Source organism: Micropterus salmoides, unplaced genomic scaffold (genome assembly GCF_014851395.1).
Source record: "Micropterus salmoides isolate LMB-PRFRI ecotype aquatic unplaced genomic scaffold, ASM1485139v1 Ms_hic_scaffold_21, whole genome shotgun sequence".
Lineage (NCBI taxonomy): Eukaryota > Metazoa > Chordata > Actinopteri > Centrarchiformes > Centrarchidae > Micropterus > Micropterus salmoides.
The window spans coordinates 9,374,199-9,477,736 of NW_024041262.1; the positions used below are offsets into that span (position 1 = coordinate 9,374,199).

A 103,538-nucleotide genomic window follows, 5' to 3' on the forward strand; every position below is an offset into this window, starting at 1 on the left:
ATTTCCATTGACATGTTTGACTTTATATCTTTATATAAGCAATAATATAAGCTACTAACACTATAGGGTTAAAGGTCAGAGCTGCAGTGGCTCAGGCTGCTAAGTTTTCTGTATGTGTGAGTGATTGGAGAAATGCCTCAAAGGGAATTCAGAGTTGAAAAGAATTATTTAGATGCTTGGGGTGGTGATTCACAACTGCCAGAAAATGTGATTTGGTTAAAACTGTGCCATTGTCCATGCGTCAGATGTCCCAGTGATGTACTGTAGTATGTGTGGGTTTTTATGTTTTCAACTATTCATTTAAACTACTTTCTGCACTTATTATTAAATTTTTTGTCTCTTTCTTTTTTTGTCTGATCTTTCCTTTTTTCTACAAAAATTTCTTCCATTCACAATTTTCCTAAAGGCCTCCTAATCTGCGATGCAGGATATAAGATAAACTGGCAAAATTGTGAAAAAAAGCATAACAGAAAATGTAAAAATGCGTGCTATATTCTGAGTATCCCATTTCTAATTTCAAACAGACAACATTACTAAGTTATGGAGTGAAGCTCCGTCAGATCTCAAAGTTCAAACAAACAGCATATGAGACGACAAAGTGAGTCCCAGCGTCACTGTCAGTGGTCTCCCTCCAGGCGGTACATTGCTTTCTCTTCACAGATTAGAGTCTGACTCCTCCTGGTCTGAAGCTCTGGGAGGAAATGGTTCATTTTCAGAGATGCTGATTTTCTCTGCCCTGGGCCATGAGAATAACATATGCAATTTCTGAAAAGCTAAATGCTGTTTCCACTACATAATTGATGTGCCATGCAATGAAATGTAATGATTCAGCAGACTTATTAAAAAACAAAATGTTTAAATATAAGATTTATTCTTTACCCTCGCTTTCTTGCCCTCAAAACATATGGAGTTATTTTAGTGCCAGCGCAAACTGAATCTGAATTTAGCAGTTTTGAATTTGAAATGTTCAAACTGAATATTGTATGTTAAATTTGAAATAGTGTTTCACAGATTGAAACTGAATCTTGAAACTGAATTTAACTCATATAGCCTTTAACTTGAGAGGAGTATTTCAATTTTGTTTGATTGAAATAAACTGAAATGTTTTGAAATTGAAATTAACTAATTTTTCAACTTGTGGGCAGTATTTGAATTTGTGAAAAGTGAGTTCGAAATTCAGATTGGAACTCACTTTTGACATTCAGAAAACCTTGTGTTCTGAAGAAGTCCTTTGAAAGGAGCTGGGCAGTCATTGAATGTCCAATTGAGGCCAGTCCCCATAGACCCCCATGTTAAAATGCTGAACTTTACAGCAAAATCCCACGAAAAAAGACATCTCTGTTTAGATACTGAACAGCAACAATGAAAAGAATTATATGTCGCAACCCCTCCATTTATCAGCACCTCCAAATGCCAAAACGGTTCTAAAAACTGCTATAGCTACAACTCTAACATTTTGGTGGAAAGTCAACAAAAACCATGCACTTAACACAAGCAAGCAAGTATTGTGAATAAACTGTACATACCCCTATGGATTACTTTCAACTTTTGAATTACAACTCAAATCAGTTATTACACATAAGGTCTTGAACCATAACAATCTTCAACCATCTATAATAGCTAAAGAAACAAGCTCAAAACAAACAAACAAAACCCTGTCTAAATTGTACACACAAACACTGTTCTGACAATATCTCTTCCTATTTCAAAATGGGAAGAAGATTTATCCATATCACCAGACAATGACTCCTGGACCGAAATCTGTACACACATTATCAGTGACAAGTAAACCCAACCTCCAATTCAGTACAAGGTCAACCGCATCACACTCACAAAAATGCACCAAATGGGTCTCTCAGATTCAAGTCACCGCTCACACTGCCCCCCTAGCACCTTAGATGATTAAATCCATGCAATCTGGCACTCTCCACCTGTACACCACTTTTGAGAGGAAATCACTGATATACTGTCTCTCATTTGGACTGCCAGATTCCCATCATCACTCTGTTTATTGGGTGACTTCTAAGTCATGCTCTTCAAACACAATATTAAAGTACTTAGTACTATAAGTGTTGCCAATCCGTCCTCCTAGACTACACCCTGGTACCTCCCAATATCAATTTTTTATTACAAATAACCATCTTGATAAGAATAGAATAGAATAGAAGAATAGAATAGTCTTTATTGTCATTGCACTGTGAAGGTACAACGAAATTTAGGGTGCTCCCACGGAGCCACCCTTGCACCATATAAAAAACAAGAAAAAAAAGAACAAAACTATTATTATTATTATAATCGTTATTAATAGTAGTAATGGGGGCTGAACCTAATACCAATAATCAATGCAGGCTATGGCCTGTCTTGTCTCACCTATTATGTCTAATTTCACATATTTAAAAAAAACAAAACAAAAACAGAACACAAACAATAACCATTAAAGAGGTCATCACATTATTTCCAATGTTATAGACAACACAAGTATTACTGTTATTGGCACAATCTTAGACATCTTGATTACAGCTTCTGGAAGCGCTGTCAGATTCTGAAATCTGAAAATATGCTTTCAGAAACACCACAGTAAAAAAAATGAAAACCCAGAGACTACTCTATTCTCATTTTAGACTGAAGCCCAGCATTTATATAAAGTAGATCACGACATCCTGATAAACAGATTTCAACTGGAGCTTGGCATATCTGCCTTGAAATGGTTTTCAGTGGATTTGTCAAACTGCAGTTATTTTTTCTCTGATCATTGACAATGTCAATTCTTTATTCCCAATGTCAATGGGAGTGCCGCAAGGTTGAATTAGAGCCAGTCTTATTTTCATTGTATATGCTTCCCCTCAGTCACATATGAATACATGGTGTCGGGTCTGTGAAGCTACCTTTCTGCCCTGTCTGGTAAATGTCTAGCAGATGTGAAAGATTAGATGTCTGCAAATTTCTGTGGAGCTGAAGAAACAGAGGATCTTATCATTTCCCTGAACAGAATTGGTTAAAATAGAAGTAAATGAATAAATAAACAAACGAAATAAGGACTAAGCTTAATGCTTTTATTTCCTTAATTGGAATGAAAGATGAAGAACTCATTACATCTTAGTGCATCAATAATAATCATTGAATAATATAACAGTATAACACTGACAGAGGCCGTTCTGTATTGTGAGTATTTTTGATATGTTAAGTACTTTTGTACAGAAGTACAATTTTGCAGGTTGCCAGGAGTGCCCATTTCATTTTTGCTAGTTTGAGCACTAGAAACGCATTTATTTTCATGTGTGCCATTCTAGCAGTTTACTGTGTGTTGGGTGAATGTTGCCTAAAAAGAAATATAATGATGTTTAGAGTATACTTTTCATAGTAATATTAATAATGTTACCAAGGGGGAAAATGTGAATGGCTTTTTCTATTAATTACTTACTTCTTCTTAATAAAGTCTTGACTGACTTTTTGGTTAACTGAATTGTCTAGCTGTTGAGAAGAAACAGTGAAATAGTAATTTAGTTTTAATGGTATTAATGGGATTTCATGTAGTGTTTGCTCAAGTAAGTTTTGTAGATTAATGTGTTTAATGTGGGAGATTCCATTATCAAATAATCTGAATACAGTGCAATATTCGTGCTATCGTGCTATTTCCATGTTTCAGATTTGTTTGGTTTAGCATTAAAATATAGGCACAATTCTGTTAGAACAGAATAAGTCTAATATTAAGACTTTTTATTACACATTTAAGTATTTACAGTGTATCAGTGTGTGTCAATATTTAAATCAATATTGTTAAGCTTTAGTGTTATGTTGTACAAATAAGTCAGGATAATACATAAATATAAACAAATGACAGAACTGAGACTATAAGCCTGTTTTTTTAATGCCGGTCAGGTCTTTTATTTGATTGAAATCCAGTGGAGGAGATTCAACGATCCCAGTAGATGGCATGACCTCCCTGATCCCCCTGGAGCCCAGAGTGTACAGTACATTAGCACTGAAAGAAACCAGGTAAACAATGTCCCTTGTGGTAGGATTTGTCACCAGCCACCTGGATTGGTACCAGCTCAAACACACACAGATGAAATGTGCGTTCTGAGTGACCTGAAGTCATTAGACATTGACTAGAATTGATCCTAATAACATGCTGTGAACTGTGGAAAACTCAATAGAGAAGACAATACACTCTAACCTAGGTGATGACAGAATCAACACCAAATCTTTAAAGGACTATAGACGCAATCATGGACAATTTCTTTTGGCTTAAAGGGCCCCGTGCAATGCTCTTTCAGTGGGTATAAACCAAAAAGCATTCAACACGCTCCAACTAGCACAAAAAAAGAGACTAAACATTTAACTAAAAAAGGGAAAAAATAAGATTATTCTACCTTTAGCATCACTGCACATTTGTAACATTGGTTTTGTATACTTTTTGTTATATAATAAAACTCCATTTTATAATTATAATTATTTTGTATTATAATGATTATAGCTTAAGAATCGGGAGGGTGACAGTAAGGGTGATTGGAGAATGATTAAGAGGATGATAGTGTTGATCATAATATGTTAATGATGTACCGATAATGACAAGGTTGCTGGTTAGATTCATGAAAAAATGCCTTTGACAACAAAAACAATATACTCAAAAATGATGATGATGATGATGATGATGATGATGATTGTGATGATGGCAATGATGCCCCTGATGGTTGAGGTAGAGATCAGTGCCAGATGGCTTAAAAACACACAGAAAGCTCTTGTTGTGCAGCTCCGCTCTGCTGAGCAGGATTCGGGACGGTACAGAGGGATTGGCAGGGGAGTGGGAGGAAAAGCAGGTTTGCTTTGTTTTGAGTTAAATTCCCTGGACTGTTTCCTCGCTGCCAATAGCACTGGCAGCCTGAGTAATTAGTGTAAACTCACATTGTGGGAATGCTTGTGTCTGTTGTGGTGTGTATTTGTATTCAGATGGGTGTGAAGGCAACATTTGTGTGCAGTTAAAAGGTGGTCTCTTGTTTTGGGGCTTTTTTTTCACCTTGCATGGTTCATTTGAAGGTAAAAAACCCCACAATATTTACAACCAAAACAGTAGGTTTGATTTTGTCTGGCAGTGATCTTCTGTTTAAAGCCCAAGGACACATTAACTCTCTGGCTTCAGCACTGCATGCATGGAGAGAAGCAGCAGGGGAAAGAGGTATAAGAGGAGACGACCCGGGAAATATTTTTATGCGGAATAGATGTCGAAGTGACTTTTTTAGACTGAGGCACACTTCATCTACTCTGGGACCATTTATCTCTAAATACTCCATTTATAGAAATACTCCTTGAGTGACAACTATGCCAGAAATGCAACAAAAGAACAAATAGTGTATATATTTACAGTGCTGGGTACAGTGAAAGGAGTTGGAGGTGTGAAGAAGCCTCTTGGATGAGAGGCAAAACGTCTTTAAATATCTTTAACCAAGTCCAGTTGCCCTTGATTCAAACCTCCTTGGATAACTATGACCTGGATGACTGAGGATCTTCACACACACTGAATGGCTATTGCTGGGGGAAAGAAATGCAGTTGATGAATAGTATCAAAAAGGAATTTTATTTCATGAATAATTTAAGGATTATAATGTCAATCTTTGTCACCTTGTGCACATTGCCATGTGTCAAAGGCTCACTGTGAAGGAAATAGAGAAAGAACTGCTAATTTGGCAGCATTTCATGGACAGGAATAGCAAGAACAGATTTGGAATTTGTATGAACATCTGTGAGATTATGAACGTCGCTTCAACTTTTACTTTGCTGCTATATATAAATGTGTTTCCAAAGTTAGTCCAATCCATTCTAACAGCATCTATTTAACATCAAATGTTTGCTGGGAAGTAGAGAGCCAAGGGAAACAGAGAGGAGGAAAGTGGGAGGGGAGATATGAAGACAAGAATGAGGGGGAATAAAGATGAGCTGGAGGACTGTACAGTATCTCTTCCCGAGGACAAAAGGACAAAGGAACAAAAAGAGAATAAAAAGAGACGGTAAAGTAAGGCAAAGAGAAGAGGATTTTTACAGAAGTCATCTTTTATTGCCACGTAAGAAAGTTGTATATAGAACAATGGTGATATACTGTCAGATGGCAAATCAACAACAAAGGAAGAACAAAAATATCCCTGTTATCCCTCCCCCAAAATAAGGTAAACAGACAAATTCATAGCAACACTATGGTAATATATTTCTTGGACAAAACGTCTGCTATATCTCTTTTTCTAACAATATTTGAATATTACCAAAATACAGCTTTTTCATAACTTAATTTCACAAATTATAAAGTCATTAAACAGTAAAAGGACAATGGGGCATTACGGTGCATATTATAAGCTACTGTGCAAACAATAGCGGGAGATGGGCTCTACCATAAAAAATATGCTTTACTAGTCACGCATAAATGCAGTGTGGGGGCCATATGTATCCATATACACATATGCATAAATACCACAAACTGGTCTGGACATCAAAAATAGAAAATTGGATCTCATATCATTTTGTATGTAATGCATGATTAACACCAAAATGAGTTAATCGATGAGTTATTCTATAAAAGGATATGCTTGCTAATGGATAGTAGTCATATCGCAAATAGCTTATTGATTCTTCAAAGGTACTGAAAAATCCCTCAGCTCTGGCCTATAGCAGAGGTTAATAACCAGAGTACTTGTCACATCCACTGTGATTGATATCCTTCCGTTAATTCTAACAGCAAGTATATTTAATATAGGTTCATGATAAAAATCATACATATAAAGCACACCATAGGAGCAAACCCTTTTCAAAACAGATGTTGAGCGTTACTGGACAACAAACACTGCATCTCCTCTGCCTCTGTGTGCATAAGTAGACAGCTCCGGATTGGTGAAAACATTGCGCATAAAGACTGATGCTATACAAAGTCGTAAACATAGCTGACGAGAACCCCTTATAATAATAGCGAAATCTTGTTTTTTTGAGAATACAGATGCTTCTCTTCATAGGCTGTGATGCTTACAACCCTATCAAGTCCAGCATACAGCAATGCTAAAGGATAGAAAAGAAAAATCTGGTAGAAAATGTAACTTGTGTTTGAGCCCTTTAGTGTCATCCCCATGTACTGTATATATCCCACTTTATCATTGATCATGATAACGCTGCTCTTTCTTTGCTGTAATGAAAAGAGTATGCTGAAGAGTAAACTGCATTTTATCTGTAGTGATTAAGGGGAAAAAGACTTTCTTCACTACCTCCCCACCAAGAAATGAATATTTACAGACGACTGCTTTGTCCTGATTCAGACTGACATCAAGAACAATCCATGCTTCACATCTTTTGCTTAAATGGGATACAGAGTGTAAAGAAATGCTCAGCCCAACAAGATCTGACAAATACATGTTCCAGTGTACTGTATATTAGTAATGGCCAATCTGTCTGGGCGAATCAGTGATGGATTTGGGAATCTGGTGAGCCACAGCATTAATGATCACTACAAGTGAGTCTGTAACAACACTGTAACGACATAAAATCACTGGACAGAGGAGTGTTTTGTGTGTGTGTGTGTGAGCCAACAGTCATCTCTGATTCACAGCTTTCCAAATGGAGCTATTAGCGCTCACGTGCCGTGCACTGCCAACATTTTGCAATATCAATAATTCATAGCTTCCTCCCTATCAAGTGTTGACATTAAGTCTTCTTTCTGTCTTTGTGTGCCACTGTGGAGTGCCTGTCGCAGCACCAAAGCTCTTCCCCACATTTTTCTGGGTTTCTGTGATTAAAGACCACAGTGTGAGCTCGCAAATCCCCTCTGGCCACTGGTCCCAGTACAGCTCCATTTCTGTCTCTTATTGAATATCCCTTGTAGATATTCCACTCTGTGGTTTTCTCCTGGTGGCTGGCTGCTCTGCTGAACAAGACAGCTTGATTTCAGCACAACTTGCCTAATGGGGTTGCTTTTTGTATTAATAGGCCTCTCTCTCTCAGCTAAATCAAGAGAGGAGTTAGACCACAATCCCCATTTTCATGTCCCATTTACTCATCATATAAATGCTTCTCGTTCTCTGTCACCTATCTCCCAGTGAAGCTTGTGTGGGCTAGTGGGAGTACAAGCTTTTGTAATTCTCAGTTGTGTCATTTCTAGTACTTGTCAATGGGTATTTTGTGAGTGGGTAGGTGGGTTTGTTAGGTGTTTGCCTTCCAGTCTTGTTTCGAGACATTTCAAAATCTCTCTCGCTCATCTGCCACTCTGACCGTTTGCTTTTCTTTGGGCCCTTTATTATGACACATTACGAGACTCTGCCACAATGCAGGACCACCAGCTAACTCACCAACTCAACATTAGCTCAACACATATTCCGAAGTTTCACATTTAAGAGCAACACAGTAAGCGCACATCAAAAATCAACACAGTGGTGGTTACATGAGAGGTGAGTCATGTAGCGTGGTAGCAAGGGTGATGCAGGGCTAAAAGGTTCTGTCGCAGAGACCTGGGTTCACATCCCAGTTTTGAGGGTGGGAAGTCAGTCAGGGATCATTGTTGCTGCACTAGTGACTCTTACTGGTTGGTTGAAGCACGAGTGCAAAGACAAGTGGGAGCTGGGGGCTCAATAAGCAGAGGATTTTAAAGTTCCTCACTGTTGGGTGGAAAGAAGTGGCTGTGTATCAGAGGACATGCCAATTTGGGATGCAAGTTTGTGTCTGCGAACAAAAAACTTTAAAAACTTAAAGTGGACAAAAGAAGAAAAAGATCCAAGGCTGGTGATTTCTCTGTAGTGCTCACTGCAGCTTGTTTCAATTTGTCACTTACTTTGAAATGCAAAGTATCCTTGCCAGACACCAGCTATTACTTAAATTAATTAAATAAAATGACTAGAGATGTGGCCTTTCGACCAATGCAAGCTGGGATTGGCTCCAGCCCCCTGTGACTCTGTACGCAGGATAAGCAGTTGACGATGGATGGATGGATGGACTAGAGATGTGTCTCATTCATTGAAGAGAGAGGTGTAAATTCAGTCAAAATATTGCATCAGAATGTAAAAACACAATATAATATTGGCTATTACGGTAACTCCAGGTCACAAGGTCAAAGCATGTTCAGCAAGAAGTATTAACACCACGTAACTTAGGTCTGCTGTGCCCTCTTTTCCCCAATCCTTGTGTTTCCCTCCGTTTACCCTCCTGTCCATCCCCGTCTGTCAGTTTGTCTGGTTGTGTGTGTGGGCGCAGCATGGCTCTCTCTCTCTCTCTCTCACCCTCCCTGGAGCGGCTCCCCACCTGACGCAGATCCCAGTAATCAACTCCTCTTTTTTTTTACACCCCAGCTTGACATCCAATCCTCGCAGGATCGTTCTTTCACCTCAGTGGTAACAAGCGCTGCGGCCAACTAGTACCTGAACTAGAAAAGTTGAGATTATCTGTTTTCTGATTCTTCTAACTACTTGTGTTTTCCTGCGTTCGCCCTAGGAAGTACTCAAGCTGTGGAGCCGCGCTGCCTGACCCAAACTGTGTGCTTTGGTAACTTGGATCCTTGTGTCTGCCCGCTCACCCCCTCTTCCTCCAGGAACACTACTGCACTCCCTTCAGCTTTTGTTCAATAAAACCTCTATTATCAAGCTAATCCAGAGTCTCAGTGCCTGCTTCTGGATACACTAGGTTCCCCTAACAACTTCAGGCTGCACACTCGACTGGCCTGATTCCTGCTCCTGCCTCAGTTGCTGATCAGCGTGCTGGTGAACCGTTGCAGCCTCTAACTTGGGGGTCTGATACCTATAATTAGGCCACTTGCCCCTCCACTCTTCATTTGGCTTCCATTCAAACATGAAGCTGTGGCAGGCAGTGCACCTACAGGGTAATCAGGACCCGAATGGTATGGAGCAGCGAGTTCACACTGAGTGGTCATCCCTAAATTTGGAATTGATTTGGCAGCGTCATGGTAGGTAGTAAGACACTAAGAGGTGAAGGCAATCACACTATACTGCAAGATGTCAGTTACCACAGAGTGGTCAGCTGGGGCCCATAGACTGTATATAAGAAGTAGACGTAGTCATCGGTGACATCACCTGTTGATTTGTGGACTGCCGTTTTGAAGCCTCAAGTTTGGCCGTTAGGGTGCCACCATGTTGATTTTTTGCAAACCATATTTGGAAGAGACTGTGGAGCCAACGGCGCCGTGAGGAGCTAGCTAGCTTGTTTAGCAAAGTGCAATTGTAATTCTCGTTAACTGTCATTTTAACTGGGATGATAATTTTGTCTAGCGAACAACAGTCTTGACTACTCCAACAGCCAACAGCAGCCAACTCCTAACACGCTTTTTCAACGGCGCTGGTTAAATTTACACAGTGCTGTGAGTCACAAGTCACTCTAGCCTGATTGACAGGTCGCTATGGTAACAACTTGTCAATCACAGATAATCCCGCCTTGAAGCATACTTTGTCTATTTTCCTCTAAATAGGACCATAATTTACTAAATAAACATCATGCTGTGTTAAAGATTTGAAACTAGCGATTGAGACCATAAATTCATTATGAAAGTGTTTACTGAGGTAATAAATTGGGTGAGAAGTAGGGTCACTTGTTTTTGCAACCAGAAGAGTCGCCCCATTTGATAGAATGCAGGTTTAAGGGACTTCTGCATTCGCTTCGCTTCTCAGACTGGAAGCTTCCTACTTGGTACAAATTATTTTTGTGGATTTACTTCATCTCCATGAACGAATCCACCTATCACGGCAGTGCCATTTCATTCTCAAATTTTGCAGGTTAAATGCTGTGACCGGTCTGTTGCAAAATGACTTTTGCAGTGTAATACATATATTAAACAGATGATGCCATATGTTCATAGTTTATGCTGTTCTCCTACTGAAAATAATTGTCTCATTGTGAAAAATTGTCTAGTCGGTGTAACGACCATAAAAAGGACAGCTGACTAACTGCTGAAACTAAAGCGTGGTAAATTTGATTTGGAGCATATGTTTGTTCCCAGTTTCCTAAGTTCCTTAACCCCCTCCCCCCTATCCCTAGAACTAGGGAACATAGGATCCTGAGAACATAGGACCCCTTGTCATGTTCCATTATGTGTCATATAAATCTGGGGAATACAGTACACTGGGGACATAGAAATGACCCAGCTGATGAATTGCTATGGAAGGAAAAGCAACCATATGTGATCTCTAAAATTGTCTTTCAAATTACAAAAGCAGTCCATACTGAGGTGGAATAATGAGGAAAAATGCACCTTTACCGCTTCTTTTTTTTGGAAATGGTAAGTTTTTAAAGTCGTTTCTGAATGTGCTGAATGTCTTTATTATTAGTGCGTTAAGCCAGTACTGACAATAAGCACATACAGTAGGCCTACATTTTATCACCAAACTGTGTTGTCAAGATTTTGAAAATCAAGACTTGAACAGATGTTTTCAATAAATGATGAATACTTACTATTCCAGATCTCCTACTGGCTATGTTACTGAGCTGACTGTTTCGAACCGTGCAGACTACCTGCACCTTGCCCTTTTGTCTCTGTCATGGCATTTTTTGTCTGACTGACTTGTCTGATGAAAAATGTCAGACATGACTGCCTCCTGAACCCACGCATCTGTGGCCCTGACCCTATCAACCGTGACCCAGCCAGCGCAACCAATTCCCCGCTTTCTATCACAGTTATTTTGGCTGTTACGGTAAGGGAGGAGGTTTTTTTTTTGTTTGTTTACCAACTGTTTCCACTGCCTGCCTGCTAACCAATTGTTCCAGTGGCTGCTTTTGCAGAGCTGAATGGGCTTTAAGGATCGAGCAGTAAGGGGTGGCAAGGAGGGTTCATATTTCCACATTTCCACCTTGCTGGATTAAGTCAATTTGGTACAATAATGCACATTGTGAGCAAACATTAACCTGCTTCTCAACTCTGTCACAAATAAAACCACCAGCCGTCAAGAAAATTAGGAAATAAATCCAAAGATGAGGGGAAAAAACAAAATTTGCAAAGGATTCTCATGGGACGCAAACAGGTTTGTAGGATTATGAACTCCATTTATATATGATTCACTTTGTTTGGTTTGTTTGTTTGAGTTCTCACTTCTTCAGAGACAATAATCATATGCCAAAGTTGGATCACACACGCACACTCCCACAGATATACAAAAAGTTATAAAGAGTGAAATTTGTGCAGTGTTCAAGAGGACACATGATGGTACAAAATTACAAACTGAATTACATGTTTTGTCACACAGAATCAATCACTTATGTTTCCTGCTAGGAGAATGGACAGGGGGAAACCAATCATGCCTTTCAAGGTGGGGGTGAATTATTATTAGTCACTGTCTCATCATGACTGCACTCCACTATCACAGAAAAGATTCATCACAGCCCGGTTTTTGTTCCTCGCAGACATTTCTGCTCTGAAGGTCTTCCAATCAGACATGGAGGGCGCAAAGAAGAAGAAAAAAAGTGTGAAAAGAAGTGAAGAAGAAGAAGAAAAGATGAAAAGAAAGAGATTAAGAGAAAGGCTATGTATATTTGTATATATAAAAAGCATAATATCAGTTATCGCTACAAAGGGCCAAGGTCTGGAGTTTCACAGTCTTTCATGTACAACAGGCGCAATAACAGTACTGGCTCTTTGTCTCCCTGCTGTGATGACGCCTGCCGCTCGGCACTGTGGGAGCAGAAGGAAAGCAGAGTCCACCATGTAATGTATTCCTGTGTGTGTGCATGTGTTAGGTGTGGGTGTATAGGCGACACATTTTAACGCTCTGATGACTTCTTAAATCCTGTTCCATGCCTTCAGTTTGGTCTCACGTTTCCAGTCACGTCCCCATCAAGGCAGCAGGGGTTCCACAGCATGAGGCAAAAATATCCCCTCCTGTAGACCCCCTTATCTTACGCTGAATTAGTTGTTTTCATCTGGCTGTTGATTTAGAAGCTGTAGTATTACGCCCCCCCCCCCCCCCCCCCCCCCCCCCTCTTTGCACCTCAGATCTACATGCAGTCTGGATACACAGTGTACCCAAACACAGTGTAGCTCTGCTGCAGCTTCCAATAAAATGTGTCACACTGAAATCCACTGTCTTTTTCTCAACACAGATTGTCATGTACACCTCTTCCTATCATACTTACATACTTTAAAATGGACAATTGATGCTTGATGCTTGCTTGTTCTCTATCCAAAAATGTCCTAACAATCTGTGTTTGTTGGTGTGAAATTGCCCATCGCCTTTTGTACTTGTGCTTCAGTTGGAGCTGCACACACATTTCCAAGACATAACTGTATTTACACTTACGGAAAATACTGACCACCTCCAGCAATCCAATTATAATCTTTCCACACTGTGTCTTGGGTGCATTCTGATTTTTATTTTAATTTATCTGATCACAATCTGTTCATTTAAAATGCATGTTTATCCCAAGTGCAAAGAGGGTCTTAGAGGTGGAAGCAGCACTTACAACAAGGTGACAACAAGGTCAAAATGATAACTCTGGCTGCAGCTGCTAATAAGTCTCACGTCATTACAAAACAAGCAAATAGGCTCAGATAAGCCCTTAGAAGATTTGGCCTATTTGTCAGACTTAAGGATTTATTTTTATGTTTGAGTCATGTAAGCCAGATAGTTTTTATCCTGCTGGTTTTGATGTTATTTTTTCAGCTAGAGCTTGAGTACAGTGAGTGATCTAATCAAGCCTAGTTTCTCGTGGCAGTGTCTTTCCATTACCAGCAAAAAAATTGTGGTATTTTTAGTTCTGTTACACCCACTTTTCACAGTAGTTTCTTGCTTTTGTCTAAAACTAGAGAAGCATAACATCCTATGCAAAATCTGTGCAGAAATAAAATGTTGAGAAGTCAAATATTTCATTAGTTCCATCTAATAAAATATGTTTAAATATGTTAACATATAGTTTTCCAGTTGACCCATACTTTGCAGACTTTATTCACCTTAAACTAATACATATGCATTTTTCATTTAACAAGTCATTTTGTACACTTCCAATATGATCAAGGCCATTCCTGACCAAAACTACACTAAACAGCTTTCTTTTTTGCAATTTTTAAAACTTTCTAAAAGTTTGACATTTTGTTGCTTGACAATAAGATTTCAGGAAGTTACTTTGCCTGTAAAAAATGCCACATCAACTCCCTTAAAACCATAAAATGTCCTTTCTACACTTCTGTTCAGATTAAACAATGTAGATTTAACATATTAATTAGTTAGCTTGTAGGCAGATTTTGTTATTGTACTATTGGGCAGAATCAGGCTAGCTGATCCCCCCTGTTTCCAGTCTCTGTGCTAAGCTAAGCTAATAGACTGTGAATGTAGCTTCATGTTTTGACATGCAGACACAAAAGTGGTATCAATCTTGACATCTAACTCTTGGCAAAAAAGCAAATACAGGTAGTTCCCAAAATGTCAAACTAATCCTTTAATTGTGCAACCCTTTTGCAAATCATTTTCTAATTTATTTTTTTCTAAAGTATTTATGTGTCCCAAACTCTCATTGATTGGATAAGGTGGGTCATCCCAATCCCAAATGCACAAATGAAACAAAAAGGATCAGCCATCTATACCTTGAATATAAAATTATTGGTATCATTCTTTAAAACATTATATTGGTCAAACCCTGGTGTGCGGTATTTCTACTGTATAAGTTTCTGTGTGTGTGTGTGTGTGTGTGTGTGTGTGTGTGTGTGTATGAGAATTGTGCTCCAAGGAGCCTCTGCTTGCTGCAGCAACATCCAGATGCTGCCTCCCTGCCTCCTTATCCCTCCTCTGGGCCAGCTGTCACCACACAGACAAGATCAGACCAGAACAATGCCAGTGTGACAGCCTCCATTCTCTGTGCTGGAGCTTGTGGAAAAGGGCAACCTTCAGCTGCAGAGCTTATGAAGGCGCTTCTGAATAACCACAGTACAAAGCCCTGCATGTCTGCAGTCCAAAGCCCAGCACCTTCATCATGTGTGTCGGTTTCAAAGCCCTCAAGAGATATGGGGTTGAGTCACGAGGGAATGTTATTTCTTCCAAACAATTCAACGCTTTGTTGGGCAGATGAGCAGATCTCTTGTTGTGAGGTTTGTGGGTAAACCTGCTGTGTTTCTTCTTTCCCATGATGCCAATCCATTTTATTATTATCAGTTTCTCAATTTATCCTCTGTGTGTTGTTGCACTGTGCTCATTATCATTACTGAGTAGATATTAGCTGTCTGACAACACTCTAATATCATACGGACATCCCTGCTCTGCAGCCTTTTTGAAGTTATGGTTACAGATGCCACCAACCTCTTGACAACAATGGTCTGTTCAGTGATTTGATTGGTGAACTCTGTATGTGATACGAGGGCTGCTCAGACACAGTGTTACTGTCCCACCACATTCACCAGTATACCAATTAGCCACACAAACACACACATAAATCTGCACCTTTGACCACGTCAGGAGTTGGTCAGAGATTACTTGTGCCACCACTCCACATGCATCCTTTCCCCCTCTTTTTCTCCCTTTCTTCCTCTCTCACACAGTCACCTCTGTCTTGCTGTTGGTCACAAAGTAGGGCTGTGTGGGGAGGAAGTGGTGGCTGTGGCTGTGGTTTCTGGTGCTGTGTAGCTGGTTGGGCTCCAGCACGGTACACTGAGGCCTCTTGTGCCCGTAGGTCTTCCTCCGGCCCACCGTCTCAGTCCCATCCCAGCCCTTCAGCCCCAGCCCCATTGTATGCCCAGCTGCGATTGTGTTGGAACTGTACGCCAATGGGCGGCCCATTGTAGCAGAGCTGGAGCCAATGGCGGTCTCTGCGGCCCTGGAGATGCCCAGGGACATGCCACCTGGCATGGTCCCCGCCATGTGTGCCAGGGAGGTAGCCCCGAGTCCTGGCGGCTTGCTACTGTGGCTGTGAGCATGAGTGTGAGAGCTGTGAGAGCTGTGAGAGCTGTGGGCAACGTGACCATGACTGCCTTTCGGTTTCTGGCCATTTGGCTTGAGTCCCCCACCTCCTCCACCACCAGCTATGTGCCGTTCTGTCGGGAGGGTTGAGACAGAGGAGATGCTAGGCATCTCTGTGACATAGGTGGCCACTGGCTCTGGAGTCAGTGGACCCAGGGAGGTCATAGGGGTCATGGAGGACATCGGGGTGAGGGAGGTCATCGGTGTCATAGAGGTCATGGGCATCATAGACGTCATTTGGGTCATGGAGGTCATCTGGGTGATGGTGGGGTTCATGTGATTGGAGGTCATTGGGTTTGAAGCCATGGGGTTGGTAGTCATCTGAGAAGTCATTGATGACATGTTGCCCATGGAGGGCCTGGAGTTGCCCATGGGCTGGAGCGGAAGCCCACCCTTCGTTGGCAGCTCCACCATCAGCCGACGCTTGTAGATTTCACCGTTGTACTTGGCAGCTGACAGAAGAAAGAGAGAGAGAAACAAAGCTAATGAAAATGTTCTAAAGAGCACAGCTGAAATCTTGGCTTAAATGTTTAAATCTAAATGCATTTGCTTCCTCCTTTGGCTGTTTGCTCTTTTTAAACTGTCAGTTGTGAAAAAAAAACAATATCCTGAGTTCATCTGTTTTGCTACTTCGGAATAGAAAGGGAAAAAAACCTGTTAATTCTAGTGACTTATAAAATAAGACTTATAGCAGTTTGCAGATCAGCTGAAAACTAAGAAATGCACGTGTGCGAACACACATGGACAGAAGTTTGGATAGAAAACATCCCATTCACTCCTACAAACTGAAAAGGTCACATAACAGACCCCTTATACTTTTTGTTAGTCAGCCTACCCTCATCTACAGTAACTGACTAAGCAGGGTGTCAGGGCTACTGTAAACGCCTGCATATAGAGGCCTGTCATGCCACCGGGGGAGTAAAATCAAAAGGAAATCCCAGAATGTCTCCTCCACCTCGCTTCTTCCTCTCTTCTGAAGCCAAGAAAACTCACTTCTGTGTGGTGAGAAGGTGTTCACTGTGATACAAAGATAAATATTTGGGATAAAGATGTGAGACCATTACAGCATGTGCTAAGGTGGTCATTTTTCCAACATGGCGTGTGTTTTTTCCCTTTTGATATATAATAAAGACAAGATTTTAAGAACACCTTGTTGACTGCCCTTTCCAGGGACGACATTAAGGGCAATGCAATTCCTGAGATAGAATGCTTTCTAATACAAAGTTATGGATATGGTTTTGTGTATGCAGCATTAAGACAATTTCCAAGAAAAAAGTTGTAGACAAACCATCAAAACTTACAGTATGGTGGTCATTCTTGCAACATGGCAGCATGCCCCTCATATATGTAACAGTCCAGCTCTAATCATTGGGTAACAGGGTGTACTTTCCTTTTCCACCTGTAATAAGGTGACGATTTTGAGAAGACCTTAAGTGCTAAACTGATCAAATAACGTAGAAGTAGTACATTCAGTAAACAAGCTAGCTAGCCACTAGCCAGCTAAAATAACTAACTAAAAATAACTTGATAATTTGTACTGCAATTGGTCTGAGCTTGGTGAGCCAAATGACTCACTACCACATATAGTCTGTTCCTATGTGGACAATAAATGGCAGTACTGAAATAGACACAAGCCTCCTGTCCATTATTTCTTATTCCTGCGCCTAACACAACACAGAGTACAGGGGTTGCTTCCTTATTTTCAATCAAAGAAAGTTGCAGCTTTAAGTTACTGTGACAAATTATTTTTAAGGGGTAAATGGTATGTGGAAATACATACAAAATGTGTATACAGTATAACCATACATGCATGCACATGTGCAAAGACACACCCAACAGACACCCACACGTATCTCTACTTACAAGCAGGCTGAGTCTAAACACAACACAGAAGCGTCAGCCTCACTGTGCTCTATGTGTTGCATTTTCCTATATATTCTGTACTCGTGTGTTTGTGTGTGTGACTCGGAGCAGTCAAGTTTAATGCCTCACATTCATTCCTCCCTCTGCCAGTCACTGTCACCAAGCTACAGTCTTTCTTATCACTGAGAGATGTGACCTTTCCCCCCCCCCCGTCAAATTCACGTTCACAGTCGAGTCATTACTCTTTAGCTCTTGCTGCCTCCACGTCCTTGTAGATAAAGTTAACACACTCAGCGAGTTTGCTTTGCCACTGTAACTATAAATCTAGTTTATCGCTCTGAGAACGGGGAGAGAAAGGAGCGAGCGGCCCTGAGAAGGGATAGCATAGGGGCTTGTGAGTTACAGAGGGGAGCGGAGGGAAAGAGGCAACTCGGCGGGTGAGACGCCGCTACACCGCCCCTGGGGATCAAACTTGCTCAAGCGACAGGTGAATCAATCCGGTGCCAGTGAGCTCGACGGTGCACACATCCAGCAGCGTACGTGAGTGGAAACGGAAAACACCGCTGTTACGCAGTGTGGGCTCTGCATGCCTCTGCCTGAGAAAGACCAGCATCCCATGGAGAATAACACACATTATGCAACAGGGGGAAAAAAATCAAGCACTGCTTCTCTGAGGTCCCTCAGTGCCAATAACATGAGGACCTAATTACTGTTAGACCAATATGTCAATCTGCTTTTTATAAGCCAATCAGGTTGTCTAGTGCAAAGGTGATGGAGGGGTTTTTTTTTTTCAAGACTTTAAAACCTGCAATGAATTTCCTTTTAAATTTAACAATATGTTTTTGTAAATTGAAAGACCTAGCCTATTCTTTATATGTTTTAGTATTTACTCTAAGTGGGTCTCCCTGTCACAGTCCTGCCACTCTACCCACAAACATTACTTTGGGTTTCAGTGGAGAGTTTTATTGTCCTTTGATAAAGTAAATGCTGTTTGGGAGGCTTCTCACTCTGGAAAAAATAAACTCTTTACAACTAAATGGCTGTATTCTTTGGCAGGAAAAGAATATCTAATATAAAGATAGTCAATGTTGGCACACGATGTGAGATGTACTCTCAACCTGATTTCTGTAGTAGATCAGCTGCTATCTCCACTGTGTAATGTCAGTCAAAGAGGCTGGACTATTGGCAAATGGGCAAGTAGAAACGAAGGTTATGATATGGTAGCCCTAGTTCTATTAGCACAGACGGCACCCTCTACTGGACTCTATGGGTATTACCTCTCCTCCTATCAAACGCACATACTCGCCCACTGAAATTTGCTTAGTGAAAGTAGCCAACCAATGGGATGCCGCTACCTATATGTGCGAATCGTATATAGCAGTGTCCACACTGCCTATCATCCAGCCACCTCTTCAAATGTATCGTTCTTGACCTGAACGAGCTCCTTATGTTCTTGGGAACAAAGGAGGGGTTCGGTCTTAACACAGCCGCACTGTGGTCACCACGAAGCAGCATGCAGCTTGGCAGAGGTCAGAGCAAGTAACAAGGCTGTCTTAAGAGATAACATCTTCAAGGAGGACTGCTCCTGGGGCTCATAAGGATTCAACCTTAGAGCCTCCAAAACTAGCGGCAGGTCCCACTTAGGTGCGGAGACACGAGACACTGGTCGTTGTCTTTTCACACCCTGAAGAAAACGCTTCAGGAGGGGGTGGGTGAAGATAGGTCTGCCGCCAAACCCTTCATGACAAGATGAGATAGCTGCTGCATACACCTTAATGGTTGAATGTGACAGTCCCTTCTCCATCAGGCCTTGAAGGAATGAAAGGATGGATCCCATTGAGCAGGTTATAGGATCCATTTCCCTCTCGGTGCACCAGCGCTGAAAGCCCACCCACTTAGCTTTGTAGCAGGAAGTGATGGAGCCCGTCCTTGCCGCCTTGATGGTCTGTACTACCTCTGCGGACAGCACAGCCTGTCTCAACCTCTCCCTTTCAGGAGCAAAACCTGGAGAGGTTTGCTGAGCACCGGCAGCATGCCTATGGCGCCTGATTCCTAGCTCCCCAGACCTGAGGTACAGGCCAAGGCTCTGTCACTGCCTGCTGCGTCACTTCTGCATACCACCCCGGCGATCGGCGGCTGGGGGCTACCACAATGAATTGAATTGAATGACAACTGCTCCTGTCTCACCCTCTCCAGCAGAGGGGGAATGAGATGGGTTGGGGGAAACGCGTACAGAAACCCCCTTGGCCATGGAGTGTGTGCAAACACATCCACTCCCAAAGGTGGGCTGTCCTGTGGCAGAATTGAGAACCACATCCGTGAACACTGACACGTATGATGCTACTCAACCCAGCGGCACCCCTGCTGACAGCCAATGTGGGGATCCCCAGAACTGTAGATCACCCTGTACTGCTGGGGGGGGTGTCACCATGCAGCGTTTGTGTCTTTTGAGGTCCAGACGCAGACTGGAGAACCAGCATTGTAGCCGTCATATGTGTAGCAGTCCCAACGAGACCACTGGGTGAGACCCAGCAGCTGCATCACTGACAGTGTTGTCCCCGCCGTTCCCACGCTGCAGTCTGCTTGGAGGAACACTTCTTCGGCCCTCTCCGCCGCCAAACCTTCCATAAAAGTAGTTTGGCCTAAGGGGGGCCACAATTGAAAGGGCCGAGCCAACTGTGGTGTCCTTGAATGCACTACGGCCGGTCACTCTGATGAAGTCATAGCGTGCAACGTTGTTAATAAGCCGTGAGGCGGGGCACCCCCGTTTCTACAGCCACTAGTTGTTGTGGAGAGTGGTTGTCACCGCTTACTGCTAATCAGAGCCGCGAGGCACTCGTGGGGGAAAGATCACCGGAGCCGGCGAGCGATCTCTATCGACTTGCTGTGCCGAGGGGAGCACGGTCCCCGCCTCCCTCTGGCTATAGCGGGTTTGCTTTGCATTAGCTTGGTTGCTACCGACACAGGTAATCTCCCGTGTGCTCGGAAATTTCTGCGGAGCAGCTGTCACCTGTGTGGCATGTCTGTTTGTGTGACATGCCTGCTCTGCCGGTGAGGTAACGGCGCACCCGTGCAAGCCATCGTGATCGTGCTGGGAAAGCAAAGTCCCGTTAGACTGCTGCTTTGTCTCACTTTCATGGCAGAAGCCGCTCCTTCGGTTGTCATGTCGTGAGAGCGATTCGAAGCGGCGATCGGACATCCTGGCTAGCGAAGTGAGCGCCCAGACCCCTCCGCTGTCTTGCTCGGTCATAGCCGGGAGAACAGGGTGGGCCGCAGGGTGTGTTGTCAGTCTGGCGCTGGAGAATGCGCTGGCGTTCAACACGGAGTTTGATAAAAGGTGGGCTGGGTTGGCAGGGAGGAGTTTGCTCTTTGTGGAATGTAGCGTGTTTTAATAAAAACTGTTTGAACATTCACATCAACATTGTCAGCACAAGCATTGTCACAGTAAACATTGAACTGAGCTCTATGTTTTCCAGGACATGAGACGGAAGGAGGGTCTCCAGCAGCTTCTACCGTGCTCTCTCCCCCTTCTGACAGTCATTTTGCCGGCCGCTTCTTTCCCGCAGCTCAGCTGGTGGGGAGGTCTGGTTGGCTCGGTCGGGTGGGACGGCGGAACCCTCGCCTGAGGGCGACTCCGTGGTGGCTCCTTGGGAAGATGTCGGCGCTGCCAACCGGGATCTAGCCTGACGGCGAGCCCGCTGTCTGAGGGTGGACATGCACATGGACGCCCAGGATGCTTCAGCACACTGCCAAATATCTGGAAGAGATCTTCAAAGATGGGGAGAAGGTCTGGACCGGCATCCTCCTCTTCACTCTGCTCACAGCGGAGAGAGAGCTCACACTGACTGAAGTGGTCCCACCGCTGCTGGCAGCGTAGAAGAGGCAGGGCTCTGCACTGCATGCATGGCGGCCGCAGGCGAACTCCATCCTTGGCATGGTCTCTACCCAGGCATTCGAAACATAGGCGATGAGGGTAAGCCTAGGCGATCAGACCAGTGCAGGACGGGCATAGACGAGTATCCATCAACGGCGACTCCATCCATGTAGGTGAAAAACAGTGGGTGATCGCCGTCTGCTGAAGAGAAAAAGATGCTAGGCAGTGTGGACACACGATTCGCACGTATTGGTAGCGGCGTCCCATTGGTCGGCTACTTTCACTAAGCAAATTTCAGTGGGCGAGTACGTGCGTGTGATAGTAAGAGAGGTAGGAGTCCAATAGAGGGCGGAGCCTGTGTGAGATAGAACAGCTTGTGCTAGAGAATGTGACATCTTATCACATCATAAACATTTTAGCCTCCTAGCAGCATGGCCCCTATGAATGACTTGGGTCGGTCCACCACTTTGGTCTACCCCAAAATGTCATAAAATGTCTTAAAAAACATAACATTTTTAATACCGTAAAACTCTGATTAATAGCCTGGGCTTTTATTTGCTAAAATCACTGAATTGACCTTGCCTTAATTTGGGACAGGTGTCCTTTGGGACAGGCCTTTAATTCCTCTTGCACAAAACTGAAATAGGCTACTATGACACAGTTTACTTATTTCAAACAGAATATTACTTACTAAATTATCCAATAATATCAAACAGACGTCATTCATTTGATCTAGCTCTGACAGACAGCTAATGTGCTTTTATTTTGAAGGCAGCAACGTAACATAAACAACAACACGGTGCAGGATGAGAGAAGTGTGGCAGAAATTAGCAGACAGAGAGCCATGGACTTCACATGACAGGATTCACAACTTGGATTCTTTTTATCGGTGGACCCTTACATACTAAAGGAATATAAATAACATTCGGACTTAAGGGGCAGGCCTCTTAACATTCCTGTAAAATTCATACAAAACACCTTTTCAAGGCATATCCAAAGTAAATTGAATGTAGTTCTTGAATCATTTGGAGTATATGCATGGTTTTTGGCTTCTCTGAAAGATAACACTCTGGAGTATCTAACCCAAAAGTCAGAATGATTGTGTTAAGTGCTACTGGAATTGATTAATATAAGTTTAAACACACTAAAATAATATAAAATATATTTTTCATTTCCGCTTGGAAATGCTTGCTAACAAATGCATGCAGACAACTGCAGATGGGAGTTGCACGGCGGCCGCAGGCAAACTCTATCCTTGGCATAGTCTCTCCCCATGGTCTCTCCCCAGGCTAGAAAGCCCAAGTTTAAATTTCATACCAATACCATGAAAAATTACTATTTTAACAAGGTTTTTCTAAGTGTATGTCTTAGCGTATTTTTTCTAAAACAGCACCGCCCCTTGGCGGCAGGCAGTGACTGCTGCAATGCTCCGTATTAGCCAGTAAATCGACGCAGATGTGTTTTTTGGCTGGTAGATCATGAACTTCCTACTTAAAGCTGGATATCGTTATTTTCAGAATTTTATTGGCTACATGAAGTACCAGTCATCACCACAATTGCTTGCAATTGGCTCCCACAAAATAATTGGGGCTGGCCCTTTCTTACAGCTCGGGCTCTCGTTGGCTATTGTAGGTTGTGAAAGGGACATGTGAGCTCCTACTGGGTCGGATTTGGTGTCACTTGAAAGGTCAGAGTTCAGCGGCTAGTTTGAAAAAAGCTGTTGTAGTTTTTTACATTCAAAATGGAGTTATAATGACATACAAGCCACATCTACTGGCAAATATGAAATGATGTGGCAGCAGTCCCTGGGGATTTATTGATGGAATAATGTGTTTTGGACTACATATTTTTACTGTATTGGATCGCCTGGACCCTTGACAACGTAACAAGACCGTTTTTGTTGGAATATAATCAATCGGTGGATCACCATGAGGCTTGTAAATTGCGTCAATTTTGATTGTACTGGCTGGTCTGACAGAAGCGCTGATTGTACCCGCTGTGGTAATTGTATCTTGAAATGGTTTGCATTGGTCGAATCACGGGGATTTTAGCTTTCAAACTACTTATCATATGAGTATGAAGTTAACATAGCAGCTGTGTGCACATACGGAAAGCTGCTGCCAGGACCTGACGGCCCGTGGGCGGGCCATTGGAATGTTGAGAGGTTAAGGAGCGCTTCAAAGGTAACGGGAGTCGGCGCTTCTTTTTCCTTTTCATCTCTTGTACCATGCAGGTTACACCTGTAAATCTATAAGAATTAGACTTTGACTTTGTTTCTGTTAAATGAACTGAAGGATTGATTTGTGGAGAATCTAACCGATCTAAGGATGTGTAGAGTGTCCATACTGACATAGGCTATTGATCATAGGCTACATTTAAAATTTAATTTTAATTTATTTTATTTTAACGATCTAAGCACCTTAGAAGCAACTAAAGCAGGCGACCCCACAGGGTTTCAGAGGTTTTATACATCCAAAGAACTTCTATAAAAACTAGACCAGGCGTTTAATGGGGACCTGTGTTTATTTGTCAAAATGTGTTCCCACACCAGGCCAGTAAACGGGTAGGCAGCTATTTGGGACTCGGCTATTAATTTAAGTTTTACAGTAATTCCATACTGATAAAGATATTTTGCCATGTTTAATATAACTCCTGCATACAAAACATCGCAATTAATACTACAGCAGCAGGTGGGGTGTGTGCATGCCTAAAGTCTATAAACGCAGGTTTGTGACTTGTTGAGAGATGTTTATGACTTGTTTGTGACTTGTTGAGAAAAGTGCTTAAACCCTTATCCAGCAACTATCAGCAGTAGACTTGTTGTACTGGGCAGATTTAGGTTTGATATACTCTATGTGATGCAGGAAGATGCAGCACAGGAGCAAGCGTGATTAGAGAAAAATGTTTTTTTCCACAACACAGGGCGGCACAGTGAAATTAAAGTTGTAGTCTCTCACAATAAGCATACATGGTAATGTGCAAAAACAGGATAACAGAAATATCCATGTCATTTTATAATGGCGGGTGAGGTGGAGTCTCAGAGCCTGAGGAAAGATCTGTTGTCTGGTGGTACGGAAGTGGATACTTCTGTATCGCTTGCCAGACTGAGCACTATTCTGAGCAATTCCATCCCCACTTTGTGAACGACCCATGAAACACTAACAGGTATGTAGGAATACTGTCATCCCTTTCTGGTTTATGGCAGTTGTTAACATTTAGCAGAGCAGTGTACATGAGACATCGGCCATAATTGGTCATTTGTACACGTAGAAGACTGTGTCCTCCTTTGGGATGAGTTACAGGACTGCATTCAGGGACCATTTATTAGCTGCTTTTTGCCTTGGTTGCAGAATTCAATAAAGTGACCTTATACAGATGCACAGAAGAACAGTGGATATGGCTATTGATTAACAGAAGTGTGGCTTGCTCAGCTGGACAGTAGACTATTAGGGAAAGTAGCAGAGGCAATTAAAGAAGGGGGGTGTTGAAAATAGTCTTGATTCTATTTCTCATGGGGTCAACAGGCAGTGAAATATGACTGAGTAGCAGAGGAGAAGAAAAGACAAGCAAAGTCCATTTGTGTGGTTCAAGATTAGCAGAGCTCACACAAAGGTGACTTCAAAAAGAGCAACAGCTGGCATTTTGGTTTTGTTTGCTGTCATTTAGTCCCTCTCTGTCTCTCCCTCTCACACATTCTCCACAGCTTGTGTGTGACGTACCCAACAGTAATGGCAGTTTGCCTCCTGGAATCCAGGGTCCCTGTGCTGTATATCTCTGGACAGGTTTCCAATCATTTCATAGAAGCCTCTTTGAATACCACTTGTGGAATGGAAATCTGTCAGTCAAGTGTGAGCCCAAGCCGGGGCCGGGCTCCCTTCAATTACAGAAATGGAATCAGATATGAGCCCCTATAAGGGAGGATCGAGATTAGCAGCCCAATCATTCTTTAAGGAGCGATATGGAGCGTGATGGATTGAGGGGGGAGGTTAGGGGATGAAGAGGAGATGGGGTGCTGGGGGGAGACAAAAGAAGCACAAAGCAAAGGTGAGTGGAAATGCAGAGGAGAGGGCGGGTGATAAAGGCGATGATATGAAAGAAGGGAAGAAGAGATGATGGGAAAAAGGGAAAAGGAAGGAGCAGGAGAAAAGGTGAAAGGAAATGAAGGGGCAGGGAGTGAAAGAAGCAGAGATGGAGGGACTGGACAAGGAAGAGAGAAAAATGAGCCAAGACACTTAAGGTTAGAAGAGTAAACTAGTCTAGGACAAGTGGTGAAGGGCCATTTAAGATATAAAGAAGCTGAGGAGCTGAAGAGGAGGAAGGATAGAATATTGACACGTGCTAAAAGGTTTGAATGTAATTGCTGCCTGGACCCAGTTCAATCTTTGCAGAGAGTACCTTGTGCAAACCCAAAATGTACACATTTGCCTCATTGTAAATGAACAACCCTGGAAGTTTTGCACATTTTGTCCCATTAAATTGAAAAAGTATTCATTTTACAGTGCTTCCAACCATTTTTCAGACCCCACCACAGCTTTTTACATTTATTTTATTCCTTCCAGGCAGTCACTGCTCTCAGAATATGTCAGTACATTATAAAATCAACTTGCAGAGACTTAATACCGTCTGAGAATAGAAATCAACACATCCAACAGTGAATTTAGTCTGGTACATTTTTGTCAAAGTTATTGTTGGATAGTTATTAGGGCTGCACGCTATATAAAAAAATTGATGATTTTGACAGATATTATGATTTGCAAAACCATTTTTATTTTTACTAAAAAACGATTAAATTCATGATGATATGACATTTGTTGGGTTCTTTACCAAACAAAATGTTTTCTTAATCTGGAGAACAAGATTTGTAGGCAGAAGCATTTCTGCTTTGTCATTTTACCTTCAACAATAAATTGCTGCTTCTTTGATTTGGATTTTGCCATAATCCAATTTAGAATTAAAGTAAAGGGAATATTTGGAAATGAAAATGATTCAGTTTGATCCAGAATCAATTCTTGATTCAAACCCAATTCTTGATTTAAGGATGTGTTTGTGCCTAACCATTCACTTGTGTTTGCAATCCGTTGAAATGCAATATGAAAAATAACTGGCAGTTATTAAACTACATGGTCTTGAAGAAGGTCACTGTCAAACTGAAACAATAGCAGAGAAAAGTGTGTGGGAGTACGCAGCTTTCTGAAATCACGTTGCAGTCTTCTGCCAGTGTGAGAATAATGAAATCAATGCGTAATTTGCTGACCATCATCACTGGATAAAACAGAAGTTGGCCTATGGGTTCTGGAGTAAGGGGTGCCGCCGTTATGTACTCTGTCTCTGTTGCAACCCATTGTTATCCACAAGGCTGTACTGGCACCAGCTTTGCACTGAAATGGACTTAGTTCTAATGTTAGTCTCTGTGTGATGGGGAAGTATTCACAAAATACTTCACTTTTATCTTGCAAAGCTAATTGTTAAGCAAGAGCATCTATAACGTGTGAAACAAAATAAAACCACAAAATGTGACTTTTCAAAACACGCAGGTTTGCTTTTGTTTTGTTTAGGATTGATTCCCAGAGCGGCAACATATGTATTGTTTCAACGGAAAAATACATCTTGGAAAACTGTACATTATATATTATATGAGTATATCCTCAATTTGTTATATATTAACTATAATAATAGTTAACCTAGTCCAGTAATTATGCTTGAATTTGCCATTTCCTTGTACCTATTTTCCATCAACCTGCCTCCATCTATTTCCCCCCACAGTTACAGATTTCCTAGATTTCCGAAAATGCCATCCTCCCTCGCTAAAGTATGTGTTTCATCCATCTGTTGGTTTTGAGTGCAGTGAGATGAAAGGAAAGCTGTAGCCTAACATCATAGAAAGGTTTTCTAGTTGAGAAACAGTGGGGTTGGGTCCCTTATTCAAATTGCCGAGTGTCTTGCGGCTGCACTGCACTCTGATCTATTGAAGCTCCTGTCAGTGGAGAAATCGGCATCTCTGCCTCTCCTGTGATGGATTCCTTCCCTCCTTGTGGAATTTTGGCACAAAATGTTGAGTTGAAAAAGAATCCCTTTGTTCTTTCATCGTCCGGGACCGACACCAAGATGTCTTCAGTTTTCCGTTTTCGGCTTTCTACAATCAAACACAGCTGTGCTGCAAATATCTTTTACCTGATGTCTAAATTTGGCCAGCTATCTAGGAATGATAAAAATACACCAACAATAAAGATGCCAGGGTCCAGGACTCACAATGACAGTGTTAATCACCATTTTCATTTATGTTCTTGTAGCGTGGCCTTCCTTTAAGCTCAAAGATGACGTGTCCACTTATCAATTGTTATTCATCTGTTTCTCTGTTTTCAATTTTGCTGGCAATTATATAAACCGCTCCCATAATTACACCACATCCTCTTGCTTACAGGGCACAAAGCAGCACTGAGCATAAACAATCATGATAATCTATTACTGCAACATGTCTGGGGATGAGTGAGTGCCCTCCACATGCATTTACATTCATATAGAGAATGTTCACACCTACATTTGTCATCTGAATCAAATGTTTCTGCTGCTTGGCGCAGGAAACGGCCTTTCAAAGAGAAGCTCTGTGCGATCATTGTCTAATAAAGGGCACAAATGCAGACAAATATGATCTTGTAGCTGTTTCTAGAGATTTCTAGGTGTGTTTGTAGATAATACCTGGCGTGAGTGGGCTGAATTTTAAATTGAGTAAGGGCAGGGTACCTCTCTAGCATAAACAAGCTGACAGACACACTGAAAGATTCACAAATCAATCTCAAGTGAATTCAGGTGATGAAATCATGATGCCACTGTTAAAAGACATATGGGCACGGTGAAGCAAATTCATAACAGCTGCTCTGGCAATTGATCTCATTGAATTTGGTGACATGTATTAAGCTGATGAACAGCTTGATAAGCAGGCTGTTTCTGTTTTACATCGCGTCCAGCTTGGACGTGCAGTCGGTAACATCTGTCAAAATCTGCCTACTGTAGTTTTGTCACATCGTTCCTGGTGACCTTTGGATGAAGCTTTGTGTGTGGATCAGAAAGCGTTCACTGCCAACTCAGGATGCATCAGATGCTGAATCCGCTAACAAGACTAAGGGAAACCCCAAGATTCATAGTGAAAATGATGCACCCTCTCCAAATACTGATAGAGTCAGAGCCACAACAACTGGTAAAATCAACACCCTGTTTTTTCATAACCAACGGCGCAACATCAAGCACACTGCCTGTCTCGAAATGTAAAAAAATTCCTCTGTTCTTCAGTTTGTCTTAAAATTTAAAGATGTTAAGATAATAAGAGAACTTGACAGACACTCACCCACAGCCTTCAGGGAGGCGTACTTGTTGATATCCTTGTTTTGCTGCTGCTGCTGTTGCTGCTGCTGGTGTTGCTGCTGCTGCTGCTGCTGCTGCTGCTGTTGCTGCTGTTGCTGTTGTTCGTAGACATGAGCCAGCTGGCCGAGGGCAGGGTATGGGTGCTGCTGGCCCATGTTTGAGCCCGGTCCCATGTTGTTGTTGATCTGACCACCCTCTGTGGGCAAGGACACAAGACAGGACAAGGTTACAATCAGGTTTAAGTCAGGTGACGGCTTATAGCTCCAGCTTTGTTGTGCCAATGAGCAGCTCCAGAAGGGCACTTTTTATTTTGTACAATCTGCTGCTTTAGAAATAATGTCCATGCTCCACAATTCTCAAGACACATTAACATCAATTCATGTCAGTGCCATCAAGTGATGGACTCTTGCCATCATTCTACAGCTGCAGCCTATTGTATGTCACGCTGCCTAATACACATTTGGAAAGAATCCAGAGTGTATATATGTACACTGCTACATTTCATGTCTATTACATTATTATGTACATTTGACTTATGAGTCTAAATATAAAAGTTTAACTGCAACAAAAAAGAGCGTTATTCCTTTTTATCTGAGATACTTTATAGACACAAACTAAAACCTGGTGTCCGGTGCTGTCTGAGAATGTCCTTAGTGATTTCTCACCATAAAATAAGATTAATTTTTTTTTAAAAGATATTAAATTAATCACACAATGATGCTATGTTGTCATTTACTGATGGGTAAAAAAAAACATCAGAAAATTTGTAAGATAATGTGGTAATGTTTTTTAGTAGAGAAACAATTCTCAAAATGCCATTTGGCCAGAATAATTTGATCCTCTGTTGTCACTGCACTGAATCCTCCAAATGTTAAATGCTCTGCAATCAGCCCTATTGCTCTGAGTTGGGGATGAAAGTCTATGTATCTCATTAAGCCACTTGTTGAACCGCCTGCATAGTTTACAGAGTTTGTGATATGTTTCGGTGACGTAATCTAAAAGATATTTCAACCCACGGCTGAAATATAAACTGCTGCTTTAACATGAGATGTAATTGGAAGAAGCCACTGCAGGTGAAATGCTGATGTAGTTTACTGCAATGCTGGTAATTTGATTATAAACAGTTAACAGTTGTGTGGCAGTGTGCAGTATGTAGAGCATAGTGCATACTATATACTATTTGAATTTTAGCTTACTGCTTATACATTATTCATTTGGCTAACTATTTCAACTGTTTATCTATTAGTTTTAGCTAACTATTTTAACAAACTATTTATTACTTTTGGCAACAATTATCCATTCAGTATTACTTTCCATTAGTATGTAAAGTTTCCTGTTAAAATGAACCTTATGGTGCAGAAAGTTATGGATGTTTAATAATAATTACAGCATCCTGATTAAAGTCATTGGATGCTGGAACATTAACTGTAATGTATTCACCTAATTCAATAAGAAATAATTAGATTTCAAAAAGGTGTGTTGAAAGTAAGAGTCTACTCTCCAACATCTTGCAGCATATACAGTTAGAAATGATCCAGTGGCTTTAAACCACAGTGAGTCAGTAAAATGTGTATGTTAATGATTTACAAGAAATGTAATAGGCTTTATGTTATGATTGTGATTAGCAGGCCATCAGTCCTTCACACTCACACACACACACACACTCTCAACTATGGCCATAATTGATGAGTCAGCCTTCCTGCACCTAAAGCTGCACCTGCTCTAGGAGACACAGAAACCAGACGGTAGGATAACACATCCACAAATGTACAGATGGTTATGAAGGGCAGCGCCGGCAGCTTGACAGAGTTGTACGAGAGCGGCAGGAAAGTGTAGCAGAACTGCACAGTCTGACTTTAAAGCACAACCGAATGTTAAAATAATTGTGGGAATTCAGAGGACACTTTAACATTGTTCTGTCGCTGCGCTGAGCCTGACAGATAATTGCAAATTCCTGTTACTGAAGGCAAAGTTATCCTTTGCTAAGTGAATACATTCTGTTAAAAAGCAAAAAGTTAAGAGGCAGAGAGCGAGACGAAGGAACGAGAGGGAGAAAAGTGAAATAGGAAGAAAGGGAGAGGAATGAGGATGCATAAAGAATGAAGAGAGTGAGAAAAAATTGCTTGGCAGAGAAAAACATGAGGTGTATGAAGTACAGATGGAGCTGGACAAAATCATTTAGGCAGAAAGCACAAGAAAAGAATATAGGTGGACAATCTTAACACAGTCCTATAAATACAAACTCTTTCTTCCCTCTTTCTCCTTTCAACCCTCTTATAGATGCTCATATATAACGGCCTTGTGTTGCCCTGTAGCAAACAGAAGGGGAAGTTGTGTGGCCACAACCTGATAATATTGATTTCCTCCACCATTTTCTCCCTGTTTCATCTCAGCGGTGCATTGTTGAGCCATGAGGTGCACTCAAAGGCCTTAAAACCAGCACAGTTCAACTGTCAAGGTAAAGCAAGTTGTGCTGTTACTAATTAATGACTTAGCCTTGGCATCGACTCAAACCACATACACACACATACACACACACACTGACTGACAAGGTAGACAGAGAGAGTAGAGACAATTAAAAAGTGCATCAGAGTGAGAGACAACGTGAGGCAGTGTAGAAGAAATAATAAGAGTCAAGATTTCCCAACGTGATGAAATGTCCCATGGTGCCTGGTGAAAAGGAAAAGTCTGTGATGTAAGTTTATATCGATGAGTGGCTCAATGAAAGCTACATTAATGTAAGTAAATTGAAACTGAGGCTGTGTGAGAAGGGTTCGGACATATGTTGAAGAGATGTAGCTGAAGCTCTTCTCTCTTATGCATCTAATAGAATGTCTTTAAAAAAATACAACGTTCACTCTTGTCACGATGAAAGCCTGTGTAGTGGTTTATTTTTCACAGCAGGGCAAAAATGGCCGGCGCAAGGTCACCAATCTTCTAATTTCATAATGGATTTTGTCAGGTTGTGGCGCACAGATGTGAAAATTCAATATATATCAAAGCACAGGTGTGTTTCCTTATTTTCAGGCACTCTGCAGTGAACTGGTTTGCTGTGAATCCATAAACAGTCATGGAAAGAGCACAAAATACCCACAGTTACAAAACACGGGGACTAGCTCACATTTGTACTGTAGGGGAGAGCAGGGGCGAAAGTACCATTTTTCAGAAAAACCTGATTTTAAAAGATTATGTTGTACACAGTGATCTATTTTTGCTGTGGTCAGTAACTCACAGGTGTGGTTTATTAATATCAGGTGGTATTTTGTACAAATGTAGAACGACGTCCATATAATTTCACTTTAAACATAAGCAGCACATTGTTACTTTTGACCCCATCAGTTGGGTCGAAAGTAACACACAGGAGGGTTGAAAGTAACACAACTAGATTTTTTGTTTCTCTTGTTCTTATTAAATATACGTTACTATGAGCTTGATATGTAACTGCAAATGTATTTGTCCTTTATCTTTGCAAAAAATGTATAAATTACATTTTCATTTTATTTATTATCTATTTACAATAGATAATAGCAAACAATGTCAAAATCATGCGATATTTGGCAGTGCTGCAGGTGCTGCAGGTGCTGCAGGTGCTGTTATAGCTTGGACTGCAAATGCAGTCAGGGCTCTGAGAAAATCGTCTTGTTACTTTCGTCCCGTGTTACTTTCGCCCCGTTTTACCCTTACATTAAATTGTGATTGATGCAAATGCTTTATGTTGTTAATAAATACAGATCTGGTGAGAGTTTAAATAGTCTTATTCCAGAGAGACTAAAACAATGTATGAAATTGGACTCTGCCAGGTTGGCTGGCGGTTGAGGGTGTGACAAGCTAGCAAATCAAATTATTGAGCCTGAGCCACAGATAAGCATCTGGTTGTGGAGCATTTTGACTTAAATCATTTATTTAGATAAAACACTTATTTGCTGTCTGGACAACACAGTCTCACTCCCTACTCGTCAAATGTCTGACACATGGTCAAGGCCCTTTGTCGTCGCTTTTTAAAGACTTGGGTAGCCCTTTTGCATCAATTATTGACGTTTTGCAACGCTTAGCAACAATAAATATGCAATACCCGGTTACACTTTCAAGATAAAACGTAACGTTTCGATACATTGCCATGTTGAAACGCGCATAATTAAAGTCGTGAAACGCAGTTTCGTGAAAGTACTTGGTTGGGTTTAGGCAAAAAACTACTTGGTTAAGGTTAGGAAAAGATCATGGTTTGGGTTAAAATAGCTATGTATGTCAATTAAGACTTAAGTTAACTAATGTTAATGTCAATTTACCTCACTCGCCTAAATAAAAACATTTAATGTTTTGTTTCGCACGGGACACAAACCCTGTTCTCCTGCTTCAAGGTCCGGGTTCTGGCCCTCTATCCACCCCAATCACCTCCTTACTTCGTCTTTTCTCTTAAATATCATACTTGCCTTTACCATCAAAAACTGACACAACAGGGCTTCCCTCAATACGTCGAACTATGACGTGAAAGGGATCCCTAGTGCGTCACAAACTGACGATTATGGCTCTTGACTTGAAGCGTCCATATGTGACGACTTGGGAGTGAGAACGGGTTGGTTATATAGGAAGATTAATACCACTCTAATGGAGCTGGAGCTAGCCGCAATTTAGCTTAGATTAGCACTAAGACTGGAAACAGGGTGAAATAGGTAGCCTGGTTCTGTCCAAAGGTAACAAAATGAGACTACCAGCACTAATTAACACATTATATCTCCTTTTAAAGAAACCTTTGCACAGATTCAGGCTGTTTCACCCTGTTTCCAGCCTTTGTTTCTAAGCTATACTGTTCTGGGCTGTAGCTCTGTATTTAGTGAGAAAAGTGGAATCACACTGTACACTGGGTTAGGAGAATAAAAATGAGTGTATCAGGCCAACTGTTGCCCCTAACACCCCCTGCTTTATCCAGCACCTGTTAAAAATGTTCGATTTGCATCATCCAAAGAAACCAAATTCAAAAGCAATTCAACACCTCAAGTAAGAACTGTGATTCATCCAAAAAATTGCAGCAGTCCTGTCAGGGTTAGGACTTGTGATTAGGTGTGCTAGTGGATTTATTGTACCCTCTATATCCACTTTGGGAAGAACATTTTCTGCAGTTTATCACATTATACCACAACATTTTAAGTGATCCAATCTATAAAACATGCCCTGCTAATTGTCCCTTAATGGAATTCTTTGCCAGTTCATCTCCATTGCTCATGCAGGTCCAAGACAAGAATTAATGCTGTTTACTGCTGCTCCCTGTTAATCACACTGTCCTACAGTTTTACCACTATTTACTCTAATTCTGTTTCAGAGTGAAAAACAATCCACAATTTCTTCTCCTCCGCTTCTACTTGCTTACAGAGTGCTATAATTAAACTTTATTAGTTTTCTTCACACACTCAGTTGATTATGGTGACAAAGATTATGGAAATTTGAGCCAAAATACATACATATATTGCTCACCTCACCTCAAGCAATTTTAGGAGAAACAAAAAAATAGATCCAACTGTTGTACTACTTCCATCTTACAGTTTGATAATCCTGCTTTCTTTCTGCTCCAGACCCATCTTTTTAAAAAAGGTTTCATTTTGATCTTAGTGAAAAAGATCACGCACACTAGCACAGGACAAACACAGCCCCCTGATGACATCATCACACTGTGAACTCATTCACCAGGATGACTGACAGCTGTCATCATCAGGAAGATGAAAAGGATGCAGTGGGAATCTGCTGTTGTGGTCACAGTCACTCACCAAGCTGAACTATTACATATCGATTCTCCAAGGTCTTTTAACTATTTCCAGTGGCAGTGAGTTTTCATTCAGAAAGGACAATAAATTGGATACAGGTGGGAATCAGTTTGAAAAGTAGTGGCAATTACAAGCCCATTTTCTTTTCTTCTCAAGCACATTTTCTTTTTTTCTTTTAGTGTGTCAAACAAAATGGCAAATAAACACAAAACATACATGACAATGCTTCTCTACATCCTCATCTTAAATTAAGACAACATTTCAGTCATATAATGCCTGCCAGAATGTTTTTACTGAAGATTTCAACAAAGCTTTAACAAAATAACTGGCACATACACGTACTGCACCAGAATAAACATAAATGTGTAGCGGTCAAAATGGCAAAGTCAGAGCACAATGAAAAATTAAGAAAGAAAGAAATCTCAGAAATTGAAGGAATCTGAAGTGAGAAAAAAGGTCAGTATAGCTCATTAGAAATCACTTCACCAAAGTCTAATTATCTGAGTTATTTGGTGCTTTCACAGCCAAGCTGTACTGGATAGATGACAACTGACAAAAAGTGCTGAGTGAAAGGTCTCGGTATCAACAAAATCAATATTCATCCTGTTGGGAGCTTGATTGTACACAATATACTGTGTTTATGATAAAGGCCAGAAGATATGTTCATCTGACAACTGAAAGATTGGACTGAGGGTGGTGTTACAAGAAATGTTTTTTTCTGAAAACCCAACTCTTGAGCAACATGAACAAAACTTATTTTTCTGATGTTGTGACCTCACTGTATGGAAACAAAGACGAGACAAGCATGTAGGCCAGAAGCCTTAACAAAGCGGCCTACATGTAACACAAAAGCCCAAAATCTCTTAGTCTGTCTGCCACAGAGGTAGAAGAAACCCCAGCGGTGCAGCCATGATATCACTACAGCCTTAAAGGAGAACGCATCAGTTTGTCCTGGCCATTCCACTGCTGTGCGAGCAGCTACAGGAGATGTTTCCCTTTCAGCACTGAACTTTGTTTCTCTAGGTGAAAGTCTAACTTGCTGGTTGAGAGTAGACTAATTTCTTTTTCCTTTGTTTCACACAACATAACTTCTTCCACCTGCAGAAGAAGATACGGCTTACGCCGTTATTCCAAAACGAGGGCTGTGCCGTTGAAACCGCTGACAGCATGGTGCTCGAGAAGGAATCCGAGCCAAGAAGGACTCTGCAGGATTACCTAAAATGGACAGGCGCATGATACTCGCTACCAAGAGTGATTTAGAGTAAGAGGCTTGTGTCTGGACAGAGATTAGGTGTATAACTGTGTTATTTGTAAGCTGAAGATTCATTGTGGTGATTTTTTTTTTAATATACTGGGCCGCCATTTTCATGCTTAGCATGTTTAACTTTTCGCACGCTGCTGGGCCGTTACTTGTGTTATTCCTGACACTCTGTGTGAAGCCAATACCTGTGCTTTATCATGATCAAAATCCAGCAACACGGCCACTGAATGGAAGTTGGCCGCTTGTTCCTGTGGGATAAAGTGATGATTACTGTGTTTTACTCCAGTGATTAGGATGTTTTGTATTTTTACCCGTGTCAGTTCCTGCCACTGCATGCAGAGTCAATAGCTGTACTTAATCGTGACCAAAATCCAGGACCACAGCCGTTGATTGCAAGTTCACTGCTGGATACTGTGTGATAAAGTATTAGTTACACTGTATCTAGAAGCGGCAATCAGGACTTGATATATCTTGCTCTGTGTGCCCCTTTTTCTTTCTCGCTTCCTGTACTAACACGCACACACTTACATGCTTTACACGTATCTATACACATACACATCTGGAACCCATAGCATGTAACCTAATGCCAGTTGTGGTCCACGCCATCTCGGTGGGGACAGACAGAGATTGTCCTCCATTTTGGTTCCTGACCCTTGCTTAAGGTTCTATATAACATGCTGATTGCTGAATTCTTTTATCTTTGCTTAGAATAGATGATAGTGATTTATTGGCTGAAGTAATCTTCTTTATTGGCAAACCTCTTTTTGAGACTTTTTTTCCCATTTGGTTATTGGTCCCTATTCCAGGGTGGTGCCCCGTATTTATTAATATTTATTAATACATTTTGTAATATTAATAACTTTATTAATATTTCTATGATATCTTTGTTTTTTTGCGAATAACCAAACCTGCCCCTATCAGATCCCAACATTAAACCTCTGTTCATGTAAAGGACAGTTAAACAGTGAAAAGTATGTTGATCTTGCCGGAGCTAAACAGGTTAAAGCTGGTTAATCGTAGAGTATTGAATAGAGTATTGAATTCCTTCATTCAGTTGATCCATTTGTATAAAGACTTTTCAAATGAAAGATTCAGAAGGCTTTTTATATTCCTGATTAAATTTTGATAATCTGCTCCTGGGGCTCTCTCAGTGCCTTCAAAATAAAAGACTGACAATGGATTGGGATTCTTAAAAGCAGCAGTCCAATCCTGTATCCTGTGAACTTCTTCACTTGGTAATTTAGCCTTTAAATCTTCAACACATATGCACTCCAATGTTGGGACATGAAAGTCTTATTTTACTGAGGGGGTGTGGAAAAAACAGTGGCCAGTGGTCTCTGAAGTAGCCACTCTGGGTGCTTTTGAAAATATTTATTGTTGACTGTAATCCTGTAAGGGGATGTAATCCTGTAAGAGGGCTTTTACACTAACAATAGCTAAAGTGGCAAAAAAAATGCAGGCTTCCCCATTCATTTCAATGAGACTGCAGTGGTGCAGCAGGGGCTCCCATTGGCTGTGCACTGGCAAAAATGTGATGCAAGCACAAATACATGGGAGAACAAATTAGTGGGTACCTTGTAGCAGTGTGGTAATATGTGTGAAGTAGAGGGCAAGCTACAGCACATTATGTCTTTTGTAAAGAGTCTTACAGCTGACATGAATAATGTACTATACCCGGTGTTAACATCACAGACAGCAGCTGAATCGTTCAGTTACAGGATGCACTGCTTTCATTTGAAATATGTTGCCTTAAATATTTTGTGCTTTGCTGATGTCCTGATATAGTCGTAGTCTTCAGATCCTCCAGTTTCTTTGTAGTCAAATGTGGTGCCAATAAAAATCCACTTTCTGTCAATGAATGTAAGGATGAAAGTTGAAGTTAAGTTTAATCTTTGGGAGCAATACCACACTGGATATCAAGGCCTTCCACCAATTTGTCCAGTTTTCTTTGGTTGCAGTTTGAGTTTGTGTGGGTGGCACACTTTTCATTGTCTGTATATCCATGATGGCTATCACTGCTTGTGTTGGCTGGACAGTTGTCCATTTTTGAGTGGCCTTTTATTGTGGACAACCTAAGGCACACCTGTGCAAACTCATGCTGTCTGATCAGCATCTTTATATGCCACAATTGTGATGTGGCAAAGTAGATTTAGTAGTAGTCAGATTTGTGAACAATATTTGAGAGAAACAGGCCTTTTGTGTAAATAGAGAAAGTCTTAGATCTTTGAGTTCAGCTCATGATGAATGGGGGCAAAAACAAAAGTGTTGCGTTTATAAATTTTTTCAGTGTAGCTAGGCAAGTTAGCTACATTTTGTTTATATCCTCTGTGCATTTGAGTTCTTCAGCCACCTAACAAAACTTTGATTGTATACTTATTCAGACACTGCCATGCTAAAATTTTTATTCAGAAGTGTTACACCTCTTCCTAACATGGACGCGATGTGAAGGAGCGAAAGTCCAAACATCCGATTATTTCAGTTTGTAAGTGATTTGTTGACCTCCAAAATATTTTCATTGGACAACATCAACGCTGACCTCCTTGACGTTTCCATTTCCCCTCCAGTTAGCAGCTAACATGGGCGTCATCACTCGTAATATATGCGCTGTCCATTAGAGCTCGCTCGCTGTGTGTTAGGAAGAGTTGTTAGGATTAGCACACAAACTTTATATTTGCTGTCAGTCACATTCAATTAATCAAAACATGCAGAAACACTAATAAAAGAACAACTATAGCCGATTGTATTTTCCCACCAAAGTATGGAATCCACAGTTCTGAATTATAATTGAATCCATCCAGGTACACCATTTCCATAGGCAGGTGTTCTCCACAGCTGCCAGAAGATTTTAAAAGGTCAGTTATTATGATTTTCCTCAGTCCTATGTGAGCTTGACAAGATGGACGTCTGGCCTTGCAAGATTACTGCTGCTGATTATTTCCTGTCTACTACTTTCTCTTAAGAACTGCTCACAACACTGGAGAATACTGTAAATTGGCTTAAGGTTGAATCATTGCTACGTTACATCAATCACTGACAGAAGGAAACTGGGCTTATATGAAGTCATCACAGAGTACTACTGAAGGAATCATGGGCAAAAGCAGCTGATTAGATCATGCATTTGGTTTCAAATGTATGCCACCGTTTATTTTTAACATTAAGGAAAAAGACATTTACATGAATTCACCCTGCAGGGCGAAGGCGCAGGAATGTCAGGATTACAGTAAGTGTGACTGCACTGATTAGACAGCGTGTGGATGATGAGCTTATGACCACCAGGTAACAGACAGCACAGTCAGCAACGCACAACATGAGCGTGCACTACATAACGCTGCAGAGGCAGAGTCATACAGCACCCAAAAAAACCCCCCAAAAAAACAAACCTAGAATGATTTCAAAGCCGCTCTCGTCTCCCCCCGTGGGAAGCCAGACATCCAGCGTCGAGCCGAGAGGCAAACCTCCCGGGGCAGAAATTATATCTGTGCTTTTCTCATGTCCCAGACAAGAATATATTCTGTTGGAAATAGGGTAGACAACACATTCAACTGTGTCCCTTGATGTGTACTGCACAGTTGTGTGTGTGTGTGTGTGTGTGTGTGTGTGTGTGTGTGTGTGTGTGTGTGTGTGCGTGTGCAAGAGAAAAAGAAGAAGAAAGAACACAAAGAGAGACATCAAGAGAGAGCCAAAGCACATGTATGTAGGAGTGCTTCTATCTCATGCTTGGCCTGACTCCATTGCTACTGGCTGTACAGTGTAATTTCACTGCTTGTTTGATTCGGCGCTGACAATTGTAAGCAGCTGACTCATCTATTATTCCCTCTTTCTCCTCACTCTGCAAATGGATAAACCCTCTTCTTTTCGTCAGCTGCAAAACTGCCTCTCTGTCATTACTCAACCCTCTCCATCTCTCCCTTCCTCTCTCTTGTCATGGCAACAGTATTCTCTCGTGTAGTATTTGCTCTGCACCACACGGCGAGTTCGCATTGTCCCGCAGTCACCCGCGCCCACATATCAACAGGCAGGCCGGCTGTAGTGTACTGAAAAAGTCATTGTTATGCAACCTATGTTCTACTGCCTGCTGCTCTGTCGGTCTGTCTGTTCATCTCTCTCTGCTTCTTCTTCACGTGTCTGCTTGCCTCCTCTGAGCTTGTTCTAGGTCACATCCTAACAGGTTTGTCAGGCATTGTCAAAAAAAAAAAAGTACGCATGTTTTATTGACAGACTTGCTCTAGTTTGGTAAAAAGGCAATTTTAGGAGTCATTTTTGGGATATCACTGAGCAAAGAATTTTGACGCTGAATCGATGTTGACACAAAAGTCTGCACCAACGATGAAAACCTGTGTAAATAGAGCCTCAAAATGAAAGATGAGACGTGTGCAGCAAACCTGCTGCCTGGATTGTTTTGTGAAACTGAGAGCGACAGTAAACATCTTTGTGATATTAGTTCAGAGCAGTTATGTGAAAAATGTGTGCCCAAGAAATGCATCCTGAGACTACAAACGGGCAATCTCTAATGTGTGAAGCTTTCTGTATTTATAATATAGCTTTGAGAGCTCTTGACTCGTTCAGATCATTCACCCTCATGTAACAGCATGCACACATCCTTGTGTATGTGTAGGAGTGTGTGGGGTCCTCTCTGTTTCTCTGCATATGCATATTTAGTCACACTGAAAATGGTAAGCAGGTTTTGTGTGAGCTGCTTTATTTGCCCTCCTGTCTGTTTACAGTACATAAGCAGCACTGCATCTGTCTTGACCTCATCCCTTTCGGCACATATCTCCCTCCTGCAGCATGGAGGACAGCGAGGATCACAGAGCGAGCAGAGGCCTCACTATGCGACTGCTGAGCTCGCTGGAATTTTGCCAAGAGCCGGTGTAAAATCCCCTTTTGTGTGGCGGGTGGTAAAGTGAGGGAGTTCATGAGGCGGCATGAGCAAGGAAGGCGTTTTTGGGCCCTGAGGTGAACGGGTCAGACCTAGGTGATTGGTGGGCAGGGGGGAGAAAACTCATTGAATCTTTAAACAAAAAAGTTTGCCAGAAAAACAGAAAGACAGGCAGCGAGAGAAGAACAGATGTCCGAGGCTATGTGGGTCTTGCTACCTGCTGGCGCTGTCAACAGTAGGAGGCAAGTTTGAAGTGTGAGGGCCAGAAAGCTCACAGATAGAAACTATTTGACACCGATGCTTACTATTTGAAAGAAGGCCAGCTCTGTGAGAGGCAAGCAAACTGCATAGAGCTTTTAGAGGTGCTTCAAAAGTCACTGAGTAGCCTACTTTAGAGTGATTCCCAACCAGAGGTACTTGTACCTCAGAGGGTACTTCTACGGTTGCCAGTGGGTAGGTGGAAAAATTGTGGAGTACCTCAACTAATTTGATAAAATAAAAAATTACTATTAAATTGACTATTACACCTGAACAACACATGTTGTGACTAAGAGTGCACACAAAAGCAAACAAAGAAGCAAAGAGAAGCAGTTAGCTAAAAGTAATGGATAAGCTGAAAGTTAATAAGTTGAAATAATTTGAAGGGGTGAAGGTCTAGCATCTGCCACTAGTAGTACATAAGCAAACTTTTCTAAGCCAGCCTAAATATTTACAGTTGAATTGTATGAAAAAATATTAACAATGTTCACTTTTGTATAGTTCATAGTTTTAGATTAAACACATTTGGAACATGACGGATAGTGTCATTGAAGGTGCGCTTGATCTGACAGCTGTGGCCAGATATGCGAATCTTGCAATTTTAAAGGCATGTCACTGGCAAAATTATGCATTTATTTGCCTGGAAATACTGCCTTAAGAGGTTGGGTGTGCATGGCCATAAATAATATATCTTGGTGTGGCGTAGCCTTAAGGCTGCTGTATGGCATTCAGTGCACAACACTGCCTGCTCCAAAGCAATGTGTCAGATCCTCAGCCTTATACATGGCCTTGTTTTCCAAACATTGCTCAACTCATTATCATCACCATATGCTACTAGCTTTGTCTTCACTCATTAGCGCATCAGTACACTCCCATTTAGGAAGAGATAGCGAGGGAGCGCAGAGGGGAGGCATGGCAGCTAGTGTGTCATAAAATGCTTGAGAGATACAGGGGAATGTGTGCAGCCAACTCTGTTCCAACGCCGATCACATATCTCTGAGTAATTCCCATTGACCATTAAACAGATAGGAGCGCGATGCAGAGAGACCGTATTATTGAAAAGTCCGTCATGGAAAATGGCGGCGGGAAATGATAGCAGAGAGAATAGCTTATCTACCCTTAATTGTTCCTTGCTGAGCCCTTGAAAGGAAAATGACTTCCGCTGCGCCCTTTTATGATTAGAGCCTTCCTTCATACCTTCCTCATTCTGAAGTGCTATTGATTTCAGTTGTATCTTTTTTTGCCTCTCTCTTCTATTCACTGTGGAGCATTTGCAGAAGGATTGAACATCTACGTATCTCCCTCTTGAATTCTCTTGTCGCTGGACAATGCATTGACTTGAGTCTCACAGGACATTGTTAAAGCTGGTCACTGAATCAATGTAAGATACAAGGTACAAGGTTGTTTATTAGTCATTAAACAGCATAACTAAACTTGTTGTTCCTTCGTGCTACACACAGAAACATATAAGTAAGTGTAGGCCTATATGTGTGGTGAACGTAAACAGCAGCAACCAGACAGTAATATGAAAGTTTCATCCTCAAAATAAACAGTCTGACACTTGGGAAACAGTGTCCATCTTGACTGTGTTTGAGCACTAAGCATCAGCGATGTCCACCTCCTCCCATCTTGCCGGAGTCTTACGCTGACAGCTCTGAACATGAACCACCTGCCGAGTACCTTGATCCGGGATGGTGATGCGGCACGTCTCTGCAACGATGTGGGCAGAACAGTCTCTGAATTTCATTATCTGGTCAACACGAGTCCCATTTTATCCAGACCAGCTCCTCAGGAGTAGGATCAAGTCCAAGCTGGGCCAGCATGGCTCCTCTCCTGGCTGTCTTTCCTCACCCCTGAGAGATCACCGGACCCGCCGTGGTGCCTGGTCCCGTTGTTTGGGCCCGGTGGATCGTGTACTGCTGCTCTTTAATCCAAAAAAGAAATTCCTGTCTTCATCTTGCAATGACTTTTTTTTTTTTTTGGCAATAAAGCCGGAAAAAACAGATAAAAAACAAAAGTGTAACGAAGTTTAAAGGAACTACCAGCTGCTGCTTCTACAAGCGCTGCCGGTTGCCATAGCAAGAAAAAGATACCACTCATATCTATAAAGACCTGATTGCTGTGGGAGAAACTAGTTTAAAAATATGGTATACGTGTCAAAACAATTCTGATGATGATCATCACTCTCCCATAAGACAATTCCTTTGAACATATTCTGTTATTTTCCCTTCCCACTGCTTCTGACACAGCCATTTTGGATGCATTATAATGTGCCATTACAACTGACTTCACACTCACGAGTGGATGGAAACAACTCACACGTGAAGGGCATTTGAGCAAACCAAATGCAAAATTACACCTCCGGATAACAAGAACTGTTTATCAGACGCTTAAAACCATAAGTCCTCCGCACCACTGAGTGCTGACAGATGTGTGGGAGCACACCAGGTGGAAAACAGAATGTGCAAAAAGTTGTTTGGAAAGAAAAGCGGCTTTCTAATAACTGCAAAGTCAGTTCACATTGGAATCAAACACTGCATTGGTCTTGTCTCTCAATGTGTAGAGTGCAATAGTTGAATAACAATCACAATCAGATCCCTAGTAAGATCTAATTTACAGTTAGTATAAGAGCAAGACATGGGAGAGAACAAACAATTGGAGATGCGCTGATCTGACACACCAGATCTGTATCTCACCCGATACGGGCCTTATTGAAAGTATCGGGTATCAGCTAATTTAGTCAAGGTGGATGTTAACTTAGTTTTTAGTGCCATGGCAATGCCTGGCCTTAACCTTACATAAAAATGATCCCAATGAGCTCCATGTAGTGAGGTATGCAGATTTTGATGTTGGGAAAAAGACAGCCCTGGTATCAGATCAGTCCTTGGTATCTGCAGATTTGAGCTGGGGTATCAGGAAAGAAAAGTTGGGTTTGTGGTGTATCCCTAAGAAAAGAGGTCAAATTTAACCTTGAAGACAGACTCAAACATTTAATCTCTCCTCACTACATCCTCTACATTTCAGCCAAAGCAAGAGACTGTGCAGGTTTGAAAGGGACTGTCCTTTTCTTAGTATTTCAAAAAACCTGATTGGATGTGTCACGTGATTGGATCCCATAATGCCTTGGGCAGTCATCTCCGGTGGCTACAGAGTGGGTGTTCCTCCCTGTGACAGGGCTCATCAGTTACCGGGTCACAGAGAGAGAGAGAGACAGGCAGAGACAGAGAGAACAGAGAAATAAATACCTGCTCCACTAAAGCACATGATTGACAAAGAGGAGCTCTTATTCATCATGATGATGGAGCACCACTCAAGGAAACAGAGCATCCGCAATACCATCTGTGCCTATTGTTTTTCTCAATGATCTTATGTCTCTCTCAGGAAAATGTTTCATTTTTAAGTCATAGCCCGATTGTTTATGAATTTTCGCCAGAAAAAGGGGTTTGTCCTCTACTAACTTTTTCTTTTTTTCCCTCTCTGTTTTCAAGAGCCCGCTTTGAGTGTTTCTGAGCTTCCTGATTAGCAGGATGCTACCACTGCAGTGCCACCATGACTTATTGGCCTGTACTTTTAGTCAGCAGTGGGACTGTTGCTTCATCAACAGAGGGCAACATGCTGCCAGAGACAAAGCGAGAGAGACAGACAGCGAGAGAGGCAGTGGGATACAGTGATGATAATGATGTGTGTCTTCACAGGGGGGCTGACATCTCTGACAACATGTCAGCAAGGCCGATCCAGATACCACCAGAGAAGGACAATCAAGTTGCTTGTGAGAGCCTGTCAGGTATGGTATTCATGATGATAAAAGTAAAGACAAACATATCATCATCATATCATTTAAACAGAAGGAATGCAATATTAAGCGGGAACTAACTTTGTTTTTGCAGGATTTACTTAAATTTGTGTTGAATGAATACTGTGTCAGGGACGGAAAACCTGTAAAACTGAAATAATAATTCAAAACGCCACCCTGAGCTTGATATCTGTGAGTGAAATGTCGTGAAATTTGGTACACTGCTACTAATTTGATTTTGTATCTAGTGCCATTGTCTGGTGAAAATGTCACTTTGTCCAATACATTGGTTATGGCCAAACACCTGCAGAACTAATGACATGCGCTCAGCAAGCTAACAACTAAGACTATGAACATGGTGCCATGATACCAAACACTATACCTACTAAACATCAGCATGTTAGCACTGTCATTGTGAGCATCCTAGCTGATGTTAGCATTTAGCTCAAAGCACTGCACAGCCTCACAGAGCCTTTAGCATGGCTGTAGACTGTAAGTCTTAGTTAGATTAAGAACACATTAGAAAAATATTAGCTAATTAAAATGTTGCATATTATTTATTTATTTTCTTATTTTTTCTGTGTTTAATAACACCAGCAATTGGTAATGGCAAGATCTGATTTTAATCGAGGTTAAACTGACCTTAATCCAGCTGCTTCTATTATTACAAAGCATGCTGAAGGCAGGCTTTTGATAGCTGATAGTATTTAATTAAATGTAACCTCAGAATTTATTCCCCTGCAGTCTTTGACCCACAGTCTGCTCCTCTGGCTCCGCTGAAGAGAAGATTTATGTTTAAAAGCTTTAGTCTGCTGCACCTGGCCCTTGGGCTGAATCCCTGGCAGGTTTAAGTGTTGGAGCACAGCTGTGAGGGGCTTTTCTTGGCCTGCGAAGACAAGGCCAGGCAGAATAGCCAGATTTCCCCTAGTTCATCCTTCAGCAGCTCGCCAACCAGCAGCAGGATGAGAAATGCTTGACAATAATTGCTGAATCCAGGCGAACCTGGGAGTAAAAGGCGAGCAGTAACGGCTTAACCTGCATGCAGTTCACACGGCATCAGAACAATCTAATCAATCCCAGACTGCAATTAACAGGCTTTCTTTGTTTGGTGAACAAAGAAAGGGTTTCTAGGTGTATGTCTAGAGAGTAGAGGTATACAGAGACGTCATTACCTGTATCTGTTCGACCAACACAATTGTTTGTCTCTGTATTCGGATACAAGACAGGAGGTGGGCGTAGTTTTAATAGGAAGTCATGTTAAATCAGGCAAATGTTGTATTTTCCAGTAAATATTCATTGGAAATGCAATTCTTTTGCATTCAAAGCATTAAAATGATTTCAAACATACTCTATTATCTATCTTTCTCTTTCTTTCTTTATTTAAATGTTTTAACTAAATTGAACTACATAGAAAAACGGCCTTCAGTTGAAGATAATAATGGACAAATAAGAGATAATAACACAAATGACCAACAATAACTAGCTATGGACACCACAGCAGGTACAACAAGCGATATTAGGCTACAGAAATGAAATACTGGCCACTTTAGGAGCAGAATAAAACATCACCAAAGCAAACAAATAGATGTATAAAGAAAATAAACTCCACAGCTGCTGTAGCCGCAAGCACACATATCTAAGCAAAGAGAGCTGCACAGTTTTTACACCACCGCCACTAGCACACAATGCTATGTTGCTAGGCAACGCAGTGGTTATACTCACCTGTCTGAACTTCATTCTTGTGCACTACAAGGTCACTCAAATCTGCTCAGCCTCTTTGCTTTACCATTCTCAGTTCATATTATAACCAGTCCTCTCAGCCCGTCTGTCCTAATATAACCTTAGCCCTTGTGTCCCTTAATAACCAGTCCACCTCTCTGTCCCTCTGCACTCCTCAAAGTTTTTAAAATATATTGCGCTGAAGGATCCTCCACAGTCACAGTGACAGAAATGGTCAGAAACAGCAGCAAGGCTTCACACACTTGGCCAGTGAAGCTGTCTGGAGCTCTGCCCTCCTGCAGCCGCAGACACACCAGCTGCTTCAGGTGAAAAGACAGACAAACAGACCCACTAGCAGCTTTGTCTCTGCTGCAGCTGCGGATGTAACACTTTTCTTCAGTTTCATTCTTACACAGTTTATCACATTCCTGAGCTTACTTTTCCTGAATAATAACTATAATAAATATTCATTTCCATCGCATTATTTGTGCTTTCCAAAATAACGTAGTTGCATATGGGTACATCCCTACTAGAAAGGTACAAATACCCCCATGTTAGATACTTTCTAGAATTGTCTTGAAGCTCAACAGCTTGATAACATGATGCTGTATCATCATCTTACACAGACGTAATTTGTTTCGCTGGCGGACTCATAACTTCATGACATTTAGAAGTTCCCTCAACAACAACATTGAAACCACAGTCCATTGCACTCTTTTTTTCTCTTTCTATTGCCCCCCCCCCCCAAAAGCCACAAGACAACACATCAATGATGAAGTGAGTCAAAGTGAGGCTGCAGAATAGCCTTGCATCCTGCACATGGCTCCATCTGTGAGGTACATAATCTCATGCGCCTCTCCTCTTTTAGCAAGAAACACCCTGATTTTGCCTTCTGTTCACTCACTGGGGGTAATCTGACAGGGAGGTTCTTCCTTCACAAAGACTGTAGTCTTCAGTATCAGCCTGCGTTGCTTTGCTATGTTCTGGAACGTGTGTTTGTGTGCAGTCCTGACTGAGCTGTGAAAGCCTAATTTGTTTTAATTGAACGTGATTAGGTGCTTTATTGTAGATGTGACATGGGTTTACTAATAGGGAGAAAGGCTTCCGTGGGGCCGGATTGAGAGGCTTGGTGTTTAGAGTGATCTCTCCACTCGCTCTGCCTCTGCCTCTGCGTTGCTGCCATATGCCTGTCTGATATCAGCACATGGTAGGCAACACACTCTTATCTGTGAGCCTGTTTATTTGTATACCTGTTTATCTGTCTTCTATTTCTCTGTGTGCCTCCTCCTCTCTCTCAATCCCCTGCTCCCTCCGTCCATCTGTTGTCAAAAGCATGCCGAGTATTTATCTGCCTGTCTCTCTGCCTTCTTCTCTAGCTGCAGCTCAAAGAGGGAGGGAGCAGGGCAGCGTACTTTTGCAGCACCATTGTACGCTCAAAAACACAAGCAGAAGAGGCATCTGATACCTTTCCCCCACTTCCCTTCAGCTCATGAAAGATGTAAGAGGAAAAGGGAGAGGAATATTCTTTCAGGAGCCTTGGAGTGGCCCCGAGGGATCCCTGCACTAAGAGGGACAGATTAGCCAGCGACTGAATCCGACACTCTACTGCAGGACCTGTCTATTCATCCAAAAAAGACGCCTCAGTGACATTCTATTATTAGCTATATAAACTAAACGCGGCGCTTATTGATGGCCCGTGCTGCAGGAATCAACTCGCGCAAGACATCCATACTCCCTCGGAGAGTTAAGGGTGTAAGCAAAAAAGAAAAAGGGAGAGAAAAAGTAGGTTACCGAAGAAAGACCGGCTGCCTCGCTCCATTTGTAAGCAGGAGAACACAAGCACTGGAAGGGTGAAAACTGTACAGTGTGTGCATCACTGTGTTTTGTGTGTGTAAATGTTGCTGTACAAAGAACAACAGAAAAGGCAGCATATCTTTGATGCATGCGAGAAGATCTACAGTCTGAGTGCACACGCTATTGCACATGCGTTTGCTCTAATGTATGGGTGCACATTCTCACATGGGTGTTTGCACTGAATGTCCATTTGTGCAACAGTTTAGAGCTGTCTTCCATGTGAATCCTTTTGTTTTCCCACATGCCTTTGTTCCCTACACATATATATCTGCGTGCATGAAACACTGAATATTATGTGATAGTCCGTGCAAGGCGATGGTCCTGCAGAGTGCCAGTGTAACTGTCGGCTCTTCTCCACCGCTCTGTGTCTTGGCAACAGGGAGTGCGAGGGAACCAGTGCGATCAGACAAAGACACCTCCTTCTGCCTGACGAATGCTGCAGAGCGGAGAGGCAGGCAGGCAGGCAAGCAGGCGAGAGATGGCTTCTGTGCAACAGCATGGGGGTAAGAAGTGGGTCATAAGGAAATCCCCATATGGACGACCCCCACCCCACACCCTATCCCGCTGGGCACTGCTTGCACTGCCAGCAGCCCTCCAAAACAAACCCAGAGCCCGGAGCGAGAAGCATAGAGGGGACAAATGCTTGGCTACATGTAATATCAGTTGCTGTTTATAGGGAACAATCTCTGCCTTGACACAGATTGTACATTCTAACAAGTCACATGACTGTTGTTGTTTTGGGATGTTTCAGTAATCTACCAGTAATGGTGTGAGCAAAAACTACAGTTCACAGTCAGGTGGGAAAAACAGCTTGTGGATCAGAGGGGTCAAAGGAGAATGCCAAGAATCCTGCAAAACAAACAAATCACATCACCAACTCAAAAGTGAAGAAGGTTATCTCTGTGTGCGCTAATTAATGCAATTAGGCTGTTCAGTCAAGACGAAAACCGTGCTGGGTGCCAGGTTTGGCAAAGACCAACAACGTGTGTCTCCAGCATGCCAAAAAGTTACTTGGACAATCAAAATCCAAAGCACAGAGGTTGTCATGCTGATGGACAAAGGATCCTGACTCAGAATCTGGATCCTGGTTAAGAATTTGGCTCAAGCATCATATGTTTAGTTATTTTGGTGCTGGCAGTGTGGTGATGTGGGGAATGTTTCCTTGGCACACATAAGAGCCCCTGATGCCCACAGAAGAAGGTCTGAACAGGAAGGCTTATCTGAATAGTGTTGTTAAGCAAGTTTATTCCTTCTTTGTTACAGCTTATTCACACTTGGATGGACCCCTCCAGCATGACAACACACCATGGAGTAAAAGTGTATTGTCACCAAATGGCTCCTGTAAAGATTTCCTGCTGTAGCTTCACTGACCTGCACAGTTGCCAGATATCAACCCATTCCAGCATCTTTGGGATGATGTGGAAATGTCCATTTCTATGCGGTATAATACTACACACTACTAGTTAAATGCACTAAATAAACTGTCTCAATGTCGTTCCTAGACTTCAATGAGCTTTTGCAGAATGATTAAAGTTTTCCCTCAGAAATCTATTCTTCTCAGGGTGAGAGCTCATTGTGCTACATGATCTCAGTCTGGAGATCTATACCTGAAACTGGTTCTCACAAGTATACAATTACCACACAGACACAGAAACACGAACTTGGCATGCATCCTTACTGTACATGCATATTGTGCGTAGCCTTTCTTTGACATTACCTTTCACTTTGTCTCTCACTTCTAATTTCTCCTTTGCGCGCATACACACACCAAACACATGCTCACACACACTTCTGCACCCACGGTCTCATACTCATGTCTTCCCAAATGAACTTAATTTAAACCGGTTAATTATGAGATTCATCGCTGTTAGCACCTGTTAGGTAATTAATGCCAATCACTGCCTTCTGGGGAGGAAAAATTATCCTCCATAAAAACACGGTTTAGCTAGCATCACTCTCTTGTTTCCTCTTTCCTTTCTCTCCCCTCTGCGTGCCCTGTGCCTGCTGTTAGCAAATCATCCCAGAAAATAAACAAGCACTGCTATAAACAAATGTTGCAGCCATGGCCATGCTCATGGATAAAGCAGTGGTGGAATTCCATCTACCGCAGATGGGCAGACAGCGTAGGAGTGTGGACGTTGTAATGGTGAGGCCTGAGATGTCAGTTAGCAAATGCAATCAGAAAACAATAAATAATTTAGGACTGAGCCAATGCTGGGGTGGTAATGTCGGTTCTGGTCAGAGTGGTGGTCGGCAAAGCAAGCTTGTACTGCAGATTCATATTCAAACCAATAGCCTACCATAAAACTTTAAGACATGTTTTGCAAATTTAGCCAGAAGTCAACCACTCCGTGGATTAGGGGCTAATGAAGCACACTTTATCTGGATATTGATACATGTCTGGCAGGTTGGAGATGTGCGCATGTATTTCTGAGAATAAATATTCCAAATTTGGCATGTACAAGAGCTGAGAACTGTGCAGCTCTGGTCAAATGGTAGGCTATTAAAGGTGTTGCAATTTAGCATCAATAAACCATTAATGCAAACAAAGGTTTGGCAGCCTCTGCTGGGCAGTACTCTGTACTTAACTTTTGTTGCTACTCCTATGGATTTTACTGTATTCATTTATGGCAGGGGAGACTGCATTAGAACACATAAGCTTGTATTTCATTGAATTGTAGAAGGAGTGAACGTCCAACCGGAAATTCAATTAATTCGCTAAAGAGAAAAGTTAAGATTTTAAAAAACAGCAGAGTTAATTGAAAACGTGATTGTAATTTTGAAAAAAAAATAATAATACTAACAGTGCCAATGACATGACATGGGTGTGCAAAGCTGTTCCCCAACTGCCTTAGTGTTGCTATGACTGTCAAGCCTTCCATTCCATTTCCATTCCAGCACAGCACACATGCACTTAACAACAAAAACGGTGGAAGATTTAGCAATAAAATTCTTAGTAATTGTTGAAACAGTGGGTCCTTGATTTCAGACAGAGGCAGACAAAAGCGACTTCTCATTTCTGGTCTGCAACTCTCTATTTTGCAGGCTGAAATGAAATCTAACAGGTCAGCTCCATAAGGTTTTTGAAAACTCTGCTCCCGGCTGATTGTTTAATGTTTCCAGCTGAATCGTTTTGAAAAGAGAATCCTGTAAAAGGGTCTTAAATGTGTAATTGGTGGCTACATACAGCACATGATATCATGCTAAAAGCCTGAAGCTAAAGCTAATGGGCTCCAGGCAAAAAGTCAGCATCCTCCCAAGTTGATGATCCATGCATCAAACATGGAAGTAAAAAATAAGTGTAGTTCATGTATTTCAGTGTAAAGCTGCATAGTCCACGTATTATAAGTGGATGGACTATATATGGAAAAATGTAAGATGAGACTGTTAATAACCCTGTTTGGCTGCTAAGTGTACTTGTTCATATTATCACACATTATCTAAAAACTGTTAACATTACAAGAGAAAAGACTTTTAAGATGAGGACTTATTGATATGTTTGGCAAACACTATCTCAGCTTATGGGCTGGGTTTGTTAAAATATAGTTACCCCTATTCAATAAAGACATGCCACAATGGTCCTCAGATGCAACGGAACCACTTTTGCTTACAGCTGAACTTTTTTACCAAGAAAGAGAAGAGAGACAAGTGGCTTGTTCACATTCATAGAACAACCTGGAACGATGTGAGATGCATTACAATTCAGCAAGGTACCTGGAGATACATATTGTGGGTCAGGGGAGGCAGTCATACATAAATTTAATCTGTTGCGCAGGCAGTGCTGCGTGGAATGTGTTATATATCATTTATGTCTTTTAACGGTTGATCTTAGGGCGACGCAGAGCCTGTTGGAACAATGTACACAATCAGAGAGGAGGAGATGATGAGAAAGAGAGAAAGAAGTATGGAATGGACGAAGAGGAAGTGGGGATGTATTGAGGGTGCAGATTAAAATCAATACAAACATATGGCTGGACTAAATGGCTCAGGTACAGCTAGATGAAATTCAATATGATGCTGAAATAACATCAGGAGCAGACGGGGATGGGCAGAGGCCAGAGCTGAAGACTAAAAGACTTGGATTTGAGTTGAACTTCAGTTAAAAAAGACTTGTCTGCCCAAAGACTTAACTTGAATCAAGTTTGCATGCAGGTTTTGCATTGCCACCAACCTTTAATATTTCAATATTAGGCACATGCACTGAGAAGATTCAGGTCTCTATTATGTTACACTGTGTTATTTTAATGGTCAGCATTTAGAGATCTTAAATACTTGGATCTTTAGGTCTAATTTGTGATGACTTCAGCCTTAACTTGGAAATGTTCTAATGCTTATGATAACGTTATACTCACCAAAGTTCTTGCAGTGACCAAGAAACACAACAACATCGTCACAAAGTCTGTTGGGCAATAAACTCCAGTGGCACCAGCTGAGCTACATTATCTAAACCACTTTATTTGAAGGTAAAACGCAAAGTGAAATACGTCGGAGTTTAACCATGAAGTTCTTGTGTGTAGTAATCCCATTCTAACCGGAGACAGTATATGCTACTACACTATAAAGTCAATCTTTATTACTGTTTTGTGCAGATTGTACAGTGTACAAGAAAATCAATATACTTCCACTTTCAAATTGCAAATTAAGAATGTCACTGCAGATTAAATTTCACAAAAAGACAGCAACAATGTATTTTTCCAAAAATGTAATGTTAGTTTTCTGAGGTGTTCCTGAGGCTATTTCATCACAATCCATGTTATTGTTTTTCAGCTGTGAGCAGCTGCACCACTTCCTTTGTGAATTGTGTTAACTGACTTTATTGTGTCACTTTTTCAGTGGGAACAAAGCACATACTCAAAATCTGCTTAAAAGGTCACGTAGTATGGATCTGGGACACCTTTGTTTTCTCAACCTGGGTGTTTGTTTTAATGCTGTCTGATCATCTGCCTGCTCATGATTCTCAGCCCACTGGCCTTTGTTATAGTAATGTTACCACATTCCCAGATCTAAGCATTTAGCTTGGTTCGTATAACATTATTATCATCAAGAAAGGAAACTATGCAAACCAAGGTCATTGTAAACCACAATTACCCTAAAAACTAAAAAATTCGACATGTGAGAGAAAATAAATGCAAAACCATGTTTGTACTAATTACCCATGTGTACACACATTCATGTATTCACATTCATACAATAATATATATATATATATAATATACACACTCCTAACCTCATTGTGTCTGCCACCTCCCATTCTCCATCTAAATACCTAATGCCTTCTCATTGTCTAACAGCAAAAGCAAGAAATCAATGCGTTGCATTTTCTACCTGTAAACTATGCACAACTAGTGCAACTGCCACTTTCACATCAATACTTTTGTTCACAGTTGACATGTAATAGACTCGCCGATGCAACAGCAAATGGGGACTTTGTACGGAGAGGAGCTTTTGACCAATTCAGCACTAAATGGATGTCAAAGCACAGAAGCCACATTGCCACAACAGTGAAATGTTGCCATTGTGTGCTCGAAGGCAAAACGCAACAGGGAGTTTTGTCTGAATCCTATTCGCTCTGTGTCCTCCCCCTTTCATTTCAGGAGAGGCCTGAAAGATCGATGGTCTCAGTATAGATTTCCTTCCACCATCTTTCGGCAAACACTCCTCTTTTCACAATCTCTCTTTTGTCATCTCCTGTCCTCCACTTGCACTCTTCCCGTCTCATTTCAACGCGTTCTCTCTCTCTCTCTCAATTTCTCACTGTCTCTATCTTACAGACTTGGCATGTACCACTACTCTCCTTCAGACCACATATATCAGAATAGGAGGGGGAAAAGGCACTTTCAGATCCCCTCGGCTTCCATTTCCCAAGATTCCTGTGGGGGACTGATTCAATCGCTGCCTGACAGTGACATCCAAAGGTACCTGTCCCACTGGATGCCTGTCTCTTATGCTTCTCTACAATTCGTATTCCTCTACTCACTGCAGCATTCAATGCAATTGCCATTTCTCTATAATGAAACGGTACCTTTCTTGTGTGATTGCACATATGATGATCAAGTCCAAAGACGTCTAGGCACTCAAGAGAAGTAAGTAGTGCACAGAGGAGCTCTACACACAATTACAGAGCTAAATAAAAGTTGAATACTATTACATATTGTTGGGCAGCCACCTAAATTAACGTTCTGTCTGATTTTCCAATAACGTTAGGCCCGTTGGGATCATGAAGCTGATTAAGTTGCTTTCTGCACAGACACAGTGCCATCCTGCTGCCTGTGATCTGATGAGAAGATACTAAAATGGTGCATTTGCATATATGCATGAGACTAAACATGGTGGCCAATGAAAGGGCAGGAAAACAATCCAAATTTCCATATTGAGTCAGCAGCAGAGTGGGCTTCTGGCAAGAAAGGATTTCACTTTTGTGGCTTTGCTAACGTATATGCATTTTAGTTATTTATTCAGGAAGGATTGATGGCATGCATTGCATTTTTAAACAACCATGTGATTTTTACAGTGACATAAAGACTTTGTACCTTCCTGAACCTGCTGAATATGTTATGGATTTATTATCTTGCTCAAGTTTACCTCAACAGGAATTATTTATAACATTTTTCACATTCACTTTTCTCTCCCAAACTTTTAATGAAGTGAATTATCAAATGATGTTGGGTAACACATGCACTGATTCTACGCTAATTTACTTCTTCAGGTCCATGTTTTCGTGCAAGCAGTTGCAAGCGACAAATGCAAACTGTGTTAGCAGCAAATGGAATCTTTGTATTTATATTTAGGCATACTGAGCATAAGGAGTAGGAGGAGCATATAAGTATAAGTTGACATTTCTGGAAATATCAGTATTTGTATTGAGTTTGTAGTTAGATGAGAACATTGATACCACTCTCATGTCTGTACGCTAAATATGAAGCTACAGCCAGTAGCTGGTTAGTATAAAGACTGGAAACAGGGGGAAACATAACAAAATCCAACTACGAGCACCTAAAGCTTGCTAATTATTTGTTTAACCCTTTAAAAAACACGACCTAAGCTGAACCACTGCTGGCTATGGTTTTTTATTAAACATAAGTGGATTGGACAAAGTGGATTTACTCATTTAACTCTCTGCAAGAAAGCAAAAAAGCATGTTTTGTAACATGTCAAGCTCTTCCTTTAATGCTACTGTTGGAAACAGGGTCAGCATCGCAATCCATTTTAACGGCTGTTACTACATGTTGACCACATCTGTGTATGTATTCAATCAATGTGTTCTTCTTGACTCTCTTCTTTGACACTAAGGTGATTCTGACTGTGTGAAGCATTCACTAACAGTGTCAGGTTATACGTGGGCAAAATAAAAAAAGACGTGTGACCTTTCCTGAAGAAAAATCTCCTGGAACAATACAATCAGTCTGATCTCCTGGTGTAAATCCTCCAAGGAAGGAGATTTGTTGTTCACTTGTAGACTCTACTCATATTCATTCAAGCACACAGCGCAAAATATAAACAGTATGCAATGTAACACTTTCAATGTCAGTTCATTCTAAGCCTGTTGCATACATATACCATAAATGGCTACAGACAGAAAGACACTTCAGCTTCTCTCTGGGGAAAATGGTGCAATTGTCATCTAGAAACTGCAACAAAAACAACACAGGGAGTAGAAAGAAGAACAAATTCTGTAACCAACTACTGCCATAAGAAATGCCAAGAGAAAAGCCAACAGTGGCCAGAAGCCGAGGGGAGCTGAGAGCAGGGCGATTGCTGCAATCAGAAGGCTGGAAAACAAAACTCCTTCTCTGTTTTTGTGAGTCGTTCCAGGCTGGTAATTTGCAGGCAGGCAGGCAGGCACAAGATCTGTCGGAGCGAGAGCCCAGCATCGTGACGCATTTTGCCCAGCCACATGTCCCCTATCCATGGGCCAGTGCCCAGCAGGATGGGGGGTGGTGGGGGCGAGGGCTGTAAGCCTGTCCACGAGTTTTTGTGTTTCAGTGTTTGTGTGTGTCCATATGTATGTACGAGGATGGGAGGGTGAGCAGCGGGAAGGCTGCCAATGTGTCCCTACCTCCTCGGGGGAAGGGTGGCGAGCGAGGCAGGCCATACTGAAGCCCGCAGGCAAATGAGAGAGAAAGAGAGGGAGCTTGCTCTCCCAAGAACACCACCTTGAGTTTGGTGATGAGTGTGTATGTGAACGGAGGTGTGGCAGGGAAGGTTCATGTGCTCCCAGCATGAGCTTTCCCTTGCTGGTGACTTAACATTGCTTGTGGCATCAGTCAGCAAGCCAAGCAAATCTGCTGCCTGCCCCCGGGCCGTGTGAAACACAGGCGTGGAACTGAATACATGTGTGTATATGGAAGTTATACATGTGTGGGTGCCTTTTGGTGACCATATGCATGTGCAAGCATAAGGAAAACAAAAAAGAGCCTTCGGCACCTTAGGGACATGGGAAGTTATCTGTCGCTTTGGCCAGTTCACCCAAAACAGACTGTTCTCTTTCAAAGCCAAGACTTTGGAAATGCACACACACGGAGAAGTGACTGACCAGCACAAGCCTCAGCTCCCATAATACTATAAGTTTAACAAGGTGTACTGTACTCCAGATGTATCAAGGGCCTGTCAGATGTACTCAAGTACTCCTTCATCAACACAAACAGTCATTCCAAGTGTCTTCATTGTGTCGCCATTTAGCACTATTTTCTATTGATATAAAAGTGAATATTGTTACAGTATTCGATCCTAAAAGTGAACCGTCTGTGTTTAGGTTGGTTTAGTCAAGGTTGCCTCCATGCTACTGACATAAGCTAGACATTTAAACCCTTTATCCATTACTTTTAGCTCACAATTTCAGCTGTTGATCCATCACGTTTAACTATTTCAGGAGTGTGTCCATGTTCCCAAGGTTCTATGCTCCCAGACACACATGCTGGGAACATAGGACCCTGGGAACATAGGGATGACTCCACTATTTCAGCTGTTAATGCATCACTTTAAGCTAACTGCTAGACTTATGTGCTTGCTTGCTAACTACACTTTTTTCACCCACTCTTATTTGCAACCTGTGATGTTCAGGTGCAGAGCGCTCAATATATGGATAATATATTTATTTTTTTGAATCAAATCATCATTTTTTCAAATATGTTGAGCAACTATTGTACAATCTTTCCAAGTACCCCCTGGCAACTGTAGAAGTACCCCTAGTTGGGAATCACTTCTTCCACTTCCACTGAATACTGTTGGAACACAGCTGGTACACTGCTGGGAAGTGGCAGGAATATATATTATTCCCAGTCATACAGAAGATTATAAGACTATTTCCCTTTTAGAAATAGTATAAAAGGACAACTGCAGATTACAGAGGATTTCACACAGCGTAACAGAGCCACATGTTAGTGGGCCTAAACAGGCGTATAATGCCACTATGACATTCAAAAGAACATCATCACCCTTCTGCAGAGACAAATATAAGGATGCATGCATTGAGCAAAGTGCCTCTTGTAACTTTAACACAGCCAGAATTATGAAGAAAACCCTTGACGTGAGTTATCTTCGTTAATAATTACATTTTTGTGCGAATGCATATGACAGAAAATAATCCTAATATTTGTAAAAGGGCTTGACTCAGTAATTTGAAAAGTCGATTTAGTAGAGTCAGTGTAGCAGTTAATTAGAAACCAGTGGTGATAACCACCTGTTCAAACATACAGATGGGAAGTCTGTCTCCTTATCCCATGACTGCCTGTGAGTGCTATATCTTTACAGATAGTCAAATGTAAATGAGACTGAAATAGATGAAGATGGATGGACGTTATGTTGCCCATCGCGCTCAGGATTCTACTGAAGGGCACCACAAGTTACGTGCCTGACATATGCACGCACGAGCTTGCAAAAGCGTATATATGATGAGCGCATAAGTGAACATAGACTTGGCATCCACACCCTGCAAACACACACACACACACAGTCAGAGACGTAATTACCTGTCAAATGCAAGATGTGACTTCCTGGGAGTAGAAGAACTGTTTAATATTCGTGAGGAGCGGGGGCAGCTGATTAGAAGTTAAGATATTCACCGTCCTTATTACTTCTTATAGTACCAACCCTACAATGACAAGATGGGAAATTACACACAGGCGGCTGATGCAGAACACTAAGGACAGAAAAGGATGTGCTGAATGCATTAGACCACTCTGTCTGCTCTGATTTTTTTTTTATGTCCTCAGAATGCTTGTTCCAATGTACATTACCTTTCACAAAGAAGCTAATGCTCAGTAACATGAATGTGACACAGCTAGGGGTCGCCTGCTACTTAAGGGGAAAACCATACTTTCTTTTTGAGTTTTTCCATTTCACTCTCCTCGTTTTCTGCAATCTTTTCGCTTCTTTTCTCCTTCCAGTCCTCAGTCCCAGTCTCCCTCTCTCCGCAGGCTGTGTTGACACCTCCCCTGGCCGGTCTCCCTCTGCGACTCAACTGAGTGGATGTCTGCCGTTGGTCGATGCTTGCAGGCTGTGCGGCCCCAGAGCCCTCATAAACAGGAGTCTAATGGCGTCCCTGGGCGGCTAAGGGGTCTCACATTAAGATAATTAGGCAGTGAGCGGGTGCAGGAATGAGGCCCTGGAGAGGAGAAGACACCTCTGCACTTTCTGAGAATCTGAGCCTGTGACTTTCTGTGGTTTCGCCTTGTTGCTCACTGTAGCCTGATTTACACTTTTTAGCTTATTTTAATGGTAAGAACGATGCAAGGGCTCGTGTGGCACTACATAACTGCACCAAAAGCAATGGGATTTGTTAGGAGCGACGGGTTTTTCAAACAATCTAAATCACTTTTAATGCAAAGTGTTATGAGGAGGCAGATGTTGATGTCTGACAGCTAGCAGACAATGCGAATTGTGCCAAAGAGTGCAGACTTTTATCTGCAGCTAAAGTTACAATACGAGGAATGAAATCTGATTAGTTTAGTCTCTTAGTTTTGCATATTTCTCCATTGGCCATTTGACAGGACATCATCAACAGCTAATAAAAGTTTTGCTCATATGTTATGTGTGTTTGGACTTAAAGCAAAGCATATTTTGGGCCATGTTTGTCTTGATTGACAGGTGTCTCAATTGATAACTCTCAGTAGGGGTGGTTGTGGTTTGCTTGCTTCAGTCTCCACCTTGTTGGCCAAATATTAATCTTCTTGGTGCAATCAGCTGTCAGAATGGCGGCAAGTACTGGAGGCATATTCAGATAACCCTAACCCTACCAGCCCCTCTAAAGCCTAATAATTAACATATTATATCTTGTTTATTTAATTCATACAAAATAAGAAATTTAAACAAGACCAGCTGTGGCTTTATGAGCATTATATCCAGCTAAGGAATAGTCTGGCGCATAAACCCAGTAAAACCACAACTTGTTGTTTTAACGCTTCAGTTTTTGTACGGAGTAAACAAACAACATACAAGGTGTTAATTAGTGAGCTTAATAGGTGCCTGTAGTCTGATTTTTTTTTACTTTGACAGAGCCAGTCTAGCTGTTTCCCCCTGCGTGCAGTCCTTATGCTAAGCTGGGCTAACCTTCTGCAGGCTGTAGCTTCATTAGATTACAGATACGGTAAGGTATCCATCTTCTCATCTAACTCTTGGCAAGAAAGTGAATGTATGTATGAAAATGGCCAATAAATGTATTACTACCGTGCTCATGTGACTTTTGTGTGTGTGATTCCTTTGTAAATAAGCAAGTGAACAAAAGTAAATCATAAAAAAATGGGACAAAACAAACATTTTCCTCAATGGTTTGGATGAATCAAAACTAGCTGTAGATATAGCAGAAGCTTTCCTGACGCTCCAACGAGCTACAAGTCTGAAAAACAAACTCTGTTTGAACATGAGGCTAGAAGCCGAGCTTCAAACGGAGCTGGAGCTGGAGCTGGAGTGACGTCTCACAGATAACTACCTCCAGCACTGTCATTTTCTCTTTCACAGAGCCTCTTTGCTTGTTTCTACGGCCTGTGCTGTGGTGTGTAAGTTCACTAGCTGGAGCTCCTCTTTCCGCTCTGACACTCTGCAATCAGATGTGACACACTGAAGGCTCAGATGACAGCTGGGAAGACAAGGTCACATAGTCACCTACTTTAAACGAAGGATATGCACAGCTCCGTTTGACAGGCCTGCACTGTGCGCAAACACACACTTACGCACTGCATACACACTGCCCACGCATACACCTTCACTCACGCACACAAACACACACACATATACACATACACAGTCACAAGGCGGAACAGGAGGCTTTTGCAGACAGGGTCTTTTCGCGTGCCTGTGCAATCTCAGAAGCAATTACCTATTAAAATTTCATCCTTCCCATCTCAGAATGTTTAGGAAAAGATTATAACTGCTGGGGAGGTAATTAAGCCCGCAAATGGTGAATTGAGTTGTGAATACAGAGCGCTGTGTATGTGTGTGTGTGCGTGCAGCTGTGTGTGTTTTGTCTTAATAAAACTAATAGTGCTGCCCACCTAAAGCTCTTTAATGTGATATCAAAAATGACAATTGCATGACTAAGTACAATATCTGACTGGAGGTTCGGTGTACTAATTCACAGGGATAGCTATTATTTTCCAATTAAATTTCACAACTAACTTCTTTATGATATTATAAAGTAAGTGTAGCAACAATGAGATTAGCTGCTGCTGCTTGTCAGTTACACTTAGGAAACTCTCTACACTTATAGTTTCTAGTGCCAACATCTGTGATGAAAGTCACTCTAATTTAAGTGGCAATGGCTTGAGATGTTTTCAGACTCTTTCATGACAATCCAAACATGAGCATATAGCTTTAGTGCTGCTTTAATATTGAACGACAAATACAAAGCCCCATCCTTCGGAGCTTCAAAAAAAAAAGGTTGATGCCGTCAGTCTGGGTGCTGCTGCTAAGATTGCTTGACTCCTCACAATACACTGTCCTCTCTCCTTCCAGCTTTTCTCACTTTCCCCCCTTTCTCTATTCCTCCCTCCTTTGCCTCTTCAGCTCTTTGATGCTGAATGTGAAGAGACGCAGGGTTTTCAGCCTTTTAAGGATTCAAACAATGTCTCCGGGTTTTGAGATGACATGAAAGTCCGCCGGTTGGGCCCACCTGGGGGTTGGTGGGCTGTTTCTGGTTCACAAAGCAACCAAAGTGTCCATTTTGTGGGGCCCACAACATAACAAACACAAACCTCCAGCTTTTGTATTACTAATTGATGCTGTGCGTTTCTCATTTGTGTGGTACATGCGATAATGATTACAAATTATCAAGGCACAGCAAAGCACATATTGGGAATATGATTTTCTTGTCCTTGTTTATGAATGCATTTAGCAAAGTGCTTGCAAGGGAACTATATAAATGATAAAGCAGCAGTGACCATCAGTGATTCCTTTACAGACAAATTACATTACGTGACTGACAGTCGCAAAAGGCCTAAAGGAATTTTCTCCTCCCATATAAGCAGTCAAGACCTGCCAGATCAGATTCATTGATGCCAGCAATAGGGCAATCTGGCCATAAGCTATAATCAATATGTGGTTTGCACAAAAACTATATATTTCCCAGCACGTCATCCTGCATTACATCAGACCAAACTTGTGTTTACATTTCAATTGCCTCTCTCGTCACTTTTCTTCTCTCCCTTCCTCGTCTGTCTTTTGTATCCACAGCGGCACTCTCAATGAAAAATCTTCCAGCCCTTTTCAGTCAATTTATCTTCCTTTAATCACACAAAACAAAAAAAACATGTCCATATCCAGCAAATCTATATCGAATTCCTCTCCGCTCCACCACCACCACCCAACCCCCACCAACGCCCAACCCCCGTGACCAGTGATGAATCGTCGCCCTCGGCCAGCGGCGGGACCCGTGAGCCAATCGGGTGGCTGTCAGGGAGGATCCCGCCAGATCACAGAGGTTAATAACATTTCACATGACCACACAGAACCCTGAGGATTAGGGGTTCAGGGGAGCAGGGTCCACATTGAAAATAATAAACGCTATTTCACAGCAGTGTGCTCCTGGCCACTCAGGTGATAGGCCACCCCTTCCTCTCATCTCTCCCACAGTGAGGAAAGAAAAAAGATTTGAGCAGACCCCAACCCATTCTGAAAGCGATATTTATCTCTTTTCAAGGTAGCATCTATTTGAGACTGAGCCCCCACCCAACACCAAACAAAAAAAAATGTCGATGAGTGCAACCTTTCAGTCCCCCTTTCCACGAGATGTACTCTCATCATGATGTTGATGGTGTCTGTGGGCGTAGTGCTTCATGCTGAGTAGGGTTATGTCACCTTGTCGTTAGCCAGGGGAGCTGTTGTAGGATTACATATTTATCTCATTCTCGCCAACAGAAGCAGCTACTCAGCCCCCCGCCCCACCACCACCTCCTTACATGTACACTTCCTGTCTTCCTGACGTTTATAGCACTCACCAGCACCCATGACTTGACGGCTCACTGTTGATGGTTTAGACTCAACTGTGAACAGTGTGTGAAGTTTCCAAACATAAACTGTAACCTGCGAGGGAGGGGATGGGGATGGAGATTTTGTGCATGTTATTGGCACTCTAACAAAATTAAGAAACAATGTTCTTTTCTTTTAACCAAAGCAAAAAGTAAGCCGCAATTAGGAACAAAATCCTTGCTGCCACTTTATTTGCATTGAAAAACTGCAAAATAATCTTAACCAACTGGCAATTTGTTGAAAAAGTTATCTTTAAAACACAACGCCAGATGTAATAACTTGGTGAAATTGATTTGTTTCATTCATACATGGCTGGATAGTAACACAAGAAATGAGGGAAAGACAGTCCTCTAACCAGACGAGTGTGAGTACAGTCACTGTGTGTCTCATACGTATTGTTTATGCTGATCTGCTCTTAGATCTGCCTTTTGCTTTGGCACAAGAATTATAGATTGATGATGCAACTTTGAGGGAATCTGAATGCTGTTTCCATGTGTTTATGTCTTGTATATATTGTATGCTCTGGTCTGTACCGCACAGATGTGTGTGTATGTGTGTGTGTGTGTGTGTGTGTGTGTGTGTGTGTGTGTGTGTGTGCATTCATCTGTTTGATCTTTGGTGTTAAAACACAAAGAAGCTCGGTACTGTAGCAGCCCACGGGACTCAAACAGAAATAGATGGCATTCATATGCTCTGTATTCTACCACCACCACCGCCACACTTCAAACTCCCAGCCTCACCCCCCCATCCTCCTCCCCACACACAAACACACTACCACCACCACCATTTCCTCACCGACTCACACACACACACACTCCCACTTCCCCTTTTCTCTCTCCCATTTTATCATGTGGGCATGAACCAAAATAAAACAGTGAATAACGGTTGGATTTGAAAAGCTGCAGAAAAGGCAGGAAGATAATTCTCTTTCTAGCGTGTTATGAAATGGATGGATATCTGGCCGGTGAAAGATAAAACAAAACCCAATGCTCTCATTTGAAACAAAATAGGAACAAGCCTGCGGGGATGTGTGTATGGTCTCCCTGTGCTTATACTACTATCAACCAGCCATGAGTTTGAGTCCACCTGTGATGAGTCACTTGATTCCAAACTCTCACACACTTATATCCCTCCAAGTGACTTCATAAGGGCCTCTGACACCAACCTGGATACGCTGAAGTCGCTTTAAGTAAGCAGCTTTTTCACTGACACACGCCCCACCCACACGTCCACATGCTGCTTTAAGTTATACACACAATTCACAACAGCCAGCAATGAGCTGCCCAAAACTTCCAGAACATATATATAAAAAACAACTCACGGAGGTTTGTGGCCCTGGAAACAAAGTGCTGCGAATGCATCCCTAGAGACTCCTCCCCCCGATACTGCTCACCTGGACACCCGCCCTGCAGCACGCTGGCCACGGCCCTGTCAGACAGATAGGGGAGGAGAGAGACAGAGAGGCGTGATGGATGAGGGGTGCAAACATGAGGAACTGTGCATAACATGGTTAATTGAATTATTCAGTTGGGCTGCATTGCTGTACAACATATTTTCATGAAACAGATGTGCAGCGAACTGGAAGAAAATAGGATTCCCTGATGAATGAAAAACATTTGGTTTAATTTGCCCTATTTTTGCTGCAATCATTACACATACACTCTTAGCCTGGATTACACTGTGAAGGTGTATAAAAGCATTTTCACTGATCTCCACTAAGATAGATACACAATGGAGCGCAATGCCGCCTTGCCCTAGTGAAAGAAACCACCCCCACCTAATGAGAGAAGGGTATAGCTCAGGGTATGTTATGTTATACCACAATTGATGGATAGACTGGAGTGGAGAGAGCATGCAGTGTCATAAGAGTCTCAAAACAGAAGATGATATAAGTTGCTGTTGTTGCCCAGAAACCAAGGCCTGTGTATAGAATATATAATGCATTTCAAGCGAGTTGTTGTTTAATAATGTTGTGTTGATCTGTTTCAATTATATTCCCATAATATACGTTTGAGATGCACAGAGGCAGATGAGGGAAAGAACGACACGTTGCGCGCTCCAGACCAGATGCGTGCGTAGGCTACTACTGCAAGTCTTTTTGTAAACAAGCGCACTGAGAGAAGCAGCCAGGCGGAGAGGAGGAGAGAAAGCGGGAGACTTACCTGGACATGTTCTCTCTCTGAGGCCGGTGCGCCTTTTCCAGCCCCAATTTGGTGAAAATCCCCACAAGAGCCATAATGGCCACTACTCCACATATGATGTAAACAATTAAGTTCGTCTTGTCTTTGGTGGGGTCGTGCTTGTTGATTTTTTTGTAGGGAGTCTGTCCAGTCTTCATCCACACCGGGGTGTCATAATTTTTACAGGTGCTCTGGTCCAGCCGCGAGTGCTTATAGGAGCAGCAGAAGCGGAAGCCACAGGTGCCGCAGCAGTACAGATAATTGCCCGTTTTGCAGACGAACGGCGGGTCCCACTGGCCCATCACGTCGTAGTAACCCCGACATTGGTCCTCCGTGTGTGGGGTCTCCTCGGACACGCTCTCCTCCTCCCTGGAGCCGTTGGAGGTGGTTATCATTACGAATCCTCCGAGCAGTCCTGGCTCCCCGTCAGCCTTGCACACGAGAGCCATAAGTTTGAGCAACAAGAAGCCGAGGAGAAAGTATTTCCCTCTCATCGTGCTTTCTCCTCCGTTCAACTTCACGCAGAAACGAAAAGACTCGGAGAGAGGAAAAAAGGCGCACGGTCATGACATGCTGAAAAGTCCAGAAACATACATCCAAATAGCAACGCACCGTCATCCGCGCTGATGAACATCTTTATTAACATCATCATCCAAACAAAAAAAGACCGCGCAGAATAAAATAGATCTCCGTTGAATGAACTTGACTTAATCTAGCCAACTGCTCTCCAACGCGCGCTCTGTGCTGCGCATCTATGCGTGTTTTTTTTTCATAAAGGCATTTGCAGGCTCGGACTTCGTGTTTTTCAGGAGTGCATCACTTTACATATCCATCGGTGCGCCCTTACGCACAGGAGTAGGCAGAGACACAAGCCGCACCGAGGATGAGGGCACAGTGAGCAAATAGAAGAGCCGAGGGTGGGAGAGCCTGGTGCGCAAAAGGAGAGGAGGAGGAAAACATGGGGAGGGAGTGAGACTGCGAGGGCTGAGAACAGAGAGAGAGAGAGAGAGAGAGAGAGACTTTGTTGCGAAATATTATAAGTCCTGGAATACGCACATCACTGTTCTGTTTTGCCATCGAGAAAATGCGTGGGTGCCTCCCCCCCCCTTTTTCTTTCCACTCCAGTAGTAGGTTGCCATTGTTTTAGAAATCCCGAAATCACAAGTGGGTTAATGTGCTCTAATAGGCTGGCAGAGTTTCTAAAAGCAGGGGATACATTTTGAAAACCCTTCACCAAAGATGTGGCCCCTGGACGTTTCTAGAAAACAGTGAGGCTTTCTTAGGCAGTAATGCTCATGGAGACCCGACCCTTACTCCAAATGTTTCCTAACCAAAAGACACAACCAAATAATAAGATGTGTAATATGCCTGTTTTTCATCATCAAAACAATGGACACAGTGCTTGACACAGATGAAAAAGAGAAGGGCCGCATGTCCAGATGGTATCTGACTGGAGAATGTCTGCCCCCTTAAATATTTTTTCTGTTTAAAACAGGGGACAACATGCCTAAGGTGTAAGCAAAGCACTTTAGGAGAACATTTTATATTTAGTGGATATCTCAAGCTCTTCAAGTGCAGTTGTTCTTTGCCAAACAGCTGCTGGGAGAGGAAAAAAATGTAATTAACTGCCTGAGTTGAGCTGAACTGAGCTGAAAAGCATAAAAATGTAAGATAATTTTCCACCTGCAAACTGTGCTTATTTAAACATGTGGTCTATGTTGATTCATTTTGTGGTTTTAAAACTTTGAGGTTATTTGAACTGTCTGGATGCAGTGAAAAGTGAGCAATTAATGAAAAGTATTAAAGCAACCAGGTTAAGAATTTAATTAATAAGTTTAAAAGAGGATGGATGGATAATGCTGAATTTTGAATACTGCTGGAGGAACTATTCAGATCCTTTACACAAGTAAAAGTATTGTAAAAACACACTGTAAAAATCCTCTGCTTCAAGTAAAAGTCGTTCATTCAAAATGTTAGTTAAGTAAAAGTATGTAACTTGTATAATCAGGAAAATGTACTTAAAAGTAAAATTTGTGCAGAAAATATCCCCTGTGACTGTTATTGCCTATATATATTATATAATTTGATTATTATTACACAGGCAGGCAGGATTTTACTATTGTACAATTATTTGCATGATGGATTCATCTGCTGATTATTTATCTTCATTAATCGATTGATTTTTGTAACAATTGTGAAAATAGTGAGAAACGCTGTCACAATAAGTGATACCTTCACAATGCTTGTTTTAAAACAGTCCAAATCTCAAAATTATTAACAATACATTAAGGTCATTCAAAGTAAGCAGCAAATCCTCACATCTGTGAAGCTGGAACCATGAAATGATTTACACTGTACTTTGTTTTAGTTTCATTTATAACAAAACATCTATTAACTCCTCATATGTCTTGTGCAAAATCTTAATTTGTAAAGTACAAGTACAGTTTAATCTGAAATGTAGTGGAGTAGTATAAAGTGGCATTAAATTAATAAAATGTTCTAGTTAATTATGTAGGAGTACCTCAAATTTGTGCTCAAGTAAAGGAGCCTACTTGAGTACCTGTACTCATTCCCCCACTGAGTTTGAAGGGCCTTTCTCCATGGTGCTGAAGGCTCTGGCCTCTGTCATGTACCGTGGCCCTGAGGGCAATTTAAGGAAACATGTGCAAATAAATAAAACAAGAGCAAGAAAACCATTTAACAACGCATGCATTCATTTAAAAAAACAATCCTGCACAATTAGAAAACACAACCAAATAGCCTACAGAAACAAACAAACAAATACAGCCTTTTTCATGGGAGCTGTGCGTGCTTATCCCATAGAGTCAATACCGTGTTATAATCGTCATTTTGACAGAATGTCCATCCAATTGTGGTAAAATGATAGCACAACTGGGTTGTTAACTCATTTCCAGATGTCCTACAGGGCCCTCAGTGATCCCTGGGCTGCCCTGTGGTGTAAACTCGTTTTGGGAATTCAGTATACATAATTTAAATATAACATGTTGTAGACTAATTAAAACAGCAAAGTTTAAAGGCAGTACCTGGTTTGCTATTCCGAGCGTAAATAATTAAGAGTGGATAAATAAAAGCGCGTTTGCCTGTACATGCTGTGTTATTACTGCATGTTGCAGCCACGCTGGGTGCCGCTGCAGCGAAAGTCACACACAGTCACAGCCAGGCAGTGTAGTCGACCGCCGATAGCGTGCTAGCCGCAAAGACAGCTGAGGCGACCCAGCAGCAGCTTAACACTCTCTGACAGGCTCAGGAGTCACACGGTACTCTGCTCGGACAACTCTGTAACCATTGGAACTTATGGCTGAGAGTGAGGATATCTTCCTCAGGGCCAAACATCGGACATTCAGCGGACTGACTGAAGGTTAGCCGACTGTCGTTAGCTTCTTTAGCCAACATACAAGCTAATCCGTGAGCCAACGCTCTCTCTAACTTGGCTGTTACACAAGTTGCTGTTGTTGGCTGCAGGTCAATGGTCTGACAGAGCAAACGCAGTCACTTTGTTTAGCTTTGTTTTAAAAACCGGGTCACCGTTGTGAATGCTGTCTATCCTTTTAGCTAGCTTGCTAACTTAGGTTTGCAAAATAAAGCGTACGAATAGTGAATAATTTTTTGCTCTGTTTTTAGTAACGTTAGCGTAAATTAATCAAATTAGTGCAGCAAAACAGTCACCCGTTTTTGCTGTAGCCTGCTGTTAAAGGCCGTAGGTTATAGTTGCTGGTAATGTAAGTGGGTTAATAAAATGTAGCTTGGTCCACTAACGTTACTTTGAATCCTCAGGCTCTTATGAGGACTTTTAATTCTGCAGCAACATTTAACCACTTCTACATTTTTCAGGAGGAGTTGCAGCAAAACCTTAAGTATTGCCACCGTGGCAGACCTTATCTAAGTTGATTAAATTAGTTTAAAATGTTCCATTAATAAAATGTGTAGTTCAGCTGTGTGGTTAAGATATTCAAGGATTCACACCATCAATTTCTACCTTTCATGTCTGTTTAGTTCCAGCTAGTTTAAGGCAGAGCCCTTCTCTCTATAGGGCTCTGGTTAAGGGAACTCGGGGGAAGAACTTGAAATGCTCAGTATTTTATTATTTGTTGTAAAAGTAAGCCCCCTTGTGCTTTCATTTCAAGTGGTGATTAATTTTGTTTAGAGGGCTCCATCTGCCACCTGAGAAATCTGTGGCAATCTATGTTGTGCTCGACCAGTACAGCCACACACACACAGCTGCCACCTCAAATCTCCTGTCATGTAATGGGAGCTTTGCCGGTTTCCAGGGGTCCTTGAGGAGGTTCCAGGTGGTCCCCAGCAAAACGGGGAATACTTTATTTTCACTATAATTTCATCCATAAGTAACATAGTGAGTGAACGCATGACTATTTTGGTCATGGATTTCATACACTTTTAGTAATAAAACATCTAAAAGCCAACATCCAATCAGATGGGCGTTCCTGGGACAAAATCTTATCAAATGGGGGTCCGTGGTCTAATTTGTGTCTAAGCTGAGACCGAGTTTAGAGACTATTCTGCTGAGCTGCAAGAGTTGAAGATAATCTGATCAAAGTATTTGATCTGTTTTAAAGACGGGCCTAGTCTGCATTCTCTCAAGAAGTAAATGCTGGTGAACTGTCATAGACTTCTGAGATGAAGTCAAGCCTACATCACAGCAGGAAACTTAACTTCATACTACAGTGGTTATGGCAGCTCTTTAAATTCAAACTTCCTCAGCAGTCCTCTCTGTCTAGTCATTAGTTAAGATGAAGGCCAGGCTAGTTTGGACTGGAGGCATTTCTAAAGTAATTTAGTTGATGAGATGACAATGATAATCATAAAACTAGAACGTGTTTCCCCTCATGGTTTCATAAATGTCAGTTACATCGAGGGGATCATTGTTAAGCTTTTACTTGTCTGCTGCAGGAGTGACACACTCTTTGTTGCTCTTTCTTTTTCCCTATCTTTGCTCAACTTTCTCTGGAGGACAGAATTATCATAAACTCATGTGTGAGAGAGAGATACATGGAAAGCATGTTAAACACAGAGGATGCTGAATAGCTCGTGGCCCCTGCTGAGTATGAGTGAGGGGATCTGTGCAGAATGCAGATGGGCGCTTTCTCCACAGTAACTGCTGTACTGCTTCCACATCCTCCAGAAACTAAATGAGTGGAGCAGAAAGCTGTTGTTTACACCTGCTCTTAGCATCTGTCCATTTGCGGGCAACAAGGGGAGCTCCATTTCCAGATCACTTTGCCGGGCTTTCTCCTGTGTCCTTCATGTCAAACCTTGTCATTGCCATCAGCCAAGCCGTGTTGAGTGTCTGCTTCCGTTCCTTACATGGTTTGGCTTGTTAATGAATATTGGAGAGAGTGATCAGACTGTAGGGCACCTTCGGTTACGTAATATCAGGATTATGCAAAACGCTTGTTCTTTGCCATTCAAGCTTCAACATGTAGCTGTTTTGTTAATTATTTAGCACTGGGAGTGAGCATGTACAGCTTTAACAAAAGGCTGTACGTTAGTCCCCTCCCCGCTCCCCTTCTTCATTTCCCGGCCCCTAAGTCCTGATCATCCTGATAATCAAGTGTTGCGTTAATTCCAAGAATGAATAGAAGGCTTCTACATGAAGCCTTCACAGCAGGCCTTATACCGCTGAATGACTAAGGCTGAGATGACACCTAATCCCTAAAGCTTTAATGTTTCTGCGTACTACATTGTGCACTGTACTGAGCAAGTACAGCATTTCAATATGTTCTGTTAACCTCAACGTATTGAAATTAAAATATTCAGATGCTGCAAGAATTTGAAGTTGATACGAAGTGAATGAGCTAAAGTACCTGATTATAATGCAGATTCCATTAATGGGTACAATGACACTTTGATTTTGAATTTAATGTTGTAATTTAATGTTGTAAATTAGTATCAATTGCCGTTTCTCTGTATATTTGTCATGAAAAATTCTTCTATAAAGATAGCCTGTGTGTACACTTACTTCCACACCAGGTGCTCAAGCTGGTTCCCCATCGAGTAGGTGTAAATCGATGGTAAATTTTTATCAAACTGGATGAGAACCTAAAATAAGTGTTGCATTTTGTTCATGTAAAACAGCCTTCTAACACAGTGAAATAAATAAGAGTTCATGTATTTTGTTTCAATATAAATGCAATACAATATTAAGTCTATATTGATTTATTTGTTTATTTGGTGGCAGTGCAACAAGCTGTAAGATAAGATAAGCCTTTATTGATCCCAAGAGGTGATGTGTTAACACAACATTGACATTTTATCCCCTTATGAAGTTGTTGTGGTGAATGTGTTGGCAAACAGTCGCTTATTTACACATCCAGCAGACATTGAGCAACATTTTCATTCACTTAGAGTCGTGTTTTTGGCCACCTGATGAATCTATGTCCAATATTCACTCTCCATTTAGCGCTGTTGTATTCTTCAGTAACTCCTGCAATGGTTCTCAAGCTGCTATATGCTCCACCCTGTTTACCAGCTAGTAGCTAATTTTCTTTGTCTTGCAGTTTGGTGCTGGACAATAAGTATATTGTGGGTAAAGAAAACAACTCCCTGCCGCTGTTGGAATTGAGGTTAACAAGATTGTAAAATCTTAAAGTTGAGGGCTGTAAAACCCAAACAATAAGCTGAAATATGCTAAAATGCCCAGTAGAGCTGAGAACAACTATGAGCAACACCTTTCTTTATTATATGTAGTAAATTTATCTATTATTTAGTGCAGCTTTGATAAAGTCACCATTTTTTTTCTTCCTTGCTTCCATTTGCCTAATAGCAAAAAGCTGCCTGATGTAGCTTTTAAATAAAATTATATTGCATCGTGGTCTTGGTAATAATCAGTGTTCACAAAGTCCATTCTTGTCTCTTCTTGCTCCAGATGCAGAGCGTGAGTGGACGGGACCATTTTACTTCATCCAGGCCGCAGACCCCCAACTCGGGCTGATGAAGGCCTGGAGGGAGGGCGACTGTGATGGCGGAGGGGACGAGTGGGCCGAGGAGGTTGAGCTCACCAAGCAGGCTGTGGAGGCAGTGAACCAGCTCCGACCCAGGCCAAGGTTCATGGTGCTGTGTGGCGACCTGGTCCATGCCATGCCCGGTATGGATAGAGCACATAAAGGACATGCACTGCACTTTAAATTTTTTTTTAGAAAACGAAGGTTTGAAGAACTACAGGAGAGCATGACTACTGCCAAAAATGATTAAGCTGTCATTTCAGTTTTTCACACAGTAAAGACATATTTTAGCTAGTAGCGCTCAACAGGTGTTTAGTGCGTGCACCAAGTGCGGGTCCTGCTGTTGAGATGAAACGCTCTTTGAAGTACATTGCTTTTTTTTGCCAAACACTGAAATATTTTTAACTTCTCCGAGCGATAAATACACGAGTTCTGACAGCTGCAGAGAAACTACAACAGCACATGCTTCCTGCTGAAAACAAGCCACAGCAGCGAAAAGAGGTCCCCAGTGGACACATAGCCGTATGGACAGTAAAAACAAGATATTGGCATCAACCAGAGTAGCAGCCAATTATCCACCTAATGTTGGAGGAAATGATGTGAACTCACAGATGCCAGTCACGTGAGCATTACCTCCCCTTTTAGTCAGACCAGATGACACAGCAGTGGTCCCATGAGCGTTACCTCGTGGCATCTGCTGCATCACTCAGGCTCATGAGAATGCAACACTTATTTCAAAGTGTTTTAAATGGCTCTCTCTAATTACAGATAACAGCAAACTATTTAGAAACATGAGCTGTGATTTCACACACTACACCGTTTTGCCAATCACCTCGTTTGAATTGGGCTGTTAAATGATGGGCTGTGCAATCATGTTATCAGCCATCAAACCAAAAAATTTAAACAAACAACTGCTGAACTTTGGGATTTGCGTCCTGCTTTCATACACGCAGTACAGCTTCATAAAATGACTGACATCTTATTGATTTTCATCAGTTGTTCCTTTATGAGTATAACAGTTTACCTCTGGTGAAATTGAACTTCCAGGCAAGAACATTAAGTCATCTCTGCAACCCATGTTTAGTATTAATCTATTGATCTGTCTAATGAAACCCAGAGCTCCATACATCTAAATGCAATTGCTGATGCTTAAGCTGGGTTTGTACTACACAGATTAGGGTTAGGGGTCAGGGTATGTGTTTGTAGTTCAGCGTCACATTACACACAATAATATCACTACCACCACAACTCTAGACAGATATTGCTACTGCCATTTTTACGTGCTTGCAGAGCAGCAATCGCAGTAAGCAGAAGGGTTGCTGTGGAGATGGCTTTGCTAGATGTGTGTTATTAAAAAGCAACAGATTAGAGACACTTTCTATAACTTGCTTAATGTTGTATAATGCCGCTATTAACAATTTCTTCGGGGGATCAGAAACTCGTTATGCACACAAGCAACCAAAGCTGACCAATTGCAGTTCTTGCCGTCACCGCGGGGTATCTCCGTAGCTGCTGTGGTTTTGAGATTTTGAGGAGATGCTCATCAGCTCTGTGTGTTAGCTCCATAGCTAAGCTATAACACATAACTATAAATCCACCATACAAACCAATACTCCCTGTGACCATACCAGTCTTTACTCGCAGTGTATTTGGTGTAGACTATTGCAGCTGCGACTAAGTGCTTTTCACTTGTGAGTGACCATCATAGCCTTTGCAAGCTGAAGTGTCATTCAGTTTAAACTGATAAATGGATGATTACTTAAACTTACCACATATCTTATCTCTGACACATCAGGCATTTGTACTGATATTTCAACCTTGTGATGTGCAGAGGTCAGACTGATCAGCAGTGTTAAAGCTGACTCCACGCACTCTATTTCCACTGTGGGTTTTAGTTTTTCACCTGCCCAGTGTGAGATGACTTTCTGATAAGGCAGGAAAGCTGCTCTGAAAGGAGCTATTATGCAAATCTCAGATATATTTGTCATAATAGTAAAATGTGGCAATAATGTTTCTGACTGAAAGCATTAAAAATTGCATGCTTTTTCTGTCATATATAGACTCCAAATAGGCATGCAGTTTAATCTGAGTCTCACTGTGAGATGCAACTGTCATTTTTGACCCCTTTGCAGCAGGCAGGATTGGTTTGCGATGGCCTGCAAAATCAATGCATTTATGCATGTCTGACAATAGTGAATGGCATTTGACCAACATATTTAATAAAACCATAAAGGACACATACAAAAGCCATGGTGTTTTATTATACTGAATTGTGCCATTTACAGATATAAAGTGAGTCAATACAAAGAATGTAGCAAGTCTCCTTTCAAACCTTCCTGCGCCTCATGTAGTAGTCCATTGCTGCAGTGCAGATTATGTTATATATGTTGTAAGCAGAAGCAGAGCAATCTTTCTGACATTCATCAGTCTCTAAAAATATTGGAATACGTGTGTATATGTAGATGCCTATAGATGTCCTCCGAGATAGTCCTAATCTGATTAATGCACTCCGCAAAGAACATGAGCTTTGGGATGGTTCAGCTACAGAATATAATATACAGAGGTTTGAACATCAGCCTTCGCTGTTTTCCAGCCAGAGTTTGTAAACAACATACTCCCCTATGACAGCAGCTGATATTTATCTATGAAATAGCACAGGCCTTCTGGCTATTCTCAAGCATAGTTTCAGTGCTGATGAAGATTTTGACTATTGATTAGACCAACCACATTTTAAAGTCCTGTTCAAAGTCAACAAACCTACAAAAAACAGCACCGGTGTGTTTCTAGGAGGCAAACGTGTTATGGAGGGTTTTCAGGGCCGAAACTAAATATTTAATGGCATAAATAATTATATAATTAGACGCTTAAATAGCAATTTGATATGATTATATATTAAATAAGCAAATATTTATGTACATGTACATTTTCTGCTCTGTTCATAAAGTCTAGTTTGCAAACAGGGGGTCTGATGTTTTAACCCCATGTGAGAGCATGCAATATTTAATTATCAGAAGCACCTGGCTGCCTTCAAGATGTTTGTAAGAAGGTAAAATTTCAACTTTACTGTATACTGGTTGCAGATGGAGAATATGAGGCCTTTTTATTTAATCATTTAGTTTGTCAATAATTTCTAACAATAGTGAACATTGGTCTCTCTCCATCAATCTTGAGCTGGGAGTTAGACATGTTAGATGTCTTGGAACCAGGACAGCGAGCTGACTGTGGCAGCTGGTTTCCTTAATTCACCAGATGCTTTCACTGTCTAGCCAAACAAATAGATTTTCAGAATAGAACTGGGTTTGAAAAAGTTGGTTACCTCCAGCTGGTCGAGTAAACAAAATAATTTTGCTGCTGATTTCCCATCTCGTTTGCAACTGACATGCCGTGTTTGACTCATGATGTGTTCCTGTGCTCCCTTCTCTGTGGCTGTGTCTCTGTTTCGGCGGTGACAGAGATGTGATGATTAATTCTAGCCTGTAAACATAAACCAGCTCATTCCACTTATAAAGTAAAATACCTTTTAAAGCTGTAGACAATACTTGTGTTTCTCTAAAAGCCCATGACTGTGTAGACTGGCAGGAATTAGTGGCTACGGGATGCTTTCATTGAAGTAACTGTAATGAAATGAGTGACTGTGGCGTGATGTGCGTGTTCTTCTGTGTCCAGCTGCCTGATTAGATAACAGGGTAAGAGGGCCAGGCTGGCAGGACCCACTGCAGAGTTAATGTTCAACAAAAAGAGCCACAAGCCGCCAACCAATGCAAACTACCTTTGCATGCCAATTAAGGAATACCATGAGCAGCCTGTCTGGCTGCCTGGCCTCAAGAAGGCGAGCCCGTCTCTCTCTCCATCTCTGCATTTCCTGTCTCTCGGTCTGTCTCTTTTATTGGCGCAAGTTATTGAGCAGAAGTAGAATATTTGCTTATGTGGTGCAGTGTGTCATTTGTAAAATGTCCTTGGCCCCTATTTCTAAAATTTGACTCGAGGCAAACTATTCATAAGCAACACATATCTGGCTTGGCTTAGTCACAGATAAACCCTTCCTCTTCTGTTTTTTGTGGGTCATAAAAACCACCAGTTTTATCTGCACTGGGATATTCATGAACACTCTTGGAGCTGTCTCCCCCATCATCTAAGGTCATGCTGTAGGAGTCACTGTATCCTTATCATCTCCATGACTGACCCCCTCCCCTCCCTCCAGATGCACAGTTAATAAGTTGGTAAGCATGGGGTTTAAACTGCGAGACCTTGGGGATCTTTAAATGCCGTGGCATCAGCCCTTGTTACTGTCAGCCGTAACAGAGCAGGTTGTGTGTGCCATCCTCATTATTCACCACGTCCGTCACTTGCCTGGCAACTGGGCTGCTGCTTCTGTAGAGAGGAGGGAAGACCTGTTATAGCCGGAGCCGCTCCTAACGTCTCTCGGCTGACATTTCCCCTTAAACTGTTTATTTACAATACAGAATGAATGGGTGGCGGCCAGGGGAAGCTGGCTGTCAACCGGCATTGTCAACACTGCTGCCTGTCGGCGACAGGAAATTGGCAACTGTATTTCTGTTCCCACGGATTTCACACTCTCTATCTCATTCTCTTTTCTTTTCTTGCTCTCTCCTCTTGGTCTTTCTCTCTCATCTGTCTGTTCTCTTTAGTAAACAGCTGCGGCCTCATACCTTATTTTGACAACCTTAATTTGCAAGCCCAACACCATACACAAACATGCTGATTTGTTCTTTCCTCTGATGAATCTATTTGAAGCACCCATGTAAATTAAAGCTAGTGTGGATGAATCCAAAGGTCTGTCTGTCCTTGTGATTGTTCTGGAGCAAACAATAAAAACATAAGGGTCACCGTGTTCGTCAATATTGGGTTTGCGCTTTAGGCCATTTCCTTCCTTTTATTAGGCCGGAGAAGTGGAAATTAGTAGGGCTTATTCAGACAAGATGGAGGGGAACCCTGATGGACTCAAAGGCTTTATTTGCATCCCATCACAGTGGTCCACAACGTAGAGTCCCCTTTCCTGAAACTAAATAATCTTAGGTCATGCTTGGTAAAGAAATGCCAGCGTTTGTTCCACCGATGTTGTGTTATCCAGACCTTTGCTGATATAATGTTCCTTGATCCCAATTCCCTGTCTCCTCTCCAATCTAAGCTAACCCCCAAGAGAGGCTTTCTCATCTCAAGGACTTCCTTCAATCTTGCCTCTCTTTCTCGGCCTCTCCCTCACTCACTTTCCCCCTCCTGTGTCTTTCGCTCACTTATTTTCAAAGCTGACAAATGAAGAGGATAAAGAGCAAGGGAGAAGGTTGGAGGGAGGAGGGTGGGGGGGTGGGGGGGTGGGGGGTTTGGGGGTGGGGGATACAGAGCTGATTAGATTAGAGGAACACGCTGGACTTAACACTCTCCTAATGAGCACTACAAAGGATTCAGGCTTTGTCTCAGAGGGTTCGTGAGGGATGTTACGCATGATACAGCGGGGAGAAGTGTTCAAGTATGTGTCGGCGTCTGCGTGTGTGCATGTGCGTGTGTAAAACTCAAAAAGGTGAAGTAAAGGTTACCTTGGGACTTCCCTGTCCCATCTCTGTAACTGTGGAATCCTGTTTAATTGCTGTTGAAGGCAGATAAAATGGGGCTCTCTGTGGGATTCTGAAGTAGAGGAGAAGATGCCTAAGGAGAATTTGTTTTTGTACATGTGGAAGCATTTAGGATTTTTTTGGGGGGGGGGGGGTAAGCAGGGAGGTTCTGTGTGTTTAGCTAATGAGATCGGCCAGTGGCTTGTAGTTAGTAATAGGATTCTTAGGGGGTTTGAGACTGCCAGGAATGTAGAAATTTAGAAACGTGTCTCTGTTTCCATTTTTATCCTTCACCATTTCATAGGAGCCCAGGAGATACAGTCCAAAATGTCAGCTTGAAAAGATGTTTTTAGACCCTGTAAGACAACCATGGTAAATGTCAGGGTGAATCTCCCCATCTATCTACTTTTGTAGGCTTATCCGGTCACATTCGCAGCGGACTACTTCAGGTAGCCCAGATGTCCATCTCCCCAGCCATGTCCTCCTATCATGCTCCCATCATGCTCAGGGCTTGTCTTGGGGTCTCATCTAAGTTAGACCACTAAAGGATCTCATACCTTCACGTTGTAGACTGCTCTTTGCTAATCAAAAAGAGAGAGTTTGAGTTCGAGCTTAGGGAAGTCCTATAATGCTATTTTGCCAATATGGGTGTCAGAACTTACCAGCGCTGTTATGCACTAACCGTACACACTTCAATGCGATCCTTTAAAATATCCCCGGTCCTGAGGATCAGCTCAGGACACCTCTAGTTTAATGGTGACAGCTGACAGTGTTTGTTGTGAATTTCTTACATGATTGATCCAGCATTCCCAGCATAATGTAACTAGGTTAGGTGTGTGTGAAAGGTTGTAGGCTTCGTTTAATATGACTTCATCCCGTCAACCATCTTTTCATAAACTGTTGGCAACTGCCACATCACAGCTCGTCAATGCCAGTACATGCTCGAGCTAGTCACAAAGGTCCCCACACATTGAAAATACAGTTGTTTAAGTGCAGAAGATGTATGCGACAGCAAGACCCCACGCACTGAAGGCATGTGCAGTCTCGACAGCCAGACTTTAGAGGAAATTGAGAGAAGTGCTTACAGTGTTGGACAGGCTCAACAAGAAGCTGTCAAAGTCTCCTGTCAAGGGTTGAGAATCGCAGTGTTGCAATCTCATTAAGTGAACAAGGCCTTTCAGTCAGAGCTCTGGAGAGCGCGGAGAGGAGCATTGTGCTTTTATTTCCGTATACCCTACTCTGCACATATCTTGCTTATTCCAGAAGAGGAAGGGTGAGCAAATGTATGCATACAAATCAATTCCTCATAAAATCTTTCATGAGCCGTTATTATTTCCTGTGCACAAGGTATCCTGATGATTTTTTAAGTGAACCCACCTGCAGCATTTTACTACTCTCTTCTGTATGTCCTTTGTCATTTTTTTCAAATCGGGCATACTTTACAGAAATCACAAATCCTCTACTCCCCCTTGTATTCTACACCTTTCTAAGCAAGTGGTTATTTGCTCAGTGTTGTATGGCACTATTACCAGTGGTGAAGGAGGACATGTTCATTGACAAATCTAACTAGATAAGTATGAATCTGGATTTATAGTAAATAGGCAGTCCAGACTTTCCATCTGCAGCAGGGCATATGTATCTAAACAACCTACAAATGTTAAACTGCCTGGCGCCTTAATGCTGTCATGCCCACAATCGCTCCTCATTTATTTAAAGCAAGGTGTCTCAAATGCAAATTGATGGGGTACTGTGTGGTTGAGGATTGGTTTGCGCTGTGTAGTGCTGAGGGATGATTCATGGGTATTGCCATGTTAGCGGATGGCTGTAGTTGAGGCCAGGCAGCTGGAGGTGTGAGCAAGCAGAAGGCAGCGCAGTGTCCCTGCCGCTGTGTTTGGCTACCTCTGCTATTTTTTTTCACGTTTTTTTTTTTTATCCAGGGAAAGTAAAGTGTGGCCACATACTCTTGTTGAACCCCATCCTGCTTCACACTCTCTCGATTACACACATTCACACTCAGATGGTGTCAAGCATAAAACATTTTTTTCTGTTTATAGCTGCCGACCAGCTCCACTGGAGCAGCTGACAAGGTCAGGTGCCTTGCCAAAGGGCACATTGATAGTGTTTAAAAGAAGGTAGGATGCTTCTCATTCACTATCCTCTCTAGATTTTCTAAGCTTACTGAATACTTCAGAGAAAACTGACCTTATAGAAATGGAAACAAGAGAAATTATCCACTTGTAAATAAATTGTTAAAATCTATTAAAATCCAATTGTCTCTAACAGCAGGGTTAATTGTGAGCTTGCAGCTGCAACAATTGCCTCAGCATTTCAAATGACAACCTTTGCACCCCCTACTCTCTGTCCCAGCTTCATTAGTGTGGCTGCCTTTCTTTGTACGTCATTGTGGCAGCGGTCAAATATTGTGATTTTGGAATAATTAGTACACATTGTTGTGGCCTCAGCTGTCTTCGTTTCATCAGTGCTGCTTCAAACCGTCAGCTCCCCAAACTAGATGTTTGGGTTTTTTTGCACTACACATCACCTGCTGGAAATCCATTGGCACTTATTTATTAATTGATAATCACTGATAACACTGTCAATTGATAAGAAAGATAAAACTGCTTCACATTTAATGGCACATTCCTGGAACAAAATTATGCAAATGAATTTGTAAAATCCATGAAATAATTACTGTATCATTATTACAGAACCAAATGCACGACGACATTACATTCCATTTTTTTATTGACACGTGGTAAGTTATCGCTGACATGTTTAATTGCCCAGACCAAGAGAGTCAATTATTTAACAATATTTCTCCTCAGGCGTCATCAGCCCATATTAGGCTAGCCAATCAGGTGCAATACTTTACAACATTGTTGACTACTAGAGATGATCTGTGAACATTTTATTTTTATTTTTAGCACAGAAGTAGTTACTCTCCAAACCTGAAAATGAATGCTGTAGTAAAAGTGTCACATAGACTCAAAAAGAACAAAAAGGGTCTTTGTGTGTCTCGTATTTGAGTGCATGTTTGTGGGTTTTAGTGATTTGACGTCCTGACAGTCTAGCTTAATTATAGGAGAGAGACAGGTGAAAACGATGTTTTAAACATTACATTCTCTCACTCTGTCATGCACAAGATGTTCTCTCAGGAAAAAGAAAAAAGGCTCTTATGTAATGAGTCCTATCCAAACATCCAAGGAAACGTTTGCTCCAAAAGTAGGCCAGTAAAATAATTGCTCAGATGAATAAAGAGGAAAAGAGCGGAAAAGAGGGAGAGGAATGAATACATTAAGAGCAGAGGCTCATAGCTTTGTTTGATATATATTCTAAATTATAAATAGATTTTAGTCTCACCTGTTGTCTGCCCTTTACCTATGCAGGGAGTGAATTAATTTAGCTCTTTATTCCTTTATGCACGCTTCTCCTTTTCCTGAACTCCAGGCTCAGTACTCCTGATTTTAACACAGCAAACAAATAAACTCATTGGAAAGATCTTGTAAAACCAACAGCCTTGTGTATCTGAAGATGTGATGGCGCTCAGTTCAGCAGAAAGGTTTGGTTTGCCGTGTAGACCGGGGCAGCTTGCACCAGAACACTACTCATCATGTCAGTAACCATGGTGATATAAAGTCAAGCTGTACAGAGCATTGATCATTCTCAGAGCTGTCGTCGTTATTATCCAAATAATCCCCCTTCCCTTGGGCAACTCTCGCCTGTAGGACCCTTCACGCTCTCAACCTGACACTTTTCATCAACATTCATATAAATTTCTCTCCTCGACTCATTTTATCTCGTCCACTTAAGATGTTATTATCAATATTAATAATCAAGCATTGATTTTTCTCACCCAAGTCAATATTGTTTTGTTTTTCTATGTGGATTTTTTTCATCACTGTCTTTCTTGTTGTGAAAATGAGTTCCCCTTTTTTTTCAACCCTAGACACCCCATACAGAGAAGATCAGGAGCGAGACCTGAAGGCCGCCTTGATGGGGACAGATCCCTCCATCCCGCTGGTATTTGTGAGTGGGAACCATGACCTGGGAAACACCCCCACCCCAAGGACAGTGGAGCATTACTGCAGTGCTTGGGGGAATGACTATTTTAGTTTCTGGGTAAGCAGACACCCAAGACATTTAGTTGTAGTGGCTTGGAGGCTTATCAAGACCATGGGCCAAAATATGCTAAAGGCTCTAACCTAGATGCTCATGCATGCATGCCTTACGCATACCCTCTCCCCGCATACCCTCTCCCTGCTGTTAGAGCGTACTCACACGAGGCCCGGTTGCCTTTTACCGTGCTTGAGAACAATTGCCCCCTCCCCACTCCCCCGCTGGCCTGCGCTCACACTGCGGCTAATGATCCGAGCCGGAGCACATTTACGTCATCACTAAGTCAGTGTTTCCCATACATTGATTTGTTTGTGGCGACCACAGTATCAATGCCGACCGCCACATATTGATGTGTGATTTTGTTTTTTTTTACTAGTCGTAGTTGATTGCAGAGTGCTGTGTATATATTTGCGCATCACCTTGTCTCCCCTTCTCTCTCTCATAAACACCGCTGCACAAATCTGTCCAACACAACTGTCAATGTCGGAGACCCACTTAAAAAAAAGTTATTAGCAAGCATGTAAGAAGCCTAGCTAATAAGGAGAGCTATGTTAACGTTATATCACAGCTGGGTTGTCCAGGTAAGCACGCTGTAGCCTACATAGGCGGAAGTCAGTATCAACTGTCATTCTGTGGGAAGCACTGCACTCTCTCTAAAATGGCACAGTGGAGTTTGTGTCGGGGGTCCGTGCTCGGGGACAGTTAGCAATCACACTACATGCTTACTGCGCCGGAGTCCAGCCAAACCGGGCCCACTTGAAGAGGTGGGCCCAGGCACGGCACGGAGCGATCACACTGGTCAAACAAACCGGACTTTGGGGGTTACACGTGCTCGGGCACGGTACGGATCGCCTGGTGTGAGTACACCCTTAATGTTGATGACTTTACTGGCTCTGTGCATATCATGTACAGCATAGGTTATTTTTAGTTAAAGGAGTAGCATAAAGTTGGGCTTAAACATAATAAAACTAAAATCTAAATCAGTGGAGTGCCCCTTTGAAAAACAAAACAAAAACATGCTTCTATTGATGCGTTAATATGAGAATTAAATTTAGTGCGGGGCCACAACCAGGACCACACAGCAAACTGGATAAACTGAAAAATGTTCTACGTCAACCCAGAGATGCTCACAAGTGTTTGAGCTAGAGACCAATTCTCAAGTCACTCGTGGTTACAATGAATGTAGTATATCACCTGCTGTGTTCAATCAGACTGCTTATAACACTGCGTAGCTATAAGGAATTCTGTAACTGTAACCTGTTTTTCAGTTACAGAGCACAACCATTTAATTTGCAATGCAATTAATGACAGCTTATTAACTAGCCTACTGTAAGTCAACACACCCCGCAGACTCTCAAACCCAGTGTAACGCTAACTAAATAAAACTGTAGCATTACATGTTCAACAATAAACCTGTAACCTGTTTGCAGCCAATGTTAATAATTAACGTGACAGCTGCCAGCAGGACGTAAATGATTACATTAATGGACCACCACAAGTTTGGCAAGTAAACTCATTCATCCAGTCGAGGCAGATGGCCGCCCACCCTGAGCCATGGTTCTGCTCGAGGTTTCTGCCTCCTAAAAACGAAGTTTTTCCTTGCCTCTGTCGCCTAGTGCTTGCTCTTGGTGGGAATTGTTGGGTTTGTGTAAATAACATCACAGAGTACGATCTAGACCTGCTCTTTTATGATAAGCACTGTGAGATAACTGTTGTTGTGATTTGGCGCTATAGAAATAAAATTGAATTGAAATTGAATTGAATCATCTTTTCATTACAAAGGACAGTCGGAGTTAACCTCCCGTAGGTCATAGCTAAAACAAGAACCAAGCTAACGTTAGATGGCCAATGCTGAGCTAAACATGTTTACTAACCTCAGTTAACTAACCTATTTTGCGTTCAGCACTTCTTTTACTTAAGTCGGACTCGAGCCCGAGTCTCAAACTCGAGTCCCCATCTCTGCGTCGACAGGCTTCTTCTGACCTTGTGAAATCATGGTTGATGCTTAATTTCCACTCAGCATCTACATATAGGAATACTTTCATGTATACAAAGTTTTTTTTCATGTTTCTACCCATGATTACCTTTTTTAATGCCACGAGCCCCCCATAACCCCAAAGGCCCTGCTCACGTCTCATGTTGCCCTTGGGTATAAGCAATTGTAGTGGCATTTTTAAAATGAGCTGATTTAATTACTAAAGGAAAAAAACCTTCACCGACCACATCTCTCTGTTTCTTTCTCCCATTGTTTCAGGTGGGTGGAGTCTTCTGCCTGGTTCTGAACTCCCAGTTGTTCTATGACGCCTCTGCCTGCCCTCAACTGAAGGATGCCCAGGAGACGTGGCTCGAGGAGCAGCTGAGCCGAGCTGCCTCCTCAACGGTAGTATAGCATCAATGACGTGATTCTGTTCTGGTCTGATTTATGAAGATGTTTGGCTAGATAACGTCTTCCTTTTGCTGTGTCTGGTCCTTTAAATAACTGCTGCCATCTGTAGCCATTTGACGCAACAATTGAATTTTGTGTTTGGAGATCAGTAATGCACCCATCCCTCACCTCATCTGTCTCTGTTCAGGAACCCAAACCCAAGCACATCCTGGTGTTCCAGCACATTCCCCTGTACCTAAAGAGCCCTGACGAGGACGACGACTACTTCAACCTGCAGAGGGTGGTCAGACAAAACCTGCTGGACAGGTTCAAGAAGGCAGGTAGGACAGCAGGGAGGTACACATTATTTGCTTTTTCACCTTTCTACCATCTTCTAAATGCTGAATTTCTAAAAATAAATTCAAGAAGTATGGCGTGCGACTGAGCGCCCACTCGTACGCAGAGCTGCCTCAACACCATACTGTCTGCTCCAAGTGCCTCATAACTGCATCAAATCCACACATCCGCGACCAAATTAGTTTGAAAGAAAATGTGGCGATATGTTTGAATTGCATAGAATTACAAATAAGCATATCTTAAGCTTGTCTGGACATTTGAGTTATGCGGTGACGTAGTCAACAGAAAAGTAAATGGACGATCTTTTCTGCGTATGGAAACAATACCTATTTTGCTGTGTTTGCTGAATAAACAAGTCTGCACTGACGCCGTGAAAAGTTAAAGTATTAAACTTTTTTCAACTCGTTTTCGCTTCTCTTTTATAAAAGAGACAGAAAATATGGGATAATATTATTTATTCAATATGTTAAAGGATAATATGATTTTAGGTAGCACCGATTAGTTTACTTCCAACTTTCTACATAGGAGTGTGGACTGAACAGCGACAATCGTTTAGTGTTAATTGATTTGTATGAGCTGCAGTACCTAGCTACAATCTTCTGGCAGTTATTTGGCAACATAAAAGCATACATAGTCACATATTGAACATACATGTTAACAACAGTTGGATTTAAAAAACATTTATTTACATAATAAACATCTAGCTATTTGTACTCAGATTTCAGATACGGTCTGAAAAATACACCAAGACATCTGGAAGTTTGAGTCTAGAAAAGCACGGAATTTGTGTGTAAAATGTATAGGGACCCTTACATCAGCATCTCATACAGTATATGTTGTCTCTTCTAATTACTAGGTCTTGTCATTCCAGATTTGTTTATATATTTGTTGGGATACACAGTTCAAACTTTGAGTTTTATTGTTAAAAAGTCAAGCAGCTGCCTCGTCTCAAAACCTCAACATCTGCAGAATGTTCTATAATGATGGATTTAGGCCACTGTGAAGTGGTCTTAAATTTCTCGTCTTAATACTTCTTAGCTGATATTCCTGTTAAACTTGTTAATTTCTAGGACATATAACTGGAGCGCAGTTAAGATCCCAGCCCAGAGGATTAATATGCCATTAACCAGAACCACAGGAGGAGCTCCTGCCCCACACACACAACACATGCGTAATTAAATTAATTAGTGCATTCACTCCCTATAAGAAGAATAATACCATAATCAGACTCCATTGTTGTCGGCTTATAAGAGACTGATACAAGGGTATCAGGCCTGGAAACTCACAAGGACAATAAGTCTTTAAGAAATCAGTGACTCAACCCACATACACATCAAGTATCCAGTCAATTCTGCACAACTGATTGACAAGACCGCTCATACGGACACATGCTTTTCAATCACGCATCAAGGTGACTGGCGGGGGATGGTATTAATTTCATTATCCAGCCGTTATTCCAGCATGTATTTAACCATGTTGGCCCGTTTTGGTCTGATGACCCATCACTCTCATAATTGATTGCTCCTCTAAGGGAACAGTGTTTAAAAATTGAAAGGGCAATCCATACGGGCTTTTTGTACTCTGGATCAGAGAGGGTATTACTGTATGTGCAGAAGATGCTATGAGCAAGTGTCCTTTCTCACCCACACTCTTGTTCACACTTCCTGCCAGCAGTTATACATTTAGTACTGTGTAAACTACATACATACATGTACTGTACATGGTTATTAATAATTGATGACTTGCTGCTGCTTGCTGTAAAGTTGTGTACTCTACATGACTGTCTCATGTTGGCATGCATATTCGTTAAGGTTTATGTGCGTTAAGTACAACATTTGGTACTTCCGATTACTGCAAGAGAAGTGATGTGATTTTGGGCGTTCTGTGATTTATCAACTCTGTCATATTTTACTCTCTGGCCAGTCCTATCACATACATATCAATGGGCACAAGGCAAAATGTCAAGCTCCGTCTCTTGAATTTGTCTGGACATTTCTGGCTTTCTACTGCTCAGATGTTGTACTGTAGTTATCCTTCATTTTGTCATGTACAGATTCATAGCCATTCAAATCATAGGAAATCTATAAGTAGTGAGGAAGTGAGACTAATTTGCTAAATGAAAATTACAGGAATGCTATGAAATGCAGTACAGCTTTGTCATTGTTAGCTTTCGATATGTCCGCTAAATGTACAAAATCTAAAACTACAATCCAATGATTTGACAACAAAACAGGAATCAAATGTTAAAAGGAACTATTAGGAGTTATTGTTGAAAAAGCCTTTGTCTCTTAGTTCTTTCTGCTCTCCTGATCCCCCACTTTCTCTTTCGTGCTCCTTCTGCGCTCTCCTTCATCTACTACTAGGGATGACTGATGCTGTAACGTCTGTACTCTGAATCTGCTGGAGGATGTCCTTGAGGCATGATTGTAAAAGAGACTGACTGTGATCGTCACTGTGCTCTGTGTCAATTTATGATGGAGCTGCTACTCTACATTCACACCGGATATTGGTCACAAAGCAATTTTAGCCATGCTAGCAGCGTGGCTCTGTGGAGGGAAATATTGGTAATGAAATGCCCGTCATCCTCGGCTGTACTTTGTGTTTAGTGTTAATTAGCGAATTTTAGCACGCTAACACACTAAGATGAACTAAGATGGTGAACATGAAGAAGTACAGCATCATAGAGCCGCAAGCATGGCTGCAGACTTTTGTTGTTTTATATTTGTAGTTTTTAAAGATTTGAGAGATGAGCTTATTAATTATTTGGGAATTTAAAAAATCATACAAGTTCTATTTCACCTAATATTTCATGAAACACAGATTTGCTTTATGTTTTTTATATATCAGTTGCCAACTGTAGGAACTTAAATAAAGTAGGAGATTCCTGCAGGGCAAACTAGCGCCTGGTAAAACTATCCCATTGGAGAGCCTGCAGGCTTTTTACAGGAAAAAACAATAGAAACAAGTGATGAATTACATAAAACTGGGAAATGTTATTTACTATATATTGAAGAAAAATGAGCGCCAGTAAAAGTGTGCCGTTTGTCTTCCTGTCTGTGCTGTCAGGGGCTATGTTTCGTCGCATCTGTCCGTAGTAAATTATGTCTCTCCTGGACATTGGCTTGATTGGCTATTGAATCCCCTCCTTTGCGTTGCATTATTCACGGATCATCTCCCTCCCATGTTGGTCTGTTCTCACCACTGCAGCCTCCAGATGTGCTCTTGTACTCCGGTGATCGTTATCATCATTACAATAAAGGGCAGAGGATCATTAACCTTATACACACACAAACACACACTTCAGTTTCCAGTCTCGCTCATAGCATTGGCACGGATGAGATCTCTATTTTATTTGTGCAGCCAGATCTCATATCATTTTGACTGCAAGACAAATATGTAGCTATACCAACAGATAAAGGATTATGTGTTTTATAGTGTAAAGAGAATTTACAACACTGAAAAGCTCTTTGATTCTCTAAGAGTGCTTCTTTTTACCAATGACACATAGATTTTGTTCAAAAAACTCAAAAAACAAAGGATATTCTTCTTAGTTGGCTGCCTCAAAGCTCTTATTGTTTCTTATTTCAGCAACGCGAAACAGCAGTCTGGCAAGAACAATGAGGTAAAATTGGATGGCTTTCCTCATTCTTTGTCTAGTAATTCTAATTCTACGGAAAGCGGCCTTGAAATGGAATCGCTGGATTTTACACAAATGTGTCTTTGGCATCAAGTCAATCCTCATAAGTTCTCACTGCTATGTGTAACTGAGTTCTCTGACCACTTCAAAGGTGTCTTTTTGTGGTGTCAGTTGACTTACAGCGGCTGGGGATTTGGCTCAGCATTTGTGAGGTTGTTATTGCTGCTGCTGGGCTTCTGCAGCCCCCCACCACTCCAGGGGCATATGACTGGAGTAGAGAGTATAGTCCCCTGCAGACAAAGAAATACGTTTAATTGATTTTTCCTCACTGAGGTATTTTTCATTTCTGTCGCTACTTCTTCATCTCCTGGGATATGTGTGTAGGGAGATGTTTGAGTAATTGTGTGCACGTGATAGTTTATTTTGTACATGTCTGTGTGTGTGCGTGTGCGTTTTGCATATAAATTGCAATGTAGTGGCATTTTTCTGTGCATTATATATTCTACAGTAGTATAAGTATCTATATGTTATCTCAGCAGCACAGCTGCACATGGGAAAGGTGCTACACCAATTAGTCTTCCTGTGGCTCATCAGAGCGAGCAGTTCCACCCTGGGAACTGTTGACTGCATTCCAACTCATATTAATGATACGCTGTCTCTGTGTGATGACCCCCTCTTGGGCAAGTAAAGTATCGTGCAATCCCCTTTTTTAATTGCACAAGCAATTACTATGGTTTCTGATATTAGACTGATTTGGTTGATATTAAATCTTGCCTTTAATTGTGCACTTGCTCTCTGTTTAATATCTGTTTTGAGTTTAAACCAAGCACCTTATTAGAAAAAGACATGTTTCAAATGCACAATTAAGTCTGAGATTTATTGGTTGCTTTTCAAACTGTTATGACAACCACTAAATAAAACAGCAAGACAACTTGTTTGTACCGCCTTTTGTGGTATTTACTACTCGGTAGAAGACTTTTCAGTCTGTACCGTACAGTCAGTTTGTTAACAATCACACAAAGCCTAAAAAGCCTGGAGGAAGTTCTTTACTCTTACTCTGGGTACTTCTGTGCTGCCTTGTCACTGTCCTACCCGTAATCATAGTAAATAATGCTCTCTCCGGCTTCAGTGTATGAATGCATCTCAGCCAGCATACAGGTACTGCAAGCAGAAGCATGCAGAAATTATAGATTGTTTGCTCGCTGAGGATGTTGAATTTGGAGAGAACAGGTTTTACGCACATCCAGAATGTCTTTAGAGCCGATTAAATTCCCATTGCTGGAAACCGGCGTCTCCTTTCCGAGAGGCAAGTGGAGTAGCAGAAATCTCAGCAGTGCTCTCAGCTCTCCACTCCTCATAGATGGTACTACTGTAATTAGATTTCTTTGCCCCCTCCTCTTCCTTCTCCAAGGTTTATATCCTACCTTCAGCACACATAGAAACAAGGACGAAAGGAACGCACGCACAGCTACGCAAGAAAGCTAGACACTTCCATGCTGCCTCCAAACCCTGTTGATGTGTAGAAAAAAGTGCAGCTGAGAAATTCATTGGAATTCACAACATTGCTAGCGGCTGTAGAGTTCTACATACAGTAGCTAATTAGAGGCGAAGATAAGCCTCTGCATAGTCTTCCATCTTTCCCTCTCCGTCTCTTACTCTTTCTCTCTCTCTTGCCGCTGGTTGTCTTTATCAGCAAGGGTACTACTCTGTTCAAAAGCGAAGAGACATTTATCACCCACTGGGGATTTGATAAGAGGCCACGGTTAAGCCTTTAACCCCATTGTTTTAATCATGAGGCTGAATAATGCTTTTTGCTTTTCTGTATCATGCTCTCTTATTCTTTGTCTTTTTCTTTGTCTTACTCTGTATTTCTACTGCAACCAAAGGTGAGGGTTCATGGGGGTGACTTACTGGGCATTCAGACCGAAAGCAGGGGCTGCATTGATGGGGAGTGCATTGTTTCAGTTACCAGCAACATGACACCATGCAAGAAGGCCGGTTTGAGTGATAGATTTGTGAGTTTGAAGTGTATTAGACGCTGAAATTGTGCACAGTGGTTTATACACATACATATATACATTTAATACTATGAGAATGGATTTTACAACTCTAGAAGGCATAGCGCCCTCGTTGAAATGAATGAGCAGGCTGAATTTTTTGCTCTCAGGTATAAAGTCTGTCTAAGTACGGACTTAGTATACTGATCCATCATATCGTCATGCTTGAAACAATCAGGGTTTTTTTGAAGCCAGAAGTGACCATATTTGAATGAGTGGGTGGAGCTAAGGAGGGAAATATATTGCTACGTCTCAAGCCTCAATCACAAAGTAACCACGTCCTAAAGCAAATCGTGCTTTGTCGTCTATTTTACTTTAAACTGAAGTTATAGAATAGAAGACTTGAAACTAGTAATTGAGACTCAAACTTATTAGGAAAGTGTTTACTGAGGTAATAAATCAAGTGAGGAGTGGGGTCATTTTGTCATAGACTTCTATGCAATCAAACTTAATTTTGCAACAAGTGAAATTGCACCCTGCTGGCCATTAGAAAGAATGCATGTTTAAGGCACTTCTGTAATGGCTTCACTTTTCAGACCAAGAGGCTACGTCTATTTTTATACAGTCTACGTTTTAGATCAGAGAGATCAGACTTTTGCTAATTTCAGACTATTTTGTTCAGAAGTTCTTGTATGGCTGCTTATAACGTAAAAAAAAATCTAAATATTTCAGCTGTCTTTCCTCAGCATAGTGTAATGCCTGTGTGAAGCTTTCACTTTGAGGATTTACAACATTTAAGAACATTATTCAGTCCACTGGTTTTTAGGTCTTCATTTTTTACTGGGCATAAGACAAAGGTGGAGAGCCGGCCCTCTCCGGTATAACACAAACAACAAACACACAGGTATATTAAATAAGTACATTTAATTACAACATCCTACATCATTTGGTTCTTCTACGCTTGCTACCCAACGTGTGTGTGTGTGTGTGTGTGTGTGTGTGTGTCTGCTGTCCAGTTAAAACAGCCATGCAGGTTTTATATGTATTCTACTGTCAGAATGTAATGCAGCAGAATACAGGAACACATTCTTATACTAAAACCTTAATTACTATGTACAAAAGCTAATTTCAAGGATATAGTGTTAAGGCAATGGGTTGACTTAATTGAGTTTGCCTTTAAAGCTACATACGTTGATATTTTTTGTTTAGATCACATGGGGACAGCACAACAACCTGTAAACACAACTCTGATATAGCATCACCTTTATAGAGTTAATGAGTTTTCCGTTTACACATCCATCAGACACAGATCAACGTAGTCAAATATTCACTCGCCTTTTAGCTCTATTTTTGGTCCCCACCATCTCCTGAGGGAAATATCCACCTCTTGAGCTTTTAAGTGCTCCACTATGTTCACCTGCTAATCACTAACTTTGTCTGTCTGCCCCTTCATGTCGGGCATGAAAACAGCTGCCTGCTGCATCTGGTAACAAAGCTGATGAGAGCGGTGAGATTGAACCAAAACACTAAATTGAGGGGCAGTAAAACCAAAACAGTGTTTTAAAAGATCTGTCATAGAGCGGAGTAGAATTGCAGAGTCAGGTGATATATCTCTGTGGGTTTGTCATTACGATCGACCCTTTTCATATTACACTGAGTAATTTTGTTCCCCCCATTGTTAATGCAAAAATATTGATTATTGCCTCAGTGGACACCTTCCCTTTTTAATACATTCATTGCCACACATGTCAAGGCTCGACAATAATGGTGGCTCGATGGCCCAGGGCCAGTAAAAAGTAACATCGGGACTGTTGAACTAGCAACTCACTGGCCCGATCAGGCCAGTGCAAAAATATTAGTATTAAAAAAAGAGAAAACAAAAAAATCACATTAGAAACTCAACATCCTACTATTGTTTTGCACTACTTGGCGTGCACTGTGACGTGACAAGTGGCTGTCAAATGTTATTTCTGTAATCTAATCTAATATAAACCAGCATTCTCTCTAACGGCCAGCAGGGGGCGAGTTCACTGGTTGCAAAAAGAGGTCGGGTTTCATTAGAAATAATGGTAAAATGAGGCTACTTCTCATCTAAATTTTTACCTTAGTAAACATTTTCATAATGAGTTTATGAGTCTCAGTCGCGAGTTTGACGTCTTCTTCAACATAACATGATGTTCGTTTAATAAATTATGGCTCTGTTTAGGGGGAAATAGACCAGAAAGCAGAGTGTACTTTAGGGCGGGACTGCCTTGTTATTGACATGTCGCTACCGTGGCGACCTGTCAGGATAGAGGCGACTTGTATCCACTGCTCTCTGTAAAAGAAATTTATTAAATGGCTGTCAGCAGGAGAGAGAGCAAGTCATGTTTGAGTCTGTTAGTATGTTTTGTTTTTTTAACCTTTTTATTTTTTATAATTTTAACTGTGATTACATTTTAGAGTAGTTTTTTTTTATTCAGAATGTATCTAATAAATGAATAAACATGTTAACAATATAACATAACTTATAAGTCTCTGGTTTTGTTGTAACACTGATAAATAACTTCTGGAGGGAGGGACAGTAAAAATTGTCTGGGGGCCAGTAAGTCTCAAAGCAAAAAAGTTTAACGTTGAACCCTGCATGTAAAAGTACCTGAATCAAGTAAACAAGTAAACACATGCAGCTGTAGTATTTATTAGGGTAATCAGATTAATAGAAACTTTTAAGTCCAGGCTTTTTGAGCGTCCTCCCCAGGTTGGGGCCCTGGGTTCCACAATTTCCCTCCCTATTATGCCCCTGTATGCCTGTGATCTTAACAGTTGTGGCCTGTTGTACTTGGAGAAACATAAGGATCATGGCTTGGTACCATGTTGGGTACCAAATGGCCTAAAGGCATGTATGCTCTCTGAAGGATAGATGACATGCTGACTACTTTCATTTCCCAGCTCCCTTTGTGGTAGCGTTCATATGTAAGTGTGTGTGTGTGTGTGTCTGTGTGTATAACTGGAGGACACAGGAACGGGAGGCTACATGGTGACTGATGGCTGAGAGTGATTTATGGGGAGCTGGGGCTGCAAGATGCCTCACCACACTACATCATTTTGTATCCCTCTGTCATGCAAATTATCAACAGCCACCATTTCATGATGAATTATTTCCCAGACCTGCGCTTTAATGACAACCGCCCTTCACTACAAGCGCACACGTTGTGTGTTCCCTCCTACGCAGCCCGTTCTCACAGATGTGCCGATGACAGCTTTGTTCAGAACTACTTGAAGAGTTTGTGTCAAAGGGAGGGGGGGGGTTGAAAGGTCTGAAGGAAAAAGGTAATCAGGGATAGGGGGGAGGTTTAGTGGCAAGATAGGAACTTAGCTCGCAATTAGCAAATTCAATCAGTGACCAAGAGATGAAAGGGAGATGATGGTGAGTGGGAAGGGAAAGAAGGGGAGGGTGGATAGAAGGAAGAAGCACAAACATCAAACATGATTAGATGTGGACAGATGTTTCTTTACTTCCTTTATTCCTTTATTTTGCGGTCTACATCAGCAACCACATTAGCATTTAGATAGTAAAGGTGTTTCAGAATAGTCAAACACATCCACCAATTACGGCGAGCATGGCTCAAATGATTGCAGCATATAAAAATCATAATATAAACAAAATACAGTCGCATATTGGAGGGGACTCCCCTCTCCTTTCTGTGCATTTTTCTGCCACCCCGACCAGAATTCAATTTGTCTGTGGGTAATTTTCCTCCGTTAGCGTTCAATATGTTTTCATCACTCTCTGACTGCTTACTCTAGGTATTTTTCTGAGTGCTCAAACACCCCTTCCCCTCTCCCTCCCTCCCTACCTCTGTCTGTCAAAGCAAAGGCCAGTCCCCAGATGGGAGTCTTTATCACAAAGAAAAGCACAAAAGAACCAGCACTGTTTCAAGGCTGACAGGCAAATGGGATTTCCGCAGAGACTGAGACAAGACGTGGAATTATCAGCACAGAGAGTGCATGTTTTCGCGAGGGCACCCACTCAGCAAGAAAAGGGAAAGGGAAGAATGCAGCAAAGTACAGTGAAAGCAAAAATTGGTTGAAAATGGGTTGAAATTGGACTGAACAATCCACTACTGTATGAAATACCGCTATTTAACACACTCTGAACACACATTTTGTCTCTTGTCTGCGTATAACGCATATACACTTTGCACAGTTATATGGTCCATTTTCTATGAGGCTGAATGGGTTTAGTATGGTTTTGTCATTGGAAGGAGAAGGATGTTATTCTTTATGTAGCTCAATGGCTAGAACCGTGATACTGACATTATCACAAGTTAAAGGTAAAAGTAAAAGTCCCACCAGACCACCCACACTGGTTGTTCTGCGAGGCTCTTTGCATAACAGTGGACAGAAAGTTAGGTGTGCTGCTTTGACTGGAGTGAAAATGAGTTGTATATTGTATTTCGCCATTGTCCAATCAAGGCCATTTTTCCAGAAGGGTGCCAGCTATCATTATCTCGGAGGCAGTGGTAGCCTACTGCCTGGCTACAAGTTTTTATTTTAGCAGAGAACAACAGCAGCTGTTAACATTCATGAGTTGTATTTTCTGATTGAAGGTGGGCACATTATGTTTCTGGATTTCATCTGTAAACCATTTCACAATGTATAAGATAAGTGAATTAGTTACTTAACAGCAGCTGACAAGGTACAGAGCATTTAAAATTCCATAGTCTTTAGTGGAACTATTTGCTTGCAGGGAACAACTACCAAGTCTGAATGAAGCAAAGCTTCCAAGCTACGTCAAGCTGTCAACCTGAGCAAACCTTCTGTTTTGCCATCATGACATAAGTTTCAAACAATGCTTTATTAGCAACACTAGCTAAAAATGGCTCTAGGGATACTAGTTTCAGTCGACCCTTGACTTTTCCTCTAGTACCACATGCTTGACATTTGTGGTTTTGAGTGAAATGTCTCAGCAATGGATTGCCATTACACTTGGTACAGATATTCATGTCGTTAGCATTTAGCTCACATAGCTGCTAGCATGGCTGTAGACTCTCAAGCCCAAAATCCACTGACTCCGGCTTTGATCCGTCCTCAGCACGGCATCAACGTCCACTGGAAGCATCTCTGAAGCGTTTCAGCAGCAGAGCGTGCAGCCTGCCCCACGTTATTGACTTGTTCTACTACCTTCTTCACAGCTCCCTGTGACCCTTTTTTGTTCTGTCGTCTGCAGGGGTGCATATCCACAGGAACCATTTTGTTTATTATGATTAAGTAGGCTACGTAGTTAAATGGTTTCTTTTTTATGTCTGTTTTAACCATGGTTATTGTTGTTAAATAGTGAAAATTGAGCTGGTTCTCTATGCTATTCTGTGTCTGACTTCCTGCCAGGTTCCATCTGCTTTGTGCTGCTTGATGCGGCTTCCGTCAAAAATAGACTAGCTACCTATTCTCTGCAGAGTGGAGTGGAGAGCTGCGTCTGGGGCGCTTCTGGGACACGCTGCAGCCGCGTGTGGTGGACTCACAAGCATTGACTAAAATGACCACGATTTAGCTCCGGCATCTGCAGCACAGCTGTCACGCGATGCAGGCAGATTCAGTGGACTTTGTGGATCAGTGTTTCTGCTGCTGTTACGTCAAACACCCCATCCCGATTTTATTTTGTGGTAACCTATAGGGTAACCAACCCCATGTTCCACTCATTTCTCTTAGTGGTTTAATCAAACCAGAGCAAGAATTTGGACAATCTAAGACACCCTCTTAGAGTAAATTCAAGTCTAAGTCCCTTATGTCGTAATAAAATTTGAGTAGTGTCTGACCTACGTTCAACCCAAGTCAGGAAGAGGTTTCCCAATGTGGGTTTAACCCTCATCACTGTGTTGGTCTGAAAGTCATCACTGCCAATAAATAGTGTATGCTACCACAAGTCTTTGAAACAATTCTAGGCTATTTGGGGATTCTGAATTGTTAGCTTTTTATGTATTTTTCAGATCCATGCGGCAATTTCAGCCTCTTGTGCTTTCCGACATTCATTTTCTGGCAGATAATTTCAGAGGTCAGCTTCATCTTCCGACTGCATTGCAGGGAACAGCTTTTTTATTCCTCTTTTATTCTGTTTTTCCAATTGTTTATGTTTTATTCATACAGACAATCTTTTGGAGATTGGAAATGCTTTTCTTTCTCAGACAGGCCAAGTTTTCTGCTTTTTAGCAGACAAGGACCCAGGTGGTTTGACTTCTAAAGCCCGCGTAATGACGCTGCTCTGAAAGCGCTCACATGAATTCAGTTCAGGGTGTTATCTCTGGGCCTTTGCTAAATCGTTTCTGTGAAATCGGTGTTGTTCCGTTAGAAGCCAGTGGAACAAACCTGCGGCACGAGCCGATTCATTTCTGCAACACACAAGTTGTCCTTTGGTTCAGTCCACTTAAATTCTCAGCTATACTTGAAACCTTGAAAGGAAGCCTGTAGTGTGTCTTGACAATGTAACAGTGATCTCATTCTGCCTGATAGACATTAGATGGGTCAGCCAAGCGCAACTCTACCAGGACCACTGTGCCACAGAGGAGAAATCTAGGAGGTGAATCTTTCATAGAACAGAACTGAATCTGTTATTCTGGTATTTGAATAGAAATGTTGAAGGAAAGGTAGTTCTGGTCATCTGAGAGATTAACACCATATATTTAGTTTGTTTACCACAAATTGTAGATTTTACTCATGCATGCTAGGCTAAGCTAACTGGCTGGTAGCTGTAGCTTTATATTTAGCAGACTGTCATGGGAGTGAGATGAATCTTCTCATTTAACACGCAGCAAGAAAGTGAATGTGTTTTTTCCCGAAATGTTGAAATGTTTCTTCTGTTTGTGTGTGTTCCTGTGTTAAACAGTGACTCCATCTGTAGCTGTTGCGCAGTGGGGCCTTTTTATGGCTATGAACAACAAACATACAGCACAACGCTGCTACATGGATGCATCACAAATATAAACTTACATATGGGGGATGTTCATTGCTGCTGGGTGGTGGTGTCATGCTGTGTGTGTGTGTGTGTGTGGGAGATCAGGATCATCAGAGAACAGAGACAGAACTCAGACGAACTGACACATGTATACATATGTACACACTCCCACACACTTTATTTGGCGACATGATTAATCATGGCATCCTTGGGAGTGTTAGAGGAGGTTCAGAAGAAGCCATATCAGCTTCAAAAAGATTTTTTTCTTTCCCCCCAGCTGGTTTATTCGTCATTATCATCACAGGATTAATTCCTGTCTATCGCTTCTTTACTATTGCTGTCTTAGCGTCTTCCTCCCACCACCTCATCTCTCTGAGGTGAAGAAGAAGTAGCAGCCCTCATGTGGATACTGTAACAAATCCAGCATTACCACAATCCGCGTTGCTAACTGAGTCATCAGGTGACCGAACATTTTCCCAGGTTCACACTTCTGTTGCTGCTTCGCTTTGTTGTCATTCACGGGGTCTAAGTAATTGTAGATGAGCTGTGTAATTCCTCGTAGGACAGATAAAAACACTTAGATGTCTGTCAGCATGGAGCGACTACGCACAAGCCTATACACACACAGTCATACAGAGTAATGAGTACATGCCTTGGCCTAGAGGCGTAGAGGGCATCTGTGGCCATTTGGCCTTCATCTGGAAACATCAAGGACACACATGTACACAAACCTGGCCTGGCCAGTTATTCTGCCACCTCAAACAGTGGCAAGGTTATATGAAAGGCTATTATTTCTGGGCACATACACATAAACAGATGAAATGTGTGGTTCATAATAATATAGCTGCAAACCCACCCACAAGTCAACAGAAGGGTTGGCTTCAAACACGGAGCTGCCCTAGGTTTGACTGTAAATGAATTTAACCCAGTCTTACACACACAGGCCTGAATCATCAATTTCCATCTATGGTGGATTCATTATTCAATAGTCCAGCATGTGAAACCGCTGTCCCCACATAGCTCTGAATTTTAATATAAATTTGGGTCACATTTGTATTCTGGTGCTGTTTGATTATGTAGAGTGGCGGATTTGATGATTCAGGGCAATTTCACGGTACTGACATCGAGGTAGTATCAATGGATACATAAGAGTTTTTCAGGGGGATCTTCCTCGTCTTTGTTGTGCAGATTTCTGGAACAGGCCGATGTCTTTCTCATGCATGGACTGCAATTTATCCTCTTTTGTTGCCAGGTTTTTTGGGGGGGCTGGGTGTCTCTCTGGAGACGAAGCAGTGAGCAGCTAGACTTCCCTCCATGGAAACATCCTGCAGTACCCATTTTAAAAATAAAATCCCTTCAACTACATTTGAACATGCAAGCACACACACACGGGTACACATGATACAATGTATTGTATTACTACACTTATGAGGCAATGTCACCGATATGTTATAACCATAACCTTAACACAACCATAATCCAAATCTTAATCCAAATCCTAACCTTTTGTTTTGTGTGAAATGACGCCAGCTTTGCACAGAATGTCAAATTGGTTCTCCCAAAACTAAAGAAACTAATTCATACGGACAAATAGCACCTTCACACGCAGCAAACAACTCATTTTGCACCCCTCATTCAAAGTAAGGCTTGTTTGGCGTGCCATTTTAAGTGTGCAGTCATTTCAACTGTAGTGACACTGCATCACCGCCGCAGGGCCGACTCATACCCTCACCGTTCTATTAATGATGTCGTCTGTAATTGAAAATAAATTGAAAATCGTGGCTCCCTAATGAAAGTTCCCCAGCTTTACAAAATATGCGACAAGTGGAAGGCTCCTAAGTTTTCTTTCTTTCTTTCTTTCTTTCTTTTCTCCTCCAACATTAAGTGTTGATCACTAACCCTGTAAAGTCTTTGTAGACATGTTTTGGTCAGCCTTTGCTATGAGATGTTAATAGTTTATTAGTTTATTTAGTATATACTGTGCTTATTATTATTTGGGATACACGAGGGACAGAGGGGTCAGACATGGTGTGAATTATATGGCACTAAAAAGCATGATGCCTAGACATAGTAATATCAAGTAGAGACAAACTATATCAGGCCACTGAAAAAATTAAGCCTTAGCTTTATGCATGGTAATGCTTGGATTTGTGTAACTTTCCATTGATGCTCCACCTTCAGCCCTCTCACACCTCTCTCATCACCACAGGAGTGAAAGCTGTCTTCTCTGGCCATTATCACCGGAACGCCGGTGGTTGCCATGACGGCCTGGACATGGTCGTGAGCTCGGCGATCGGCTGCCAGCTCGGCGTGGACACCCACGGCATCAGGGTGGTGGTAGTGACTGCAGACGGTGTCATCCATCGCTACCACAGCCTAGAGCATCTGAAGGCGCGAGGCATGGATGAGGACCTCAGGAAGCTCCTGCAGGCTTGAGGGCCCAAGGAGGGAAAATCAGGAAAAACTCAGCTTGTCAACGGCTTGTTTTTTTTTTTGGTTTTTTTTGTGTCAATTGTTTTGTTTTGATTATACAGTTTTGAGCCCCTGTTCTTCTAAGCACACAAAAAGGAGACTGGCGCGTTGGTCAACTCATGCGTCAGCAGATAAGAATGTGAGATATTAATATTATTCATACTGTGTGTTCCAAGTAGATAATTTGCTCGATTATGATGAGCTAAGACTTAGGCTTCTGATCTGCCAGGGACCCAATCTCCCACAATTCTGTGTATTCATCAAAATGGAATAAAATAATTGTAAGATTAATATGGAGGCATGTTCGGTCAGAAACGAGAGGAATTTAAACCAACAAAGATGTGACTACATGCCGACACACGCATTATAAAGTGCCCAGAATCTTTTAAAATTAAGTTTGAAAAATGAGTTTATGTTTTCTCGCTACTGAATGTTTTCCTAGATGCATCTCCTGGCGGATGTTATTATCACTGGCCTAAATGTGGTCTAAAACTAGAGGTTCTTTTGTGGAGAAGCACATCCTACCGCACAGTCCTCCTGTATCAGAAAGAGACTGACACCCACTCTTTCTGTGCACTGTAAATGTTAAAGGTCAAGAAGATACACTATGGTAAAGCTACATGTCGTATGTGTCTCACTTTAAATGGATCCAATCTTTTCCAGCGTAAAAGGGAAGATTCCACCTTAAAACTTTCAAGGTGCATCTGGTTGTCTGGGGGTCCAGTTTTCCTCCTGTTTCTCTGCATATTACCGAGGTGACAATGCAAATTCATCAAAAAAGAGGAAGAGAAAGGAGTTCTTGTCCAACAGCAGACGGGAATGCGAGGCAGCCACAGGGTTTGTTTGCAAAATTCACTTTGGGAACGTTCTTTGAAGGCGGTTGAAAAGCATCATGAGAGATGTAGGAAATCACAAAGTTATTTAGATATAGATCTGACGGGTTGAGACAAATTGTGGGCGAATGACAATCTAACAATGTGAGCGTAACAAAGGGTGGAATTTTCTTTTTAATGGTCCTAAAATATCCAGCTGTCGTAGCTATTTCTTCTATGTTTGCTGTTGCTGCAGTCTAATACCTTGTTGGCTATCCTATGCAATCCATTCACTTCACCTGTGTGTGTGTGTGTGTGTGTGTGTGTGTGTGTGTGTGTGTGTGTGTGTGTGTGTGTGTGTGTGTGTTTTTTACTGTTTATCGTGGTACGTTGTTTGAATGACCTCGAACATGTAGCGTTAATTGCTGACCGATGACCAGTTTATAGCCCCTTACACTGCCCTTGCAGACTAAAGATAACTGTTCTGAGTAAAACTGAGAAGTGTGCGTGTCTAGCAGTAGTATTACATAGTCTTTGTATATAAGTGGACTTGGAAAATTTTTCTTAATCCATATTAATTATAACAGAAATGACAATCTTGTTTCTGACTAACACTGATTTTAATAAGTTAAAAGTTATAATCCTTAAGAATTGAGTTCTGGTTGATGAAGAAAATATTGTCACAGATGTTGCCCGTGTAATTTATTGATTGATTGACCTCCGTGACAAATACAAAGCCCAATAAAAGCCAGTTTACTTCTCTTTTAACGTGAAGGAGCTGCAGCAGTACGAAATGTTGGGTTTGCACTAGCAGTAACTTTATACAGTTATCAATCAGATAAAATTACAAACAGTAACACTGGATTATATACATGATTCATGTGAATGCCCAGTGAAGGGAATTTAAACACTAACAAGGAAAACTATTACATAAAGGAGTAATTACAGAGTTATTGCAGGAAATGGGACCATAAATAGTATCAATTGAAAATCCCAAGGATTATAACATAAATGTCTTTTTCCTTTGTTGCGCCGTATAACAGAGCTTACTCATGCCCAAATCCATTTCTCTTACACTACTCCAGTACAGATAAATTACTCCGATGTGTTGCAATATCCATTTGGTTTCTCCTAGTTACTTGTTTATTAAAGCGTAGATCAAACTGACTGCTTTTCCCTGCACTGTGATGTTTTTGTGATGAAAATATTTCATCATTGGATCCGAGTTTATATCAAAATGTATGATGCAACACTTCAAATTTAATCCCACCTAATTGGTTTAATCTGCCTTGCATCCTTGCTGTGAACCCTGCACACGCACACACACAGAAGTGCTCGGCGCATAAAATGAATAAATTGTGATTGTGGTGTTAAATGACAAACTATAAAGGACTGGTGTCAGGCGGTTAACACACAGTGATGTGATCTGTTAGTGATTAATGGTAGGAGGAGCACAGTATTCATAGACGGTGTTACAGTCTACTGGCTGCAGACTTATTTGGAAGCTCACAGTCCCGAAATTGTCTTTAAATTGGACGTTACTGCAGCAAAATCACTTTCTCTATGAGCCCTAAATGACTACTCGATTACACTTTCCACACACACACAGACTCTCACACTCATCCTGACCGATTGGGAATTTAAGATAGTTGTCATGGCAACCCCTTAGCAACACATCTGTGTGTCTCTGAGAGAGACTGCGAGTATTGGAGAGAACGTATAGAACGTACTCCTCCATCTGTGTGTGTGTCTCCGTGGTCTGGTGGTTACTGTAGGTGATTTTTTTCCATCAGCAATATGATCGCTGACCTCATTTCACACCGACGGGTTCTGTCTCTTTTCCAAAAAGTCAGCATGCGATGGAGGGAGGAGGGGGGTGAGAGGAATGGATAATGAGTGTGATGTGTGAAAGTCCATCTCCTTCATTTCCTGTTTGAGAAGGAACCTTATGTCCTTATCTATTTTTATATCCTTGTGGTAGCCGAGCTCAATCACATTGTTCTTTATCTTTTCTGTGTGTATGAATTTGTTTTAGAGCACATTTGCTCTATGAATTGGGGAACATCACACACTTTGACTCGTTCCCGTGTCAAATTCTAATGAATGACCTATACTGAACACCATGACTGTGACATGATTGGTTGTATTTTTATAATAAATGTTGATTTTATCTAATGATTGCAGGCTGTCATTGTGTTTATTATATTGTGTTAGCCATTTTTGGTGCACAAACAACTTTTAATGCAAACCTTTTGAACTTTATTACTCAGAAATCAGCACCCAGAAAACTACAGTTTAAGTTGAAGTCATAAAAACTGATTTTAACCACTCCACAGTTATCATGTGAACAAATTATAGTTTTGGCAAGTCTGTTAGGACATCTTCCAACAGTTGTTTACAGACAGATTATTTCACTTATTTCCACTATATCGCACTCCCAGCGGGTCAGAGGTTTTCATACACTGCATTTAAACAGCTGGGGATATTCCAGAAAATCATATCATGGCTTCTGATAAGCTTCTGATAGGTTAATTGACATAATTTAAGTCAACTGGAGGTACCTGTGGTTGTGTTTTGCCTACCTTCAAACACAAGCTTGACATGTGAAAGTCAAAAGAACTCCACCAGTCTGGTTCCTCCTTGGGAGCAATTTTCAAACGCCTGAAGGTACCAGGTTCATCTGTACAAACAACGGTATGCAAGTATAAACACCATGAGACCACACAGCAGTCTTACCACTCAGGAATGAGACGCGTTCTGTCTCCTAGAGATAAACCTACTTTGATGCAAAAAATGCAAATTAAACGCAGAACAACAGCAATGGACTTTGTGAAGCTGTTGGAGGAAACGGGTAACAAAGTAGGCGTATCTAAAGCCGGAACTGAAAAAACGTGTGCGAGCAAGGAGGCCTACGAAGCCGACTCTGTTACGTGAGTTCTGTCAGAAGGATTGGGTCAAACATCCAGCAAATTATTGTAGAAGCTTGTGAAAGTCTGCCTGAAATTTTTGACCCAAGTTACACTATTTTAACTATTTTTTAACCTGGCTCTTGGATACTTATAAATCACTGGGACTCTATGATAGACTACTATAGTAGGCTATCACCATATTTTGCAACACTTTTATTACTTACTTATTACTAT

At 41.7% G+C, this 103,538-nt stretch overlaps 2 protein-coding genes across 2 annotated transcripts; one reads left to right on the plus strand and one right to left on the minus strand.

Moving 5' to 3' along the window:
* Window positions 1-12,945: 12,945 nt before the first annotated feature.
* On the minus strand, window positions 12,946-66,086 carry shisa9a (shisa family member 9a). Its single transcript, XM_038734960.1, has 4 exons — window positions 65,144-66,086; window positions 64,303-64,409; window positions 28,985-29,197; window positions 12,946-16,357 (listed from the first exon to the last, which is right to left on the minus strand). Exons 1-4 carry the CDS (start codon window positions 65,653-65,655, stop codon window positions 15,480-15,482), a joined length of 1,710 nt encoding a protein of 569 aa, XP_038590888.1. The 5' UTR covers window positions 65,656-66,086; the 3' UTR covers window positions 12,946-15,479.
* Window positions 66,087-68,340: 2,254 nt separating this feature from the next.
* Window positions 68,341-102,573, plus strand: cpped1 (calcineurin-like phosphoesterase domain containing 1). The gene is made up of 6 exons (XM_038735525.1): window positions 68,341-68,540; window positions 72,066-72,284; window positions 81,658-81,830; window positions 84,082-84,207; window positions 84,401-84,533; window positions 99,321-102,573. Exons 1-6 carry the CDS (start codon window positions 68,477-68,479, stop codon window positions 99,545-99,547), a joined length of 942 nt encoding a protein of 313 aa, XP_038591453.1. The 5' UTR covers window positions 68,341-68,476; the 3' UTR covers window positions 99,548-102,573.
* Window positions 102,574-103,538: the final 965 nt, after the last annotated feature.

Bases quoted from the DNA above. Each gene is read 5' to 3' on its own strand.
- shisa9a (XM_038734960.1), bottom strand. From the start codon at position 65,655: ATGAGAGGGAAATACTTTCTCCTCGGCTTCTTGTTGCTCAAACTTATG. The intron at 64,410-65,143 runs GTAAGTCTCCCG...TCTGTCTGACAG, and splicing joins CAGAGAGAGAACATGTCCAG to GGCCGTGGCCAGCGTGCTGC. The intron at 16,358-28,984 runs GTGAGTGTCTGT...TTCTTCTGTCAG, and splicing joins CGCCTCCCTGAAGGCTGTGG to CTGCCAAGTACAACGGTGAA.
- cpped1 (XM_038735525.1), top strand. From the start codon at position 68,477: ATGGCTGAGAGTGAGGATATCTTCCTCAGGGCCAAACATCGGACATTC. The intron at 84,208-84,400 runs GTAGTATAGCAT...GTCTCTGTTCAG, and splicing joins GCCGAGCTGCCTCCTCAACG to GAACCCAAACCCAAGCACAT. The intron at 84,534-99,320 runs GTAGGACAGCAG...TCATCACCACAG, and splicing joins GGACAGGTTCAAGAAGGCAG to GAGTGAAAGCTGTCTTCTCT.